General features: G+C 48.2%; 1 protein-coding gene and 1 non-coding gene across 2 annotated transcripts; both read right to left on the bottom strand.

Annotated features, from left to right (window-relative positions):
- Positions 1-29,075: 29,075 nt before the first annotated feature.
- Positions 29,076-29,185, bottom strand: LOC120663082. Its single transcript, XR_005670307.1, has one exon. It is a non-coding gene; the product is annotated as a small nucleolar RNA R71 (small nucleolar RNA).
- Positions 29,186-50,831: 21,646 nt separating this feature from the next.
- LOC120662531 lies at positions 50,832-110,034 on the bottom strand. The gene is made up of 2 exons (XM_039941661.1): positions 109,742-110,034; positions 50,832-51,120 (listed from the first exon to the last, which is right to left on the bottom strand). Exons 1-2 carry the CDS (start codon positions 110,032-110,034, stop codon positions 50,832-50,834), a joined length of 582 nt encoding a protein of 193 aa, XP_039797595.1.
- Positions 110,035-144,179: the final 34,145 nt, after the last annotated feature.

Raw genomic sequence — 144,179 nt, 5'->3', positions numbered from 1 at the left:
CGACATCATCAATATAAATCTCTACCAGCTTGCCGATGAGATCATGAAAAATGTAATTCATAGCACGTTGGTATGTTGCATCGGCATTTTTCAGTCCGAAGGTCATAACCAAGTACTCGAACAAGCCAATTGCGCCTGGTACTCTGAACGCAGTCTTGTTCACGTCCTCTGGGGCCATGAAGATCTGGTTGTAACCAGCATTGCCATCCATAAAACTCATCATTTTGTGGCCAGCAGCTGCGTTGATCAATGTCTCTGCAACAGGCATCGGGTATTCGTCCTTTGGTGTTGCTCTGTTGAGATCTCTAAAGTCAACGCAAACACGCCATCGGCCATCCTTTTTTTGTACCGGCACCACGCTAGAGATCCATTCTGCATATCGGCATGGCCTGATGAACCCAGCATCTAGCATCTTTTCTACCTCTTTCTTAACTTCTTCTAGGACTTCGGCCTTCATCTGACGTGCTCGTTGCTGAAACGGCCGAAACCCTTTCTTGAGCGGGTTTCTTTCCAGTCCAGGCATCTCGGTGTAGTCCCATGCAAAGCAATCCCGGTATTCTTTTAGCAGTGCAATCATCTCCTCTCGCAAAGCCGGATCCAACTTTTTGCTGATAAATGTCGGCCGTGGCTTATCCCCAGGACCGATGTCAACCTCTTCCAAATCATCAGCTGATGTGAACCCATATCCGAGTTTGCCGTCATCTAAAAAATCAGCCGCGAATGCAAGCGAGTCTTCACTATCCACAAGATCAGCAGCAAACACAGGGAGATGACAAGAAAAATTATTTGGCCAACCGCACGGGCTGGCCACTTCTATACTTCTATTATTTCTCAGAGCCAAATAGTCAATGGATGGCCAACTGCTAGAGGAGGCCATCATGTGTACATGATGTAACAATTCCGACCAAAAAAAGAATTTTTCTATTTTTCGGGGCCGATCGCCGGGACCGGCCTCTCTATTTTTATTACACCCCGTGGCTAGCCAGGGTGCATCTATTCTGTGAGGCCAGTGGATAAGACCAGCCTCAGTCCATTTTTTGTCGCCTCGATCCGATCACAGTCTTCCAGGGCAATCCCTGAGGTCGGCTCTTGTCCTTCCGCATCCCAGGCGTTCATATCTGCGACCGAGACCTCGCTGGAATCGTCTGCAGGGACCACTTCTACTTCATCGCCATCTCATTGGACGAGGTATTGGTGCATTGTGGAAGGGATACAACAGTTGGCATGAATCCAGTCCCTTCCAAGCAGCACCGTGTATGTACTCTTGCTGTTAACAATGAAGAACGATGTCGGTACAGTCTTGCGGCCCACTGTCAGTTCCACATTAAGAACCCCTATCGCCTCCGATGGCTGTCCATTAAAGTCATTAAGCATCACATTGGTCTTGATCAAATCGGCAGAAGAACGACCCAATCGGCGCAGCACAGAATATGGCATCAGGTTGACTGCGGCACCAGTGTCGACCAACATCCTGTTCACAGGCTTGCCGTCGATGAAGCCCTTGAGATATAACCTCTTCAAGTGTTTGTAGCTCTTTTCCTTGGGCTTCTCGAAAATGATTGGCCGTGGGCCGAGATCCAGTTGCGCGATGGCCAATTCCTCCGGTTGGGGTGCTCGAAACTCCGACGGGAGCACGAACACCATGTTCACATCAGCCAATGGCTTCTCATCGGCTTTTGTCTGCTTGGAGTGCCACTCCTTCCTTGGGGGGCGCTTCTCTTCCCTCTGCGGTCGCCTGACTTGCTCCGCGAGATCCGGACGCGCTTTCCTCAACACGTCAAGATACTTTGCTTCTGCCTCTTCCAGATTGCGCAAGCGCTGTACTCTGCGCTTCTGCGACCGATTGAGCCCGTCAGAACACCACCGTGGGCGATGGTACCTGTCTTCTTCCTCTAGCTCTGAATCACCCCCGGATGGGCGCCTCACATGGTCATCCTGACGTGTTCTGGGCCCCAAACGCCGGAACACTGATGTCTTGTCCTGCTGGTGTTCTCGAGGCCTGCACTCCAAGCAATCATCTATAGTAGGTAATCGGCTCATGCCGGAATTCCAACAGTACCTGAAGAACAGGCAATGCCAGTGGTCGCGTATAGCCTGGCGCCTCCCCAATGTCCTTCCTGAGCGGTGCTCGTACTCGTCTTCTTCCGATTCGTATCGGCGGCGTAGCTGGTACTGGTACTGGTATTTTTCCAGAAGCTGATTAGAAGCTGGAAGCTGATTACGGATGTGGCGCACCTGCTCTTCAGTCACATGCCGCTGTTCTAGCTCACGTTCATCTTGCGGCCGTTTGCTAGAAGCGGCCTCTCTCCTCTGCTTGTCATGGCGGCGCATGGGTCCCACCATGTTGATCTGGAATGCCAAGTCCTGGCCCTCGGATCTGAAAGCTGACAGCTCCACCACGTTAGCTTGCGGGAAGGGCTTGGTGTCAACCTTCATCGTGTGTTGAGCCAGGATTAATCAGCCTTGCTCGATGGCCGATTGTATCTGACGACGTAGCTCCTTGCACTCACCCGTGGAATGAGTGAACGAGTGGTGCCATTTGCAATACAGTCTTCCCTGCAGCTCTTGGGCCGTTGGCAACTTGTGATTCTCTGGAAGCTTCAGCTGTTTTTTTTGAGGAGCAGATCGAATATCTTCTCTGTTTTGGTCACATCGAAGTCGAAGCCCTTCACAAGCCCCTGCTGTTTGATCCACTTGCATGGGACAGGGTTTGCCCCCCGAGTCCACTCTGCCACGGCCACTTCTTGCTCTTCACCCGAGTCATCAGATTCATCCGCCTGGGCCATGTTCACATGGCGTTTGAACTTGTCCTGGTACAGCTCAGGATGATAATGCTCGTATGCTGTAAGCTTCTGCACCAGGTGCGCCAGAGACGTGAGCTCCAACTGAAAAGCTGCATCCTTGATCGGCTTAGCAAGTCCCAGGACAGCCAGATCGACTGCCTCTTTCTCTGTGATGCGCGATGAGTAGCATCAGTTCTTGACCTCCCTGAAGTGTTGTATGTACTCTGACACAGTCTCTCCTCGCTTCTGCCTGACTTGGGCGAGGTCGGCAATTCCAGCTTCTGCAGCTTCCGAGTGGTACTGGGTATGGAATTGATCTTCAAGCTTCCTCCAAGTTCGAATCGAATCCGGAGCTAGTGACACATACCATCCAAAAGCTGGGCCTGTAAGGGATTGGCCGAAAAACCGGACCCTCAATGGATCCGACACTGAGATCATCCCAAGCTGCGTTAAGTATCGGCTCACATGCTCGATGGAGTTGGCTCCCTCTGACTCGTTGAACTCTGTGAACTCAGGAAGCCAATACTTGGGTGGCAGTGGGATCAAGTCATAGTCGCTTGGATACGGCTTGGAATAGCCGATCGCTTTCCTCTTGGGCAGGATGCCGAACTGGTCTCTGAGTATTGCACTGACCTGCTCCACACTAAGAACTCCTGGGGCCGATGGCTCAGCACTCGGCCCAGTAGCGTACTTCGCCAGCCACGCTTGTTTTTCTGCGTCTGCTCCAGAAGTTCTTGGGTTCACCATCTGCATCGAGCGTGCTGGACTGACGCTGTCAGGGATGTAGGCGCACATGTAGCTGTGCGGAATCTCCTTAGGTGGCTCGGTGAGGAACTGGCCTTCTCCAGGATCACCGCCGATCTTGTGGACGACGTAGATCGGCGAGCTCTATGGTCTGGGAGCTGCAAATGAGAATGGCAGTTGCGGCCTAGAATACAGTGACTGCACTACATTATTGGCCGCAACTGCCATTCTCATTTGCAGCTCCCAGACCACAGAGCTCGCCGATCTACGTCGTCCACAAGATCGGCGGTGATCCTGGAGAAGGCCAGTTCCTCACCGAGCCACCTAAGGAGATTTCGCACGGCTACACGTGTGCCTACATCCCTGACAGCGTCAGTCCAGCACGCTCGGTGCAGATGGTGAACCCAAGAACTTCTGGAGCAAACGCAGAAAAACAAGCGTGGCTGGCGAAGTACGCTACTAGGCCGAGTGCTGAGCCATCGGCCCCAGGAGTTCTTAGTGTGGAGCAGGTCAGTGCAATACTCAGAGACCAGTTCGGCATCCTGCCCAAGAGGAAAGCGATCGGCTATTCCAAGCTGTATCCAAGCGACTATGACTTGATCCCACTGCCACCCAAGTATCGGCTTCCTGAGTTCACCAAGTTCAAAGGGTCAGAGGGAGCCAGCTCCATCGAGCATGTGTGCCGATACTTAACGCAGCTTGGGATGATCTCAGTGTCGGATCCATTGAGGGTCCGGTTTTTCGGCCAATCCCTTACAGGCCCAGCTTTTGGATGGTATGCGTCACTAACTCCGGATTCGATTCGGACTTGGAGGCAGCTTGAAGATCAATTCCATACCCAGTACCACTCGGAAGCTGCAGAAGCTGGAATTGCCGACCTCGCCCAAGTCAGGCAGAAGCGAGGAGAGACTGTGTCAGAGTACATACAGTGCTTCAGGGAGGTCAAGAACCGATGCTACTCGTCGCGCATCATAGAGAAAGAGGCAGTCGATCTGGCTGTCCTGGGACTTGCTAAGCCGATCAAGGATGCGGCTTTTCAGTTGGAGCTCACGTCTCTGGCGCACCTGGTGCAGAAGCTTACAGCATACGAGCATTATCATCCTGAGCTGTACCAGGACAAGTTCAAACGCCATGTGAACATGGCCTAGGCGGATGAATCTAATGACTCGGGTGAAGAGCAAGAAGTGGCCGTGGCAGAGTGGACTCGGGGGGCAAACCCTGTCCCATGCAAGTGGATCAAACAGCAGGGGCTTGTGAAGGGATTCGACTTTGACGTGACCAAAACAGAGCAGATATTCGATCTGCTCCTCAAAGAAAAATAGCTGAAGCTTCCAGAGAATCACAAGTTGCCAACGGCCCAAGAGCTGCAGGGAAGACTGTATTGCAAATGGCACCACTCGTTCACTCATTCCACGGGTGAGTGCAAGGAGCTACGTCGTCAGATACAATCGGCCATCGAGCAAGGCCGATTAATCTTGGCTCAACACACGATGAAGGTTGACACCAAGCCCTTCCCGCAAGCTAACGTGGTGGAGCTGTCAGCTTTCGGATCCGAGGGCCAGGACTTGGCATTCCAGATCAACATGGTGGGACCCATGCGCCGCCATGACAAGCAGAGGAGAGAGGCCGCTTCTGGCAAACGGCCGCAAGATGAACGTGAGCTGGAACAGCGGCATGTGACTGAAGAGCAGGTGCGCCACATCCGCAATCAGCTTCCAGCTTCTAATCGGCTTCTGGAAAAATACCAGTACCAGTACCAGCTATGCCGCCAATACGAATCTGAAGAAGACGAGTACGAGCACCGCTCAGGAAGGACATTGGGGAGGCGCCAGGCTATACGCGACCACTCGCATTGCCCGTTCTTCAGGTACTGTTGGAATTCCGGCATGAGCCGATTACCTACTATAGATGATTGCTTGGAGTGCAGGCCTCGAGAACACCAGCAGGACAAGACATCAGTGTTCCGGTGTTTGGGGCCCAAAACACGTCAGGATGACCATGTGAGGCGCCCATCCGAGGGTGATTCAGAGCTAGAGGAAGAAGACAGGTACCATCGCCCACGGTGGTGTCCTGACGGGCTCAATCGGTCGCAGAAGCGCAGAGTACAGCGCTTGCGCAATCTGGAAGAGGCAGAAGCAAAGTATCTTGACGTGTTGAGGAAAGCGCGTCCGGATCTCGCGGAGCAAGTTAGGCGACCGCAGAGGGAAGAGAAGCGCCCCCAAGGAAGGAGTGGCGCCCCAAGCAGACAAAAGTCGATGAGAAGCCATCGGCTGATGTGAACATGGTGTTCGTGCTCCCGTCGGAGTTTCGAGCACCCCAACCGGAGGAATTGGCCATCGCGCAGCTGGATCTCGGCCCACGGCCAATCATTTTCGAGAAGCCCAACGAAAAGAGCTGCAAACACTTGAAGGGGTTATATCTCAAGGGCTTCATCGACGGCAAGCCTATGAACAGGATGTTGGTCGACACTGGTGCCGCAGTCAACCTGATGCCATATTCTGTGCTGCGCCGATTGGGTCGTTCTTCTGCCGATTTGATCAAGACCAATGTGATGCTTAATGACTTTAATGGACAGCCATCAGAGGCGATAGGGGTTCTTAATGTGGAACTGACAGTGGGCCGCAAGACTGTACCGACATCGTTCTTCATCGTTAACAGCAAGAGTACATACACGGTGCTGCTTGGAAGGGACTGGATTCATGCCAACTGTTGTATCCCTTCCACAATGCACCAGTACCTCATCCAATGGGATGGCGATGAAGTAGAAGTGGTCCCTGCAGACGATTCCAGCGAGGTCTCGGTCGCAGATATGAACGCCTGGGATGCGGAAGGACAAGAGCCGATCTCAGGGATTGCCCTGGAAGACTGTGATCGGATCGAGGCGACAAAAAACGGACTGAGGCTGGTCTTATCCACTGGCCTCACAGAATAGATGCACCCCGGCTAGCCATGGGGTGTAATAAAAATAGAGAGGCCGGTCCCGGCGATCGGCCCCGAAAAATAGAAAAATTTTGTTTTTGGTCGGAATTGTTACATCATGTACACATGATGGCCTCCTCTAGCAGTTGGCCATCCATTGACTATTTGGCTCTGAGAAATAATAGAAGTATAGAAGTGGCCAACCCGTGCGGTTGGCCAAATAATTTTTCTTGTCATCTCCCTGTGTTTGCTGCTGATCTTGTGGATAGTGAAGACTCGCTTGCATTCGCGGCTGATTTTTTAGATGACGGCAAACTCGGATATGGGTTCACATCAGCTGATGATTTGGAAGAGGTTGACATCGGTCCTAGGGATAAGCCACGGCCGACATTTATCAGCAAAAAGTTGGATCCGGCTTTGCGAGAGGAGATGATTGCACTGCTAAAAGAATACTGGGATTGCTTTGCATGGGACTACACCGAGATGCCTAGACTGGATAGAAGCATAGTCGAGCATCGGCTCCCGCTCAAGAAAGGGTTTCGGCCGTTTCAGCAACGAGCACGTCAGATGAAGGCCGAAGTCCTAGAAGAAGTTAAGAAAGAGGTAGAAAAGATGCTGGATGCTGGGTTCATCAGGCCATGCCGATATGCAGAATGGATCTCTAGCGTGGTGCCGGTACAAAAAAAGGATGGCCGATGGCGTGTTTGCGTTGACTTTAGAGATCTCAACAGAGCAACACCAAAGGACGAATACCCGATGCCTGTTGCAGAGACATTGATCAACGCAGCTACTGGCCACAAAATGATGAGTTTTATGGATGGCAATGCTGGTTGCAACCAGATTGTCATGGCCCCAGAGGACGTGAACAAGACTGCGTTCAGAGTACCAGGCGCAGATGGCTTGTTCGAGTACTTGGTTATGACCTTCGGACTGAAAAATGCCGGTGCAACGTACCAACGTGCTATGAATTACATTTTTCATGATCTCATCGGCAAGCTAGTAGAGATTTATATTGATGATGTCGTGGTCAAGTCCAAATCAGCCACAGGGCATTTAGAAGATCTGCGTCAAGTTTTGGAGCGGACTCGGAGGTTTGGGCTCAAAATGAACCCGAAGAAGTGCGCTTTCGGTGTGTCGGCCGGTCAGTTTCTGGGATTCCTGGTGCATGAACGGGGAATTGAAATCGGCCTAAAGAGTCAAGAAGCTGTGAAGATGATGAAGCCGCCTACTACAAAGAAGGAGATACAGAAACTCATCGGTAAAATTAACTTTGTCAGGCGATTTATTTCTAATCTGTCCGGACGCATTGAGCTGTTTATGGGTTTAGTAAAGATCAAATCCGATGATGAGTTTCGCTGGGGGGCAGACCAGCAATAAGCTTTTGATGAAATCAAGGAATATTTGTCAAAGCCTCCAGTATTGGTTCCTCCTTAGCATGATAGGCCGTTTTATGTGTACCTATCCGTGGGTGACACTTCCATTGCTTCGGTGCTAGTCCAGAAGCATGACGGCCAAGAGAGGGTGGTTTTCTACCTCAGCAGTCGCATGTTAGACGCCGAGACCAGGTATCCTGAAATCGAGAAGCTTTGTCTTTGCTTATACTTTACATGTATGAAGCTTCGCCATATTTTGCTCTCAGCGGAAACAATTGTCATATGCAAATCGGATGTCATGAAACATATGCTGTCGGCCCCTGTCCTTAAAGGCCGACTCGGAAAATGGATGTTTGCATTGTCAGAGTTCGATTTCCGATACCAGCCTGCAAAAGCAGTCAAGGGACAAGCACTGGCGGATCTTGTTGCGGATAGGATCAGCACTGATATTGCTGCATTATTTATTCGTGCTTGGGCTATGTTCTTTGACGGATCGGCTTGTGATGATGGGTGCGGTGTGGGAATTCTGTTGGTGTCGCCTCGAGGGGCGACTTATTCCTTCTCCATCAGAATGACTGCCCCGTGCACCAATAATCTGGTGGAATATGAAGCCGTTCGCAAAGGGATGGAATTGCTTCTCGAAGCCGGTGCAGCAGCAGTGGAAATTTTTGGAGATTCGAAGCTGGTGATTTCTCAGCTCACGGAGGAATATAGGTGTGAGAGCGAGGTTTTTTTTCCCGATATGGATGCAGTGCCGTGAGTTGATGTCATGATTCAGGTACATCAATTTCCACTGGATACGCAGGACTCTGAATAATGAAGCCAATGATTTGGCACAAATGGCTTCTGGTTACAAGGAGACAGCCGGTGGAGTCGAGGTGGAGGTTCAGTTTCTTGAACCTGGAGACTGGAGAGCCGATATCTTCAATTACTTGAAGGATTCGGCTCGGGGGGCACCCAGAAGGATAAGACTCAAGGCCATGAAGTACGTTCTGATGGGAGATGACATGTTCTACAGGACCTTGGAAGGACTACTGCTCAAATGTCTGGGACCTTCAGAGTCAAATCGGCTCTTGCATGAGGTTCATGAAGGAGCCTGCGGTACTCACCAATCGGCTCATAAGATAAAGTGGCTGATTAGGCGATCGGGTTATTACTGGCCCACTATGCTTGAAGATTGTTTCAAATATTACAAGGGATGTCAAGCATGTCAGAGGTTTGGTAAAATTCAGATAGTGCCAGCATCAGTGATGAATCCTGTCATCAAACCCTGGCCATTCAGAGGTTGGGGCATGGACATGATTGGACAGATCAACCCGTCGTCTAGCAAGGGTCACCAATGGGTCTTAGCTGCCACAGATTATTTCACAAAGTGGGTAGAGGCAGTACCCATGAGGTCAGTGGCGTCAAGAGATGTGATCAGCTTTGTCAAAGAGCACATCATTCATAGATTTGGGATCCCTCAGACCGTTACGACCGATGGAGGATCGGTCTTTATATCGGAGGAGTTCAGAAAGTTTGCCGATGACATGGGGATTAAGCTGATCAGATCATCTCCATATTATGCCCAAGCTAATGGAAAGGCTGAAGCATCCAACCAGAGCCTCATCAAACTCATAAAAAGAAAGATCGATGAATATCCTAGGCGCTGGCATGAGGTGTTGTCAGAAGCTTTGTGGGCATATCGTATTTCGTGTCATGGGTCCACCAAGACGTCGCCGTATCATTTAGTCTACGGCCAGGACGCTGTACTACCATGGGAGATCACGGCTGGATCAAGGCGCGTTGAGTTTCAGAATGGTCTATCTGCTGAACAGTATGTAGCCTTGATGAACGACAACATGGAGGACCTGACAGAGCTAAGGCTTTGGTTGCTGGAAAAAATCAAAGAGAACAAAGCCAAAGTTGCCCGTGCATACAACAAAAAGGTCAAGCCTAAGGATTTCCAGGTGGGAGATTTGGTTTGGGAGGCAGTATTGCCGTTGGGAACTAAAGACAAAAAGTTCGGTAAATGGTCTCCAACGTGGCATGGGCCGTACAAGGTTGATCAGGTTTTGCCTGGGAATGCGTACATGCTCGAGGAATTGGACGGCGTCAAGTTTCCTGTTGCTGTCAATGGACAGCATCTGAAGAAGTATTTCCCGAGCATGTGGAAAGGCGAGTGATGGAAAGCCGATGAGATCCATCTGGCTGCAGTGTAATAGGCCAACACGTTGAGTTGGCCGCAAAAAATATATATATATATATATGGTGATGACAGGCCAACACGTTGAGTTGGCCGGTAAAAAAAAATGATGATGATAGGCCAACACGTTGAGTTGGCTGGTAAAGAAAGATAGCCGATGTATTACCATCGACTTGAGATGTTTTTAAACAAGTACAACTTTCAAGTTAACAGGTAGTACTAATTGTATCTTGAGCCTATCTACTGGTTCAGGAATTCTTCTATGACATGGATGGCTTCTATACGGACGGTGTCTGCTCGTGCTATGATTGCTTCGTCATCCTTGTCATCGCCTGTTACTATCTGCCGACTCAAGGTGCTTATCTCTGCAAACTCTGCTTGTATCTGCTCGGATATTTCCTGGGTTTCTTGTTTGGAGTTTGCAATGGAAGCTTCCTCGGCCTGGATGAGTTCTTTGGTAATGCGGAGCTTTTCTTCGAGTTCCGCCAGTTCTTTCTTCAGGAGGTCGAGTCGATTCGTGTTGGCAGACACGTCAGCTTTGATATCTAGAGTTGCCTTCTTCTGGTTAAGAGCCTTGCACTTTTGGGTAATATCAGCTTTTAGAGAAGCTTGAGAGCGACGTGCTTCCATCCTTTGTTGTGTTTTACTCACTTCTATCCGAAAGAATGGAAGGTTGCTAGCTGACCAGAGTTTGATTTGCAACGGCTCTGGGAGTTGGGATTCTATTTGCTCGAAGATGTTCTTTATCTTGCTGGAATCATCAACTAGAGCAGTGATCGGAGCAGATATAAGGTCTTTGATGAGTTGAAGCTGATGTGCCAAGTTAGCCGATTGCTGTAAGGAAGGTGTTTCTGCTCCAGGGACAGTTAGGCCCATTGATGCAGGGTCAAAGGAAAGCAAACCTGAAATATCAAAACTCTATGGGCACATCTGGAGTTAGTGCAAGATGCATTTATGGAGTTATCGGCTGGTTCAGAATTGGTTTTTGTAATGTTACCTGTTCTGAAGAAGAAGTGTTGGACGGTTCAGGAACAATCGTCCTATCAAAGCTGGTGTTGACGTCAAGAGCATCTGCTGCATCGGCTTGTTCCTCACTTGTATTCATCAGTGCATCAGGAGTTGCAGCCATCTCGTGTTGTTCCGGGCTTTCTGCATTGGAGATGTTTTCGGCTGCATCCTGGAAATAGAATTACAGTCAACCAGAGCATATATGTATGAAATAAAGAAGAAGGTTTTGAATGATGAGTTACCTGGTTGGTATTAGATTCTGATGGACTCGGAGAAGTTGGTACTGGTTTCTTGATCACTCGCCTTGTGATCATCTTCGTTTTCTTGGTCAAGACTCGGGGGGCAACGCTTGCAGAAGTTTGTCTTCGCTTGGAAACCGACTGAAGTAAGTCTGGCTGAACAGTCATTATCACTTTCTTCATTGGTGGTGATCCTTTGCAGAAGATTACATCAGGAGCAGTTGGAAGAAAGTGAAATGGCTCCCCAGTACTGGTCATGGGTTCTGGACCATCTTGTTGCTGCTGACAGGATGAGCAGGTTAAGCCAAGAGAAAGGAATAAAGGATTTAAAAGGATAAATGCATAGAATCAGTACCTCTTCCTCTGGGATTATGTATTCAGGATCAATTTGCTGCAGTCGAGGACCTAGAGCTTTTCTGAAGACATGAGTTTTCCACATCTTCCACCAGGTATCAAAGCCGATTGATGAAGAAGTGAAAGACAAATCGGCTGGTATTGGAATGTGGAGATTGTCAAACATGCTGTAACATCTCGAGCTAGTAAGACCATCAGACAGATCGGCTCTGCTCTCCACCAAGTGGTGAATATGGAAGTGGGGAGGGACCTGTCCTAGGCCGAGTTGCCGAGCTGCTATGACTGGCTGGTAAGATTCATAGCCTGGCTTGATAATTCTATTAGAAGTGCTGATGCCGACAGGAAGGAAGCTAGGTCGAATCATCAAAGAATACAGATGCCGAGTGCTGTCGTCATCGGTAAAACTGTCTAGTCTAAAGGTAGTTGGGTTTTCGAAGGATTCAGATTCAGTAAATGGGAAATATAGGGGATTATCTAGTCCTTTTTAGAAGACTCTAAACCAGTTTGCTGCATCTGTTGAATTCAGTTTACTGCCAGGGAGACTGAACAAAGCTTGGCCGTAGCTAGTACATCTAATTGGTTTGCCACTCTCATCAGGGAAAGAGTTCTTGGTCAGGCCTTGGAAGTTTGGGATATGGTGTTGAAAGTACAGTTGTGCCCACAACTGAATGAACCACCAAGGGCCTCCAGTTCTCAGTTTCTTTTTATTGAGCAAGCTAGATGTCATCAAATGGAGATATCTGTAAATTTCTCCAAGGAAGAACTTGCCTAGGCCGGTGTGATTGCCATGGGCTAGGTGGTAGGCCAAGGGGAGATAGTTCTTAGTTGGAGCTAAGGAAGGGCCACAGAAGATGAAGTGCTCTAGCCAAAGATTTAAGAAGGCTGTGTGTTCCTTCTCAGTCACTGGACCTTTTGTTTTCATGTGCTGACTCATGTAAGTACCCCAATTTGTGCAGTTGACTTTGGAAGAGAGTTTAAAGGGGACTTCTGCCATTTTGTGAGCAGCAGGATTGGGAGAGCTAATGTCTAGTCCGGTGATCATGACAACATCTAGCAGAGTGGGAGTCATGGGTCCATGACCAAAGAAGAAACAGTTCAGAGCATCAGACCAGAAATAGCTGATGGTTTTCAAAAGATTTTCATCTTTGTCAAGGGGTGACAGTGATAGGCTAAGTGCATCGGCTATGTTTAAATCCTGCCACAAGGGCATGTGAGCTTTTGCTACTCTGTTGTACCATGTAATCCAGCTCTCAGGTGGATTAGACCAGGCTCTTAAGCAGTCGGCCCAGAGGTTCAAATCAATGTTTTGGCTCACAAAAGGGATCCTATTTGCTTCACAAGAGATCAAATCTGTGGGGGTGTCATGGGTTTGTGGGCCGAGACAGAAAGATTTTGGATTAGAGGGATGCGGCAGAAGGATGTCTGACACCTGGAGTTCAGAAATTCAGAAGTATGTGTATGGTGTCATATTTCAGAGTTTCAGTTTCAGAAGCTTAGTGAGCTGAAGAAAGCTAAAAGATTAGGCCGAATATTACCTTCAGGCCGTGGATTGCCGCATCGTGGATTGCAGAGCTTGTCGTCCGAGTTGCAGATGCAATGGTACAGATCTGTTGACTTAGGGTTTGCTTGCTGTGGGCTCTGATTCGCATTCCGGCTGCTTGGAGAGTTCTCGCTCGGATTTGTAAAGCTTGGTTTTTGAATTACATTCGAATTTGAGGGTGCGTCGAGTTCGGTTTAAGCTGGAAGCGATATTCTACTCTTGTGCGGGTTACTTCTAGTTTGAATTTCGTCGGCTCTTGGATATTTATGGAAGCCTGATGCGTTGCAATCGGCTTTTTGGAAGGTAAATGAAGACACATAAAATTGAAGAAATTTGATTTCATTAAAGGAGAGTTTATTACAAGGAAAGCCGATTTTACAAAGGAATCAATCCTTCGGCTTTGTGATTCTACCTCTACAATACTACCTACGTCTACCAGTCGTAGGTGTCTGAGCACTTACGACACTTCGGGCTTCGTGACGGTGTGTCTCCATCGTCGTCGTCATCATCATCGTCGTCGTCACTGCTACCATCGCCGCTGTCATCGGCGCTGCTGCTGCTTCGTCCGCCGCCGCTGCTGCTGCTTCCTTCTTCGCTCCCCTCCGGGGGGGCCTTGAGGAATTGGTGGGGGTTTCCTCCCGCCGCCATGTCGTCACTAGAGGAAGAGCCGATCTCTTCGGAGGAGTCGGCTCCTTCCCAGGAAAAGGCATCGTCTTCGCCGCTCTCCAGTTCCTCCTGGAATAGGAACTGGAGGTCTTCCTCTCCTTCAGTTTCGGGCTCGTCCTCCTCGGAGGCGACCCCGAAGTCGAACTCCTCTGCATCCCAGTGCAGAGGAGCCAGCGCCTCGTAGGCTGCTGTTGGGTCCCACTCGGGGGTCGGCTCTCGGCTCTCCGAAATAGGATCAATGGAGGAGGCGGAAAGGGAAGAGGAAGAAGAAGGGGAAGAGGAAGAAAAAGAGGAGTCTCTGAAGGAGTTGGAGCCGGAGGAAGAAGAGACGGCTATGGCTGCTGGAGGATTGAGGTGGTTTCTGCGCTACTGGCTTTGGGAGGAAGAAGGAGTTTTGCTGTGAAGAAGAGCCGATGTGGAGTGAAGTTAAATAGTAAAAGATGGAAGACGGATCGGCAGTTTCACATTCTACGAGGAGCTAGTTGCAGAGACGTTGCGTCTTCCTTGGTGGTTACAGCGTGATCAATGAACATTAACGGGAAGATGAAGCGATGGATTGGTTTTGGAATTATCATTGCCAAAACCAGGGGGGCATGTGTTATCGCCATAAATTAACAGGGTTAATTTATGGGCCGAAAGCAAGATGTGCTTAAAGCAAAAGACTGAAGAAGACTTGTAAATCGGCTCCTGCGTGAGCATCTGGGCCACATGGGCCTTGTATCTTTAGATTTAGTTCAAGGTTAGAGATAGAGTCCAATCAGGACAAGATTAGTTTAGATTGTTTCCCAAGTCTCCGGACTATAAATATGTATCCTTTGTTATTCGTAAGAGCATCATCACGACTCGCAAACAACAACTCTCGGCGCATCGCCACCCCTAATTCTAGGGTTTCATCCAAGTAAGTGCCATGCTGCCCTGATCGCTTCTTTCGATCAGGGCAGTGTTGTTCTTGCTTTTACCTTGGTATTACTCGTACTGAAGTGTTTTTGATGGCGAGTAATACTAGTTATCATGATGTTCGTAGCATGGCTTTTAGAAGATCTGTTGTGCTTCGTTGCTTATCATCTGCGAATATCATGTTGTCTCTGTGCAGTCACGTTTCAATCTCACGCTAGTTCTTATCGCATAGAATTAGTTGCACAGAGGCAACACCCTGCTTCTTTCATGTCTAGTAGATCTGATCTGTTATGGTTTACTCTTATCTTAAGAGTTGGCATAATATCTGCTAGGTTAGGCCTTGCAAATGGATTGGATGATCCGGTGGTGTAATAGATGCTTTATCTTAGCCTTGATAGGGATTGTTCCGGGAATCAGCTCTTGCTAGTTCTTAGGCCTCTGTTTTGGGTTGTGGTTTAGTTGTCTATTATGTTCGCTAGGCCTAGTCACGTGTAGGATGTTCCGATCTTGCAGTGAAGCTGTTACTATCGTGGATTAGATCAATTAGATTTAATTAAAGCAGTTTTATAGTTATTTGCTTTATTTACCATATCTGGATACAATCAGATCCCATCTGACACCGGGACTCGATCGGCTCTTCAAAGCCGATGCAAGAGTCGTCCCGGGGAGCCGACCACGGCTCGGACTTACGTTTACACGTGTCTTTGTATGCAGGAAACTGTTCGGAGCACGTCTGCACCCTCCTGATCGGGTATAGGTCAGGTGGCACGCACGGTTTTCACACATCCTCCGGGCGCGTGACAGAAATTGCGGGCCGTCGACGAGGGAGCAGTGCCTCTAGCACCCTAGCAACCTCCCGGCTCTTCGTGTTGCCCGTCGCTGCTCGCCGGTGGGTTTCGACCGACAACAATTAGCAGCAGCTCAAGTATGTCACTGCTTGAGCACAGCGTTCGATTCGCTTCGCCGACGGGAAGGTCAGACTCCCTCAGCTGACTGAGTACACTTTACTTCCAATATAGGCAACTAATATTTGGTATATTGGGAGCACCTCAAGTAAGCCACTGCTTGAGGGCAGCGTTCGGCTCGCATCACCAACGGGGAGGTCAGACTCCCTCAACTGACTGAGGATCCTTACCTTCTTACCTTAATGTAGGTGTGTTGTTACAAAAATTAAGGGTTGCTTGTGAGTATGGTTTGACAAAAATGTAAAGTGCTGGAAGACAGATAACATAAACCATACATAGATAGCCACCTAGTAACTCCCGTAAATTCCCTAGGACTTTACGTTCTATGCACAACCCTTAACGAAACTATGTTGGTTTCAAAAATACCTTGTTGGTCAATTTTATACGGAAATAGATTTTAAAGGTTCCAACACCTCTGGTGTACGCTTGCAGCTCTGATACTAGCTGTGGCAGAACCACCTGAATTATCCTGGCTCAAGTGCGCAGGCCATCACCATAAAGGCAACACCGGCTCAAACGCACTTCAAACGGAATAATTCTTGGTCTGTCGGGTAACGTCCCGATACAACCACCGGTTCTCGAATCGAACAAGCATACCCCGCACGAAGGCGAGTCCAGAGATATTACAACCACATGTTTTACAACACAAGCTCAGTAGTGATTACAACCAGTTCAAGACATTATTACAAAACCAAACTTAGTAAAACAGTTATACAAACCATAGCTTTAAGTTCAGAGTTTGAAAAGCAGCGGAAAGAGAAAACGACGGCTACAACACGTCGCAAAGGTATACCAAGCTAGCCCAAGCAAGGTGTCACTTGTCAGGGTCATTGCCGGCCGAAGACGGATCCCACTCTACGGACCAGCCAGGAGGCAAAGAGCAGGGTCAAGACAAACTAGCGATCTGATCCTCAAAACTCATACCTGAAAAAGGGTTTCAACAGCAAGGCTGAGTATTCTAATACTCAGCAAGACTTAATCGTCAACGGGTATACGTAGCCCACCTAACTAAACTATGCAGGGTTCTGTGAGGCTCATGTTTTCCTTTTGCTGAAAAGCAACAAAGAGTAGGTCCTTACTTTCAAATTTTAGCTTCCAAGATTCTAGTTGATTAATCATTCTATGTAAGCAACTACTATTCAACCATGGTAGAACTTTAAGCAAACATCAAGATTGATCATAATAATGTTGCTCTTATTACTCTGTGTGGCAAAGAGATCAAGCAGTCTCAAACCGTGAGAAGCGGACGATTCGAATCGAATTTTTTAACCTGGCCAGGCAGACCTAACACACACGTTTGGAACACCGTCGGGTCGTTCCCAAACAACCGTTTACCTTTCTTTCCGGCATGTTTATAGGGTCACTCTCCCCGACTACAGGGCACCAAGGTCCAGCCTCATCCCTTGTAGCCGCAGTGTTGTGAAACATAAAAATAAAACCTATCTCTAACAGGGAGTGAAAGGTATATCCACTCCCCGGTCCAATCGGCTACTAGGCTTACCACGTACCATATTTACAACATGTGGCTAGTACGTTCAAAAACTCAACCAGCACTACCACACACTGCGACCTTAGCAAGTTCATCAATACAGACGGGGTCTCATACAAGGTCATGATATCGAACATGACCCCGTCCGTCGTCCTTATATTGATAGCAGAAAGTAAACAAGCAATTCCTATAGAGCTCGTGAGTGACAGGCAATCACTCGACTTTTACCGGTCCTATAAGCTTAGCAATTATTCGAACTCAGGTCTAGTGTTCAGTACATAGGTTCCTAGGATCATGCATTTAGGGTTTCAATTCAAATCCTAAGAACTGTAAATGCACAAGTAATTAGAACAATAGATGATAATAATTTGAAATATAGGTTATGTTCGGGGCTTGCGTCTCGGTAGTCGCTAGCTAGGTTAGCCTTGGGCTCTTCCGGACTTTGGTCCGGGTCTTCAGTCAGTACGGCGGCATTCACTTGAGCTTCGTGATCACCTCCTTCGGACTCCGAGATTAGCTCGTATGTTTCGTCGGATAGAGCAGTCGTATCTATATGTAATGCAATAGATGAAATTACAATCACGCTCATTTCATGGTAAAGTTGTAGTCTACAAATAGAAACACAACTTATTATATAGGCAATCATTTATAGAGTAGTTAATTAACTTTTCTAACTACACAAGGCATCATGATCAACTGCACAAAAGAAGCTCACTAACTTCATAAACAAGTGGTAATTGTTTCATATAGCAAGTAAAACATGGTTTGCTTATAAATCAACCACTCAGCACACATTCATTAGTAAAATCATCCAAAATTACATCAAACATAAGGTAAATAGAGAGATCTACCCTGCAAATTTCATACCAAAACAAGCAACCATTTATTCAGGACAAATCATTTATTCAGACAACTCCTATAACAAGATTGAATTATACAGGTTAGTCAAGAGCAATCTAGAAGCTAGAAATTTGACAGGAAGTCGACACAGAGCCAAATTAGCTACTGTAAATTTTTATAGATTTAATCTGCACAAAATTTATTCTGAGAAAAAAAACAAAACGGACAGAAAACTAACAAGATTCATTTTAACTTCTGTTCTAGTCATGAACTGGTGCTCAAATTTTACAGAAAGTAACATATGACTAAAACAAGGCTCTACAAAAATTACCAGGATTGTGACACCTCTGGTGTTAGTTTAACAAAGCCAGTCAATTAACATAATTTCACACAAAAATGAGCTAAGAAAACTTAAATAAGAACCCTATGTCTAGTTCTTGCAAACTTGTGTGTAAATGTATGTGTGTATGTGTTTGAGTGCAATGTGTTTGAAAAACAATAATTGGTACCCTTTTAAACTTGACTTGACATGTGTGGTAATAAGGCAATAAAATACACCTTTCATAATGAGCTATAAACTTTCTATGCAAATCAAATTCAAACTTGAAAACCATCACATGAAATGATTAATGGAACCATTCTTTGATTTGTGAAGAGCTACTAGTTCAAACCAAATAATAAAATAAGGCCACAATTAGTCAACAAACAAATAGTTTTGAAATCTTAAAAATCTTTTTAAAGAAAAGAAGACATAAAACATACTTACTTCGGAGGTCTATTAAGAAAATATTTAGTTCTTCCTTAAATGACAAATTGGAGTTGTGAAAAAAATAAAAATTCGAACAAAAGATTAAATATTACTTTAGCACATAATGTCAAATATTTATACAAAACAATAATGCATTCTTGTATATGAGTATGTGTGGATATAAAACTTGTTCCTTTAATATTCTTGAACTTTCATGCTTAACTTGTCACAAAAATATAGAATAAAGACACAATCATATTTTTGGGGCACATAGTTTAATTTTAAAAAGACTTTTTGCTAATTCAATTTAAACATTCAAATAAACAGGAGGTCAATTTCTAGTAATAAGGAAGTTAAAAATAACTTTCAAACCAATGCACTTATGCATAGTAAAATGAATCTACATATTCACCATGTCATGTTAAACAAAAACCTAGTTGAAGCCTAGGAGTAAAAGTGCCAAAATTCACATGAAATGATAAGTACTTTAAATGGCAGTTTTTGAAATAATTAAATAACTCTCAAACCATTGCTCGAATGAAAAAGTGCATAACATGAAAGTTGTAGATCTCGAAAAACTGAGCACAAGTGGTATTCAACACTTTTTCATTTGAGGCCAAGATGGAGGAGAAAATTAGAGTTTACATAACTGGATTTTTGAACTTCGAGAAAATTACAGAACTGCCACTGACAAGTTCTTCAACCTCTCGCCTCCCTGCGCTCGGCCTACGGGCAGCGTCCGTACGCCGGCGCGGCCACCTGGCCGGCCACGCGTCGCGCCCCCGACCAAACCGCCCGCACGCCCACAGGTTGAGCCGAAACCCCTCCGCCCTGGCCTTCTCTCCCCATGACGCGTGCCCTTGACAGCTCTCAGCTCGACACGCCGCTAACGGCCGTCGCTGCGTCCGACCTCCCCCAGGCCGCTGCGTCCCAGCTCGCCCTCCCCCTCCTCCCTTTCCTATATAAGGCAATGCAGGCCTCCACGCGCGTGCCCGAGCCCCTGTCCGCCTAGAACACCGCCGCCATTCCCTCCAACTCCGGCGAGCCGCAGCTCACCGTAGAGCTCCCTACTCCGGCCATCCACGCCCCGAACCAACCCCTGAAATGGAACCCCATCGCTCTCCTGAAGCTCTCCGACCCATCCGCTCCCTCTTTCCCCCACTGGAACATCGCCGCCGGCGAGCCGCACCTCCGCCGTCCCTGCTCCGCCGAGGAACCGCCTCCTCAATCCACCTCCCGGCGAGCCAAGACCACCATTAGGTGCGGCGTGAACCCCTCTCCCTTTTCCCTCGCCGCCGGCGACTCTCCTCGCCGGAAATCCCAGCGCCGCCGGCGACTCTCTTCGCCGGAAATCCCAGCGCCGCCGCCCCTCTGTTCTGTTCAAGTCCGCCAAGGACCTCACTTGAGAAGAAACAAAAGTTTAGGGGTCCAAATGAAAAGTTGCAAATAAACTCAAAACAGCAAACTTCGAAAATGCCTAGAAAAATCAGAAAAATATAAACTCAACTGTTCTGAAATCCTTATACCAAGAACTACAACTTTTGTTACAGTCACATGTTCATATTTTGCTTTTATTTTAATCTAAGAAAAAGACTAGTTTAAATGGCACATAAATGTTCTAGGAGTTTGGTTCAGTAACTATGCTTGATTTTTGGATATGTTGAACTTAGTACAGTTAGATGAACCTGGTAAAAATATGAGCTCTGTTTGAAATTGTTTGCTTGCTCAAATGATCAAGATTCCTAGATCTACTAGTGAACATCACATATTAATCTTGGTAGGAGTAGACATTATTTAGTTATGAAACTTTTTTGTAAGAACATGGTACTGAATCCTTGATGTTGTACAAGTTTGGGAAATTTTAGATCTATTTTACTATATATTATATTTATTTCTTGTTTTATGAACTTAATCCATGATATATAGTTACTATGCTTAGAAAAATCTAGGTTTATTTCTGGAACTTTGATTTAGTCTTTTAACCATGCCTGAAAAGTTTGAGCACCATTTACTGAATATTCTTACATTTATAATCCATGCTTGAGATATCATGCTTAGTTTTGCTATTTGTGTTCTAGAAGCAATCTGTCATATTTGGTCTTCATCTTTGGATATGTTACTAGTTAGAATGAGAAATAGCTAGGGTAAAAGTTTCACATGCAGTACTGGTCATTTTAAAGTCCAAATGAATATGCATATTCATATCTAGTTTAATGCATGAGTAATTTATCTTCTAGAAATAATACCTGAATATTTTACTGAAGCATGTTTAGATCATGACTAGGCTCTGGTAAAAGTTTGAGAACCATATCCCTTGTATAACTCTCTGTAGAATTAATCTTATTTAATAGCTTGCTAAATTTGTTCATTTTTTCGCCTCTGATGTATAGGTATATAAAATATGAAACAATTACGGTACTGAGTAGATTCTATGTAGATGCTCCCGTAAAATTTGTAGCACCAAAACCCATGTCAAACGTTCTGTAAAAAAAGATGAAGCAACTAGAGTAATCTACTTACATGAATAGTTATGGTAAATTGCTTTATGGTTAGATGCTGAAATTTATACCATAGTTGCTAAAGTTTAGGATCTGTCTTACATTAATTTTTCATCACTATCTCATGAATAAATTTGTTGTTTTGAAATATTGAAAGCATGCTATGTTTTAATGATAAAAATGAAAACCAAACCACACAGCTCTTTTATGAAGTAAAGTGAATTTAAGAACTACTCTATAAACGATTGCCCAGAAAATAAAGTTAACTAAGACCACCACAACAAACACGTGCTATTCTGGACTACAACTTTATAGTGAAGGAAAGAAATATGTTTATATCATGTTGTAACAATATCATTTTTGCATGCATATAGAAACGGTAAATCTACTCGACGGTGATTACAAGTTGGTGCCCGCGAATACTGCCACTCCGGAGAGTGTCTCTCTTAATTATACTGGCTTGAATCAAGACCCGAACCAATGTTCGGAAGAGCCCAAGGCTACTTTTGAACAGTGCCCAAGAAGGCAAGCCCCGGTGCATAATCCCATTATTTTACGCTTTATATTCATCTTACTATTTGTATATGTTGTAATAATTTTATTGCGCATTTATGTTTTCTAGGACTTGATCGAAAACCTTAGGTGCATGATCCCTAGGTACCTATGTTTGTTATCCGGATCTTTTTCTCGACTAGTTGCCCTGCTAACTAGGTACGGTAAAAGTCGAGAGGTTTCCTGCCTTTCGCGAGATTATAGGAGTTGACTGACTTTAATTCCTGCTGAAATATAAGGACAACGGGCGGGGTTGTGTAGTTGTGATACCCCGCTAGTATAGTAAAAAAATGGTTAAGGTCGTGGTGTGTGGCTCATTTCGTTAAGCGTTTGAAAGTACTAGCTACATGTCGAGAAATATGGTAATCGATAAGCTTATGTACCTGATTAGACCAGCGAGTGGAACGATCTCGCACCCTCTTGGTAGAAGTAGATTTATTTTTTGTTCGGACGTACGGGTGCAGAGACGTCGGGCTCTGTAGTCGGGGAGGGTGTTCCGGATCCACGGACTGGAAAGAAAGGGGAAAAGTAGCGTGGGCAGGAGCGAAGGCGATCCCCATGCGTGTGGTCTAGGTTCCCCTGGCTAGGTTGAAATTCGATTCAGAATCGTCCGCCTCTCATGGCATGAGATTGATTAATGTTTTTGGTCACACAGAGTAACAAGTGGAACATGATGATGTTAATACTGCTGGTTGATTTAATGGTTCCTCTACCATGTTTGTGTAGAGTTAGATGCAAACTTAGAATAGTTAATCCAACTGGAAGATGGCTAAATAAAATCTGAAAATAAGGATAAACTCTTAGTGGCGTTTTTGGCAAAACAAACCCCACCAACCAAAAAGCCTTGCATGTCTAGTTATCGGACTATGTTATATCCGGTGACAGGTCAGTCTTGCTGAGTATTAGTATACTCAGCCTTGCTTGTGGCACTGTTTTTCAGGTACTAACTTCGAAGATCTATTCGCGAGTCTTACTTGGCCGTGTACCTTGCCTCTGGGTTGGTCTGTTGAGTGGGATGGCCCTTCAGCTGGTGCTGATCACCCTCCTGCTGAGTGACGCTTTCGTACGGGCTTTATCGATGCGTCACGTTATTTCGCTAGTTATCTTTTTATGCTTCCGTTGAACAATGAGACTTGAATAATTTGAGTAGATGGAACCCTGTAGTACTTTACTATTCTAAATCTGGTTTGTAATAAATTTCCTTTCCGCTGCAAACTCTGAGATGTATGAAATGTTCTGTGTTGTAATCTCTGGGCTCACCTTCGTGTGAGTGTTGTCTGCTGATCCTGGAATAGCGTGGCTTTTATCGAGGCTTCACTCGAGGAACTACCGGTGAGTGCCAATTTGGGTCAGAGTTGCTTAGAAACAAAGATCAGTGCACCCGGGCCCAGTAGTTTTGGGTGGTTCCGCCACAAGGATTTTCTAAGCAAGGAAACTATTTAACATGATTAAAGCTCACTTAACAAGTATTAAATCAAAGACATAGCTAAACAGAAGGAATGACCACAAAATTTTTATAGAAACACTAGGGTCACATGAACATCTCACCATAAAAATTTCACAGCAAGACATGGTTTCAATCATCAGTTAAGAAAAAGATAAAAACAACTAGCATTTAAACACTAGTAACACAATTCTATTTTAACAGCAAAAAATTTCAACTAACACCCATCATATTATGATTATACTGCAAATATGTCTTCAAGAGGATTTCAAAACATCAAGATTTGCATTTTTCAGATTTTTCTCTGAATTTCTATGGAATTTCAAAGTTTGCAACAAAAATAACAAAGAAGTCCCTGCTGACACTATTCATATGAGTCTAGGGCTATTCAGATAAACCCCCGGGTTTTCATTTCTTTTCATCCGTGGTCCCTGGCCGAGGTGAGAGCAGGGGCGCGGCGTTGACCGGCCAAATCCGGCGACGGTGATCGCCGGCGGCGAGGGTCGAGGGGCGTGGGAGCTTCACCAAGTCCGTGCGCACCTGTAGATGCCTGGAATCGAGGTCGGGGTGGGCTTTTACGGCGGCGCGACGCGAGCAAGCGGGTCGGCGGCGGAGAAGAATGGCGGAGGCGGCGCTTCAGTGAGTTCTGGGCGAGGAGGAGGGGTGGGTGAGTTGCACGAGGTTGAGGTGGAGCTGATGGAGGGATCAGCGCGAGAGGATGGGCTGCGGAGAGGCAGTCGACGTGGCGCCAAGCTCGCCGGCGTTTGGGCGGAGCGGCGGCAGCGTTCTGGGGTTGGGGAAATGGCGAAAGGACGAGGGGAACGGGTTGCGGGGGTTCTTGTAGTGCTGCTGCGCGCGAGAAATCGAGCTCTGGGGCTCTGTATTGGCCGGGCCACGGCGACGGCGAGGTGGCGGCCGGCGGGGATTTTCTGGGCGCGTGGCACGGCTTAAGGACTCCAGCGCGAAGGGTAGAGGGCGGTGGAAGCTTGGGTGCGACGCGTGGAGTAGCTAGAAGGCAGGAGGTGGCCTCCTGGCCATTCCACAGCGGCGGGCGGCAGCGCCGCTGTCTGCCGGCAGCGTGGAGCAGAGGAAGCAGGCAGGCAGGCTAGAGGAAGGGGAAAACAGACTGATTTGCAATTTCAGAAATTTCAGGGACCTTACTATAAACCAGCAATAACTTTTAATCTAGGGCTCAAATGAAAAAGTGCCCAACATGAAAGTTGTTCAATTTTTCAAGATCTACAACTTTGATGTTGTGCAAAAATTGATTTTATCAAAGGTTAAAGAGTTATTTTTGAAAACATTAGGAGAATTTGAATTCAAAGGACGTTTGTCTTTTTCAATGCAAATTCATTTTAAATCTTGGATGAAATAAAAGATTTCCTTCCAAGCAATGATTACACTACATGTTGCAAATAAACCCTCCACAAAAGCTATAAACTCACATCCTATTCAAATAAAACTGTAAAGTTGACCTTGGAAAAATTCATAATTACACAAAGGTCCTTAAAATTTTAAAATAGGCCCTTACTCAAACAATTTCACACATGAAGCATAGGAAATAAATGTAGTTTTCTTGTGCAGACACCTAGGGTGTCACACTGGCGGAGTCATGGAGACACGCTGAGTTGTTGCGGCGTCCGGGCCCTAGAGCCCTGGCTGGGTCACTGAGACACACCGGGTTGTTTGTGGCCCCCAGCCCCTGAGCGAGGTCACTAGCGGAGTCATGGAGACGCGTCGAGTCGTCGCGGCGTCCGAGCCTTGGAGCCCTGGCTAGGTCACTGAGACACGCCGGGTTGTTTGTGGCACCCAGCCCCCGAGAGGGGTCACTAGCGGAGTCATGGAGACGCGCCGAGTCATCGTGGTATCCGGGCCCTAGAGGCCTGGTTGGGTCACTGAGACGCGCCGGGTTGTTTGTGGCATCCAGCCCCCGAGCAGGGTCACTGGTGGAGTCACAGAGATGCGCCAATTTGTCGCGGCGTCTGGGCCCTGGAGCCCTAGCTGGGTTACTGAGGGGCACCGCTAATTTACAGTCAACCGCACGGAGGGGTTCCGTGCGGTCGATTTTCCGACCATTTATTTTTTCCTATTTTAGTAAGTTTTTTGTCGTTTTCCAATTTCAAGAAATTTTTCAAGAAAAAAATTTTGAGAAAAAAAAAGACAGAAAAATTTGACGAGAAAAATTTTAGAGAAAAAAAAATTAAGATGGAAAATCAAAGAAAAAAATTGGAGAGCAGAAAATTTTTTGAAAAAAAGGAAATAGGGAACCTTCAAAGAAAAAAATTTGCAAAAAATTTTTGCGACAAAAAAAAAGTCAAAACCTATGGAGCTCCGTGCTCCCCGCCGCCGCTGGCCCGCCCCGCCACCTCCCCGCCGCCGGAGCCGCCTCGCCGCGCCTCCCCGCCGCATCCAGGGAGGCGGATCCGGCAGCGGCGGAGCCGGAGGAGCCCGCGGCGGAGCCGGAGCGCGGATCCAGCGGCGTGCGGCGCGCGGAGGCGGATCCGGTGGCACGCGCGTCAGTGGAGCGCAGATCCGGAGGCGCGCGGCGGCGGGGAGCTCGGATCTGGCGGCGGCGCTGCACGGGAGGAGGCAGGGGGAAGCAGTGAAGGGGGAAGGGGAGGGTCGCCGGGATCCACTCGGAGGGGCGGGGGGAAGGGGGAGTGAAGGGGGAAGGGGAGGGTCGCCGGGATGCACTCGGGAGGGGCCGTGGGCGAGGGGGAGTGAAGGGGGAAGGGGAGGCTTCGGGGAGGGGGGGGGGCGGATGGACTCGGGTGGAGGCAGACGGGCCGGGGTGACCGTAAGTTTGGAAGCTTACGGTCACCCGCATATTCATCATCGCGGTTACTGAGACACACCGGGTTGTTTGTGGCGCCCAGCCCTCGAGTGGCGTCACTAGCAGAGTCATTGAGACGAGCCGAGTTGTCGCGGCGTCCGGGCCCTGGAGCCTTGGCTAGGTCACTGAGACACGCCAGGTGGCTTCCTCGGGAATATTCGAAGCATATTCCCATTTTGGTAAAAATCGAACCGTTATCTTCTGAGCGGATATGACGCGTTTGACAGGGGAGCGAGGTTGTCAAAGACAACGGTAAAAAGAAAGTTACCGTTCCCTGCGTGCCTTTCGCCGCACGATCTCCGGCCGAATCGGATCTGGCTGTTGATTTCGGATCTGCTCGTTGTGGGGTGTCAGATATTTAAACACGGGAGGTGGCTCGGAGTGCCCACCCTGTTCCCGAGCACTCCAGAAACTTCCGCCGCCCTACTAACTTGTCTCGCTTCTAGAGCTCTTGGCTCTCTTCCTTCTTGCATCCTCCATCACCTCCTTCACTCGCTCGAGCCTTAAAGTGCTGTTTCGGGGAGGAGTTCCCGATGGAGGACATGACCGAGACGGGTGTGTTCCGGTCCTTCTACGAGAAGGGCTTCGCGCTGCCCGCGGGGGCCTTCTTCCGCGGGCTCCTTCACTTCTACGGGCTAGAGGAAACACATAGCCCAACTCCATCTCTCAAATTGCGATCTTCATTCACATCTACGAGGGGTATTTGGGGGTCGCCCCCCACTTCAACCTGTGGCAGGCTCTGTACCGCCTCAAGTGGTACCCGTCCAACGTTCAATGGAACGTGGTGGGTGGGGCCGTGTTGACGGTCGTTAAGTGCGAAATATGACCGTCAATTATACTCATAAATGAAGGAAAACTATACCTCTTACTTGCATATTTGTATCACTAACCTAGCTCCACAGTTGTTTTCGAAGATTTATGTTTTAAGGAGCACAAGTCCGAAATAAGAAGAAAACACAAAGAATAAGTAGACAAAGTCGCAGAAGATCGCGTCCTGCGTAACACATGCAAAAGAGGCCCACTTGACAGACCAAACCGACCAACGAAGCCCCGGCACCGATGTATCAACATCAGGGCCCACTAGGCAGTGTACAAGAGAAAGACGGTGGCCAGAGGAGGCAAGGTGGGGCCGGCCGAACCAAGGGTTCGGCCGAAACTCCACCTGAAGCACGTCTAGGTGCATTTTGGCGGGAGATCATGTCTTATCCTCTAGAGGTCGGATAGGGATGTTTCCATGTAAAGAGTTGGCGAGAACCGACCTCAAGCACTATATAAGAGGCCTCCCACTACTCTCTCTCACACACACCACTTGAAGGCCTCTCTCTCACACTCGCTTGTGGCTTGTACTCCTTAGGGTAGTGTAGATAGGCTAGTACTTCATCTCCTCTAGCGAATCCAGTTGTCCTCGGGGTCGGCGAGCAATCCTCGACCTCTGGTATGGCTTTGTATTCTGATTTTCGTTATGCTATTTATTCTGAGTTCGTTCTTGGTTATCTTGCTATATTCTTAGCATGCTTAGCCTTGATCTGTTCTTTATCAAGTTATACTAGTTGCTTGCTTAGACCAGATGATCGGGGTAAGGATATTGGTTCATTGTGCTTTCGGGCTTGCCTTAGCATCTTACCAGTCCATCCGAAGGGTGGGGGACCCGGGGGTGCTAAGGTAATGACCTCATATGCGGGCATGGTGCCCGAGTATGCGGGATCCCTCGGATATGACGGTGCTCCATGGTTTGACTGGGGTAGACCGCAGGTGGTGACAGCCTTATCGGTCCGCCGGAAGCTGCTTCTCGGTTAGCGTACTCCCCGACGTTCGGGTATCATGTAGGAGTTCATGCAAAGATGAAACAGGACTGGATGTTCTCCAGTGCGGGTCATTCTCCCCGATGTCCCTAATTTCCCGGCACCTATAGCTCTAAGCATGTGTCTAACATAACTTATCTGCTAACATGAATAGTATACTAGGATCTGTGCCTATGCTCCCACTAACCTTAGGTGTGCTTGTTTATTCTTTATTCATGAGAGTTGGCTGTTCTGTGTGTGTCACATTACCCCTGATTATCATTTATTTATCACTTACCCCTATATAGTCAGTAGTCTGCACCTTATTTCATAAAGTCATGGTTATGGAACTAGTAAATATCTTTACACAACCTAGCCATCCCTTGGGAAAATAAAAATGACGATACCCTGAATACTTCCGGGTGAAATGCTACAATGGTATATTGGTGCCCTTGCGGATCTTTCTGTAAACGTTATGACATACCAACACGGCATTTCTAGCGTCGTTGCTAGGGACACCCCCGTTCCTAGTGATTGCGCTAAGAAATGTCAACAAACATTTCTGGCGCCATTGCCGCGGATGGCACTAGGTGTAAAGATTTTACTAAGCACATAAACATGGCAATATGAGTAAGAGGTAGCTACTGCTTATACAGGTTAATGTGTTTATCTTTTTGTTTTCTCCTGATTAGATGAGAACAGGGTAGTGTTTGTCTAGTTTCTCCTTGCCGACAAACTTTGTTGAAAATCCCGAGAAGCTCGTGAGAAGGGTCTGACCTCACGTCGTCCCTCCTCCACTCTCGCAGTCGACAAGCGAGCCAGCTTTCCAAGCACCATCAACAATCACCGAACCCATGGCTAAGAAGACTCTCCGTGACTTCTCCGTCCCCTCAGCTGCCAATGTGGCAACTGGACCCAACGTTGATGTTGGGGACGTGAACTTTGAGATGAAGTCTAGCCTCATAAACATGGTGCAGGCTAGCCCATTTTGTGGCAGGCCTAATGAGGACGCCAACGCCCATCTCCAGAACTCCCTGGAGTTATGCAAGACCGTGACCATATGGGGCGTTACGACTGACGCCATCAGGCTCCGCCTATTTCCTTTCTCCCTCCTGAGGAAGGCGAAACAGTGGTTTTATTAAAACAAGGAAGCCATCAGCATGTGGGACAAGTGTTCCACGACGTTCCTCGCCAAATTCTTCCCGTTGGGCAAAACAAATGCCATATGTGGAAGAATTTCAAGTTTCCAGCAGACAGGAATGGAATCCATCCCAGAAACTTGGGAGAGACTCCAAGAATACATACACGCCTGTCCTCATCATGTGATGGACGAGTGGCTCGTGCTCAAAAGTTTCTACAATGGGCTAATGACTACATCCCGAGCCCATCTCGATGCTACTGCTGGAGGAGCCTATCTTGACCTGACAATTGCCAAGGCTATGGCCTTAATTGAAAAGATGGTCTCCAACCAGGGCTGGAATGAGGAGCGTTCCCAGCCTAGAACCAAGGGCGGAGTGCATACCGTCAAGGAGATGGACATGCTCGCCGCCAAGCTGGACCTCCTACTGAAGAAACTTGATGAAGGGAACCGGCAACAAGTGCCCGTTCCCGTCCATGCCATGAACTCGTACTTGACGTGCGAGGTTTGTGGTGATGGTGGACACTTGGGGAATGACTGCCCCGAAACCCAAGAAGACGCAGCCTACATTAACAACAACAACACCGGGTTCCGTCCACAAGGAGGCCAGGGGTGGGGTCAAGCACGCCCACTATTCCAAGGAGGAGGTAACAATTTCAACTCAAATTTCAATTCGAATTTCAATTCGAACCAACCCTCCTTGAGAGATCTAGTTTTTCCCAGGCTAAAATCAATGAATCTTTAAATAAAAAGGTTGCTGCCAATGATAAAATTTTGGAAAGTATAAACGCTAAAGTTGAAACTCTTTCTTCTGCGCTTAAAAATCAAATAAGTTTCAACAAAATGATAGAAACACAATTGGCTCAAATCGCTGCTGCTGTTTCTATTTCTGAGACCGAGAAGATTTCGGGGCAACCTGAATCTCACATTGAAACTACAAATATGGTGTCTACCAGGTGGGACAACCTTCCCCGGTAGACTCCTCGCACTAACCATACTGGTAGGTACAATCCTCAGAAGAATGACACTTGGGATGGCCTGGTAGCAGCAATTCAAGAAGATCTAGGGGTCCCCATGATCAGCTACTCAATCTTCGATTAATACTATGAATATGCACTTTGCGACCTGGGGGCCAGTGTCAACATTATGCCCATGGTAATATACGAGAAACTCTTATACCCTACTCTCTCTCCCCAACATATATGTGCGTGCAGCTCGCAGACTCTACAATCCGGTATCCCGAAGGGATAGCCAAGAACATCTTGGTCCGCGTTCGAGACTCCTTCGTCCTTGCGGACTTTGTGGTCATGGATATAGAAGGTGACCTCGAAATCAAGCTCATCCTTGGGCGACCATTCCTGAGGGCCGCAAAAGCAAGGAGAAGAGGAGGACATGTTCTTTAAATTCAAGCAAAGGGAAGAGCAGTCCATCCTGAACGAGCAGGATGACGATGGGAAGGCACTATGGGATGCACCAGAATCCCAACCACCAAGACCTACGACTACACGATCAAAGAAAAGACGTGCAAAGAAGGTGTGATGTAAGGTCGCGAGTTCATCCTCGTCCAATTCTCCAAGATGAGCCGAACAGTGGTAACTCAAGCAGGAGAAGGGTCCCGCTCGTCAGACTCAAAACGACGAGTCCTTACCGAAGGTAAATCGGTACGTATCTCATATTTACTTTCCGCCATTTTGCTTTTCTCGTCTTTTTCAATTTTTCCCACTACATATTTGAATTTTCAAAACACTCATGCATGCTAGAAACTTTTTCTATTTTTACAAAAATCCAAAAATATTTCCAAGCATTAAAATCCTTTGAAAAATAATTTTGAACATCTTTTCAAAGCAAAGTTTGGCCGGCACCAAAGTTTAAAAAGCACATAACCATTAGAAGGGCAATGGACCCTGGCTGTCAGCAGGGGGCCCACCTAGGGTTCGGCCGAACCCTAGGGTCGGCCGACCCCCTGCAAATGGCTAATGGGCCCACCCTTCTCTAATGGTCACTTGCCGTTGAGGCTTGTCTCCTCCAACGGTTCCCGGCCATTCTCTCTTTAAATAGAGGCCGAGGGGTGAGTTTTGAGCTCTCACACTCAACTCTCATTCATTCACTCCCTCTCAAACTCTCTCAAACTTTGCTTTCGGGTTTTCATTGGATTTTTTGCTCAAGATTTGATTTCAAGAGACCCCTCTCTCTCATTTCTTTGCTGCAAGAAAGAAGGAGCAACTCATGGGTAAGAATGTTCATTTCGGTTTCACTAACATAACCCGTTTTGAGTTGCACGTGTTTTGTTCCATCATGAAAGGCTTAGGGCGGAAGGTCTCCGGTGCATTCAAGAAGATGATGGGTGGAAGTTCATCCCGTTCTCGAGGTGGCTCAAGCTCGTACACACCCGAACGGACGCCTACACCAAGCACGATGGACTACGAGGAAGAAGAACAATACGAAGAGATGCAAGCCGAACCGCAAGCCGAGGCCATAGAGATTGATGCCGAAGATGCCCCCTACCTCGACCTGCGAGATGATCGTGAACAATAAGGCAATGCCATTCTCAAGAACCGAAGCATCGTCCACACCCGAGCATTCGATCCGGACCTCCTCATCAAAATAGGTATGTACGAAGACTTCTCTAATGTTTAGCATGCAATTGGATGGGATAACTTCGTTCTCATTGAGAAGTATGGTTCTCAACTCCTCACCATCCAATTTCTTTGCACTCTTCGGGAGGTGGAAAACAGGGTTTATTTTCGAATTTTTGGGAAAGAATATTTGCTTTCTTGGGAAACTTTTGCCGGCCACCTTGATTTCAACAAACGCTGGCCAATTTGTCTTGAGCAAGCTTGCCGTAGTTTTAATCGTCATGAATTTTGGGGCCAGATTTTGGGTCAAGTTGTCCATGGCAAGTTCGCACCTCGGTGCCGCGATATTCATAATCCGACTCTTCAGTTGATGCACAAGTGGTTAACCATCACTCTCTTTCCAAGAGATGATGTCCGAACCGTGCGCAACGATGAGTTGCTCATTCTATATGCCATGATAAAAAAGATCAAAATCTCCCCCGCACAAGCTTTGGTTAAGCAATGGCTTTCGAATTTCAAGATGACGGGTCCTATTGAGTGCACCTCTTTGATAACTCGTATCGCTACACGTATCGGTGCCTTAGAGGGGAATTCTATTCCTTTCATTGAGGGCGACCGTGCGTATATCGATGTGGCTTATTTGATCCAAGGTAACACACTCAAGAAAGGCCCGAATGACTCTTTGATTTTCTTTTACTTGGGCTTTACAAATGAGATTCCTCTGCACAATGCAGAGTTCCATTTGTATAATTGCCATTCGCTAACCATCCCTCTCGTTCCACGACAAGGAGCTCATAGGCATAGATCTTCTGGTTTACCTGGCAGGATGACAAAAAGCAGGACCAGAAGGGAAGCAGAGCCGACACCACCGTCTCAGCAACCACATATCAACATGAGGCCGGTGGTTCGTCATGGCACAGTGCCAGCACTAGGGACTGGGCATGGCAGCCACTGGGCCAGCGGTCCACTAGTTCCAGCTCCAGCGGAGCCCCGAACCTCATCAGACGGACAGCCTTGTCCCGAGGTTTCGGCGCCATCACCCAACAGCTAGGTGAGCTGCGGGTGCAGAGTGACAACATACAAGAGACACTACACCAACACATCGATACATCTCAAGCATGGCAGTGTCACACCGGCAAGAGACTCCACGACATGGAGCAGTTGCAGTTGCAACGACAGGAGGAGTCGAGGGCTTACTGCCGCTTGACGGGTTTCAACCCTGATCAGCCGTAGTGAGCCTAAAGCTAGCTTGGGGGAGGACCCCCACGAGAGATAACCTGTATCATTTATCTTTACTGCTTTCATAACTTTGAATGAAACCCATAAAAATTTGCAAAATCAGAAAATCCATAAACATTTGCATAACTAAAAACAAATAAAAATTTGCAAAACTTAGAAAACATCAAAAACATTTCTTTTAATATGTGTAGTAAGCATGGTGTAAGTTTTCCTTGTTGAGATGATGAATAGTTGCTCTGTTAATTTCCTTCATATACATAGTTACAACTTTATGCTCTACCTAGTTTTGGGTTCGTTGGCTTGAAAGTTCAAACCTTAAACTTAAAACTTGTGGGTAGCGAAAAAGCATGATCCAAATCTAAGTTGTTGTGAGCTATGATATGGTTAAGTAGAGTTGCTATGATCTTCTCTTATGTGATACTTGATATCCGGAGTATTTAATTTTTTAAAACACAAAAACATAATAAAGTTCTTCGATGATGTGAAATTCCTATCCAAAGCCATATGTTGTTTTCATTGCAAACCTACCACATATGCAGCTTGCTATCTCATTGAGCTTCGTCAAATTGTTGTGACCCTTAGTGAGATTCATTTCATACTCCCATGATCAAGATCACGTACACGTTTCCATCACATGCTAGGCTTCTACACTAGAAGTAATCAAACATCCATCCACGAAATAAAACTCCGTGACCATGTATGACACCACTCTCTCTCAAAAATATATCAAGGATATGGGGCTATGCAAAAAGAAAATAAAAGATGCATACCCAAAGAATGTCTGCCACATGCTTCGGCATGTCAAAAAAGAGATAAAAGATGCATACCCAAATAAGGTATGCCACATGCTTAGGCATGTCAAAAAAAAGTGATAATCCCTATCCAAAAAGAAAGAAAAGGAGAGATGGTTCATACAAAGGAGTTCATACACCATCCACCAAAACTATCCACACACTTGCACATCTTGATCAAGGTTTATGACTTGTTTCTCCTTTGGATCCGGTCTTTGACTTAGCAAAATATGAGAAGCAGATATGCCTTCAAATCCTCCATACCTATAGCCCCACAGAAATAACCATTAGAAATAGGTTGAGGAAGAAAGGCACAATAAAAAGCCTTGGTAAGGAATTATACACAATGAGCGATCCGAGAGATCATCCGAGGAACTTTATAAATTTCTCTTGAAAAACTTTACAAAACCTCCGGATTGACGGTTGAACTAAGGAGAAAGAAATATGAGCACTCTATGATACCGTTCTGACTCTCAACCGCCAAAGATGAGGTGTAGCTATGAAGCTCCACAGGAGTAAAGTAAGAGGTAAGAACGAAGCCAACTTATTCAAAATCAAGGGAAGAAGCATTTGGTTGTGCCTAAGTATAAGTTGGAAATTCAACATCGTAGCAACTCCTGATCAACAACCAGCGCCTTGTTTTGCTCGGGACGAGCAAAAGGCTAGCTTGGGGTGTTGTTGACGGTCGTTAAGTGTGAAATATGACCGTCAATTATACTCATAAATGAAGGAAAACTATATGTGACACCCCGGTCCACAGATAGTACAGAAGAATTCAAGAATCTCTCAGACAAGACAGAAGAGTTATGCTATAGTTCCTTTTCTTGGATTTAAGTAACACCTATCTGGAGTTATCAGCAGTAATGCCTGTGCAGTGTTGTCTAAATAGGATAGAACCTTAAATAATGGAGTTTTTCTCTCTTCCTTGACCTTACCAACCTATGCTTCCTTTTATCCCAGCTCAGATGTCAGCTGAACAAAACAACCTTGGAGACAGTGCAATGGGTGATAGTGTTCATGCAACAGTTTCCGTGGAGCAGCCGATAACAGTACAAGATCAGTCTTCGCAAACAACATACCACCCAAAGAATGATTTGAAGGCTTGCCCGTGTTGCCAATTCTACGGCGTCCCTTGTCGTCAAGTTCGTGCGGCTGAAGATGAAGCCACAACTAGGAGGAACCAGAGGTTGTTCTCCAGTACAAAGAGGAAGAGGTCTCATCAAGAGCAGCTAGCAGAGGATTCCCTTTTCCTTGACTGTCCATCAGTCGACGAGCTACAGACCATCCAGAAGAGAAAGGATTCTGAGTGCTCTAGAGATACACAGGTCAAGAACCAAGCACTCTATGATTATGTTGACGGGTTGACTATCACTATGAAGGTGATTCAGCCACACAGTCGCAAGGAGTCCAAAGAGCAAGCAGCAGAAATAATGCAAGATGTGATGTTAAGTTCACATGGAGGTCAACCAAGTAGCGCCATTCACCGCCGCCGCCTGTGCTACCAATGCAGGCAAAAAGGTCATTATGCCAAAAGTTATCCACAGAAACGCCTGTCACCGGTAGCACTAGTCCAGGACCTTTCAACAACCCCGCGTACCAGTGGTGACGAGGCCCACCTTATTTCCGGGAACTGCTCCAAGCAAGATGCCCAGAGTGACCAGGATCAGCAGCAGGTGATGCTAGTGTGCAGTGATCGTACAAAGCATGAGCAATCCGAGAAGGGACCAAAAGAGTACCTCCAGGGTGGAGTTCACCATGTGTCAGCAGAAACCATTCGGGGTGATAGTCCAGTCATTCTTGGTATGCTTCTAGTCAACTCAATTCCAGCTTCAGTGTTGATAGATCCTCGTGCAACACATTCATTCATCAGCATGCAGTTTGCTGCTAAGCATGAGATATTGAAGCTTCCCATGAAGAAGAGAATGGTCGTCAAATCATCAGGAAAAGAACAGATCTCCAGTTACATATGTCCTCGAGTCAGCATAAGGATATGCGAGGCAACCTTCCCTGAGAACCTTATTGTAATGGAGTTAACAGGAATCGACATCATTCTTGGTCAAGACTGGTCAGCTCGAAACAAACTTGTGATGCAGCCTACCAAAAGAGTGGTAAAGGTCCTGACCTCGTCAGGAGAGCAAATTGAGCATGAGGTTCAACATACTTCCAACTCAAGACATGTGGGTATGAGAATCCAACTCAGTTGTGCGTAGAACTTAATCCCATCATTGTTTCTCTTTGCTAGCCAGCCCAGAATCTCGGGACGAGATTCCTGTAAGGGGGTAGGATTTGTAACACCCTAATTTAAATTCCAGCATTTAATAATAAATTTAATTGGCTTTATTTAATTTTCTAAGGATTATTGTGTTAGTCTTACATTTAATCCAATTTTTGTTCCTTAAGTAATTAAAATTTTATTATAGGTTTAATTTTGTTGTTGCATCATGCTGGAGCTTTGCTTTATTTGTTTGAGTGCTAGAGTGAATTCAAATTCAAATTTGAATTCATTTGGTTTTAGTTTGAGTTAGTTTGAATAAGGAATAGGAAAATAGAAATAGAAAGGAGCAAGAAAATAGGAAGGAACCCAGTCCAGCAACCCCGGCCCAACCCCTCTCCGCAGGCCCAACCCGCTCTCGCCCTCACCCCACACGCGGCCCGATCCCGCAGCAGCCAGCGCGGCCCAGCAGACCCGTCCCGCTCAGCCCAGCTCGCCGTTGCCTCAGCCGCGCGCGCGCCCCCTTTGGCTGACAAGCCGGGCCTGCCTGACAGTCTCTCTCCCCGCGCGCTCGCGCCCTCTCCCACCGACGCCCCGGGCCCACCTGTCGGCGCCATCTTCTACCTTCCTCTTTCCTCCACGCGGTAACGAAAACCGGTGATCTCGCCAGTGATCATGCCCGTGCCCTCCACGGCACACCTCCCCGTGGTCCTCGGTCCTTCCCTCTTTAAACCCCGCGGACCCCCCTGCAGCCTCACCCCACGCCAAAGGCCGCCACAAACCCTAGCAGCCGCCTCCATGCAGCTCCACCCCGCGCCGCTCCTCTGTGCCGCCGCGGCCACGCCGCCCCGACGTACCGGAGCCCTCGCCAAGCATCCTAGAAGCTTCGCCTTGCTGCCGGGACGCTCCTCGAACCCTCCATCCTCGACCACAACCCTTGCGGCGCCGGAATTGCGCCAAGAACCGAACGCCGGTGAGTAGCTCCGCCGTTCGATTTCTCGCTGCCGGTGGTCCCTAACCCGTCCTAACCCCAGGTTCTCGTTCGCAGCACGACCCCGCATCGATTCGAGGAGATCCGGTGCCCGGAGCATCGCTGCGTCAACTCCTCAGCGTGTGCCGCGCCGGACCCGCCGCTCGACCTCACCGCCGACCCCGCTGCATCACGCCCCACCAGTTTCGAACCCTCGGTGAGCACCCCAGATACCCACGCCTCCGTTTGTGCTACTCCAATTAGGCCATAGGTTACTCTGACGCGCCGGGCACCGCACGCCGTCGATGCTCCGCCGCACACACCCGCCACCGCCACCGCACCCGCTGTCCCGAACCCCAATCCGCTGCTCTGAGTGGCCAGGTGGACTACGCATGCCATGGCGATGCCCCCACGGCCAAGCCCCGGCCCGATTAGTGCTCTGTAGCCCCCGTTCCGCCAGCTCCGGCGGAGCGCCGCCGCGGAGCTCTACTCCGGTGATGTCTCGCCGCCGCCCCGCGCTTCCCTTTGCCTGTAGCCGCCCGATCCGAATCCTATGGCCCAGATTAGATCGTAGGACGAATAGATCTGACCCGCCAGATCCAAATCCTACGGCCGAGATCTGTAGATAACGGTTCGCCTAGAGTTTGGCCCAGTTTCCTAGGAATTAACCCGCTGTCCATCTTTATAGAAAACTAATTACAGTTTGGCCCAAAATCTTGCACAGACCCCCTGACCTTTTTAGATATATAACCCGCCGTCCACCCCTGGCTTTTTCGCGAGTTAGACCCCAGAACTACCCTTTAATTATGTTTTAGTCCTCGGTTTTGCCCAGAAACCCCCTGGAACTCCAGTTTTCTTACAAATAGGTCCCTGGAACTTGTTTTAGCTCTAGTTTTTTGGGTTTTAGCCCCGTTTTAGGCGTTCTTTATATGCACGAGATCGTTGTAACGCGTAGAATAGTTTTAGACTAGTTTAGTGTGCTGTTTTTATGTATTGATGTACTGTTTCTTAGCTTTTGTTAGTGTTTGCTTGTATGCTTATTGTTGTGCATTGTTTTTGGCCATGTTCGTGAGTAGACGTTGAGCTACCGGAGGAGCCCCAGTACCAGTACCCGGAGCAGCCGTCTTCTGACCAGTTTGAGTAGCAGCAGGAGCAGTACGAGGAAGGCAAGTATAACATGAACAACCTATCACTTTTAAAAACATTTTCATACTGCATTTTAATACTGTATGCCTATAAGGACTTTCCTAGCCACTTTATATCCTTCATATATTACCTTTGGGTTGCATTTTGGTTAGTTGTGCTAGGTGCCGCGCTATAACACACTTGGTCCTTTTTAATTAACTGGATTAATGGTATATGCAACTTAATTCTGAGAGTGGCCCTCTGTGTGGCTTGAGTGGCTCACGTCTCGTTAAAATTGGTTTTGTTAGAAACATGGTTTAGGGGGCCAGCACAGTGCTTACTGCCTGGTTGGCCACTCTCCATAAGGACCGGTTCATAGAGCGACAACCTGGGACAACAACGCTACCACAAGACTAGAATGGGAAGGTCTTGGCGTAATAATTAGGTCTTTTTGGTTTGGAGTAACTTACCTGCTGGGCAAGGGTGGTAAGCTTCTATGTCCCTCGTACTGAGTGGCCTTGTCTGTGGTATTCTTGACGCCCACTAGACCTGCTCCATAGTCGCCGATCCAACCCTCGCAGTTATTTCCTTACCAACGAGATTCTTTGTAAAGGCCTCGTAGTGAGTTTGCTAGTCATCTCACCTAAGGAAGTGTGATGAACAACTAGCGTAGCTCACGACTTGTGGGTAAAGATGTGCAACCTCTACAGAGTGTAAAACTGGTATACTAGCCGTGCTCACGGTTATGAGCGGCCCAGATCCTCCTTTTGATTAGTGGGGTTATCTCCTTCCGACGAGGGGGGTGCCTCTCGGGGTTACCTTGGTGTTTTCGGTTTGGTTCTCAGTAGTAACATGATTAATTTTGATTAATTACTATGTAACTGGGTTTATGGTAATTCATCAACTTGTAGTAAATAGCTTTAATAAAATTTTGCCAAGACTTAAAAGCTAATGCAGTCAGTCAGCCAACCTAGAGCCTCATAGTTTGTGTTATACTTGTTGAGTACAAGGTGTGTACTCACCCTTGCCTCTTCTCTACTTTTTCCTATTGGATACTCTACTGCTGCTCAGTTCCTGCCGACGCGAGGGAGTTCGCTCAGCGCTACCAGGACTACGAGGACTTCTAGGCGTTCGTCTCCCAGTCAACATCCCTGTGGCGCCCTGCTCAGCTTCGGAGATTTTTATCGTATTTGTACTTCGCTTCCACTATATCAGACATTTTTGTCATTAATGTAATAAATAACATTCGTATTCGCTTTATTATATCTTTTTACGTGATATGTGCTGTGATATACTGTTCATTCTGTTGTATATACGTGTGACTTGATCCTGGCACGTATATGATTGCTCGGTTTATGTCCTTTTATAAACCGGGTGTTACACTATACCTCTTACTCGCATATTTTTATCACTAACCTAGCTCCACAGTTGTTTTCGAAGATTTATGTTTTCAGGAGCACAAGTCCGGAATAAAGAAGATGTGGCAGAACCACCTGAATTATCCCAGCTCAAGTGCGCTGGCCATCACCCTAAAGGCAACACCGGCTCAAACGCACTTCAAATGTAACAATTATTGGTCTGTCGGGTAACTTCTCGATACAACCACCGGTTCTCGGATCGAACAAGCATACCCCGCACGATGGCGAGTCCAGAGATATTACAACCATAATTTTACAACACAGGCCTAACAATTACTACAATAAGTTTAAAACATTATTACAGATCCAAACTTAGTAAAACATTATACAAGACATAAGTTTAAAGTTCAGAGTTTAAAGCAGTGGAAAGAAAACACGACAGCTACAACACGTCACAAAAGGACACCAAGCTATCCCAAGCAAGGTATCACTCGTCGGGGTCATTGCCAGTCGAAGACGGATCCCACTCTACGGACCAGCCAGGAGGCAAAGAGCAGGGCCAAGTTAGACTAGCGATCTAGTCCTCAAAACTCATACCTGAAAAAGGTTTCAACAGCAAGGCTGAGTATTCTAATACTCAGCAAGACTTAACCGTCAACGGATATACTTAGTCCACCTAGCTAGACTATGCAGGGTTTTCTAGGCTCTGGTTTTTCTTTTGCTGAAAAGCAATAAAGAGTAGGTCCTTAATTTCACATTTTAGCTTTCAATATTCTAGTTGATTATCCATTCTATGTAAGCAACTAACTCTACTCAACTATGGTAGAACTTTAGTCAAACATCAAGATTGATCAAATAATGTTACTCTTATTACTTTGTGTGGCAAAGGGTTCAAGCAGTCTCAATATCCGCGAGAGACGGACGATTCGAATCGGATTTCCAACTTTGCAAGGTAAACCTAACACACACGTTTGGAACACCGTCAGGTCGTTCCCAAACAACCGTTGACCTTTCATTCCAGCCTGTGGATAGGGTCACTCTCCCTGACTACAGGGCACAAACTTCCTCCCTGTACCCGTGGTGTTGCGCAACATAAACATAAATAAAAACCTATCTCTAAGAGAGAGTGAAAGGTATATCCACTCACTGGTCCGGTCAGCTACTAGGCTTACCGCATACCATATTTACGGCATGTGGCTAGTACTTTCAAACACTTAACCACCGCTACCACACACCGCGACCTTAGCAAAATTAATCAACTCAGATGGGGTCTCACCCAAGGTCATGATATCGAACACGACCCCGATCGACGTCCTTATAGTTATTGTAGAATGTAAACAAACAATCCCTATTAAGCTCGCGAGTGACAGGCAATCACTCGACTTTTACTGGTCCTATAAGCATAGCAATTACTCGAACTCAAGTCTAGTGTTCAGTACATAGGTTCCTAGGATCATGCATCTAGGGTTTCAATTCAAATCCTAACAACTGTAAATGCACAAGTAAATAGTAACGATAAGTTGCATAATTTGAAATACTGGGTTATGTCCGGGGCTTGCCTTCGCGGTAGTCGCTAGCTAAAACAGCCTTGGGCTCTTCCGGACTTTGGTCCGGGTCTTCAGTCAGTGTAGCGGCTTTCACTTGAGCTTCTGGATCACCTCCTTCGGAATCCGGGATCAGCTCGTACGTCCCGTCCGCTAGAACATTCGTATCTATATGTGGTGCAAGAGATGACATTACCACATACATATTTCACAATAAAGTTGTAGTCTAACACTAAGCAAACATACTTATCATCTGGGCAAGCGTTTATAGAGTAGTTATCTAATAACAATTACTACACAAAACAACATGATCAACCTCATAAAACAATTTGATTATACTTACAAAGTAAGTGTTAGTTAGTTTATAAAGCATGTAAAACATGATTTGCTAAGAAATGAGTAACTCAACCCACAAACAGCATTTAAATTCTGAAAAATTACCTCAAACAGGAAGTACAAAGATCAATCTACCCTATAAGTTTCATACCATTTTATGCTGCCAAATAATCAGAATAAATCATTTATTCAGACAGCACCTAGAAAAGATTAAATTCTACATAACAAACGACAACACTTATGAAGCTAAACATTTTTCCGAACATGCTTCATATGATTATAAACGTTCCATAAATTTTTCAGAATTTATCTAGACATAAAATAGGAGTAATAAATTCGAGTAAAATACACCACATATGGTAAAACTAATTAGCACAGAAAGTTCTATAACATTTCTGGATCCTAAATTTTGCAGACATGAACATATGACCAAAATAGAGTTCCTCAAATTTTCTCAGATTTTTCTAAGCAAGGAAACTATTTATCACAATTAAAGCCTACTTAACAAGCATTAAATCAAAGGTATAGTTAGACAGCTCTAAAATTTTCCAAACTTGGGTAACACCAAGGTTTTAGTAACATGCATGCGTGGAAAAGGTTTCACACTCAGGACTTTAATATTTTATCAGCACAAATACATTAGCAGAACAAGTAGATTTAGGAATATTGAAACTTTGACCTAGTTAGTTATGTCAAAAAGGTTTCAAATTTTTACCAGGCACGAGTAATACTGCAAGATACAAGCTAACCAAAAACCACATATAGTTACTGAGTACAACTCATAGAACAAATAAAGCCTAATTATTCAATTCTTTTTCTTGGATTAAAATATAGACCAAAATTGAAGATGTGCATGTAACAAAACTTGTAGTTCTTGTAACAAGGATTGCAAAACATTTGGATTTGCATTTTTCTGATTTTTCTACGAATTTCTAGGCATTTCCAAAGTTCAGCCTAAAAACAAAAGGAAAAGAAATGAAGACTTGCATCCAGGCCCCTAGAAGATTTCAAATCCTAGCAAAAAGGTCCCTGGCCGGAGTCAGAGCGAGGGGGAGGTGTTGACCGGCCGATTTCGGCGGTTCTGGCCGCCGGCGGCGAGGGTAGAGAGGCGTGGGAGCTTCAGGGCGCCAAGCGCTACCTTCTGGTGGGGTCAGGTCGAGGAGGAGGCGGCTGGAGGTGGGTCGTCGACGGCGAGCAGCGGCGGTCGGAGCACGGGGAACGACGGCGAGGGTGCTCCGGTGGGTACTGGGCGAGGAGGAGAGGTCTGCGAGCAGCGCGAGGATGAGGCGGGGCTAGAGGTAGGGTCTGCGTGGGCGGAGGAGGGCTAGAGTGGCTGGTCGATGGTGAGGTCGAGCTCGTCGGAGCTCGGGTGGGCGGCGGCGGTGTTCTAGAAGTTTGGTGCAGGGAGCTGGCGAAAGATTGAGCGGATTAGGATGCGGGGGTGCTCTGGGTGCTGAGGCGAGCGAGAGATGGGGGTCCGGGGCACTGCAGCGAGATGGCCACGGCGACGGCGAGGTGGCGGCCGCGGAGCTCGGTCGGGATGGCGTGGCAAGGGAGGAGGGGTCCAGCGCGAGGGGGAGTGGGTCCAGGAGGTCGTTGGGGTGCCGTGTGGGGCGGTGGGCGAAGCAGGAGGTGGCCTGCGACCCTCCTCGGCGGCGGGCGGCGCCGCTCAGCGCCGGCGCGCAGAGAAGTAGAGAAGGAAAGAGGAGGAAGGGGCTGGACTAGTTTGCAAATTCTGAAAAGTTCAAGGGTCCCACTGTAAAACTAGAATAACTTCTAAACTAGGGCTCAAATAAAAAAGATCCCAACATGAAAGTTGTTCAACTTTTCAAGATCTACAACTTTTATGTTGTGCAAAAATTGTTTTGACCAAAGGTTAAAGAGTTATTTTGAAAACATAGGAAGAATTTTGAATTTAATGGACTTTTGTCTTTTCCATTGCAAATTCACCTCAAATTCAGATTAAAAAGTAAAATTTTATTCCATGTAATGATTACACTAAATTTTACAAATAAACCCTCCATAAAAGCAATATTTGCTCTCCCTATTCAAATTAAGTTATAGAAAGGACCTTGCATTAAATCATATTTACACAAATAACCTTTTATTTTTACAATAAGATCCTTTTTCAAGCAAATTAAGCACATGATGCATAAAATAAATACAATTCTACTATGCAAACACCTAGGGTGTCATAGAAGAAAACACAAAGAATATGCAGACAAAGTCGCAAAAGATCGCGTGCTGCGTAACACATGCAAAAGAGACCCACTTGACAGACCAAACCGACCAACGAAGCCCCGGCATCGACGTATCAACATCAGGGCCCACAAGGCAGTGTACTAGAGAAAGACGGTGGCCAGAGGCGACAAGGTGGGGCCGGCCGAATCAGGGTTTCGGCCGACCCCCCCCTGAAGCACGTCCAGTGCATTTTAGCGGGAGATCAGGTGTTATCCTCTAGAGGTCGGTTAGGGATATTCCCATGTCAAGAGTTGGCGGGAACCAACCTCGAGCACTATATAAGAGGCCTCCCACCACTCTCTGTCACACACACCACTTGAAGGCCTCTGGTATGGCTTTGTATTCCGACTTTCGTTATGCTATTCATTCTAAGTTTGTTCTTGGTTATCTTGCTATATTCTTAGCATGCTTAGCCTTGATCTGTGCTTTATCAAGTTATACTTGTTGCTTGCTTAGACCAGATGATCTAGGTAAGGATATCGGTTCGTTGTGCATTAGGGCTAGCCTTAGCATCTTACCTGTGCATCCGAAGTGTGGGGGACCCAGGGGTGCTAAGGTAGTGACCTCATATGTAGGCATGGTGCCCGGGTATACGGGATCCCTCGGATATGATGATGCTCCACAGACTGACTAGGGTAGACCGCAGGTGGTGACAGCCCCGTCGGTCTACCGGGAAGCTGCTTTTCGGTTAGCATACTCCCCGACGTTCAGGTATCATGTAGGAGTTCATGCAAAGATGCAACGGGACTGGATGTTCTCCGGTGCGGGTCATTCTCCCCGGTGTCCCTAATTTCTCGGCACCTGCAGCTCTAAGCATGTGGCTAACATAACTTATCTGCTAACATGAATATTATACTAGGATCTGTGCCTATGCTCCCACTAACCTTAGGTGTGCTTGTTTATTCTTTATTCATGAGAGTTGGTTGTTCTGTGTGTGTCACATTACCCCTGATTATCCTTTATTTATCACTTACCCCTGTATAGTCAGTAGTCTGCACCTTATTTCATAAAGTCATGGTAATGGAACTAGTAAATATCTTTACACAACCTAGCCATCCCTTGGGAAAATATAAATGACGATACCCTGAATACTTTCGGGTTAAATGCTACAACAGTATATCCGTGTGCTTGCGGATCTTTCTGTAAATTTTAAGACATACTAACACGGCATTTCTAGTGTCGTTGCTAGGGACACCCCCGTTCCTAGTTATTACGCTAAGAAATGTCAACATGCCGCCTTCTCTCTACGCTAGGGGTGCATCTACACCGACTTCAAACTCCGCGACACTTACAAGGGCTGGGCGTGGGACAAGTTCGTGGTGTTGAACCTGGCGCCCAGTCTCCCCGCGCGCTCTGGCCGCGCACTGGAATACAAGGCGTGCTGGGAGGAGCCGCCGACCGCCGAGGAGATGGTGCAGGTGGAGCGCCTCCTCACGGAGATCGCCGAGCTGACATCCCGGAAGCTGATAGAGGCCGTGGTGGCCCTTTCCTTTTGCAAGCGACTGATGCAACTGATACAGGAGAGGGTCCACCCGGCCTACGAGTACTGGGGTCATGAGGATCCGACCCAGGGGCAGAACCGCAAGGTCTCCCGGGTGGAAGTGTCGAACCGGGTCGCCCGCATCATGGCGGGGCAGATCCAGGGCAAGGGCTGTCCGAAAGCCCTCTACCTGAACTGGCAAACCAGCGCCATATGTTTTCTTGACTGTGCCAAGTTGATTTCTTGACTGTTTCCTCTATTTTTTCTCTGTTTTCCGACTGCATCCGTTGGGTTGTGACACAACTCGAATTTGCTACAGGCTAAGGTCTTGCAGTACTGGTCCCCCGCTCCTGTGCCTGAGGGGGACCCTGACAAGGAAGCTGCCGCGCCCGCAGAGCTGCATAAGCCGGCGGATGATGAGATGGAGTTCTCCTCTGACTCCTCTGTGGGGACTGAGTCGGAGGTGGAGATTACCAGCACCTCGAGGCCGCCGACCGTGGCTACCCTGAAAAGGAAGATGCGCGCTCCGTGAAGAAGATCCCGCTGTCAAAAGCGGGGTTGACGGCGGCGCAGAGATCATTGAGGAGCACCACCCTGAAGGGTGCGAGCAAGGTTCGGTGGGCATCGGCGCCCCCCATGACTGCTGGAGTGGGGTTGGCTGCGGCCGGTCCCCAAGCTGAGAAGGAAGCGGCCCGAGGACTGGGCCAACTTCGAGGGGAAGTGATTCCCCCATGCTCTGGCTCTGGGGCCAGGCTGGCCATGCCGTTGAATATTGTTGTAGTTTCTGCTTGTATTTCTCATGTTGGAGCCGTGCCGAGTGCTTCTGCTTTGTGCTAATGTTGGAAGGCGTCACTCTGGGGCGCCAAGAGGAAAGCCGAGGAGTCGTCCACCGAGGGCAGCTCCAGTGACTTGGCAAGAATGACCTTTCCCCGTGTGAGCCCGGCGAAGAGTTGCACCCGCCGCAAGGAGGAGAAGAAGGAGGAGGAGGAGGAGGAGGCCAGCAACAGTGCCCCTCCCCCTATGCAGGACATCGAGATGCAGGACCCACCCATGACAAGGAGGCGGCATAGGAGGTGCCTGCGGCTGGCAGGAGGACTCAGGCGGAGTCCTTGGAGAGGGCCGGAGCCCTACCTGCGGAGGAGGAGGAGGAGGGAGATGGGACGGTCAATGTCTGTTTCGTCGCGGCCACAAAGCTGGCCCACTAATGGGTCGGGGTAAGTTCCCTGCTTCCTATCTTGTATATCCGGCTTGTTGTGGTTGAGGTTATCTTGTAACGCCGAGTTGTTTTGCAAGTGTTGGTGGATCTATCCGAGCAGGCTGCCCAGGAGTTGGCCGAGGGCAGCACAGCCATCGGCCGAGTGGCGGAGCTCGAGGCCTGTGCTGCCATCGGCCAAGTGGCGGAGCTCGAGGCTCGAGTGGCCGAGCTGGAGGGACAGGGCCGCAGACTCGAGGCCGAGAAGGTGGAGGCTGAGAAGGCTCTGCGCAAGGAGAAGCGTGGTAAGGAGTCGTATTATGATCTGACCGAGTCCTTTTTGCATTGTTTGTCTCTGACTTGCTTGTTCTTCAGAGCTGGAGGCCTGCACCAAGGCCAACGAGGAGCTGCACAAGCTCTGGGAGGAGGCCAAGGCTCGGGAAGCTGTGACAGAGGGGAAGCTCTGCCTAGAACGTCAGGCCCGACAAGGTATGATTCGGAAATCATATGGGCATTGAGTATGTTGAGTTTCTCACTTAGGCTGATGTAGCCGAGTGCTTTTCTGCAGAGGTGGAGGTCCAGGTAACCGAGGCCCAGGCAACATTGGATCGCCTCAGTGGGCAGTTGGATGCTCTGCTGGGGGCGTTTGAGCCTAAAGGTGTGACCGCAGCGGAGGGCATATTAGAGCGGCTGGAGGCGTCTCGTGGCCGATTGGAGGCCTTCGTGAAGGGGGCAGCCGTGGATGCCATGCGATACACCATGGGACTAGTGAGGTCTTACTTCCCGGAGGCGGACCTGGATCCGGTGGGTGACGGAATCCCGCCCGACAACTCCGAGGACTGGGAGGCCAACCACGCCAGCGTCCGGGAAATCTCCAAGCGCATCGTGGCCGACTTGAACCTGTAGGCTGCCACCTGGGATGTGGTTGTTAAATATTTTGCTGCAAAACAATTTGGTCAGCGTGGACCATTATCGAACAATATTTATGTAAATAATGTTTTTTCATTAATCGTTTTTAAGTTATGCCCACATTCCGAGTATGCTATGAATTTTCCGAGTAGTTAGGAAGTCGACTCTGAGCCCTTTCTGATAGCGCTTGAGAGCTGATCATCAATGCACGCATTAAGTTAGGGTGACACAGGGTAGTTCCATGACATACTTAGCTGTGTACATAGGTACTTGTCGGATTGTTATTCTGGCTAGTCCACTAGGGATGTACCCGACGGTAGAGTTTCAGGATGGGGATCTCAGGACCAAGAGCTCGATGGTAACACGAAGACGCAGGGGCTTAAACAGGTTCGGGCCGCAATGAGCATAACTCCCTATGTCCTGTGTTCAGGGTTGTATTAGGGTTTGTGGAATGCTGCGAAAAAGAGGAGTCTCCCTATGGGTCTTCCTACGCCTCCTTTATATAAACTAGGAGTTGTAGGGGTACAAGGAATGATATGCTCGGGTTGTTTTACAAGGAAGGAGGTCGGTTAAGATCCCTAGATATCCGAACTTCTAGCTGGAGCCTCTCATCCTGATCCACTGGAGATCCTTTCTGCACACAGCCGAGTCCTACACGCCGAGTAGTCGTAGCCAAGTCACCGAGCAGGGTAGTCACCCATGTTCGGGGACCCCACTCAGCAGGGAGGTACATAGATCTACCTCCATCAGTACTGGACTAGGTTGTTCTTATCTAACTGGTCGGAGTCTGAGTGGCGGCTAGCTAGGTGGCCGAGACACAACCCCCAAGCTTGTTGGAAATGACTCGGTAGTGAACAGTGAAGATATTATATGATAAATAACATTGAACAAACTTTATTGAATGAGTAGATAGGTACATAGCTTTGTATTTTCCTATGCTTCTAAGGATAGAAGCGGTGCAGGTGCTTGATATTCCATGGGTTGCCCACGTCGGTGCCTTCTTTTTGTTGTGAGCAGTAAGTTCCTGGAACCACTACGCTGCTAACGATGAAGGGTCCTTCCCAGGGGGAGGATAGCTTATGGGCACAAGTTGTCGACTGGATTCGTTGTAGAACTAGGTCGCTGATGTTGAAGTCTTGCTCTTTTACATTGTGATCATGATAGCGCCGGAGCTGCTGCTCATATCTCGCATGTTGTAGGGAGGCCGTCAGGCGGTGTTCCTCTATCGAGTCATTTCAGCTTCGCTTTCATCATAGTTCTGGATGCGCGGAGCACCAAAAGCTATGTCTGATGACAAGATTGCTTCAGAACCGTACACCATGAAGAATGGTGAGTAGCCGATGGCCCGACTTTTCTGCGTGTAGAGTCCCCAAACTACTCTGGGTAGTTCTTGGAGCCACTTGGGACCGTATTTTTCGATCGGATCGAAAATTTTGGCTTTGAGCCCCTGGAGGATCAAGCCGTTGGCCCTTTTGACCTAGCCGTTGCATCTGGGGTGCTCCACAGAGGCATAATAGACGTCGATAAAGCTTTTTTGGCAGTAGTCCCAGAATTCGGAACCCGTGAACGAAGTACCCAGATCATTAATGATCCGATTAGACACTCCAAACCGGTGTGACATTTCATTGATGAACTTGACCGCCTTGGCTACTGTGGTGGCCGTCACGAGTTTGACTTCAATCCACTTCGTGAACTTGTCGATCACCACGAATATGTGATTTAACCCACCGATAACTGTCTCGAGGGGTCCCACCGAGCCGAGTCCCCAGCAGGCAAATGGCCAGGAGGATGGTATCATCTGTAGGGCATGAGCCGGGATGTCCTGCTGCTTGGAGAAGAACTGGCACCCGGGACATCGCCTGATGAGGTTTCGGGCATCGGCCAGGGCCATAGGCCAGTAAAAGCCTCATCGAAAGGCTTTGCCCACAAGGGTGGAGGCTCCTGCGTGGTTGCCGCAAATGCCTGAGTGGATCTCACTACGGAGTCGGACTCCTTCATCCTGTGCGATGCATTTGCATAGGGTTCATGAAGATGCCGAGTGCTTGAACAACTTGGATCCGATGACGATGTAATTGCTCGACCGACATGAAAGATTCTCGTGCTCCATTCCTTTGGGGTAGCTTTTGTTGTTCTTGATGAAGTCAATGATGGGGGAGCGCCAATCGGTGTCGAGGGTTAGAACCTGCTGCCCTATGGCCGGGACCAAGTCGGGCTTTGTAGGAGGTTCCCCTTCCATCTTGACCGTAGGGCTGTTGAGTGCTTGAACGAACACACCAGGTGGTACGATGGACCACTTGGACTTGAGCTTGGACAGAACGTCCGCCGCCATGTTGTCTTCCCTGGGGACGTGGTGGAACTCCAGACCATAGAACATAGCTTCGAGCTTCCTGATCTCCTAGCAGTAGGCATCCATGTTCTCCTTGGTGCACCCCAGTCTTTGTTGACTTGCTGTATGATGACTTTGGAGTCGCTTTAAGCCAACAAACGCTTTATGCCGAGTGTGACGGCGATTCGGAGACCATGAATGAGAGCTTCATACTCAGTAGCATTGTTGATAGCCTTGAAAAGTAATTGGAGGACGTATTTGAGTTGTTCACCTTTCAGGGAGATGAAATGGACTCCAGCGCCGGCTCCGTCACGGTTGAGGGCGCCGTCGAAGTATATGATCCAGTGCTCGAATCTGGTGTTGGGTGGAGGGTCTTGGATCTCGGTCCATTCAGTGACGAAGTCGGCCAATGCTTGAGACTTGATGGTGGATCGCGGCGTAAACTCAATCGTGAAGGCGCCGAGTTCTACTGACCATTTGACGACTCGGCCATTGGCGTCCTTGTTGTGCAGGATGTCGCCAAGTGGATAAGATGAGGCCACCTTGATCTTGTGGGCTTGGAAGTAGTGCCAAAGCTTCCTTGACGTGATGAGGATGGCGTACAGCAGCTTCTGCACCTATGGGTAGCGTGCCTTCGACTCGCCGAGTACTTCGCTGATGAAGAAAACCGGTCGCTACACCTTGTAGACGTGACCTGGCTCATCTCGCTCGATGACCAGGACAGTGCTCACCACATTGGTGGGGGTGGCGATGTACAAGAGGAGGACTTCCCCATCTTCTGGTGCTGTTAGGACAAGTGGCGAGGTGAGAAAATCCTTGAGCTCCGGACGGGACACCGAACACACACTTGGTTGGATTGAGTTTCCATTTGAATTTCCTGAGATTTTCAAATGTTTCAGAGAGATCCGTAATGAACTGATCATTATGTTTTGTCTTGACGATGACATCATCGACGTAGGCCTTGGCATTGCGCCCGATCTGCCCCTGGAGGCATCTATGATTGGCCTTCTAGTAGGTGGCGCCGGCATTATTGAGGCCAAACGTCATGGTGTTGTAGTAGTAGGCCCCGAAAGGGGTGATGAAGGACGTCTTCTCTTGATCCGACTCCTTGAGGGCTATCTAGTGGTACCCTGAGTAACAGTCAAGAAAAGAGAGGAGAACGCACCCGGTCGAGTTGACGACCTGATCGATGCGTGGTAGAGGAAAGGGGTCCTTAGGGCAGTGTTTGTTGAGATTGGTATAGTCGACACACATTCTCCATTCACCATTTTCCTTTTTTACAAGGACTGGGTTTGCCAGCCAATCTGGTTGTGTGACTTCTCTGATAAAACCAGCAGCGAGGAGCCGGGTTGCTTCTACCCTAATAGCCTCCTTTCGATCCTGCACAAAGCAGCGGAGTCATTGCTTGATGGGTCTCGCCTTCGTGTCCAGGTCTAAGGAGTGCTCAGCCTCCTCCCTTGGGACTCCCGGCATGTCAGATGGCTTCCATGCGAAGATGTCCCAATTCTCCCGGAGGAAGGAGGTGAGCACGCCTTCCTATGCCGGGTCGAGGTTGGCCCCGATCACGGCAGTCTTGTACGACTCTTCGTCCCGGAGGACGATGGTCTTGGTTGCCACGGCTGGCGCGAGCTGCGACTCGGAAGTCGACTCCTTGGCAGGGATCTGCTGCTGGTCCACTGGGAGGTTCTTTGGTTCCTGGGCAACAAGAACCGAGTTCCTGGAGCGTTCCAGGGTGTCGGAGAGCTCGATGTTCTTGGCCTCGCACGCATAGGAGGTCTGCAAGTCTCCGTAGACCGAGAGGACCCTTTTTGGAGCTGTGTAACACCTGGTTTATAAAAGAACATAAACCGAGCAATCATATACGTGCCAGGATCAAGTCACACGTATATACAACAGAATGAACAGTATATCATAGCACATATCACGTAAAAAGGCATAATAAAGCGAATACGAATGTTATTTATTACATTAATGACAAAATGTCTGATACAGCGGAAGCGAAGTACAAAAAAATACGAATAAAGCTCTCCGAAGCTGAAGCAGGGCGCCACAGGGACGTCGACTGGGAGACGAACACCTAGAAGTCCTCGTAGTCCTGGTAGCGCTGGACGAACTCCCTCGTGTCGGCAGGAACTGAGCAGCAGTAGCGTAGCCAAGAGGAAAAAGTAGAGAAGAGGCAAGAGTGAGTACACAACTTGTACTCAACAAGTATAACACAAACTATGAGGCTCTAGGCTGGCTGACTCAACTGCATTAGCTTTTAAGTGTTGGCAAGATTTTATTTAAGCTATTTACTACGAGTTGATGAATTACCATTAACCCAGTTACATAGTAATTAATCAAGTTTAAACAGGTTACTACTGAGAACCAAACCGAAACCAAGCCACCAAGGTAACCCCGAGAAGCACCTCCCTCGTCAGAAGGAGATAACTTCACTAATCAAAAGGAGGATCTGAGCCGCTCATAACCGTGAGCACGGCTAGTATACCAGTTTTACACTCTGCAGAGGTTGCACATCTTTACCCACAAGTCGTGAGCTACGCCAGTTGTTCATCACACTTCCTTAGGTGAGATGGCCAGCGACTCACTACGAGGCCTTTAAAAAGAATCTCGTTGGTAAGGCGTAACCGCGAGAGTTAGGTCGGCGACGATGGGGCCCACCTCCGGGGGTACAAGCACAGGAGCGCAATCCAAGCACAGACCAAGCCGGAGGAGCAGGGACCATTGAAGCTTACTACTCTTGCCCCGCAGGTAAGTTACTCCAAACCAAAAAGATCTAATTATTACGCCAAGTCTATCCCATTCTAGCCTTGTGGTAGCGCTGTTGTCCCAGGTTGTCGCTCTATGAACCGGTCCTTATGGAGAGTGGCCAACCAAGCACTAAGCACCGTGCTGGCCCCCTAAACCATGTTTCTACAAAAACAACTTTTAACGAGACGTGAGCCACTCAAGCCACACAGAGTGCCACTCTCAGAATTAAGTTCAAGTAAACCATTAATCAAATTAATTAAAAAGGACCAGAGTGTGTTATAGCGCAGCAACCTAGCACAACTAACCAAAATGCAACCCAAGGATATATATAAAGGATATAAACTGGCTAGGAAATCCTTAAAGGCATACAGTATTAAAATGCAGTATGAAATTGTAATTAAAAGTGATAGGTTGTTCATATTATACTTGCCTTCCTCGTACTGCTCTGTCTGCTGCTCAAAGTGCTCGGAAGACGGCTGCTCCGGGTACTGGTACTGGGGCTCCTCAGATGGATCAACGTCTACTCACGAACACATGGCCAAAACAATGCACAAAATAAGCATACAGGCAAACACTAACAAAAAGCTAAGAAACAGTACATCAATACATAAAAACAGCACATTAAACTAGTCTAAAACTATTCTACGCGTTACAACGATCGCGTAGACATAAAGAACGCTAAAAACGGAGCTAAAACGCATTTTCTGGGCTAAAAACAAGTTCTAGGGGGTTATTTGTAAGAAAACTGAAGTTCCAGGGACTTTTCTGCTAAAACCGAGGGTCTAAACGTAATTAAACTAAAGCTTCAGGGTCTAACTCGCAAAAACGTCAAGCGTGGACTGCGGGTACTAAATCTAGAAAGGTCAGGGGGCTATGCGCTAAAAATCTGGGCCTCAGTGTAAATATTTTTACACTATATAGGATCGCGGGTTGAATAGAAGAGAGTCCAGGGACTCTTATGCAAAATAGCCAGGCCGAAACGGTAAGTTTGGATCTCAGCCGTAGGGTTAGGATCTGGCGGCTCAGATCTAAAAGATCCTAGATCTAATCTTGGACACTCTTTCCAGATCGGACGGCTCTAGGCGATTGGGGCGTGGGGCGGCGGCGAAGCTCACCGGAGCGGAGCTCCCGCGGCGGCGGGGTCGCCGGAGTGAGCGAATCCGGCGCTCCTGGGCTCATTTTAGGCTGCGGGCTGGTGCAAAGGAACTAGGGCGGCGTGCGTAACCCACTGGGGTACCTAGGGAGGTGGTGCGGGATTGGGAGCATGGCCCTCGACGGCGAGGGCGGTTCGGCGGCACACCGGCGAGAAATCTCGCACGGGGCAGGGACAGACCGAGGGAAAAGAAGGCACGGGGAGTTTCGTTACCGCGGCGTGAAGCTCTGGGACCACTTGGCTGGGGAAGGGAGGCGACGGAGGGCCGGAGCGGGCGCGGCGGAGCTCCGAGCTTGGCGAGGATATGGCGGCGCTCGTGGAGAAGGTCGACGCAGGCGGGGTCTCCTGGCTTCTGATCTTCACGAGCGGGGTCTGCGTCTAGCTGCGAAGCCAAGGAGATGATTAGCGTGGCAGGAGGGACACTGGCGGCATGGAAACTCGGCGAGGGTTCACCGTGGCGGGGATCCGACGTCGTGGCGGCGCTAGACTAAGGTTTGGGCTGCGCTGCGGGGTGGGATGGCGGGCGCAGAGGGTTGCGGGTGCCAATTAAAGGAACCCCGGGTCCCTCGGCGTGCGGGTCTGGCGCGGGGCTCGCCGGGGATCTCGGCCGGAGATCGCGGCGGGGCGTTACGCGCGCGCGGAGAGAGGAAGGAGGAAGGGGATGGCGCCGACAGGTGGGCCATGCTTGTCAGCCGGAGGTGCGAGCGCTGGCAGGTGGGCCGGGGTGCCGTGCGCGGAGCTGGGCGTGGCGTGCAGGGTGACGCGCGGAGCGGGCCGGGGCGCGTGCGCGTGCGGCAGGCCGAGCGGGCGCGGGTGGAAGCGGGAGCGGGCTGGGCCGAAACGGAAGAAGGAGGGGAGTGGGCCGCGGCAAGGGTTGGGCCGACTTGGGCTGCTGAGATGGGCTGGTGGGTTTGGGTTTTGGGTTCCTTTCCTTTTCTAATTCTATTTTCTCTCTCTTCTATTTCTAATTCAAACAAGGTTTGAATTCAAAAGTAAATTTGAATTCAAACACACTCAAACAATTAAAACTATGCACCAGCATGAATGCAACACAAAAGTTTAAACCTATGGTAAAATTTTAATTACTTAAAGAACAAAATTGAATTAAATGCCCTACTAAACACAATAAACCTTAGAAAATTAAATAAAGCCAATTAAATTTATTAATAAATGCCGAAATTTAAATTAGGGTGTTACAAGCTGGCATCTTCAGTAGAAGATATGTATGGCTGGGGATCGCCATGAACTTGGCGAGGGAGGGTCTTCCCAGGATGGCATGGTAGGAGGTCTCGAACTCGGCGACCTCAAAGTTGATGTACTCAGTGCGGTATTGGTGTCTCTCATGCTCAATCTGAATAGGTATTCTGCAAGCGCACAGAATTCACCGGTGTAGCACTTCACCTTGGAGTATTCCAGGGTATCGTGAAATCCTCAGGGAAGCACTATGGTAAAGTGTATCGTAAATTGCATTGACAATCCTTACTGAAGTTATCGACCGACTAATTCAGTAAGGGTAAGCCAGATAACTGATGAGGTTTGGTGCCGATTAGGCGTCTCAGTGTTTTTTGGGCAACTTTTGATACGAGACAGTCTCGGTTTGGAAGGCGGTGTGTTTTGTTTATTAAAGTAGGTTTCTTAAGATAGAATTGTGCTTTGCCGTAGTCGGCTAGGATTGTGTCAATGTGGGGTATAAATATGAACCCCTCGACTATTGTAAAGATTGATACACATCCAAACAAACAAACTTTGCTCTACTTGCAATTTACTTTCACGTCGGTGACTTCGCCATCTTTTTTGTTTTCGCGAGTTCTTTCAAGCTGACCAAGGATGCCTCACATTCGAGCGACTTGGTTTGCTAGTAAGTCTTCGTTTACCGAGTAAATCTGAGCTTTAGCTTCCAGGCGCATCGCTGTGGCTTCGTTCAGATCTATTCAAAAATTATCGAATTTATCTAAGCTTTGACCTCGGGCGCATCGCTGTTTTCTTGTTTAGATTCATTCACAAACTACCCGGCTTAGTGATCTGTTTAATCGGCTATAAGCTCCTTGTTTATAACGATAAATCCTGTAAAGCCGATTAGATTGAATCATAAGCTTAGCTTTGTCCAGATACATACATTCGTGCGTTTGTACATTGTTACCCGGCACGTGTCGGCTTTAGGTCTAGCCGTCTAATTGCTTGTCGGCATCGGCAGCTCATTGCCGATCCCTTGCAGATCGTTTCTATTACACACTCATCATACCCGATCTTTTGTCGTCTTCTATATCGGCAGAGCCTTGCCGATACCCCGCGTAAGAGTGATTCGGAAATCCAGCCGATACACTCATGAATTTGACTGTTTGCTGTTTTCTTGTCAATTTACAGGTCAAATTGACTGGCACGCCTTGGTTCAAATCTATTGCTATCCGGGCTTGGCGTATGGGGCTCCTGGGCTTGGTGTGTGATCATCTCGCGTCAACACATCTTTTGGCACGCCCGGTGGGACAAGAAATATCAAGATGTCAACTGAAGGGAAAGCAGAGATTTCTGAGCATAACCATATCCCGATCGACAAGGAGAAGCTGAAAGAAGAACAAAAAGTAGAACTCCGGGCGGTCGTGGAAGCTTTTGAGCAACAGTGCCTCTTATCCTACAGCACCAACAGAAGTGGAGAGGTAATCAAAAAGTACAATTTTCCTAATCTTCCACCCTACAATGAGTCATAGAAGGAGGATTGGATGATACATCAGATGAATCAGGCGATCGGACACGCTTTTGTGAATCATGCTCCGATCATGGCTAACTATGTCCACAATGTTGTGCTCAAGACGCTGCAAGACAGGGGAACACCAGGATTCATGGGACCGGCCTATCAATAGGCTAGTCAGATGGTCTTTTCTCCCACTGGATCGGCTGTTGGGACATCACAGATCCATCCTCAAGCTCAGACAGATGAGGGTGTCCTAGATGCACAGCCGATTAGTATTGTAGCGTCAACTCAGTTTCGTCCTGTGTACACCAATTCTACGCCAATGGCTACATATGCACAGGGAAGCTTCATGACAGGATACCCAGCTGGTTGGGATCCAACTACTGGACTTGGTATGCCTCTAGAATACATGATTCCATCTCCAATAGGGCAGCCAAGTACATCGGCTTCTCAGTTGATGAATCAGCAAGTCAATGCGTCGGCTCCACAGTCGACCCAGCCTCAAGATACCACACCAGCTTCACAACCGGCAGTTACATCTATGTCAGTACCTTCGCCAGCAATTCCAAGCAACGTGTCGGCCCCATGGCCGACACGTCAACAACAGAATCTGGCTATGATGCTGCAGCCCAAGTCTCCTACAGAAGTTGGCAAACAGGATTCCACATGCCAATGGAGTCACCTGGGTTTTCCATGATCTTGCAACTGGTTTTGTGCGTCACGTGAACGTGCCTCCTGTAGCACAACAACAGCCTAGTCAGAGGTCAGCATAGGGCAGTCATGGTAATGAGATGGTGCTCTACCAATCACCATCCAATCAACCCCCTCAGCAAGTCGCACAGACTGCATCGGCTGCTCAGCCGATGACTACACCAAACGTCCAACCGGCATCGGCAGCCTTGCCGTTCACTCCACCAGCACCATAGACAGCATCAACTGGTGGTCAACAGATTGACTAAGCATCCAAGATTGCTGAGGTGATGAGAGATCAGTTTGGTTTGAAGCCAAAGCAGCAGAATCTGATGTACAGAACTCCGTACCTAGCTGCTTATGATCAGTTGCCATTGCCCCACAAGTACAAGCTTCCAGATTTCACCAAGTTTTCTGGACAGGGGGAAGTCTCTACAGTGGAACACATCCACAGGTTTATTATATAGTGTGGAGAAGTAGCTCAGCAAGAAGCATTAAAAGTGCGTTTGTTTTCTATGTCTTTGTCTGGATCGGCCTTCACGTGGTTCCCGACGTTGCCAGCCAACTCCATTATATACTGGGCCGATTTGGAGAAGCAGTTCCACCAGTTCTTCTACTCTGGTATAGAAGAGATGAAACTAACCGATTTGACCAACCTGAGGCAAAGAAATGATGAATCGGTCGCTGCCTTCATTTAGAGGTTCAGAGATGTCAAGAACCGATGCTTTAGACTGGTTTTGTCTAATCAGCAGCTTGCAGAAGTTGCCTTCCAAGGACTCCTGCCACACATCAAGGAGAAGTATGCTTCCCAGGAGTTCTATAGCATCAGTTAGATGGCCAATAGGATGACAGGGGAGGCAAGACCGTATGAGCAGAAGAGAAACAACTTTCAGAAGAAAGTGAATTTTATTGACTGCTCAGATGCTTCTGATTCAGATGATGATCAAATGGTGGGATCGGTTGAGTGGGTTCAGAACAATAAGAAGCCGATCTCATGTCCTTTCGGCAACAAAGAACCTGAGAAGTATGGGTTTGACATTACCAAAGCTGACAAGATCTTTGACCTGTTACTGTCAGAGGGGCAGATTAAGCTGAAGCCGTATCATACAATCCCGACAGATCAAGAGTTGAAGAATATCAAATACATCTCATAACAAGAATGAGTGCAAAGTATTTCGTCAGCAGATACAATCGGCTATAGAACAGGGTAGGCTCAAGTTTGAGACACCCAAAAAGCCGATGGAGATTGATGGGCATCCATTTCCAGCAAACATGGTGGATGTTGGAAAGAAAGGAAACACATTACAAACAAAGATGCTCATATCGCAATCGGCAAAGGAATCTGGTGCTGTTGATCCCAAAGCACAGATAACGGCCGATGAAGCCAAAGATAAAGAGCCCAGTGCGATGATCGTGAGCGAGTTCTGTACGCAGCAGGACAGCTGCGAGGGGCAGCTTTGGACTGGTGGGAGTCCCACCCAGTTCATGACCGCGAGGCTCTCACTTGGCTCCAGTTTCGAGAGCGGTTCCGCAGCCACAACGTCCCCGCGGGCGTTATGAAGATGAAGCAGAAGGAGTTCCTTGCACTGAAGCAGGTAACCTTAATCATTCAGCGGTTTCTTTTGAGCTAATGCCCCTTGTTCTATCCTTATGAATCTTGAGTTAATCTTTCGATATCTATCTGTCTTTGTCACTTCAGGGGACTATGTCGGTCACGGAGTATCGTGATCGCTTTCTGCAGCTCGCTCGCTACGCCCCTGCCGATGTTGCGGATGACCGCAAGAAGCAGGAGCACTTCATGGAGGGTCTTGAGGACTACCTCCAGTACGCGCTGCTCAACCTCCGCTTCGACGACTTCAACCATCTGGTTGACAGCGCGCCCAACATTGAGCGCAAGCACTTGGAGATGGAGGACAAGAAGAGGAAGATTGTCCCCGTTGCTTCCGACAGCAACACTCGTCCCCGCCTCCAGCAGCCCCAGCAGTACCAGCAGTAGTACCGGCCTCCTCAGCAGTACCAGCAGAGGCCACCGCAGCAGTACCCGCCTCGACAGCAGCAGGCAGGTCAGGGCCCGAGGTTACCAGCACCTCCGGCTCGTGCTGCTCCACCGGCACCGCAGGCTCCACGTCCGGCAGCTCCTACCGGACAGCAGGCTCAGGGACCCGCTCGTACCTGCTTTCACTGCGGCCAGCCGGGGCACTACGCCAACGCTTGCCCCCGGAAGGCGCAGGCGGGACAGCAGGGGCGTCCAGCTCAGCCCAGGGCGCCACTTCAGGGCAGAGTGAACCACGTGACGGCCGAGTCAGCGGCCGAGGCTCCCAACATGGTTATTGGTACGTTCATGGTTAATTCATATCCAGCTACAGTGCTTTTCGATACTGGTGCTACGCATTCCTTCATTACTCAGTCTTTTGTCGAGCATCATGGTATTCATACTAGCACATTAAAGAGGTGCCTGTTAGTATCTTCACCGGGAGGACAGTTGAGGTCTCACACTTACTGCCCGAGGGTCAGTGTTTCCTTGAGGGGAGTAGAGTTCTGTACTGATCTGATGGTGCTAGACACCAAGGGCATTGATGTCATTCTGGGAATGGAGACTCTGGCCAAGTGGGGAGTTCGGATAGATTGTGCTCAGAGGACAGTCTTGCTATCAGCTTCCAGTGGCCAAGAGGTTGTTATCAGTGCAGTGGAGCCTTCTGGATTTCTTCATCAGATGGGGGCTAGACCCACGGACAGTATTCGCATGGTGTCTGAATTCCCGGATGTCTTTCCGGATGATCTGCCAGGTATGCCGCCTGAACGCGCCATTGAGTTTTGTATTGATCTCTTGCCTGGCACAACTCCTATTGCAAAGCGGCCCTACCGTATGGCACCTATAGAACATGAAGAAGTTAAGAAGACTATTGATGAGTTGCTAGCCAAGGGCTATATCCGTCGCAGCTTCTCTCCTTGGGCTTTTCCATTGTTGCTGGTAGATAAGAAGGATGGCTCGAAGAGGATGTGTGTCGATTATCGGGAGCTGAATGCAGTCACTATCAAGAACAAGCATCCACTGCCCCGCATTGAGGATCTCTTCGATCTGCTTCGAGGTGCCCGTATATTCTCGAAGATTGATCTTCGTTCGGGTTATTTTCAGCTGAGGATCCGTCCTGGGGATATTCCGAAGACGGCATTCACCTGCAAGTACGGGCTATATGAGTATACGGTCATGTCCTTCAGCTTGACTAATGCCCCGGTTTTCTTCATGCATCTGATGAATATGGTTTTCATGGACTATCTGGATGTCTTTGTGGTGATTTTCATTGATGATATTCTGATCTTCTCCAAGACAGAAGAAGAGCATGAGGAGCATCTGAGGCTTGTGTTGCAGAGATTGAGAGAGCATCAGCTGTATGCCAAGTTCAGCAAGTGCGAGTTCTGGATTGACGAGGTTCCATTCCTCGGTCATGTTATCTCTCAGGGAGGCATTGCTGTTGATCCGAGCAAGGTGAAGGATGTACTCGAGTGGGAGACACCGCAGACAGTAAAGGAAGTCAGGTCTTTCTTGGGCTTAGCTGGATATTATCGGAGGTTCATTGAGAATTTCTCCAAGATCGCGAAGCCTTTGACTTCTTTGCTAGAGAAGAATGTGGCATTCATATGGACTGATGAGCGTCAGAGGGCCTTTGATGAGCTGAAGAAGAGGTTGACTACGGCGCCAGTCCTGACTCTGCCTGACCAGACGAAGAGGTTCACGGTATATTGTGATGCTTCGAAGGATGGTCTTGGGTGTGTTCTGATGCAGGAGGGCAGAGTGATTGCTTATGCTTCATGGCAGTTACGTCGGCATGAGCTGAACTATCCCACTCATGATCTTGAGTTAGCCGCAGTTGTGCATGCTCTGAAGAATTGGAGGCATTACTTGTATGGGCAGCGGTGTGATATCTACACTGATCACAAGAGCCTCAAGTACATTTTCACGCAGAATGAGCTGAATATGCGGCAGAGAAGATGGCTAGAGTCGGTCAAGGATTATGACCTGGAGATTCACTATCATCCGGGCAAGGCCAATGTTGTAGCAGATGCTCTGAGCAGAAGAAGTTATGTCAACATGGCTGTGGCTTTCCAGATGCCTCCAGAGTTATGTGAGGAGTTCGAGCAGTTGAGTCTGGGCTTCTTGCATCATACTTCGAGTACAACATTTGAGGCAGTACCGACTCTAGAGTCAGAGATCAGGCAGCATCAGAAAGATGATGAGAAGCTGCAGGAGATCCGTGATTTGCTCAAGAAGGGCAAGGCTCCTCATTTCAGAGAGGATGATCAGGGTACCTTGTGGTACAAGAACCGGATCTGTGTGCCAGATGTGAAGGATCTCAGGAAGTTGATTCTGAGTGAGGCCCATGATACAGCATATTCTATTCATCCGGGCAGCACGAAGATGTATTATGATCTGAAGGAACGTTTCTGGTGGTATGGGATGAAGCGTTCAGTGGCAGAATACGTGGCTATTTGTGACACCTGTCAGCGTGTCAAGGCTGAGCATCAGAGGCCAGCAGGTCTATTACAGCCTTTGAAGATTCCAGAGTGGAAATGGGAGGAAATCACTATGGACTTCATTGTGGGATTGCCTCGTACTCAGAAAGGGTACAACTCTATTTGGGTAGTAGTGGATCGATTGACGAAGGTTGCTCACTTCATACCAGTGAACGCTACTTACTCTGGTGCTAGACTTGCAGAGTTGTTGTAACACCCGGTTTATAAAAGAGCATAAACCGAGCAATCATATACGTGCCAGGATCAAGTCACACGTATATACAACAGAATGAACAGTATATCATAGCACATATCACGTAAAAAGTCATAATAAAGCGAATACGAATGTTATTTATTACAATAATGACAAAAAGTCTGATACAGCGGAAGCGAAGTACAAAATACGATAAAAGCTCTCCGAAGCTGAAGCAGGGCGCCACAGGGACGTCGACTGGGAGACGAAGCACCTAGAAGTCCTCGTAGTCCTGGTAGCGCTGGACGAACTCCCTCGTGTCGGCAGGAACTGAGCAGCAGTAGCGTAGCCAAGAGGAAAAAGTAGAGAAGAGGCAAGGGTGAGTACACAACTTGTACTCAACAAGTATAACACAAACTATGAGGCTCTAGGCTGGCTGACTCAACTGCATTAGCTTTTAAGTGTTGGCAAAATTTTATTAAAGCTATTTACTACGAGTTGATGAATTACCATTAACCCAGTTACATAGAAATTAATCAGAATTAAATATACTACTACTGAGAACCATACCAAAACCAAGCCACCAAGGTAACCCCGAGAAGCACCTCCCTCGTCGGAAGGAGATAACTTCACTAATCAAAAGGAGGATCTGGGCCGCTCATGACCGTGAGCACGGCTAGTATACCAGTTTTACACTCTGCAGAGGTTGCACATCTTTACCCACAAGTCGTGAGCTACGCCAGTTGTTCATCACACTTCCTTAGGTGAGATGGCCAGCGACTCACTACGAGGCCTTTAAAAAGAATCTCGTTGGTAAGGCGTAACCGCGAGAGTTAGGTCGGCGACGATGGGGCCCACCTCCGGGGGTACAAGCACAGGAGCGCAATCCAAGCACAGACCAAGCCGGAGGAGCAGGGACCATTGAAGCTTACTACTCTTGCCCCGCAGGTAAGTTACTCCAGACCAAAAAGATCTAATTATTACGCCAAGTCTATCCCATTCTAGCCTTGTGGTAGCGCTGTTGTCCCAGGTTGTCGCTCTATGAACCGGTCCTTATGGAGAGTGGCCAACCAGGCAGTGAGCACCGTGCTGGCCCCCTAAACCATGTTTCTAAAAAAACATCTTTTAACGAGAAGTGAGCCACTCAAGCCACACAGAGTGCCACTCTCAGAATTAAGTTAAAGTAAAACATTAATCAATTTAATTAAAAAGGACCAGAGTGTGTTATAGCGTAGCAACCTAGCACAACTAACCAAAATGCAACCCAAGGATATATATAAAAGATATAAAGTGGCTAGGAATGTCCTTATAGGCATACAGTATTAAAATGCAGTATGAAATTGTAATTAAAGGTGATAGGTTGTCCATGTTATACTTGCCTTCCTCGTACTGCTCTGGCTGCTGCTCAAACTGATCCGAAGTCGACTGCTCCGGGTACTGGTACTGAGGCTCCTCAGATGGATCAACGTCTACTCACGAACACATGGCCAAAACAATGCACAAAATAAGCATACAGGCAAACATTAACAAAAACTAAGAAACAGTACAACAATACATGAAAACAGCGCACAAAACTATTCTAGAACTATTCTACACGTTACAACGATCGCGTGGATATAAAGAACGCTAAAATCGGAGCTAAAACGCATAAACTAGGCCTAAAACAAGGTTCAGGGGCTTATTTGTAAGAAAACTGAAGTTTCAGGGGCTTTTCTGCCAAAACCGAGGGCTAAAACACAATTAACGACTAAATCTGAGGGCTAGCGTGCAAAAGGCCAGGCGCTGGACGGCGGGCTCAAAATCTAAAAAGATCAGGGGTCTAAGCGCTAAAAACCGGACCTGGATCTAATTGTTTTTGAACTACCAGGGACGGCGGGTTTATTTCAAGCAAGCTGGGGGGCTCTTATGCAAAGTTAACAGGCCGAAGCGGTACCATCTAATCTGGGCCGGCGGTTTTAGATCTGACGGTCCGGATTAGATCAGTATCTGATCTAATCTAGCCCGCTGAAAGCTAATCGAGCGGCTCAGGACAAAGAGGCGCGCGGGGTGGCGGCGCTCGACCGCCGGCGGCCCTGTCCGCGGCGGCGCGGCACTAGGCTCGCCGGAGTTCGCCGATTTCGGCCCTCCGGGGGTCAAATTGACCCGCGCCTGGGGCTGGGGTGATCTACGCGGAGCTTGTAGCCCACCTGAGGCCCATGCGAGTCTTGGGGAGGGTCTGAGCGGTGCGAGCGAGGGCTGCGGCGGCTCTGCACGGCGGCTCTCGCCGGCGAGCGGTGTTCTGAGTCCCAGAGTGGACTACAGGCCAAGCTATTAAGCGAAAAAGTACCAGGGGGGCTCTGGGGTGCTCACTGAATCCTTGGGTCGGCCGGAGTTGTAGCGCAGGCGGTCGGCGACGAGGACCGGCGGCGTGGTCAGGGCGGAGCTCGCGGACAAGGCGGTGTCGTGGTCCTCCTGGCTCCGGATCTCCACTGGCGGCCTCGTGGGGTTCCTGCGAACGCGTGCAGGGGGTCAAGAAGGCTCGGAGGTGGCCGACGGCGAGCAATCGCGGCGGCGGGCCGACTTACCCGCGGCGGCGTAGGGCTCTGCTCCGCGCTGAGCTCGAAGGGCGGCGGCGGATAAGGTTCGCGGCGGCTGCGGGATGGGGTTGGCGTACAAGGGGGCCGTGGTGTGCGATTTAAAGAAGGGGCGGGATCTCGGCGTGCGGGTCGGGCAGGAGATTCCCGGCGGGGATTGCGGAGCCGTTGCTGCTCTGCGCGGAGGCGGGGGAGACGGTCCTGGCAAGCGGGCCCGGGGGCTCAGCGAGAGCGACGCCCGCGCGGGCGGGCGACGCGGGCTGCGGGAGCTGGCGGACGGGTGGGGGGCGTACGCTGGGCCGGCGTGCGTCGCGGGCCGAGCGGGAGCCAGTGGGCCTGGCGGGGAGAGAGGGAGTGGCTGGGCCGCGCCGGACTGGGCCGCGGGAAAGGAAATGGGCCACCGGGGTTAGCTGAGCCCGCGTGGAGAGAGAAAGAAGGGCTGGGCTGGGTTTTCCTGGGTTTTGGGCTTGCTTTGGGGTTTGGTTTGGGTCTAGCTTTTCCTTTTCTATTTCTATTTTCTGGTTTTCTTTCTCCTATCTAAATCTAATTCAAACAAAGCTATTTGAATTCAAATAAAATTTGAATTCAACTCCTATGCATTCAAACAAAATAAAGCCATGCACCAGCATGAATGCAACAAAAATTTAAACCTATGATAAATTTTAATTAATTAGGAACAAAAATTAGATTAAATGCCAACTAAACACAATAAACCTTAGAAAATTTAAATAAAGCCAATTTAATTTATTAATAAATACTGAAATTTAAATTAGGGTGTTACAGACCCTACCCCCTTAAAGAAATCTCGTCCCCGAGATTTAGCTGGGCTGGCTAGCAAAGAGATCTGGATAGGTCTTCTTCAACTCATCTTCTCGCTCCCAAGTAGCCTCAGCTTCACTATGGTGACTCCACTGAACTCTGCACATCCTGATGCGCTTGTTCCGAGTAACCCTCTCTGATGTCTCCAGAATCTTCACCGGATGCTCAGTATAAGTCAGATCCTCCTGGACATCTACTCCATCCAGGGGTGCCTGCTCCTCGGGTACTCGCAGACACCTCTTCAGCTGAGATATATGAAAGACATCATGAACTCCTGAGAGACTGAGAGGTAACTCCAGGCGATAAGCAACTTCGCCTTTCCGCTCTAGCACCTTGAATGGCCCCACATACCGAGGTGCTAACTTCCCTTTGACATTAAATCTGCGGATTCCTCTCATCGGAGACACCTTCAGATACACATAATCACCAACACTGAAAGTCAGGTCTCTCCGTTTGCCATCAGCATAGCTCTTCTGCCTGCTCTGTGCAATCCTCAGATTTTCTCGCACAGCCTGAACCATCTGCTCTGCATCATCTATGATCTCAGGACCGAAGAGCTGCTTTTCACCAATCTGATCCCAATAGAGAGGAGTCCTGCATTTTCTGCCATACAATGCCTCGAAGGGAGACTTCTTCAGACTGGCCTGATAGCTGTTGTTATATGAGAACTCAGCAAATGACAGGCACTTATCCCAACTAGTACCATACTGAATAGCACAAGCTCTCAGCATATCCTCCAACACTTGGTTGGTTCTCTCTGTCTGCCCATCTGTCTGAGGGTGATAAGCCGTACTGAAACGCAGCTTCGTATCCAACGAATCATGGAGCTGCTCCCAGAAACGAGAAGTGAACTGAGACCCTCTGTCAGATATGATCTTCTTGGGCACACCATGTAAGCAGACAATCCGAGAGATGTACAACTCTGCAAGTCTAGCACCGGAGTAAGTAGTGTTCACTGGAATGAAGTGAGCAACCTTCGTCAGGCGATCCACTACTACCCAAATAGAGTTGTACCCTTTCTGAGTACGAGGCAATCCAACAATGAAGTCCATAGTGATTTCCTCCCATTTCCACTCTGGAATCTTCAAAGGCTGCAATAGACCTGCTGGCCTCTGATGCTCAGCCTTGACACGCTGACAAGTGTCACAAATAGCCACGTACTCTGCCACTGAACGCTTCATCCCATACCACCAGAAACGTTCCTTCAGATCATAGTACATCTTCGTGCTGCCCGGATGAATAGAGTAAGCTGTATCATGGGCCTCACTCAGAATCAACTTCCGAAGATCATGCACATCTGGCACACAGATCCGGTTCTTGTACCACAAGGTACCCTGATCATCCTCTCTGAAATGAGGAGCCTTGCCCTTCTTGAGCAACTCACGAATCTCCTGCAGCTTCTCATCATCTTTCTGATGCTGCCTGATCTCTGACTCTAGCGTCGGTACTGCCTCAAATGCTGCACTGGAGGTATGGTGCAAGAAACCCAGACTCAACTGCTCGAACTCCTCGCATAACTCTGGAGGCATCTGGAAAGCCACGGCCATGTTGACATAACTTCTTCTGCTCAGAGCATCTGCTACAACATTGGCCTTGCCCGGATGGTAGTGAATCTCCAGATCATAATCCTTGACCAACTCTAGCCATCTTCTCTGCCGCATATTCAGCTCATTCTGCGTGAAAATATACTTGAGGCTCTTGTGATCAGTGTAGATATCACACCGCTGCCCATACAAGTAATGCCTCCAAATCTTCAGAGCATGCACAACTGCGGCTAACTCAAGATCATGAGTAGGATAATTCAGCTCATGCCGGCGTAGCTGCCGTGAAGCATAAGCTATCACTCTGCCCTCCTGCATCAGAACACACCCAAGACCATCCTTCGAAGCATCACAATATACCGTGAACCTCTTCGTCTGGTCTGGCAGAGTCAGGACTGGCGCCGTAGTCAACCTCTTCTTCAGCTCATCAAAGGCCATCTGACGCTCATCAGTCCATACGAAAGCCACATTCTTCTCCAGCAAAGAAGTCAAAGGCTTCGCGATCTTGGAGAAATTCTCAATGAACCTCCGATAATATCCAGCTAAGCCCAAGAAAGACCTGACTTCCTTCACTGTCTGCGGTGTCTCCCACTCGAGCACATCTTTCACCTTGCTCGGATCAACAGCAATGCCTCCCTGAGAGATAACATGACCGAGGAATGGCACCTCGTCAATCCAGAACTCGCACTTGCTGAACTTGGCATACAACTGATGCTCTCTCAATCTCTGCAACACGAGCCTCAGATGCTCTTCATGCTCTTCCTCTGTCTTGGAGAAGATCAGAATATCATCAATGAAAATCACCACGAAGACATCCAGATAATCCATGAAGACCATGTTCATCAGATGCATGAAGAAAGCCGGGGCATTAGTCAAGCCGAAGGACATGACTGTATACTCATATAGCCCGTACTTGCAGGTGAATGCCGTCTTCGGAATATCCCCAGGACGGATCCTCAGCTGAAAATAACCCGAACGAAGATCAATCTTCGAGAATATACGAGCACCTCGAAGCAGATCGAAGAGATCCTCAATACGGGGCAGCGGATGCTTGTTCTTGATAGTGACTGCATTCAGCTCACGATAATCCACACACATCCTCTTCGAGCCATCCTTCTTATCTACCAGCAACAACGGAAAAGCCCAAGGAGAGAAGCTGCGACGGATATAGCCCTTGGCTAGCAACTCATCAATAGTCTTCTTAACTTCTTCATGCTCTATAGGTGCCATACGGTAGGGCCGCTTTGCAATAGGAGCTGTGCCAGGCAAGAGATCAATACAAAACTCAATGGCGCGTTCAGGCGGCATACCTGGCAGATCATCCGGAAAGACATCCGGGAATTCAGACACCACGCGAATACCGTCCGTGGGTCTAGCCTCCATCTGATGAAGAAATCCAGAAGGCTCTACTGCACTGATAACAACCTCTTGGCCACTGGAAGCTGATAATAAGACTGTCCGCTGAGCACAATCTATCCGAACTCCCCACTTGGCCAGAGTCTCCATTCCCAGAATGACATCAATGCCCTTGGTGTCTAGCACCATCAGATCAGTACAGAACTCTACTCCCCTCAAGGAAATACTGACTCTCGGGCAGTAAGTGTGAGACCTCAACTGTCCTCCCGGTGAAGATACTAACAGGCACCTCTTTAATGTGCTAGTATGAATACCATGATGCTCGACAAAAGACCGAGTAATGAAGGAATGCGTAGCACCAGTATCAAAAAGCACTGTATGTAACACCCTAATTTTAAATTTCAGTATTTATTAATAAATTAAATTGGCTTTATTTAATTTTCTAAGGTTTATTGTGTTTAGTTGGCATTTAATTTAATTTTGTTTCATAAGTGATTAAAATTTATCATAGGTTTAAATTTTTGTTGCATTCATGCTGGTGCATAGTTTTAATTGTTTGAGTGTGTTTGAATTCAAATTCAAATTTGAATTCAAACTTGTTTGAATTAGAAATTAGAGAGGAAAAACAAAACCCTTCTAAGACCCAAAACCCAGCCGGCCCATCTCCTCTTCCCTTCGGCCCGCTCCCACACCCGGCCCAGCACCCCCGCGCGCACTGCAGCAACGTGCTCGCCTCAGCCCAGGTCCAGCGCCGCGGCCCACTCCTCGCCACCCCACGCACGGCCCGCGGCCTACTCAGCTCGCCCCAGCGCGTCGCCCGCACACACGCCCCTCTCCCACCGACGCCCCGGGCCCGCCTGTCATCCCCTTCCCCGCCCCCTTCCTTCTCTAGCGCACCAGCCAAGCCGGTCTCCCCGCCGGAGATTTCGCCCGCGCCCAACCGCACGGAGGCCCAGGATCCCCGCCGGCCCCTATTTTAGCACCCCACGGACCCCCCCCCTGCACATATCCACGCCAAGTGCCGCCACCAACCCTAGCCGCCGCTCCAGGACAGCTCCGCCATCGCCGCCGGTAAGTCGCTGCGCCACCTCAATTTCTCACCGCCGACGACCACCTGTGCCCTCTGACCCCTGGAATCGTTTCGCAGTGCCGCCAAGAGTCGCGCCGTGCCGCCATACGCCCTGAGAAGCCCCGCTCCGACCTGTCCCTGAGCTCCGCCCCGTACGCCGCCGCCGGTCTTCGCCGTCGAGCCCTGCGCCGGACTCGCCCTTCGATCCAAGCCCTCGGTGAGCCACATCCCGGTCCGCCCTTCCTTTACGTGCTAATTTTTGGTAGCCGTAGCCCCCTGGAGCCATCGAACCGCCTACTCCGGCGAGTTCCCGGCGCCCAGAGCCGCCTCGCCGTCGAGGTCCATGCCCCCAGCCCTGCAGCACCTCCCTAGGCACCCTAGTGCGCTACCCATGCCGGGGCGGTGCTCCCCGGCCAGTCCACAGCCAAAACCGAGCCCTAGAGCGCTGCCTTGGCCTTCTCCGGTCACGCGCCGCCGCGGAGCAGAGACACTCCGGCGACCCAGCGCCGCCGGTGAGCCCCAATCACCTAGGGCCGTCCGATCTAAAATGTACGTCCAGGATTAGATCTAGGATCCTTCAGATCTGAGCCGCCGGATCCAGATCCAACGGCCCAGAACCCTAAATACCGGTTCGGCCTGGCCATTTTGCTAAAGAGTCCCTGGACTCTCTGCTAATCAACCCGCAATCCAGCCTTAGTCAAAAATAATTACGGTTAGGTCCCGGTTTTTGCACAAAGCCCCCTGACCTTTCTAGTTTTAGTACCCGCCGTCCAGGGCAGTTGGTTTTGCACGTTAGCCCTTAGATTTAATAGTTAATTACGTTTTAGTCCTCAGTTTTTGTAGAAACCCCCCTGAAACTTCAGTTTTCTTACAAATAAGTCCCTAGAACTTGTTTTAGGCCTAGTTTATGCGTTTTAGCTCCGTTTTTAGCGTTCTTTATATCCACGCGATCGTTGTAACGCGTAGAACAGTACTAGACTAGTTTAGTGTGCTGTTTTCATGTATTGTTGTACTGTTTCTTAGTTTTTGTTAATGTTTGCCTGTATGCTTATTTTTGTGCATTGTTTTGGCCATGTGTTCGTGAGTAGACGTTGATCCAGTTGAGGAGCCTCAGTACCAGTACCCGGAGCAGCCGTCTTCGGAGCACTTTGAGCAGCAGCAGGAGCAGTACGAGGAAGGCAAGTATAACATGAACAACCCATCACTTTTAAATACAATTTCATACTGCATTTTAATACTGTATGCCTTTAAGGATTTCCTAGCCACTTTATATCCTTTATATATACCTTTGGGTTGCATTTTGGTTAGTTGTGCTAGGTTGCTGCGCTATAACACACTCTGGTCCTTTTAATTAATTTGATTAATGGTTTACTTGAACTTAATTCTGAGAGTGGCACTCTGTGTGGCTTGAGTGGCTCACTTCTCGTTAAAAGATGTTTTTTTTAGAAACATGGTTTAGGGGGCCAGCACGGTGCTTACTGCCTGGTTGGCCACTCTCCATAAGGACCGGTTCATAGAGCGACAACCTGGGACAACAGCGCTACCACAAGGCTAGAATGGGATAGACTTGGCGTAATAATTAGATCTTCTTGGTTTGGAGTAACTTACCTGCGGGGCAAGAGTAGTAAGCTTCAATGGTCCCTGCTCCTCCGGCTTGGTCTGTGCTTGGATTGCGCTCCTGTGCTTGTACCCCCGGAGGTGGGCCCCATCGTCGCCGACCTATCTCTCGCGGTTACGCCCTACCAACGAGATTCTTTTTAAAGGCCTCGTAGTGAGTCGCTGGCCATCTCACCTAAGGAAGTGTGATGAACAACTGGCGTAGCTCACGACTTGTGGGTAAAGATGTGCAACCTCTGCAGAGTGTAAAACTGGTATACTAGCCGTGCTCACGGTTATGAGCGGCCCAGATCCTCCTTTTGATTAGTGAAGTTATCTCCTTCCGACGAGGGAGGTGCTTCTCGGGGTTTACCTTGGTGGCTTGGTCTTGGTTTGGATCTCAGTAGTAGTATAATTAAATTTGATTAATTACTATGTAACTGGGTAAATGGTAATTCATCAACTCGTAGTAAATAGCTTTAATAAAATTTTGCCAACACTTAAAAGCTAATGCAGTTGAGTCCGCCAGCCTAGAGCCTCATAGTTTGTGTTATACTTGTTGAGTACAAGTTGTGTACTCACTCTTGCCTCTTCTCTACTTTTTTTTCCTCTTGGCTACGCTACTGCTGCTCAGTTCCTGCCGACACGAGGGAGTTCGTCCAGCGCTACCAGGACTACGAGGACTTCTAGGTGCTTCGTCTCCCAGTCGACGTCCCTGTGGCGCCCTGCTTCAGCTTCGGAGAGCTTTATTCGTATTTTGTACTTCGCTTCCGCTGTATCAGACATTTATGTCATTATTGTAATAAATAACATTCGTATTTCGCTTTATTATGTCTTTTTACGTGATATGTGCTATGATATACTGTTCATTCTGTTGTATATACGTGTGACTTGATCCTGGCACGTATATGATTGCTCGGTTTATGTTCTTTTATAAACCGGGTGTTACAGAGTGGTATCAGAGCCATATCGACTGTAGGACGAAGCCTAGATAGAACTGGTCGAGTTTTAGGACTTCTTCTCTCCAATCCTTGACTGCTGAAACTATTTTACTATTATACCCCTTGACTTCTTTGACTTTTTTTTCTCTTCTTGCCTTGATTTCTCTCTCTGAAGAATAGTTTCGTAGATTTTGGCCTGAATCAGTCATCCGACCACCATGAGTTAGCTAGGTGACCCTTTTATAATAATACGATAGCACGTTCTGCGACGCGTTGTGTTAGTCGAGTCTATTGCTAAACTCGGCTAAATCGTGAAAATTGTCTGCTTGTTATTATGCTACATGGTTGATTTGGATTTTTGACTGATTGCATAGCTTAGTAGTTTAAATTTGTTTAAAGAAAATCACTCAGATGTTAAAGTTAACTAATTAATAAAATGACTTAGATCGTTGGGGGTAAAACCATCAACTCTATCCTGTCTACTTTATCATGGCTGAGTCTTTTTCCGCAAAGAGTTATCATATCCATCTGAATTTATTCCTGCAATATCCTTACTCGTGAAATCTTTTGTTCAAATCAGATGGTGAACACCAGGAGCACCGGTTCAGGTTCTGGCCAGCAGCAGGGTCAGAACAACCAGGGTACTGGGATCCCGATGCCTCCACCTTTGACTCCGGAGCAGTACTTCCAGCTCCAGATGCAGATGATGGCTACCCTGAACAACACTGTTCAGGCTCTTCAGCACGCTCACACTCAGCCTCCGCCTCCTCCACCGCCGCAGCCTCGCGACAGGCGTGCTGAGTTCCTGAGGGGTCACCCGCCGACGTTCTCTCACACGTCCGACCCTCTTCAGGCTGACGACTGGCTCCGTGCAGTGGAGCGTCAGCTGGACATCGCCCAGTGCGATGATCGTGAGCGCGTCTTGTACGCAGCAGGACAGCTGCGAGGGGCAGCTTTAGACTGGTGGGAGTCCCACCCAGTTCACGACCGCGAGGCTCTCACCTGGCTCCAGTTCAGGGAGCGTTTCCGTAGCCACAACGTCCCCGCGGGCGTTATGAAGATGAAGCAGAAGGAGTTCCTTGCACTGAAGCAGGTAATCTTAAGTATAATCATTCAGCGTTTTCTTTTGAGCTAATGCCCCTTGTTCTATCCTTATGAATCTCGAGTTAATCTTCCGATATCCATCTGTCTTTGTGAATTCAGGGGACTATGTCGGTCACGGAGTATCGTGATCGCTTTCTTCAGCTGGCTCGCTACGCCCCTGCCGAGGTTGCGGATGACCGCAAGAAGCAGGAGCACTTCATGGAGGGTCTTGAGGACTACCTCCAGTACGCGCTGCTCAACCTCCGCTTCGACGACTTCAACCATCTGGTTGACAGTGCGCTCAACACTGAGCGTAAGCACTTGGAGATGGAGGACAAGAAGAGGAAGGTTGTCCCCGTTGTTTCCGGCAGCAACACTCGCCCACGACTCCAGCAGCCCCAGCAGTACCAGCAGCAGTACCGGCCTCCTCAGCAGTACCAGCAGAGGCCACCGCAGCAGTACCCGCCTCGACAGCAGCAGGCAGGTCAGGGCCCGAGGTTACCGGCACCTCCGGCTCGTGCTCCACCAGCTCCACCAGCACCGCAGGCTCCACGTCCGGCAGCTCCTACCGGACAGCAGGCTCAGGGACCTCCTCGCACCTGCTTTCACTGCGGCCAGCCGGGGCACTACGCCAACGCTTGCCCCCGGAAGGCGCAGGCGGGACAGCAGGGGCGCCCAGCTCAGCCCAGGGCGCCAGCACAGGGCAGGGTGAACCACGTGACGGCCGAGTCAGCGGCCGAGGCTCCCAACGTGGTCATTGGTACGTTCATGGTTAATTCATATCCAGCTACAGTGCTTTTTGATACTGGTGCTACGCATTCCTTCATTACTCAGTCTTTTGTCGAGCATCATGGTATTCATACTAGCACATTAAAGAGGTGCCTGTTAGTATCTTCACCGGGAGGACAGTTGAGGTCTCATACTTACTGCCCGAGAGTCAGTGTTTCTCTGAGGGGAGTAGAGTTCTGTACTGATCTGATGGTGCTAGACACCAAGGGCATTGATGTCATTCTGGGAATGGAGACTCTGGCCAAATGGGGAGTTCGGATAGATTGTGCTCAGAGGACAGTCTTGTTATCAGCTTCCAGTGGCCAAGAGGTTGTTATCAGTGCAGTAGAGCCTTCTGGATTTCTTCATCAGATGGAGGCTAGACCCACGGACGGTATTCGCGTGGTGTCTGAATTCCCGGATGTCTTTCCGGATGATCTGCCAGGTATGCCGCCTGAACGCGCCATTGAGTTTTGTATTGATCTCTTGCCTGGCACAGCTCCTATTGCAAAGCGGCCCTACCGTATGGCACCTATAGAGCATGAAGAGGTCAAGAAAACTATTGATGAGTTGCTAGCCAAGGGCTATATCCGTCGCAGCTTCTCTCCTTGGGCTTTTCCATTGTTGCTGGTAGATAAGAAGGATGGCTCGAAGAGGATGTGTGTGGATTATCGGGAGCTGAATGCAGTCACTATCAAGAACAAGCATCCACTGCCCCGTATTGAGGATCTCTTCGATTTGCTTCGAGGTGCTCGTATATTCTCGAAGATTGATCTTCGTTCGGGATATTTTCAGCTGAGGATCCGTCCTGGGGATATTCCGAAGACGGCATTCACCTGCAAGTACGGGCTATATGAGTATACAGTCATGTCCTTTGGCCTGACTAATGCCCCGGCTTTCTTCATGCACCTGATGAACATGGTTTTCATGGACTATCTGGATGTCTTCGTGGTGATTTTCATTGATGATATTCTGATCTTCTCCAAGACAGAAGAAGAGCATGAGGAGCATCTGAGACTCGTATTGCAGAGATTGAGAGAGCATCAGCTGTATGCCAAGTTCAGCAAGTGCGAGTTCTGGATTGACGAGGTTCCATTCCTCGGTCATGTTATCTCTCAGGGAGGCATTGCTGTTGATCCGAGCAAGGTGAAAGATGTGCTCGAGTGGGAGACACCGCAGACAGTGAAGGAAGTCAGGTCTTTCTTGGGCTTAGCAGGATATTATCGGAGGTTCATCGAGAATTTCTCCAAGATCGCGAAGCCTTTGACTTCTTTGCTAGAGAAGAATGTGGCTTTTGTATGGACTGATGAGCGTCAGATGGCCTTTGATGAGCTGAAGAAAAGGTTGACTACGGCGCCAGTCCTGACTCTGCCAGACCAGACGAAGAGGTTCACGGTGTATTGTGATGCTTCGAAGGATGGTCTTGGGTGTGTTCTGATGCAGGAGGGCAGAGTGATAGCTTATGCTTCACGGCAGTTACGCCGGCATGAGCTGAATTATCCTACTCATGATCTTGAGTTAGCCGCAGTTGTGCATGCTCTGAAGATTTGGAGGCATTACTTGTATGGGCAGCGATGTGATATCTACACTGATCACAAGAGCCTCAAGTACATTTTCACGCAGAATGAGCTGAACATGCGGCAGAGAAGATGGCTAGAGTTGGTCAAGGACTATGATCTGGAGATTCACTATCATCCGGGCAAGGCCAATGTTGTAGCAGATGCTTTGAGCAGAAGGAGTTATGTCAACATGGCCGTTGCTTTCCAGATGCCTCCAGAGTTATGCGAGGAGTTCGAGCAGTTGAGTCTGGGCTTCTTGCATCATACCTCTAGTGCAGCTTTTGAGGCAAGTACCGACTCTAGAGTCAGAGATCAGGCAGCATCAGAAAGATGATGAGAAGCTGCAGGAGATTCGTGAGTTGCTCAAGAAGGGCAAGGCTCCTCATTTCAGAGAGGATGATCAGGGTACCTTGTGGTACAAGAACCGGATCTGTGTTCCAGATGTGAAGGATCTTCGGAAGTTGATTCTGAGTGAGGCCCATGATACAGCTTACTCTATTCATCCGGGCAGCACGAAGATGTATTATGATCTGAAGGAACGTTTCTGGTGGTATGGGATGAAGCGTTCAGTGGCAGAGTACGTGGCTATTTGTGACACCTGTCAGCGTGTCAAGGCTGAGCATCAGAGGCCAGCAGGTCTGTTACAGCCTTTGAAGATTCCAGAGTGGAAATGGGAAGAAATCACTATGGACTTCATTGTTGGATTGCCTCGTACTCAGAAAGGGTACAACTCTATTTGGGTAGTAGTGGATCGTCTGACGAAGGTTGCTCACTTCATTCCAGTGAACACTACTTACTCCGGAGCTAGACTTGCAGAGTTGTACATCTCTCGGATTGTCTGCTTGCATGGTGTGCCGAAGAAGATTATATCTGACAGAGGGTCTCAGTTCACTTCTCGTTTCTGGGAGCAGCTCCATGATTCGTTGGATACGAAGCTGCGCTTCAGTACGGCTTATCACCCTCAGACAGATGGGCAGACAGAGAGGACCAACCAAGTGTTGGAGGATATGCTGAGAGCTTGTGCTATTCAGTATGGTACTAGTTGGGATAAGTGCCTGTCATATGCTGAGTTCTCGTATAACAACAGCTATCAGGCCAGTCTAAAGAAGTCTCCCTTTGAGGCATTGTATGGCAGAAAATGCAGGACTCCTCTCTACTGGGATCAGATTGGTGAAAAGCAGCTCTTCGGTCCTGAGATCATCGATGATGCAGAGCAGATGGTTCAGGCTGTGCGAGAAAATCTGAGGATTGCACAGAGCAGACAGAAGAGCTATGCAGATGGCAAACGGAGAGACCTGACTTTCAGTGTCGGTGATTATGTGTACCTGAAGGTGTCTCCGATGAGAGGAATCCGCAGATTTAATGTCAAAGGGAAGTTAGCACCTCGTTATGTGGGGCCATTCAAGGTGCTAGAGCGGAAAGGCGAAGTTGCTTATCGCCTGGAGTTACCTCTCAGTCTCTCGGGAGTTCATGATGTCTTCCATATATCTCAGCTGAAGAGGTGTTTGCGAGTACCCGAGGAGCAGGCACCCCTGGATGGAGTCGATGTCCAGGAGGATCTGACTTATACTGAGCATCCGGTGAAGATTCTGGAAACATCAGAGAGGGTCACTCGGAACAAGCGCATCAAGATGTGCAGAGTTCAGTGGAGTCATCACAGTGAAGCTGAGGCTACATGGGAGCGAGAAGATGAGTTGAAGAAGACATATCCAGATCTCTTTGCTAGCCAGCCCAGCTAAATCTCGGGACGAGATTTCTTTAAGGGGGTAGGGTATGTAACACCCTAATTTTAAATTTCAGTATTTATTAATAAATTAAATTGGCTTTATTTAATTTTCTAAGGTTTATTGTGTTTAGTTGGCATTTAATTTAATTTTGTTTCATAAGTGATTAAAATTTATCATAGGTTTAAATTTTTGTTGCATTCATGCTGGTGCATAGTTTTAATTGTTTGAGTGTGTTTGAATTCAAATTCAAATTTGAATTCAAACTTGTTTGAATTAGAAATTAGAGAGGAAAAACAAAACCCTTCTAAGACCCAAAACCCAGCCGGCCCATCTCCTCTTCCCTTCGGCCCGCTCCCACACCCGGCCCAGCACCCCCGCGCGCACTGCAGCAACGTGCTCGCCTCAGCCCAGGTCCAGCGCCGCGGCCCACTCCTCGCCACCCCACGCACGGCCCGCGGCCTACTCAGCTCGCCCCAGCGCGTCGCCCGCACACACGCCCCTCTCCCACCGACGCCCCGGGCCCGCCTGTCATCCCCTTCCCCGCCCCCTTCCTTCTCTAGCGCACCAGCCAAGCCGGTCTCCCCGCCGGAGATTTCGCCCGCGCCCAACCGCACGGAGGCCCAGGATCCCCGCCGGCCCCTATTTTAGCACCCCACGGACCCCCCCCTGCACATATCCACGCCAAGTGCCGCCACCAACCCTAGCCGCCGCTCCAGGACAGCTCCGCCATCGCCGCCGGTAAGTCGCTGCGCCACCTCAATTTCTCACCGCCGACGACCACCTGTGCCCTCTGACCCCTGGAATCGTTTCGCAGTGCCGCCAAGAGTCGCGCCGTGCCGCCATACGCCCTGAGAAGCCCCGCTCCGACCTGTCCCTGAGCTCCGCCCCGTACGCCGCCGCCGGTCTTCGCCGTCGAGCCCTGCGCCGGACTCGCCCTTCGATCCAAGCCCTCGGTGAGCCACATCCCGGTCCGCCCTTCCTTTACGTGCTAATTTTTGGTAGCCGTAGCCCCCTGGAGCCATCGAACCGCCTACTCCGGCGAGTTCCCGGCGCCCAGAGCCGCCTCGCCGTCGAGGTCCATGCCCCCAGCCCTGCAGCACCTCCCTAGGCACCCTAGTGCGCTACCCATGCCGGGGCGGTGCTCCCCGGCCAGTCCACAGCCAAAACCGAGCCCTAGAGCGCTGCCTTGGCCTTCTCCGGTCACGCGCCGCCGCGGAGCAGAGACACTCCGGCGACCCAGCGCCGCCGGTGAGCCCCAATCACCTAGGGCCGTCCGATCTAAAATGTACGTCCAGGATTAGATCTAGGATCCTTCAGATCTGAGCCGCCGGATCCAGATCCAACGGCCCAGAACCCTAAATACCGGTTCGGCCTGGCCATTTTGCTAAAGAGTCCCTGGACTCTCTGCTAATCAACCCGCAATCCAGCCTTAGTCAAAAATAATTACGGTTAGGTCCCGGTTTTTGCACAAAGCCCCCTGACCTTTCTAGTTTTAGTACCCGCCGTCCAGGGCAGTTGGTTTTGCACGTTAGCCCTTAGATTTAATAGTTAATTACGTTTTAGTCCTCAGTTTTTGTAGAAACCCCCCTGAAACTTCAGTTTTCTTACAAATAAGTCCCTAGAACTTGTTTTAGGCCTAGTTTATGCGTTTTAGCTCCGTTTTTAGCGTTCTTTATATCCACGCGATCGTTGTAACGCGTAGAACAGTACTAGACTAGTTTAGTGTGCTGTTTTCATGTATTGTTGTACTGTTTCTTAGTTTTTGTTAATGTTTGCCTGTATGCTTATTTTTGTGCATTGTTTTGGCCATGTGTTCGTGAGTAGACGTTGATCCAGTTGAGGAGCCTCAGTACCAGTACCCGGAGCAGCCGTCTTCGGAGCACTTTGAGCAGCAGCAGGAGCAGTACGAGGAAGGCAAGTATAACATGAACAACCCATCACTTTTAAATACAATTTCATACTGCATTTTAATACTGTATGCCTTTAAGGATTTCCTAGCCACTTTATATCCTTTATATATACCTTTGGGTTGCATTTTGGTTAGTTGTGCTAGGTTGCTGCGCTATAACACACTCTGGTCCTTTTAATTAATTTGATTAATGGTTTACTTGAACTTAATTCTGAGAGTGGCACTCTGTGTGGCTTGAGTGGCTCACTTCTCGTTAAAAGATGTTTTTTTTAGAAACATGGTTTAGGGGGCCAGCACGGTGCTTACTGCCTGGTTGGCCACTCTCCATAAGGACCGGTTCATAGAGCGACAACCTGGGACAACAGCGCTACCACAAGGCTAGAATGGGATAGACTTGGCGTAATAATTAGATCTTCTTGGTTTGGAGTAACTTACCTGCGGGGCAAGAGTAGTAAGCTTCAATGGTCCCTGCTCCTCCGGCTTGGTCTGTGCTTGGATTGCGCTCCTGTGCTTGTACCCCCGGAGGTGGGCCCCATCGTCGCCGACCTATCTCTCGCGGTTACGCCCTACCAACGAGATTCTTTTTAAAGGCCTCGTAGTGAGTCGCTGGCCATCTCACCTAAGGAAGTGTGATGAACAACTGGCGTAGCTCACGACTTGTGGGTAAAGATGTGCAACCTCTGCAGAGTGTAAAACTGGTATACTAGCCGTGCTCACGGTTATGAGCGGCCCAGATCCTCCTTTTGATTAGTGAAGTTATCTCCTTCCGACGAGGGAGGTGCTTCTCGGGGTTTACCTTGGTGGCTTGGTCTTGGTTTGGATCTCAGTAGTAGTATAATTAAATTTGATTAATTACTATGTAACTGGGTAAATGGTAATTCATCAACTCGTAGTAAATAGCTTTAATAAAATTTTGCCAACACTTAAAAGCTAATGCAGTTGAGTCCGCCAGCCTAGAGCCTCATAGTTTGTGTTATACTTGTTGAGTACAAGTTGTGTACTCACTCTTGCCTCTTCTCTACTTTTTTTTCCTCTTGGCTACGCTACTGCTGCTCAGTTCCTGCCGACACGAGGGAGTTCGTCCAGCGCTACCAGGACTACGAGGACTTCTAGGTGCTTCGTCTCCCAGTCGACGTCCCTGTGGCGCCCTGCTTCAGCTTCGGAGAGCTTTATTCGTATTTTGTACTTCGCTTCCGCTGTATCAGACATTTATGTCATTATTGTAATAAATAACATTCGTATTTCGCTTTATTATGTCTTTTTACGTGATATGTGCTATGATATACTGTTCATTCTGTTGTATATACGTGTGACTTGATCCTGGCACGTATATGATTGCTCGGTTTATGTTCTTTTATAAACCGGGTGTTACACTGTAGCTGGATATGAATTAACCATGAACGTACCAATAACCACGTTGGGAGCCTCGGCCGCTGACTCGGCGGTCACGTGGTTCACTCGACCCTGTGCTGGCGCCCTGGGCTGAGCTGGGCGCCCCTGCTGTCCCGCCTGCGCCTTCCGGGGGCAAGCGTTGGCGTAGTGCCCCGGCTGGCCGCAGTGAAAGCAGGTGCGAGGAGGTCCCTGAGCCTGCTGTCCGGTAGGAGCTGCCGGACGTGGAGCCTGCGGTGCCGGTGGAGCTGGTGGAGCACGAGCCGGAGGTGCCGGTAACCTCTGGCCCTGACCTGCCTGCTGCTGTCGAGGCGGGTACTGCTGCGGTGGCCTCTGCTGGTACTGCTGAGGAGGCCGGTACTGAGGCTGGTACTGCTGGGGCGGCTGGAGTCGAGGACGAGTGTTGCTGCCGGAAGCAACGGGGACAACCTTCCTCTTCTTGTCCTCCATCTCCAGGTGCTTACGCTCAGTGTTGAGCGCACTGTCAACCAGATGGTTGAAGTCGTCGAAGCGGAGGTTGAGCAGCGCGTACTGGAGGTAGTCCTCAAGACCCTCCATGAAGTGCTCCTGCTTCTTGCGGTCATCCGCAACCTCGGCAGGGGCGTAGCGAGCCAGCTGAAGAAAGCGATCACGATACTCCGTGACCGACATGGTCCCCTGAATTCACAAAGACAGATAGATATCGGAAGATTAACTCAAGATTTATAAGGATAGAACAAGGGGCATAAGCTCAAAAGAAAACGCTGAATGATTATTCTTAAGATTACCTGCTTCAGTGCAAGGAACTCCTTCTGTTTCATCTTCATAACGCCCGTGGGGACGTTGTGGCTGCGGAAGCGCTCCCTGAACTGGAGCCAAGTGAGAGACTCGCGGTCGTGAACTGGGTGGGACTCCCACCAGTCCAAAGCTGCCCCTCGCAGCTGTCCTGCTGCGTACAAGACGCGCTCACGATCATCGCACTGGGCGATGTCCAGCTGACGCTCCACTGCACGGAGCCAGTCGTCAGCCTGAAGAGGGTCGGACGTGTGAGAGAACGTCGGCGGGTGACCCCTCAGGAACTCAGCACGCCTGTCGCGAGGCTGCGGCGGTGGAGGAGGCGGAGGCTGAGTGTGAGCGTGCTGAAGAGCCTGAACGGTGTTGTTCAGGGTAGCCATCATCTGCATCTGGAGCTGGAAGTACTGCTCCGGAGTCAAGGGTGGAGGCATCGGGATCCCAGTACCCTGGTTGTTCTGACCCTGCTGCTGGCCAGAACCTGAACCGGTGCTCCTGGTGTTCACCATCTGATTTGAACAAAAGATTTCACGAGTAAGGATATTGCAAGAATAAACTCAGATGGATATGATAACTCTTTGCGGAAAAAGACTCAGCCATGATAAAGTAGACAGGATAGAGTTGACTGTTTTACCCCCAACGATCTAACTCATTTTATTAATTAGTTAACTTTAACATCTAAGTGATTTTCTTTAAACAAATTTAAACTACTAAGCTATGCAATCAGTCAAAAATCCAAATCAAGCATGTAGCATAATAACAAGCAGACAATTTTCACGACTTAGCCGAGTTTAGCAAAAGACTCGACTAACACAACGCGTCGCAGAACGTGCTATCGTTTTATTATAAAAGGGTCACCTAGCTAACTCATGGTGGTCAGATGACTGATTCAGGCCAAAATCTATGAAACTATTCTTCAGAGAGAGAAATCAAGGCAAGAAGGGTAAAAGTCAAAGAAGTCAAGGGGTATAATAGTAAAATAGTTTCAGCAGACAAGGATTGGTGAGAAGAAGTCCTAAAACTCGACCAGTTCTATCTAGGCTTCGTCCTACAGTCGATATGGCTCTGATACCACTCTGTAACACCCGGTTTATAAAAGAGCATAAACCGAGCAATCATATACGTGCCAGGATCAAGTCATACGTATATACAACAGAATGAACAGTATATCATAGCACATATCACGTAAAAAGTCATAATAAAGCGAATACGAATGTTATTTATTACAATAATGACAAAAAGTCTGATACAGCGGAAGCGAAGTACAAAATACGATAAAAGCTCTCCGAAGCTGAAGCAGGGCGCCACAGGGACGTCGACTGGGAGACGAAGCACCTAGAAGTCCTCGTAGTCCTGGTAGCGCTGGACGAACTCCCTCGTGTCGGCAGGAACTGAGCAGCAGTAGCGTAGCCAAGAGGAAAAAGTAGAGAAGAGGCAAGGGTGAGTACACAACTTGTACTCAACAAGTATAACACAAACTATGAGGCTCTAGGCTGGCTGACTCAACTGCATTAGCTTTTAAGTGTTGGCAAAATTTTATTAAAGCTATTTACTACGAGTTGATGAATTACCATTAACCCAGTTACATAGAAATTAATCAGAATTAAATATACTACTACTGAGAACCATACCAAAACCAAGCCACCAAGGTAACCCCGAGAAGCACCTCCCTCGTCGGAAGGAGATAACTTCACTAATCAAAAGGAGGATCTGGGCCGCTCATGACCGTGAGCACGGCTAGTATACCAGTTTTACACTCTGCAGAGGTTGCACATCTTTACCCACAAGTCGTGAGCTACGCCAGTTGTTCATCACACTTCCTTAGGTGAGATGGCCAGCGACTCACTACGAGGCCTTTAAAAAGAATCTCGTTGGTAAGGCGTAACCGCGAGAGTTAGGTCGGCGACGATGGGGCCCACCTCCGGGGGTACAAGCACAGGAGCGCAATCCAAGCACAGACCAAGCCGGAGGAGCAGGGACCATTGAAGCTTACTACTCTTGCCCCGCAGGTAAGTTACTCCAGACCAAAAAGATCTAATTATTACGCCAAGTCTATCCCATTCTAGCCTTGTGGTAGCGCTGTTGTCCCAGGTTGTCGCTCTATGAACCGGTCCTTATGGAGAGTGGCCAACCAGGCAGTGAGCACCGTGCTGGCCCCCTAAACCATGTTTCTAAAAAAACATCTTTTAACGAGAAGTGAGCCACTCAAGCCACACAGAGTGCCACTCTCAGAATTAAGTTAAAGTAAAACATTAATCAATTTAATTAAAAAGGACCAGAGTGTGTTATAGCGCAGCAACCTAGCACAACTAACCAAAATGCAACCCAAGGATATATATAAAAGATATAAAGTGGCTAGGAATGTCCTTATAGGCATACAGTATTAAAATGCAGTATGAAATTGTAATTAAAGGTGATAGGTTGTCCATGTTATACTTGCCTTCCTCGTACTGCTCTGGCTGCTGCTCAAACTGATCCGAAGTCGACTGCTCCGGGTACTGGTACTGAGGCTCCTCAGATGGATCAACGTCTACTCACGAACACATGGCCAAAACAATGCACAAAATAAGCATACAGGCAAACATTAACAAAAACTAAGAAACAGTACAACAATACATGAAAACAGCGCACAAAACTATTCTAGAACTATTCTACACGTTACAACGATCGCGTGGATATAAAGAACGCTAAAATCGGAGCTAAAACGCATAAACTAGGCCTAAAACAAGGTTCAGGGGCTTATTTGTAAGAAAACTGAAGTTTCAGGGGCTTTTCTGCCAAAACCGAGGGCTAAAACACAATTAACGACTAAATCTGAGGGCTAGCGTGCAAAAGGCCAGGCGCTGGACGGCGGGCTCAAAATCTAAAAAGATCAGGGGTCTAAGCGCTAAAAACCGGACCTGGATCTAATTGTTTTTGAACTACCAGGGACGGCGGGTTTATTTCAAGCAAGCTGGGGGGCTCTTATGCAAAGTTAACAGGCCGAAGCGGTACCATCTAATCTGGGCCGCTCTTATGCAAAGTTAACAGGCCGAAGCGGTACCATCTAATCTGGGCCGGCGGTTTTAGATCTGACGGTCCGGATTAGATCAGTATCTGATCTAATCTAGCCCGCTGAAAGCTAATCGAGCGGCTCAGGACAAAGAGGCGCGTGGGGGTGGCGGCGCTCGACCGCCGGCGGCCCTGTCCGCGGCGGCGCGGCACTAGGCTCGCCGGAGTTCGCCGATTTCGGCCCTCCGGGGGTCAAATTGACCCGCGCCTGGGGCTGGGGTGATCTACGCGGAGCTTGTAGCCCACCTGAGGCCCATGCGAGTCTTGGGGAGGGTCTGAGCGGTGCGAGCGAGGGCTGCGGCGGCTCTGCACGGCGGCTCTCGCCGGCGAGCGGTGTTCTGAGTCCCGGAGTGGACTACAGGCCAAGCTATTAAGCGAAAAAGTACCAGGGGGGCTCTGGGGTGCTCACTGAATCCTTGGGTCGGCCGGAGTTGTAGCGCAGGCGGTCGGCGACGAGGACCGGCGGCGTGGTCAGGGCGGAGCTCGCGGACAAGGCGGTGTCGTGGTCCTCCTGGCTCCGGATCTCCACTGGCGGCCTCGTGGGGTTCCTGCGAACGCGTGCAGGGGGTCAAGAAGGCTCGGAGGTGGCCGACGGCGAGCAATCGCGGCGGCGGGCCGACTTACCCGCGGCGGCGTAGGGCTCTGCTCCGCGCTGAGCTCGAAGGGCGGCGGCGGATAAGGTTCGCGGCGGCTGCGGGATGGGGTTGGCGTACAAGGGGGCCGTGGTGTGCGATTTAAAGAAGGGGCGGGATCTCGGCGTGCGGGTCGGGCAGGAGATTCCCGGCGGGGATTGCGGAGCCGTTGCTGCTCTGCGCGGAGGCGGGGGAGACGGTCCTGGCAAGCGGGCCCGGGGGCTTAGCGAGAGCGACGCGCGCGCGGGCGGGCGACGCGGGCTGCGGGAGCTGGCGGACGGGTGGGGGGCGTACACTGGGCCGGCGTGCGTCGCGGGCCGAGCGGGAGCCAGTGGGCCTGGCGGGGAGAGAGGGAGTGGCTGGGCCGCGCCGGACTGGGCCGCGGGAAAGGAAATGGGCCACCGGGGTTAGCTGAGCCCGCGTGGAGAGAGAAAGAAGGGCTGGGCTGGGTTTTCCTGGGTTTTGGGCTTGCTTTGGGGTTTGGTTTGGGTCTAGCTTTTCCTTTTCTATTTCTATTTTCTGGTTTTCTTTCTCCTATCTAAATCTAATTCAAACAAAGCTATTTGAATTCAAATAAAATTTGAATTCAACTCCTATGCATTCAAACAAAATAAAGCCATGCACCAGCATGAATGCAACAAAAATTTAAACCTATGATAAATTTTAATTAATTAGGAACAAAAATTAGATTAAATGCCAACTAAACACAATAAACCTTAGAAAATTTAAATAAAGCCAATTTAATTTATTAATAAATACTGAAATTTAAATTAGGGTGTTACAGTTGTACATCTCTCGGATTGTCTGCTTGCATGGTGTGCCCAAGAAGATTATATCTGACAGAGGGTCTCAGTTCACTTCTCGGTTCTGGGAGCAGCTCCATGATTCGCTGGATACGAAGCTGCATTTCAGTACAGCTTATCACCCTCAGACAGATGGGCAGACAGAGAGAACCAACCAAGTGTTGGAGGATATGTTGAGAGCTTGTGCCATTCAGTACGGTACTAGTTGGGATAAGTGCCTGTCTTATGCTGAGTTCTCATATAACAACAGCTATCAGGCTAGTCTGAAGAAGTCCCCCTTTGAGGCATTGTATGGCAGAAAGTGCAGGACTCCTCTCTATTGGGATCAGATTGGTGAGAAGCAGCTCTTTGGCCCTGAGATCATAGATGATGCAGAGCAGATGGTTCAGGCTGTGCGAGAAAATCTGTGGATTGCACAGAGCAGGCAAAAGAGCTATGCAGATGGCAAACGGAGGGACTTGACTTTCAGTGTTGGTGATTATGTGTATATGAAGGTGTCTCCGATGAGAGGAATCCGCAGATTCAATGTCAAGGGGAAGTTAGCACCCCGGTATGTGGGGCCATTCAAGGTGCTAGAGCGGAAAGGCGAAGTTGCTTATCGTCTGGAGTTACCTCTCAGCCTCTCAGGAGTTCATGATGTCTTCCATATATCTCAGCTGAAGAGGTGTCTGCGAGTACCCGAGGAACAGGCACCACTGGATGGAGTAGATGTCCAGGAAGATCTGACTTATACTGAGCATCCGGTGAAGATTCTGGAGACATCAGAGAGGGTTACTCGGAACAAGCGCATCAAGATGTGCAGAGTTCAGTGGAGTCACCACAGTGAAGCTGAGGCTACTTGGGAGCGAGAAGATGAGCTGATGAAGACATATCCAGATCTCTTTGCTAGCCAGCCCAGCTAAATCTCGGGGACGAGATTTCTTTAAGGCGGTAGGGTCTGTAACACCCTAATTTAAATTTCAGCATTTATCAATAAATTTAATTGGCTTTATTTAATTTTCTAAGGATTTTCTGTGTTAGTCTAGCATTTAACCCAAATTTTTGTTCCTCAAGTAATTAAAGTTTATCATAGGTTTAAATTTTGTTGTTGCATTCATGCTGGTGCATGGTTTTGTTTTGTTTGTTTGTAGAGGAGTTTGAATTCAAATTCATTTGAATTCAAATTGTTTTGAGTTGAGGGGAAAGGAAAAGAAATAGAAAAGGAAAGGAACCCAAAGGAACCAACCCAAACCCGCGGGCCCAACCTCAGCCCAAGTCCCGACAGGCCCAACCCATCTCCGCAGCCCAACCCGCAACCCTCACCCCTCTCTTCTCACGGCCCACACGCGACCGGGCCCGCTCCACCCCGACCTGCTTCGCGCCGCAGCCCAGCACACCCCGCACTCGGGCCGCTCCGCACGACGCCCCGCTCTCCTCAGCCCGCGCACGCTCCCTGCCACCTGGGCCCAAGGCGTCGGCGCCCGCACGCGCTCGCCCAGCCGCTGACAGCCCGGCCCCGCCCGTCAGGACCTCCTCTCTCCTTCCCTTCCCGGCTCCGCGCAACCGCGCCCGAAACGGCCGGCGAGATCACCGGGGATCCCTTTCCCCCACTCGCATGCCCAGATCTCGGCACCCCTTTAAACTCACCCCGCGCCCCCCCTGCGCCTCATCTTCCACCAACGCGCCACCCAAACCCTAGCGCCGCCTCCGCAATTTCTCCGCCCGGAGCAGAGTCCGCGCCGCCGCGGCCACGCCTCTCCACCACGCCGGAGCCCCGGCCGAGCAGCGCACCGGCTCCGCCTCGACGCCCGGATCTTCCCCGAGCTGCTTCCCTCTGCCCCGACCGCTGCAGCGCCTGTTCCCGATCTCCGTCGCGCACGCCGCCGCCGGAGCACGACGCCGACGCCGCTGCGCCACTTCCTCGTCCAATTCCTCGCACGGTGAGCACCCTGGATCCCCGAGCTTCCTTTTGCACTAAGCCTTTTAGGACGTAGACCACTCCGTTGTCCGGGCGCCACTCGCCGACGCCCCGCCGCCGTGGCGGGCCTTCTGCAGACCACCCCAACCCCGCGTGACCCTAGCTTGGGCTCGCCCTGACCCCGCACGCACACGAGCACCCTCTTTGCACCACAACCCTCGCCCAGAGTGGCCTTCACGCCTCTCGCCGGCGAACCCCGCGGAGAGGACCCGCCGCCGCCCATGCTCGCGCCGCCACGAGCCTCCCCGAGCTCCGTTTATAGCCCAGGTGGACTACGCGTGCCCCATAGGTCACCCCAGACCGAAGAACGGGTCGATTTGACCCCCGGACGGCCAAGTTTGGCCAAGTCCGGCGAGCTCCCATGCAGCGCCGCCGCGGAGCTTGGTCTCCTGCGACGTCCCGCCGCCGCACGCGCCCCAACTATCCTGAGCCGCACGATTAAAAGCCAACGGCTGCGATTAGATTGGATCCAGATCGAGTCCGGATCGTCAGATCCAAAGCCAACGGCCCAGATTAGAAGATACCCTTTCGGCCTGGACTTTTTCTAAAAGAGACCCTCGGTTTCTTTTAAATCAACCCGCAGTCCATCTCTGGTGAAAAGTAATTCCAGATCTGCCCTTCCTTTTACGCTTTAGCCCCTGAGTTTTCTCAGAATTGAACCCGCCGTCCAGGCTTAGTCTTTTTGCGAGTTAGACCCCAGAGTTTTAGTTTAATCACGTTTATGCCCTCAGTTTTTTTTGCAAAAAACCCCCTGGAACTCCAGATTTCTTACAAATAAGCCCCTGAACCTTGTTTTTAGCCTAGATTACGCGTTTTAGCTCTGTTTTAAGCGTTCTTTATGTCCACGCAATCGTTGTAACGCGTAGAATAGCTTTAGACTAGTCTAGTGTGCTGTTTTTATGTATTGATGTACTGTTTCTTAGTTTTTGTTAGTGTTTGCTTGTATGCTTATTGTCGTGCATTGTTTTGGCCATGTGTTCGTGAGTAGACGTTGATCCATCTGAGGAGCCCCAGTACCAGTACCCGGAGCAGCCGTCTTCGGAGCAGTTTGAGCAGCAGCCAAATCAGTACGAGGAAGGCAAGTGTAACATGAACAACCTATCACTCTTAATTACATTTTCATACTGCATTTAATACTGTATGCCTATAAGGACTTTCCTAGCCACTTTATATCCTTTATATATACCTTTGGGTTGCATTTTGGTTAGTTGTGCTAGGTTGCTGTGCTATAACACACTCTGGTGCTTTTTAATTAATTTGATTAATGGTTTACTTGAACTTAATTCTGAGAGTGGCCCTCGGTGTGGATGAGTGGCTCACGTCTCGTTAAAATATGGTTTTTGTAGAAACATGGTTTAGGGGGCCAGCACGGTGCTTAGTGCTTGGTTGGCCACTCTCCATAAGGACCGGTTCATAGAGCGACAACCTGGGACAACAGCGCTACCACAAGGCTAGAATGGGATAGACTTGGCTCACTAATTAGGTCTTTTTGGTTTGGAGTAACTTACCTGCGGGGCAAGAGTAGTAAGCTTCAATGGTCCCTGCTCCTCCGGCTTGGTCTGTGCTTGGATTGCGCTCCTGTGCTTGTACCCCCGGAGGTGGGCCCCATCGTCGCTGACCTATCTCTCGCGGTTACGCCTTACCAACGAGATTCTTTGTAACGGCCTCGTAGTGAGTCGCTAGTCATCTCACCTAAGGAAGTGTGATGAACCTCTAGCGTAGCTCACGACTTGTGGGTAAAGATGTGCAACCTCTGCAGAGTGTAAAACTGGTATACTAGCCGTGCTCACGGTTATGAGCGGCCCAGATCCTCCTTTTGATTAGTGGGGTTGTCTCCTTCCGACGAGGGAGGTGCCTCTTGGGGTTACCTTGGTGGCTTGGTTTTGGTTTGGTTCTCAGTAGTATCATAATTAATTCTGATTAATTACTATGTAACTGGGTTAATGGTAATTCATCAACTCATAGTAAATAGCTTCAATAAAATTTTGCCAACGCTTAAAAGCTAATGCAGTCAGTCAGCCAACCTTAGAGCCTCATAGTTTTTGTTATACTTGTTGAGTACAAGTTGTGTACTCACTCTTGCCTCTTCTCTACTTTTTCCTCTTGGATACGCTACTGCTGCTCAGTTCCTACCGACTCGAGGGAGTTCGCTCAGCGCTACCAGGACTACGAGGACTTCTAGGTGTTCGTCTCCCAGGCGACGTCCCTGTGGCGCCCTGCTCAGCTTCGGAGAGTTCTTTTATCGTATTTGTACTTCGCTTCCGCTGTATCAGACATTTTGTCATTTATGTAATAAATAACATTCGTATTCGCTTTATTATGTCTTATTCATGATATGTGCTGTGATATACTGTTCATTCTGTTGTATATACGTGTGACTTGATCCTAGCACGTATATGATTGCTCGGTTTATGTTCTTTTATAAACCGGGTGTTACAGGAGTACCAGTATCCGGAGCAGCCACCGTCTTTAGAGCAGTTTGAGTAGCAGGAGAACTTTGAGGAAGGCGAGTATAACATGAACACCACCTATCACCTTTAAATACAATTTCATACTGCATTTTAATACTGTACGCCTATAAGGATCATCCTAGCCACTTTATTACCTTATATATATCCCTTGGGTTGCATTTTGGTTAGTTGTGCTAGGTGCTGCGCTCTCACACATGGTCCTTTTTATTTAAATTGTTAATGGTCTTATGCAACTTAATTCTGAGCGTTACCCTCTGTGCTCTGTACTTGAGTGGTTTACGTCTCCTTAAAATATGTTTTTCTAGAAACTTGGTTTAGGGGGCTCGCACTGTGTTTTGTGCTAGCTACTCTCCATAAGGACCGTACATCATTAGAGTGACAACATGGGACAACCGTGCAACCACAAGACTGGAATGAGACGGTCTTGGCTTACTAATTAGGTCTTTTTGGTTTGGAGTAACCTACATGCGGGGCAATGGTGGTAAGCTTCAATGGTCCCTGCTCCTCCGGCTTGGTCTGTGCCACGTGCTTGTACCCCCGTGAGGTGGGCCCCATCGTCGCTGATCCAACTCTTTGCGGTTACGCCTTACCAACGAGATTCTTTGTAACGGCCTTGTAGTGTGTTTGCTAGTCATCTCACCTAAGGAAGTGTGATGAACAACTAGTGTAACTCACGACTTGTGGGTAAAGATGTGCAACCTCTGCATAGTGAAAAACTGGTATACTAGCCGTGCTCACAGTTATGAGCGGCCTAGATCCTCCTTTTGATTAGTGGGGTTATCTTCCTTTGATTAGGGGGGTTCCCAGGTGGTTTGGTTTAGTTTGGTTCTCAGTAGTTCATAATTAATTTTGATTAATTTCTATGTAATTGGGTTTATGGTAATTCATCCACTGGTAGTAATTAGCTTTAATAAAATTTTGTCAAGATTAAAAGCTAATGCAGTTGAGTCAGCCAACCTTAGAGCCTCATAGTTTGTGTTATACTTGTTGAGTACAAGTTGTGTACTCACTCTTGCCTACTCTACTCTTTTCCTCTTGTTCTTTTTGGGGATACTCTACTGCTGCTCAGTTCTCGGCGATGCGGAGGAGTTCACCCAGAGCTACCAGGAGTATGAGGACTTCTAGGCGGTCGTCTCCTAGTCGACGTCCCTGTGGCGCACAGCTTCCGAGTTTCGTACCTGTTTTACATTTCCGCATACTCTGTATCAGACATTTGTCATTTATGTAATAAATAACATTCATACTCACTTTATTATATCTTTTTATGTGATTTGTGCTGTGATATACTATTCATTCTGTTGTATATACGTGTGACTTGATCCTGGCACGTATATGATTGCTCGGTTTATGTCCTTTTGTAAACCGGGTGTTACAACAGTACAGGGAGGAGTCTGCACGACGACATGAAGGGCACTGGAGATGTCCTTTCTTTGTGTACTATTGGGAAGAAGGGTTGACTCTGCCGATAGTGGATAATTGTCCAGAGTGCAACGGTTTCTATTGTGAAGACCGGTTGCATAAGAAGCCACGTTTCGACCAGAGGCCTCGAGGGCCAATCATTAGAGAGAGAAGTGATGATAAACGCATCTCTATACATGATCGGCTGGGGGACAGGGTTTCAGTGCATGATCTGCTAGGGGCGGGACCATGCTATGTGATCCTGCAGGTGGAAGGATTTCTGCCGATGAGCGAGTTGAGCGCGCTGCTGCTCAGGTTCTAGATGAATACCCACACCGCAGAGATCCAGAAAGAGAGCCTATTCATAACAACATTGATTGGCCTCGATGGTGCCCAAGAGGTTTGACCAGATCACAGAAGAGACGAGTTCAGAGGCTGCGTCAAATAGAGGCACTAGAGGAAGAGAAAAGAAGAGAGGCTCCCAGGAGAGGAGTCAGATCTGAAGTTTGGCGTGTCAAGCCAAAGGCTGATGAAGAGCAACAATTAGGATCATCGGCTGCACCTGTGAACATGGTTTTCATGCTACCTAGTGAGTTCATAGCTCCAGATGATGATGATGAGGAGCAAGATTTGGAAGAGGCCATGGCTCAGCTAAATTTGGAACCTATACCAGCTACTTTTGAGAAACCAGAGGATGAAAAATGTAAACATCTCAAAGCTCTGTTCTTAAAAGGATTTGTTGATGGTAAGCCTGTTACAAAGATGCTAGTAGATGGAGGAGCAGCAGTGAACATAATGCCATATGCCATGCTACGTAAGCTTGGGAAGGGTAGTGAAGACCTGACCAAGACGGATATGATGCTCAAAGATTTTGAAGGAGTCATGTCTCCGGCAGTTGGAGCATTGTGTGTTGATTTGACCATCGGCAGTAAGTCTCTCCCTACTACTTTCTTTGTCATTAATGGGAAGGGGTCATACAGTTTGCTGTTGGGAAGAGATTGGATTCATGCCAATTGTTGCATACCAGCTACTATGCATCAATGCCTTATACAATGGATTGGCAATGTTGTTGAAGTTGTTGCCATCGATTCATCGTTCAGTATTGCATCAGCAGAAGCCTGTGAGGAAAGCTATGAAAGAGTAAAATGTTTTTCTGGTCAAGCATGGGAAGCAGAGTTTTTGAAGGTTGCCGATTACGAGATATCATTGAGTTCAATAGCTGGGTCTACAGATGAATCTTGAATGGCATTGTAAAAGCTGATGATGCAAACATCGGCTAGGTTTTACTATAGCCGATATAGTAAGTGTCGCCTTTAGAGCAAAAAATGTAAAAGCCAGTGATGTTGTGATAACATTGGCTATGGATGGCCGATATAATTTTGTATCGACCTTAGGGCAATAAAATCCAAAAGGAAAAGGATGTATTGGATTGAGATAAGGATTGTAAGTTAAACATTGTTTACAATACATCAGATTGAAGTTTTTCCACCACAACAAGAATAAGTAGCAGTTTACAAGGATCCAAGGGCATTCTGGATCACAGAAATCACACGCAGGCGAATATCATCAGCATTCTGGATCTCTTTGATGTCAGCCTCGGCAGAACCTGCTACTATTTTGATGCTCTTGTGGAGTTGATAAGTTTGGCGAGCTTGCTCTTGTTTCTCTGCCTCAAGTTGTTGAAGAGCCGTTGGAAGCTGGGATAATTTGTTATCCACATCGGCAATTTCTTGATTTACTTGTTCCAGTCCTTTGATGAGGATTTCCCGTTTGACTTCCAAGTCTCTTTTAGACTATTCCATATTTGCCTTGGATTGAGTCAGAGAGGCAATCTTCCCGCGGGTTGTTTCCACAAGATTCTTCAGATCATCTCTTTGTTTGATCGTTTGCTCTTGGTAAAGCCGATCAGAGAGATGCTTCTGGGCTTTAAGAACAGAGATCTAGTGACTTTCGATGTAAGCAGCGGGATGCAGTGCTTCTTCAAGAGATTCAGGGAGAATGCCCTTCAGAGACTTCAGGATAACGCGAATCGGATCAGCATCTTGAACCAGTTGGCCAATGTCTTGGTTCAACAACTGCAAGATTTCATGGAGTTTGGCCTTGGTTTCTTCAGACAGTGGAGCCGATTCAGCTGATGATATGGCCTGATCTTCTGCACTAATGATCCCGAGTTGAAAAGAGAACAGACTGTTGTCTAGACTGTCTTGTGCCTGGTTAAGGAAGAAGGGATGTTAATTAGATGTTTCCTTTCTAAATTTCTAAAAATGAAATATCTTACTTGATTTGAGGAACTTCATCAGTAATCGGTGCAGAAGAAGATGCAAGTAGCAATACTGAGACACCAGAATCAGGGAGAGCATCTTATGGGATGACTGATGGTTCTTGCACGACAGTTGATATTTACTGGATAGAGAGACCAATGTCAGATGTAAGATTGAATCAGAAGACGAAGACGGTTATGTTACTTGAACTGGTGAGGAAGTTGTTCTGGCTCTTTTGGAGGGCAGGCGTTGAATCTGGTTTGAAGATACAAATGTTAGATGAATACTGGAAAATGGTGAATGGACGAGTAAAATACCTAAACTATTGGGGATGTTTGAGAAGCAGTTTCTTGGATATTTTCCTCGTCTGTATCGTCGTCAGCTATGTCTTAAAATGCCGAACAATTTGATCAGTAAGGGATGCATTATAGTTAGTAGAGGAAATAAAAGTCATTTATTACCTTCTAAGCGAGGAGGAGTAACATCTGTTGGAGCATCGGCATCTGGTGCCGATGTAATGGTCAAAACCTGACTAGAAGAACCGTGGGTCTTCTGAGCTGTCATCTTGGTGCTGGTCATCTTACATTTTTTTGCCAGCAGCGACATCAGTGAGGGTTGGTGCGTCATAACCGATGAGAGGATAGTTAGTTGGTGGAGAATATCTAATCGGCTGCCCACTTCTGCTGATTGTTGGAGGTGAAGTACCATCGACCTGTTGCAAATATTTGTCAGAATATGAAGAACAGTATGGAAAGAGAAATGCAACGAAAGGAATTTTTGTGTGTACCTCGTCATCAGCACCTTGGTAATCTTCGTTCAGGGCAATGCAGTGGACTTTTAGTGATCCGCAGAAAAGGTGTTCTTGCCACTCTGACCACCATTGTGTGAAGGGTATAGTCGTAAGCAGTGCTACTTGCCAATCGGCTAGTTGTGTCATATCTATCACAGGTTCCAAGTTCTTCAGCCGATTATATGTAAGAGCATTGCCGATTGGGTTCCTTGCCTGAACTTTATCGGCAAAGTAAGGGAGAGGCGGTATCTGGACAAATCCCAGTTGCCTGGCTACAACTGATGGGTAGCAGAACTCGTAACCAATCGCACTCTTTCCAGAGGTGAAGTTAGTAGGCAGAATTCTTGGAGATATAACCTCTCTCATGATGCTTGTAGCTTCTTCATCATCCCTCCAGGAATCAAGATTGAACTTGAAGGGGTTTTTGTATTCCTTGCTATCATCATGATATGCAAACCAGATAGTGGAATTTTCGATAAAGCCATTGTAGAAGCATTTGAAGAAGTCAGTTTTGCCAAAGACATTGGGGTCATTGGCAATCATAATAGCAGCTTCGCCGATAGAAGTGCAACAACGAGTAATTGGGTTTTCCTCTTCACCAAAGTCTTCTGTTGGGAAGGACATTTCTGACAGCCTGATGCCCATGGTTTTATGCATGTACATGTTCAGCAACAATTGTATGAACCACCATGGGCCCCCCAGATTAGAGATTGGTTGATCGGCCCTAAGTTTGGCCAATACTTGGTGAAGCAGATGATAAAATGATACAAGAAGATGTTTATCAAGCGGTACTAGATTTCCACTAGCCAGAGTTTCAGCCATCTTCAACGTGTTGTTTGTTGGACCCACTGTTTTACCACAAAAGATGAATTTTTCTATCCACATATTGAGGAAAGCGGTGTGTTCTTTGAGAGATACAGAACCAGTTTTCATGTTCTTGGTAATGTATCCCTTTCACCCACCGATGGTCCTGGTCTCTATTTTGAAAGAAGCACTATCCAGGAAGTTAAAAGACTGGTCGGAGGCGGTGATATTTAGACCAGTCAGCATCATGACATCTAGCAAGGTTGGGGTCATTGGAACGTGACCAAACAAGAAGGTGTTGATGGCATCAGACCAAAAGAAGGAAGCCGATATGAGCATCAGCTCGTTCCTGACCATTTCAGACAAAGATAAATTGAGACATTGGCTAATGTCATATTGCTCCCAGGTGTCTCGGTGACTGCCTGCTACTCTGCGAAACCAGTTTCTCCATCCTGGAGTGACGCTTGGCAAAGATCTGAAGGCGAGAGACCAGTCTAATGTGATATTTGAGGCCTTGAGGGGGATTCTGCCAGTCTCCGGATTGATTATGCTAGTCGGATCTGGATTACCCATGGGACCTAGACTGTGGCAGAACCACCTGAATTATCCCGGCTCAAGTGCGCAGGGCATCACCATAAAGGCAACACTAGTTCAAACGCACTTCAAACGGAATAATTCTTGGTCTGTCGGGTAATGTCCCGATACAACCACCGGTTCTCGGATCGAACAAGCATACCCCGCACGAAGGCGAGTCCAGAGATGTTACAACCACAAATTTTACAACACAGGCATAATAATGATTACAAACTAGTTCAAACCATTATTACAAAACCACCTTTGGTAAAACAGTTATACAAATCATAAGTGTAAAACTTCAGAGTTTAACAGCGGAAGATAAAACACGACGGCTACAACACGTCGCCAAAGTATACCAGGCTAGCCCAAGCATGGTATTACTCGTCAAAGTCATTGCCGCCCGAAGACGTATCCCACTCGACGGACCAGCCAGGAGTTAAAGAGCAGGGCCAAGGCAAACTAGCGACCTGGTCCTCAAAACTCATACCTGAAAAGATTTCCAACAGCAAGGCTGAGTATTCTAATACTCAGCAAGACTTAACCGTCAACGGGTATACTAAACCCACTTTAGCTAGACTATGCAGGGTTTGTGAGGCTCTGGTTTCCTTTTGCTGAAAAGCAATAAAGAGTAGGTCCTTAATTCACATTTTAGCTTTCCATATTCTAGTTGATTAACCATTCAATGTAAGCAACTACTATTCAATCATGGTAGAACTTTAAGCAAACATCAAGATTGATCATAATATTGTTGCTCTTATTACTCTGTGTGGCAAAGAGATTAAGCAGTCTCATTTCATCGTGAGAGGCGGACGATTCTGAATCGAAATTCAACCATGCAAGGGTAAACCTAGCACACACGCTTGAAGCACCGTCGAGTCACCTCCAAGCAACCTTTGGCTTTTCTTTCCGGTTCATGGATCAGTGCCACTCTCCCCGACTATAGGGCTCCCCCTCGTCCCCCAGGGCACTTCTCTCATCCCATAGGGCACTCTATACCTCGTCCCTCATAGTCGTAAAGTACCACTATGAGTTTCCATATCCTTTATCATGTTATTCATCTTATCCCTAAAAGAGAGTGGGAGGTATGTCCACTTGACGGGCCGAGAAGTTACTAGGCTTGCGGCGTACCATATTTACGGCATGTTGCTAGTACTTTCAAAAACTTAACCAGCACTACCACACACCGCGACCTTAACAAGTTCATCAACACAGACGGGGTCTCACCAAAGGTCATGATATGGAACACGACCCCGTCCGTCGTCCTTATATTGATAACAGAAAGTAAACAAGCAATTCCTATAAAGCTAGCGAGTGACAGGCAATCACTCGACTTTTACCGGTCCTATAAGCTTAGTAAGTAGTCAAACTCAGGTCTAGTGTTCAGTACATAGGTTCCTAGGATCATGCATCTAGGGTTTCAATTCAAATCCTAAGAACTGTAAATGCACAAGGAAGTAATAACAGTAAATGATAATAATTTGAAATATAGGTTATGTCCGGGGCTTGCCTTCTTGGTAGTGGCTAACTATTTTAGCTCTAGGCTCTTCCGAACTTTGGTCCGGGGCTTCAGTTAGTACGGAGGTGTTCGCTTGAGCTTCGAGATCACCTCCTTCGGAATCCGGGATCAGCTCGTACGTCCCGTCCGATAAAGCAGTCGTATCTATATGTAATGCAAGAACAGAATTATAAACACACTCGCGATGTGACGAAGCTAAGCAAACAAAATTAATTCACATATGGGCAATTGTTTATAGAGTAGTTAAATAACAAATCTAACTACACAAGGCATCATGATCAACAGCACAAAGGAAGTTAACTACTTCATAAACAAGTGGGTTGATTTCCTATAATAAGCAAAACATGGTTTGCTAATAAATAAACACCTCAGAGCAAAAACAGTAATAAATTTAGAAAAAATTACCCTAAATAGAAAATGAACAGATTAAGCTATGCTGTAAAAATCATGCCAAAACATGTAGCCATTTATTCACAACAAATCATTCATTCAGATCACACCTAGAAAAAGATTGAATTACACAGATTAATCTAGAGCAAAACAGAAGCTCAAAATTTAACAGCAGTCCTACACAGGGATGAATTAGCTACTAAGAATTTTCCATGATTTTATCTACACATAATTAATTCTGAGAAAATAAACAAAACAGAACAATAGATTAGCAAGATTCATTTTTAGCTCCTGTTCTAGTCATGAACTGGGCCTCAAACTTTATTTACGATCTAAACTATTCAAAAAATATCACTCAAAAATATTTTCATGATTTATCATCAGCAAAAACTATTTATCATAATTAAAGTCTAATAAACAAGGTTTAAATCAAATAAATAGCTATACAAGAGAACTGACCAGGAAATTTTTATAGCGATACTAGTGTTACAAGAACAAACCACCATAAAAGTTTGACTGCAAGACATGGCTTCAAGCAAAAGTTAAGAAAAAGATAAAACAACTAGTATTTATTTACCTAGTGACACAAAATCATTTATACAGCAAAAACTTCCAACAAACAAGCAAAATATTTTGATTCCACTGCAAAGATCTTTGTACAAGAATTCCAGAACATCAAGATTTGCTAATTTACGAATTTTCTACAAATTTCTATTGAATTTCAAAGTTCACTGCAAAAATTACAAAGGAGTCCTTGGTGGCACTATTCACATGTGTCACGGGGTTTGCAGACAGCCCCCTGGAACTTTTGTTCCTTCTAACACGGGGTCCTTGGCCGGGTCAGAGAGGAGGCACGGCGTTGACCGGCCAAAACCGGCGAGAGGGGTCACCGGCGGCGAGGATGGAGGGGCGTGGGAGATTCAACAGACCCTTGCGCACCTGTAGATGGCCGGGATTGAGGTCGGGGTGGCCTGCAGCAGCAGCGCGACGAGAGCAGGCGGGCGGCGGCGGAGGGAACTTGACGGCGAGGTTGCTCTGACGGGTTCTGGGCGAAGGGGAGGGGTGGGTGAGCTACTTGAGATCGATGCGAAGCTAATGGAGGGGCTGGGTTGAGCGGAGGAGGTCCGGAGCTATGAGCTCCACGGTGAGCAGGTGGCGGCGGAGCTCTGCGCGGCGGCGGAGCTCGACGGCTAGGGGTTCTGGTGGAGGATAGGCGATGATAAAAGGTCAGTGAGCTGCGCGAGAGTGAGGCGGATCGATTGGCGGGGTTAATTGCGGGCGGGGAAGGGCGGAAAAGGTAGGGCGACGGTGAGCTTGAGGCTCGCCTGCGTTCGGTGGGCGGCGATGGCGTTCTGGGCTTCCGGAGCGGGGAGCAAGTGAAAGAGCGCATAGAATAGAGTGCTAGGATTCTCCAGATGCTGGGGCGCGCACGAGTTGGGGCCCGGAGTGCTGCGCTGCATGGGCCACGGCGGCGTCGCGGTGGCGGCCGCCTGGGTTGGTCGGGGTGGCGTGGCGAGGGGTGGGGGCCTCCAGCGCGAGGGCGAGAGCGGCGAGGAAGCTCGGGCGCGACGCGTGGAAGGTAGCAGGCAGGAGGTGGCGCTGGGGAGGCGGCCCAGAGCGGTGAGCGGCGCCGCTTTGCCGGCGGTGAGAGAGAGCAGAGAGGCAGGCAGACAGGGGAAGGGAAAAAGGGACCCAAACGCAATATCCAAAAATTCCAGGGACCAATCTGTAAACTAGCGATAACTTTTAAAATAGAGCTCAAATGAAAAAGTGTCCAACATGAAAGTTGTTCAATTTTTCAAGATCTACAACTTTGATGTTGTGCTAAAATTTATTTGATCAAAGATTCAAGAGCTATTTTTGAAAACATAGAAGGGATTTTGAATTTAAAGGAAACTTGTCTTTTTCAAGGTAATTTCACTTTAAATTTAGACTTAAAAGCAAAATTTGCTGCCATGCAATAAATGCACTGAATTTTGCAAAAACACCCTCCACAAAATCTATAATTACACATTCAATTCAAATTAAACTAAAGAAAGACCCTTGCATAAAATCAATATTACACATATAACCTTTCATAATTACAAAAAGGTCCTTTTTCAAGCAAAACAAGCACATGATGTATAAAAGGTATGCAACACTAATGTGCAGACACCTAGGGTGTCACAGCCTTCCCCCCTAAAAAGGAATCTCGCCCCGAGATTCGAGAATAGGAAAAGACCGGGAGGCTAAGTACCTGGATTCAGGAAGTCAGGACAATTTTGTTGCTCCGAAAGTTTATCAAGAGTAATAAAGTTGATCTTCCCTTGCATGTCTTGCTTCTCGCGCTTGCCTTGATTGTTCTGGTTAGTGTTCTGGTTGAAGTTCTGACTCGAATAAGATTTCTTGGGTTCTGGACAATTTTTAGCAAAGTGGAAGGTACTCCTGCAATTGAAACAACGGTTGTAACTATTCCTGCGACTGAACGGTTGATCATTTGTCCTTGGACCAGAATGTTGCTGTTGCTGTGGTGTTGAGAATCTAGTTGCTCCTTGCTGCTGGGGTGGCCTAAGAATCCATTTGTCTGATGGAGCATTTCTAGGTGGGGCCTTAGGAGCTGCGTTTGGCATCAAACGATATCTCGGTGGCTGCACACCGGAGGGTCCAGTCGGTGCCTTCTCTTTCATCCCATTTATTTTTGGTCTGGGGTTAGCATATCCTTTGGATACTTCGTTGTGATCATTTTTCTTTTTGCTGAAGCTGTTTCGTAGACAAGGGCGGTCGTACGTCTTACAACAGTGGCAAGGCTCAAATTGCTTCATTGTTGCTTCGGTTATCACGACGTCGGAGGGTAGAAGGTTGATGTGCCCCTGACCAGGGTCCGTCCTACTACTTCCCACTGCATACTCCATTATTCACCTAAGAAACAGAATAAAGTGGAGACATCTTTAGCAGTATGACAACTTTTATTTCAGGAGGACACACATAAACCTCATACACACAAATAGCTGTATTGCATACAAGAGTTTCTAGCCCAAAATAAGCAAGGTGGTTTAGGGAACTCAAGGTTACACATGCAGTCCAAAACCAGAATTTCCTACTAAGGTGAAAGGAACTTCCTCTTTGTATGCAGCTAGGGACGCCTCCCGATGACGATGATGCTTTTAAGCAAACGCCCGAACTTAATTCTTGAACGGCTTTTCAACGTGATCGGATAGGTAAGCCATGTAAGATTTTCAGATCCAAAAAGAGAACGTCAAAAGGAACGAGGAACGACAATGATGCAAGGTGGCCAGTTCTCACAATGCTGAGATCACCACATGAAGAAAATGGATGTTGGTGAGATTCAGCACAAGATTTGTGAGAACAAGTGAGGATACACAAAGAATGGTTTAGGAGAAGATTTTTGGAACATCCTTGCTCAGGATTTTATTATCGGACTGAGTTGCAGGATGCTAGTGGCAAAATATGCTTATGTATGCCAATGCCATCAAGGGGTAATGACAAAATCTTCCAACTCCAAGTGCAAATGCTCGAAACCAAGATAATGATGCACCCATAAGATGTAGGATTGCAATGGTGGTGCAATGCAATGATGGAATGTTCCCTGTGCAGCTGAAATGGTGCATATGACGCAATGCAATAGTCATGATGTTGATCTAATGATGCATACACCATGATGCAAGAATGGCGATGCTCGTGTTTGACACACGTGTGAGATGCATAAAGTATGATTCATACACACATGAGTTTATGATGCACACAGTGCAATGCACATATCGTACCCATATTCCCCCGACTAAAACTCGTTAGCCCTATACACTTGAGGAAGGATAAGAGGTTAAGACACTAGTAAGGTTGCATAGAAGGGGATTGCAGTGAGTTACGTCACACATGCCTAGACACCAGCGCGCTCCTAGTAACTCAATCATGTGGCTGCAGCGCACACGAGAGTCTAGGTTTTGTCGCGGCATCAAGGTTATATGACTAAACTCCACCACAAGAGAAAACAAGAGTGGCAACCCAATAGCGCCAGCAACGATAAGATAGGAACCAAAGACAACCCATGAAGTGGTACTCAAACGTATACCCATTAGTCAATCTACAGATTCCCGATCATGATGCAACACTATGCATTGACGAATGTCATGAAATGATGTGATGCATGATTATTGCATCAAGGACTGTATTTCAAAGGTTTACTACAGATTCAAAAGTCAACATTATGCATTGTATTATCAAGGAACCTTTTAATTTATCCAAAATTAACTGAGCAAGAATGAAAATATAGGATTTAGATATCCAAAATAGCCAGCAAGATCCGGCATAACACCAAGAGGAATAGAATGACTATTGATGGGGTTTTTGTTAACAAACATCATGGCTTAGCCAGGGAGCCATGAAGGAAAAAAGGAATAATGGTTTTGATAGGAATAGATTCAAGGCATTGATCAAGGGTTGGATTGATTAACAAGCTAAGATCAATGGTAAGGTTCATACAAAATCTAAAGCCACTAACTTACAAAAGACCTTCTCAAATAAAGTTTTTTAAGAAGAATGTGGAGAAAATATGATTCTGATTCAAAGAATTATCTGGTCTCACCAACTTCAGAAAGTAACAAACCTCCAAGTGGTACTGGTTCATCATTTGAGATTCTAAAGAATGAAAAGATCCTTATAACAAGATGGGGCTGAGGATGAAGACACGACTCAAAACCATCTTTTTCATCCAAGAAAATCTAAGCATTTTAACAAGCATGCTCCTAGAATTAAAATTTAACTCACTCATGATTTAAGCACACTAACACTTATCTATGAGGATTCATACAAGAAATTCCTTATAAAGCTCATATAACAACTTCAAATACTAGGAATTAATTCGAACATCAACCAAATATGCATGCACGTCCTGACCGTCCTCACAAGATAAACAATTGCCAACTATCGTTGGACTTACGTGGTTAGCACGGTGGCATACATAAATACGGCTCTCCCTATATAGCTAGTCGGTAATATCTAACCGTTCTTAATTTATCGAATTGCGGTTAGTGTACCTGCAGAAGATTGACAGAACATATATATATCCATTGAACCTTTCATGCCAGCACTCATGAAAGCGTCCCCAAACATTACCGCTCACTATAGAAGCGGCAGCCATACAATTTCCGCCATATGGCCAACGTTAACATACGCTACTTAGTGGCGTATTCACGAGTTCCTTTACTCCCAATATAGTCGACCGAGATCGATATATTTGCAGCAGCTCAAGTAGGCCACTGCTTGAGCGCAGCGTTCGGTTCGCATCGCCGACGGGAAGGTCAGACTCCCTCAGCTGACTGAGTACACTTTACTTCTAATATAGTCAACTAATCGTTGGTATATTGGGAGCACCTCAAGTAAGCCACTGCTTGAGGGCAGCGTTCGGCTTGCATCACCGACGGGAAGGTCAGACTCCCTCAGCTGACTGAGGATCCTTACCTTCTTACCTCAATGTAGGTGCGTCATTACAGGAATTAAGAGTTGCTTGTGAGTATGGTTTGACAAAAACGTAAAGTGCTGGAAGTCAGATAACATAAACCATACATAAATAGCCACCTAGTAATTCCCGTAAATTCCCTAGGACTTTACGTTCTATGCACAATCCTTAACGATTCCAACGTAGTTTTCCGAAATACCTTGTTGTTCCAATTTTATAAGAAAACAAGTTTTTAAGGTTCCAACACCTCCGGTGTATGCTTGCAGCTCTGATACCAGCTGTGGCAGAACCACCTGAATTATCCCGGCTCAAGTGCGCAGGGCATCACCATAAAGGCAACACTAGTTCAAACGCACTTCAAACGGAATAATTCTTGGTCTGTCGGGTAATGTCCCGATACAACCACCGGTTCTCGGATCGAACAAGCATACCCCGCACGAAGGCGAGTCCAGAGATGTTACAACCACAAATTTTACAACACAGGCATAATAATGATTACAAACTAGTTCAAACCATTATTACAAAACCAACTTTGGTAAAACAGTTATACAAATCATAAGTGTAAAACTTCAGAGTTTTAACAGCGGAAGATAAAACACGACGGCTACAACACGTCGTCAAAGTATACCAGGCTAGCCCAAGCATGGTATTACTCGTCAAAGTCATTGCCGGCCGAAGACGTATCCCACTCGACGGACCAGCCAGGAGGCAAAGAGCAGGGCCAAGGCAAACTAGCGACCTGGTCCTCAAAACTCATACCTGAAAAGATTTCCAACAGCAAGGCTGAGTATTCTAATACTCAGCAAGACTTAACCGTCAACGGGTATACTAAACCCACTTTAGCTAGACTATGCAGGGTTTGTGAGGCTCTGGTTTCCTTTTGCTGAAAAGCAATAAAGAGTAGGTCCTTAATTCACATTTTAGCTTTCCATATTCTAGTTGATTAACCATTCTATGTAAGCAACTACTATTCAATCATGGTAGAACTTTAAGCAAACATCAAGATTGATCATAATATTGTTGCTCTTATTACTCTGTGTGGCAAAGAGATTAAGCAGTCTCATTTCATCGTGAGAGGCGGACGATTCTGAATCAAAATTCAACCTTGCAAGGGTAAACCTAGCACACACGCTTGAAGCACCGTCGAGTCACCTCCAAGCAACCTTTGGCTTTTCTTTCCGGTTCATGGATCAGTGCCACTCTCCCCGACTATAGGGCTCCCCCTCGTCCCCCAGGGCACTTCTCTCGTCCCATAGGGCACTCTATACCTCGTCCCTCATAGTCGTAAAGTACCACTATGAGTTTCCATATCCTTTATCATGTTATTCATCTTATCCCTAAAAGAGAGTGGGAGGTATGTCCACTTGCCGGGCCGAGAAGTTACTAGGCTTGCCGTGTACCATATTTACGGCATGTGGCTAGTACTTTCAAAAACTTAACCAGTACTACCACACACCGCGACCTTAGCAAGTTCATCAACACAGACGGGGTCTCACCAAAGGTCATGATATCGAACACGACCCCGTCCGTCGTCCTTATATTGATAACAGATAGTAAACAAGCAATTCCTATAAAGCTCGCGAGTGATAGGCAATCACTCGACTTTTACCGGTCCTATAAGCTTAGCAAGTAGTCGAACTTAGGTCTAGTGTTCAGTACATAGGTTCCTAGGATCATGTATCTAGGGTTTCAATTCAAATCCTAAGAACTGTAAATGCACAAGTAAGTAATTACAGTAAATGATAATAATTTGAAATATAGGTTATGTCCGGGGCTTGCCTTCTTGGTAGTCACTAACTATTTCAGCTCTAGGCTCTTCCGAACTTTGGTCCGGGGCTTCAGTTAGTACGGCGGTGTTCGCTTGAGCTTCGAGATCACCTCCTTCGGAATCCGGGATCAGCTCGTATGTCCCGTTCGATAAAGCAGTCGTATCTATATGTAATGCAAGAACAGAATTATAAACACACTCGTGATGTGACGAAGCTAAGCAAACAAAATTAATTCACACATGGGCAATTGTTTATAGAGTAGTTAAATAACAAATCTAACTACACAAGGCATCATGATCAACAGCACAAAGGAAGTTAACTACTTCATAAACAAGTGGGTTGATTTCCTATAATAAGCAAAACATGGTTTGCTAATAAATAAACAACTCAGAGCAAAAACAGTAATAAATTTAGCAAAAATTACCCTAAATATAACATGAACAGATTAAGCTATCCTGTAAAAATCATGAAAAAACATGTAGCCATTTATTCACAACAAATCATTCATTCAGATCACACCTAGAACAAGATTGAATTACACAGATTAATCTAGAGCAAAACAGAAGCTCAAAATTTAACAGCAGGCCTACACAGCGATGAATTAGCTACTTTGAATTTGCCATGATTTTATCTGCATATAATTAATTCTGAGAAAATAAACAAAACAGAACAATAGATTAGTAAGATTCATTTTTACCTCCTGTTCTAGTCATGAACTGGGCCTCAAACTTTATTTACAATCTAAACTATTCAGAAATATCACTCGGAAATATTTTCATGATTTATCATCAGCAAAAACTATTTATCATAATTAAAGACTAATAAACAAGGTTTAAATCAAATAAATAGCTATACAAGAGAACTGACTAGAAAATTTTTTATAGTAATACTAGTGTTACAAGAACAAACCACCATAAATGTTTCACTGCAAGACATGGCTTCAAGCAATAGTTAAGAAAAAGATAAAACAACTAGTATTTATTTACCTAGTGACACAAAACCATTTATACAGCAAAAACTTCCAACAAGCAAGCAAAATATTTTGATTCCACTGCAAAGATCTTTGTACAAGGATTCCAGAACATCAAGATTTGCTAATTTACGAATTTTCTACAAATTTCTATTGAATTTCAAAGTTCACTGCAAAAATTACAAAGGAGTCCTTGGTGGCACTATTCACATGTGTCACGGGGTTTGCAGACAGCCCCCTGGAACTTTTGTTCCTTCTAACATGGGGTCCTTGGCCGGGTCAGAGAGGAGGCACGGCGTTGACCGGCCAAAACCGGCGAGAGGGGTCACCGGCAGCGAGGATGGAGGGGCGTGGGAGATTCAACAGACCCTTGCGCACCTGTAGATGGCCGGGATTGAGGTCGGGGTGGCCTGCAGCGGCAGCGCGACGAGAGCAGGCGGGCGGCTGCGGAGGGAACTCGACGGCAAGGTTGCTCCGATGGGTTCTGGACGAAGGGGAGGGGTGGGTGAGCTACTTGAGATCGATGCGAAGCTAATGGAGGGGCTGGGTTGAGCGGAGGAGGTCCGGAGCTATGAGCTCCACGGTGAGCAGGTGGCGGCGGAGCTCTGCGCGGCGGCGGAGCTCGACGGCTAGGGGTTCTGGTGGAGGATAGGCGACGATAAAAGGTCAGTGAGCTGCGCGAGAGTGAGGCGGATCGATTGGCGGGGTTAATTGCGGGCGGGGAAGGGCGGAAAAGGTAGGGCGACGGTGAGCTTGAGGCTCGCCTGCGTTCGGTGGGTGGCGATGGCGTTCTGGGCTTCCGGAGCGGGGAGCAAGTGAAAGAGCGCATAGAATAGAGTGCTGGGGTTCTCCAGATGCTGGGGCGCGCGCGAGTTGGGGGCCCGGAGTGCTGCGCTGCATGGGCCACGGCGGCGTCGCGGTGGCGGCTGCCTGGGCTGGTCGGGGTGGCGTGGCGAGGGGTGGGGGTCTCCAGCGCGAGGGCAAGAGCGACGAGGAAGCTCGGGCGCGACGCGTGGAAGGTAGCAGGCAGGAGGTGGCGCTGGGGAGGCGGCCCAGAGCGGTGAGCGGCGCCGCTTTGCCGGCGGTGAGAGAGAGCAGAGAGGCAGGCAGACAGGGGAAGGGGAAAAGGGACCCAAATGCAATATCCAAAAATTCCAGGGACCAATCTGTAAACTAGCGATAACTTTTAAAATTGAGCTCAAATGAAAAAGTGTCCAACATGAAAGTTGTTCAATTTTTCAAGATCTACAACTTTGATGTTGTGTAAAAATTTATTTGATCAAAGATTCAAGAGCTATTTTTGAAAACATAGAAGGGATTTTGAATTTAAAGGAAACTTATCTTTTTCAAGGTAATTTCACTTTAAATTTAGACGTAAAAGCAAAATTTGCTGCCATGCAATAAATGCACTGAATTTTGCAAAAACACCCTCCACAAAAACTATAATTACACATTCAATTCAAATTAAACTAAAGAAAGACCCTTGCATAAAATCAATATTACACATATAACCTTTTATAATTACAAAAAGGTCCTTTTTCAAGCAAAACAAGCACATGATGTATAAAAGGTATGCAACACTAATGTGCAGACACCTAGGGTGTCACATAGACAGACCATGCTAGGTTGCTCGGACAGAGGGATGAAGATTGAATTCCTAAGGGCCTAGAAGTAATGGAGGAAAAAGGGGAAAATCAAGAACAGTCGCAAATCGCAGAATGAAATGGCAGTGCAAAAAAGAATGGGAGTTATTGTTCCTGGGGGATCTCGGAGATGGAAGCCATTTGCAGAACCTGGAAGAGCCTCTTGTGATCGGAGAAAATGCACTGGACTTCGAAGGCGGCGGAACGGATGAGTTATTGAGCAAGGAGAGGAATGGCCTGGGTGCAAGGAACTGAGGAGAAGGAAGGGGGATAAAGTGTGCTGACGTATTTATAAGGTGACCCCACCTAAAAAATCGGGATTCCGGATTGATGAGCTGTTTACATCACAACGGCATGGAGCACTTTCTAGGCAACCATTTGAAGGAAATAATTATGATTGAGAAATAATTTCAGAGCAAAAAATATCTCACTCCAAAACTGGGGGGCATGTGTTGACACCATTTTTTGGCACATGTCAAGGGATTGGGGAAAGGAAGGAATACCAGGTTGAAAATGATGATGGTGCACAGGAGAAAGGGATCGGGCACGGTTTGGTGCCGATCAGGCATCTCAGCGTTTTTTGGGCAAGTTTTGATATGAGACGGTCTCGGTTTGGAAGGTGGTGTGTTTTGTTTATTAAAGTAGGTTTCTTAAGATAGAATTGTGCTTTGCCGTAATTGGCTAGAATTGTGTCAACGTGGGGTATAAATATGAACCCCTCGACTATTGTAAAGATTGACACACATCCAAACAAACAAACTTAACTCTACTTGCAATTTACTTTCACGTCGGCGACTTCACCATCTTTTTTCTTTTCGCGAGTTCTTTCAAGCTGATCAAGGATGCCTCACATTTGAGCGACTTGGTTTGCTGGTAAGTCTTCGTTTACCGAGTAAATCTGAGCTTTAGCTTCCGGGCGCATCGCTGTGGATTCATTCAGATCTATTCAAAATTTATCGAATTTATCTAAGCTTTGATCTCGGACGCATTGCTGTTTTCTCGTTTAGATTCATTCACAAAACTACCCGGCTTAGTGATCTGTTTAATCGGCTGAAAGCTCCTTGTTTATCATGATAAATCTTGTAAAGCTGATTAGATTGAATCATAAGCTTAGCTTTGTCCAAATCCATACATTTGTGGGTCTGTACATTGTTACCCCACACGTGTCGGCTTTAGATCTAGACGTCTAGTTGCTTATCGGCATCGGCAGCTCATTGCCGATCCCTTGCAGATTGTTTCTATTACATGATCATCATACCCGATCTTTTATCGTCTTCTGTATCGGCTGAGCCTAGCCGATACCCCGCGTAAGAGTGATTCGGAAATCCAGCCGATACACTCTTGAATTTGACTGTTTGTTGTTTCCTTGTCAATTTACAGGTCAAATTGACTGGCACGCTTTGGTTCAAATCTAGTGCAGTCCGGGCTTGGCATATGGAGCTCCTGGGCTTGGTGTGTAATCATCTCGCGTCAACAGACCGTGCGACACACAGGAGGTTCTATACCTTAGAGAGGTAGCAGCTGGGAAGACAACGAGCGAGAAAGGACTCTTGAAACACTTCTAAACTACTGAGAAAGCCTCACTAGAACTAATCTAAGTTTCTAACTTGATGTCGGAACCAGGACCTCACTAGAAAGGACTCTTGAAACACTTCTAGACAGGGATGAGAAGGGGCCCAACATACTTTTGGCAAGCCTACTGCTATGAAAACACCCGAACGTAGTGGACTACGAGGGACGGACAAGGCTATCACCACTTGCTGCCTACCACTACGGTACCGTGGGGTGGAACACACTTTCTAGCTAGCACTAACTTGAGTTACACTAGTACGGGCTAGAAAACCCGTAAGACTAACTCCGACAAACAAGGAAGGTAACTTAAACTGAACTAGCAGTAAAACTTACTCCTGCAGACAAGTACGAGTACTTGAGAAGATAAAACTTGCGGAAAGTAAAGTTGACTCAAGTAAATAAAGAAGATAACTTATATTAATAATAGTCAAAGGAAAAGATACAAGAGCTTTACCGAGCTACGATGACGACTCCGGATCCCCGAGACAAGCTCCACTCAACTCTAACTCCCAACTACTAACCTACTCTAGACTTGAGAAGAGAGAATTGCTCCGTGAGTGTGTGTTTACAAGTGAGGATGGGGGGCCTATTTATAGCTGCTCAAGGTCGGTAATCAGGTAACCACTGCAAGATTACGCTACCCCTGACTTGGCTTGAACTTCACGCGAAAGGGGAGCTCCAGTGGCCGACTTGTGGGGTCAGGCGACCTAGCCTAGGGCGGCCGGCCTTGCCCTGCTGCCACCTGTCCACCGACTTCGCGTGGACGGCTCCTGATCACTCCAGGAGGTCGGTAGATCGGGTGGTTTCCTCGGATACTAGAATCTTAGGCCGGGCGGCCTGGGTTGGGCCGGGCGGCCTGACTCTGGCACTCCTCGGTCCTCCGTTTCACCGACATTGCACATCAACGCTCCACATTGCCTCTGGACTGGGTGCCTTCCTCATTTGATGCTCTTGGCACTGGCAGGTGGGCTTTTGAGTTGAACCTTGTGCCTTCTGGGTCCACCGACAGGTTATGAAATGTCCGCCTTATTTTGGAACCTTATGAACTTGTCACATTGCTCCAGTGAAATTATTGGACCCATGTATGTGGAGGTGTCAGGCCGGTCGGCACGAAATGTGCCGGGTGGCCGGGGTTTTCTCTGATTTCGACCATCTTTGGATAGTGAATTCCTGCAGGCACAACTCATCCAAAACTTGTGTAACTTATTAGAAACAAATAAAATATGGATGGAACATAGTGCGATACTCAATTTATTCCTGAGAAGTTGATGGTCAAAACATGAGATAATGGCCGTCAACATGCGGTAGTTGTCGCGGGTGCCGAAGGTGACCGGCAAGGTGGCCCGGCCGACCGGAGTCGACCCGGCTCCGGGGATGATGCCGTAGAAGGCCTGGTCTGATGGGACCAGGGAGGTCATGTCGTAGCCCATGCTCTCCAACGTACTGGCAAAGATGATGTCGAGGGCACTGCCACCATCGACGAGTACCTTGGCCAGGTGGACCTGGCTGACCACTGGGCTCACCACGAGGGGGTTGCCACCCGGCCTGGGCAGGTGAACCCAGTGATCGCAGCAGTCGAAGGTGATCGGCATCTCCGACCACCGGAGGGGTTCAACCGGGTGTTTGAACACCAGGTTGACTTCGCGATCATCCAGCTTAAGCTTGCGCTGGCATGATGGCTTGCTGGGGCCGCTGAATATGAAGTTGACGGCCTTGTCTTCTTCCTGGAAGTTCCCTGGGGAATCTTCCCTCTGATCGTCGTCGTCTCGCCTGACTGAGTTGCGCCTCCGTGGGCACGCCCGGATGATTTTGGAACCACTCAGCCTATCGCGGTGATGTCGTTTGGAGTCATCATCCTTGATGATGCCATTGGAGAGTGCGCGGCACACCCAGGCGGTGTGGTTTGCGTCCTTGTGCCAAGGACACTTGCCATGCAGGAGCCGGTCCAAGTCCGCTTGGTTCAGGGTGGAGTGAAACTAGGACCTCTCGGCGACGGCGACGGTGTTCTAGGGGCCACGCTTGCGGTCCCAGTTCTTGGATGACTCGACGCAGTCGTGCTTCTTCCCATGAAAAGGTGGGAGATCGTCGCGTCGGCGTTCTGGGTGATTGTCCCACTGAGAGGGACGCTCGGAGGAGTCGTTCTTGGTCTTGTGCAGGCGGTGGGCCCGCTCGGCTTCTTCCATGACGGTGTGCTTGTTGACGACCGTCATCATGTCGCCCACAGTCTTGGGGTTGCTTTCGAACATCTTCCTCCATAGTTCGATGCTATGGAGGCCTTCGTGGAAGTGGTGGATAATGTCCTTATCATCAACCTCCGTAATGGTATTACGGTTAGTGAAGTACCTCTTGATGTAGTTGCAGAGGGACTCGTCAGGTTGCTGGATGACGCTTGCCAGATCCCATCTGGTTTTGGGACCCGGGCCGGATGCCTGGTAGTACTCGACGAAGGCTCTGCAAAGATCCTGCCAACTGTTGATGGAGCCGGCAGGGAGCGCTTCGAGCTAGTTGAGGGCGTGGCGACCCATCATGACCAGGAAGTAGGCAGCCATGATGTCATTGTCGCCGCTCGCAGCTCGGACGGCGATGGAGTAGGTGTGCAGCCATGTCTTGGGGTCTGACTCGCTGTCATACTTCTCGATCCCAGTTGGCTTGAAGGTGGCAGGCCACTGGATGGCCCGGAGCCAACTGGAGAAGGCGGAGAAGCCATCAAGGTCGTTGTCGGGTTCGTAGTCGCGGCGTGGTCATCGTAGAGGGTTGTCGCCCCGGCGGCCGTGGTTATGATGGTCGGTATCGGGGATGCCGTGTTCCTCATCGTATTGGCGACGTCGCTCGCGCTCAGCGGCATCGCGTTGGTGGTGACGGTTGTTGATGCGCGGACGTAGGTCTTGTCGGTTGAGCTGGAGGTGGAGGTCATTCTGGTTTACCTCCTCTTCGTCGTCGCCGTGTGGTCATGTTGAGTGGTGACTCGACTGGGCGCGGTAAGCCCAGTTGTCCTTCCGCAGCTGCTGCGCTTGCGTGGCAGCCACGTGCAGGCGAGCGCGAGCCTTGACGATCTCGGGGGTCTCCTGGAGGCCCTCAAGCACCTGGAATACCGCAGCGAGGTTGGCCGACGGCGTAGCGAAGACGTCTTGGCCATTGTAGTCAAGGACGAAGTCGGCGTCGAGGTTGCGCGGTCGGATCGGCGAACGCCGGTTCCTGGGGTTGCGGCGGTCGGCGTCCTCCATGTCGCACTCGGACTGACGAATCGCCGTGTTGTTGCGCCTTCTGTCGGCGCGGGTCTCATTGCGGCAAAGTCCATTCTCCCTCTCTTCATCATCCTCGTTAGGGCGAGTGTCGGAGTCATCGAAGACGATGAAGATCCGGCGATGCTCTGTCGCCGAAGAGCAGTTGGGTGGGAGGGCGAACGAGGCGTCTTGGAAGCCAAGTTCCACTCCCGAAGCCGGGTCAGTTCGGATCTGACCGAAAGTAGCCAGGTCGGGTAGTCGCACTCGAATCTGATCCAAGTATGTTGTGGCGGCATTGCAAAGTTCAAAGGGTAGCCGATCCGGGTCATTGCGATGTCGGAGTGCGTCCTCTCCGAGCCTGATGCACTCGGCAATGGATCTACCGACTCGATCTATCTGGGAGATGAGATCATCAGCAGATCTGGGAGGACGACGGGTCATCCTGGAAGGAGTGACCATCACGTAGTCCACCTCGGGTTCGGGAACTCGAGGTGTGACGGATCTCGGAGTGGCCAGATCGGATCTAGTCCTGGCAGAGATGCTGTCGAGTCCGCAGAGGACTCGGTCAGGGTCGTCTCGGTGGTGAAGTGCGAGTTTGATGCACTCAGCGATGGATCTACCGACGCGATCTATCTGGAAGATTAGATCATCAGCAGATCTAGGAGGAGGATGGGTCACCTGGTTGGCGTGGTGACCACATCGAAGTTCTCGAATTCGAGAATCCGAGAGGTGACGGAAGCCTGGGGAGTTAGATCGGATCTAACCCCGGCGAAGACGTCGCCTCCGGCGGTCGAAGGGCCGGAAGCTGGGTTCCTGGGAACCATGACCTCCGGGAAGCTCTCGAAGGTGAAGGAGAAGCCGACTGTCGCCTCCATCTGGGTGGTGACGCTGATGGAGAAGACGACGCCGGTGTTGGCTGCCATTGAACTCGACGTATGAGCCCTGAGTCCCCTACCTAGCACGCCAACTGTCGGATTGTTATTCCGGCCAGTCCACCAGAGGTGTACCTAGCGGTAGAGTTACAGGATGGGGATCTCAGGACTAAGAGCTCGATGGTAACATGAAGACGCAGGGACTTAGACAGGTTCGGGCCACGAAGAGCGTAATACCCTACGTCCTGTGTTCGGGGTTGTATTAGGGTTTTGGAATGCTACGAAAAAGAGGAGTCTCTATGGGTCTTCCCACGTCTCCTTTATATAGACCAGGAGCCGTAGTGGTACAAGGAAGATATACTTGGGTTGTTTTACAAGGAAGGAGGTCGGTTAAGATCCCTAGATATCCAGGCTTCTAGCTAGAACCTCTCATCCTGATCCACTGAAGATCCTTTCCACTCACAGCCGAGTCCTGCATGCCAAGTAGTCGTAGCCGAGTCACTGAGCAGGGTAGTCTCCCGAGTTCGGGGATCCCACTTGGCAGGGCGGTACATAGATCTACCTCCGTCATACGGAGTGACGAACCCGCGAGTAAGACAACTGATCTCACTCATACGAAAGTACTATGCAAGACAGGAATCATGAATACTAACTTACTCAAACCAGAGGAAGCCAACATCCGTAGAGGTACAAGACCAGAGAAGACCGCTAACAGGCCCGGCGCTTCCCCTAACTACTTCTCGCCCTCCTCATACTCTAGGCACTAGCCTAAGCAGCGCTTCGTCTTTGGAATGTTGTACAAGTCTACATCTTGGTGATGTGTGTTGAGGGGGGTGAGGGAGGCCCCTTTTATAGTCCTAATAGGTCAGTTCCTGGGTGAGATAAGGGCGGGAACGCTGATAATCGCCTTCTATAGGATAAGATCGATCTTCTCGCCAAAGATGAGGCTGAACCGCCTCACTAGGGGGTCGACCCATCCATGGGCTCGGCCGAACCCCGTTTGAGGTGGTTTGGGCCCATCTTTGGCCGGTGCACTCCTTGTGGCCCCCTTGTTCAGGATTCGCGGTGCCCGGCCTTGGTTGGTCCGTTTGCTCTGTCAAATGGGCCTCTTTTGGATGTGTAACGCAGACAGCAATGTTCTGTGTATTTCTGTTGTGTCTTCTACGTGTTTTCATGTTATTCCCGACTTGTGTCCCTGCAATCAACAATTCACCAACATTCGTGGAATTCGTTAGTAATAACTCCTACCACTACTGTTGATATTCATTCTTCATGTCTTTATGCAGGAGTTGACGGCATATATTTTTGACTTAACAGCCGTCAACAACACCCCCACACTTAGCCCTTTGCTCATCCTTGAGTAAAGATTGAAGGACTAAGGTGGATGCTTCTCCCTTGATATAACCTGTATACAAGTTATTCCAAGTTTCTTCCAATTCTTGTGAAACTTTTTGAGTGGCTACCATGATTTCTTGGGTAATTGAAGAATGGAATGATGTAGATTTCAGGTTCCTAGCTCTTCCTGCTTAGAAACTTGGGTTTTTATTTTTGAAAAGAAAGAATAGACTTGCTCCTCAAATTAAACTCTCGAATCACTCTTTTTGTGTGTGTGTGTGTAGTTCCTTACCATGGCAAAGTCGTTTCCTTATTTTCTCCTACAATTTAATCAGGCTTATGTGGAGCTCAGGGTAGGAGTAAAGAGGCATGCTTGCTTTGCTTATGTTGCTAAGTCAAAGACTAGATCCAAGCAGAAACGAGTCATACAATCTGATCAAGATATGCAAGTGTGTGGATTTTTTTGGCAAAGGGTGGATGAACTCCTTTGCATGATCCATCTCTCTTCTTTATTTTTCTTGTATGTGGACTATCTTTCTTCTCTAATTTTTAGACATGCCTTGTGGGCATGTGGCATACCTTCTTTGGGTATGCATCTTTTTCTCTTTTTTTTGGACATGCCTTTTGGGCATGTGGCATACCTTCTTTGGGTACGCATCATTTATTTCATCATCATCATTATTTTTGTTTCCATAGTCCCCATCCTCCATGGTCACTTTAGAGAGAAAGAGTCATGGTATGTGTAAGGATCACCAGGGTGTCCGACCCTAGAGGGGGAGGGGGTGAATAGGGTCGCTAATCGCTTTCTATCCTAGGGCTCAATCTATTTGCATGAGATAAACCTAACACGTCCTACACATGCTAGTTATGACTAAGGTTTATCTATGCTACTCTCTACTTACCCCTAAAAGACTTGCAACTTATAGCCAATCCTAATCAAACTAACTAGGAAAGTAAAGGCATGCAAGATAGAGTAAATGCGGAAATGTAATACGGTAAGTAAAGAGGTAAGGGAGAGAATATGAAACTCCCGTGAAGATACTAAGACACACGATTTAACGTGGTTCGGTTAGGACACCGAGTCCCTCCCTACGTCCACGGCCACTTGTCCAACATGAACAAGTGTGATGCCGAGTCTCTCCACTTGATCACCGTCTTGCGTTCGCCACCAAGGCTCCCGGCAAGCAAAGGCTAAGTGACCCCAAGTCACCAAGACAAGGCCACCGCCACCATCTCTCTCGAAGCGTCACCCACGGCACCGTCTTCACTATCGGAGCTTCTCACCAAGAGGGGTCTCCTTCCCCGCACAAAGTGTCGTTGCCTCTCCACACCAAGTCGGAGGGTCACACGATGAGTACACAAGATGCTTGCCATAGCAAGACTTCTCTCAAGGGAGCTCTCGCAAGAACTAATCCCTATTACAAGCACTAAGCACTCTCACAAGTGTGCTTAAGCCTATATGATGTACAATGAAGCTCTATGGTAGTTGGAGGTGTTCTTCAAGTGTAGTATGCTTCCTTAGTCTCCAGCCCTCTCAAATGACCCGGCCTTGGGGGTATATATAGCCCACACACCCCAAAAGAGCCATTGGGAAAGGCTGACAAAATTTCTTAACGCCGGTTGATCCGACGCTCAGTATTTGTCATCACCGGTTTAACCGGTGAGTGTATTTTCCCAGCTACTAGCCGTTACAGTCTTCCAATGGCTACTTGATCAATCGACCGACGCTCTCAAAACTAATGTCGGTTCAATCGTGCATGTAATCTTCAATCGACCGATGCTCTAAAAAACTAACATCGGTTCAACCGATGCATGTAATCTCAGAAACCCCCAAAAATGGAGTCTGTGGACAACTACACCGATGCTTCAGAAACCAACGTCGGTTCAACCGGCGTATGTAATCTCAGAAACCCCCAAAAATGGAGTCTCTGGACAACTACACCGACGCTTCAGAAACCAACGTCGGTTCAACCGGTGTACTCTGCTGATTTGGCCTTCTCTGAGTCTGTTGCACCGGTGAGTACAATTTCCCTATCGTCGGTTCAATCGGTGATAGTAAAGTGTCTCTGTTTTGATCTTTTCGACTTGGATTTCTTCATGGTCTCTTCAATTCTTATCCTTTGGACTGTAGGGGCGGCCCTTCGGGCTTAGCTACGCCTATCTTCTCTTTGTCATCACTTGAACCTAAAAGCCTGAGAATGGTCATCTTAACAATCATATTATTCCAAGTGTTGTGTTGTCTATATCAATCACCAAAACATTATATTGAAATATGGCATGAGAGGCCATTTTCGCTACAGTATGTCATGGAGTTTTATTTTGTGGGTGGATGACAATGTTTGCTATCTTCCAGTGTAGAAGTATAGCATGTGAGTGGATGTGTACGTGATCTTGATCATGGGAGTATGAAAAGTTTCTAACATGGGTAATAGAATTTGACAAAGCTCAAAACAAAGACAAGTTGCATAAACATAAGGTTTTTCATGATGCTAGATCTTTGGCTCTGGTAGGAATTTATATTAATTTAAGGAGACAAGCTATTGCCTTTTTTTATTTTGTTTTTTTAAAAGAAATCTCATGTACTTTGCAGGGAAGAGCATGGTTCCATTCATCTAATCATATCACATTATTCAATCAGTTAGAGAGCATGGGGTCCCTATGAAAATAATTGTTCACAAGAAGTAGAAAGAATGCATGGAATGAAGAGTATGCAAGTTTGTTCTTGAAAGCGCATGGAGTGCATAAGGTGGGTTGGCAAGGTTCTTTGAGTTTATTTTTAGTGATTAGCATGAATTCATTTAATCTCAAGAACTTAGGGAGTAAGAGGAGTGTTTTTGCACAAACCATCATTTGAAGAGGAAGAAGATGGAATTGAGGGAAATCAGAGTTAGTTTGGTCGAACCAGAGGTTTGGCCATCCTTCCCTGGTTCCCATCTGTCCTGTTCTTCAGCATGTTGGGCCGTCAATACTGTCCAACATGTTGGGGGAGAGATCTTCAAGTGAGCTTGCAATTGGTGCCTTTGGAAGATCTCCCCCACACTTATTCTTGTACCTGCTTTTATTCAAAACAAAAAAAATAAAAGTGGAAATAAGAGGCTCTATCGGTTTTGAACACCGGAGAGTCTAAACTTTATTGAATCAAACTTTGATTTTATCTAGAGCACTAATATATTTATATAATTTTATTTATTATTATTTTTACATGGCAAGCTGGTATGACGGGTGACAGAGGTAGATCTATGTACCTCCCTGCCGAGTGGGGTCCCCGAACCCGGGTGACTACCATGCTCGGTGACTCGGCTACGACTACTCGGCGTGCAGGACTCAGCTGTGCGAGGAAAGGATCTCCAGTGGATAAGGATGAGAGGCTCCAGCTAGAAGCCCGGATATCTAGGGATCTTAACCGACCTCCTTCCTTGTAAAACAACCCGAGCATATAATTCCTTGTACCCCTACGACTCATAGTCTATATAAAGGAGGCGTAGGAAGACTCATAGAGAGACTCCTCTTTTTCGCAGCATTCCACAAACCCTAATACAACCGCGAACACAGGACGTAGGGTGTTACGCTCATCGTGACCCGAACCTGTCTAAGCCCCTGCGTCTTCGTGTTACAATCGAGCTCTTGGTCCTGAGATCCCCATCATGAAACTCTACCGCCGGGTACATCCCTGGTGGACTGGCCGGAATAACAATCCGACAACGGGTAACTTAACAGGCGGAAGCATGGGGCAAGGATGCATGAGGCATGTGGGATACTTACCTTAATAACTCACATAACATGGAACAAAAATGCAATAGTTAAACTTCATATACATGAAGCAAAGCTTTTGCATTGGTTCAGCTTGGTTCCTCATGTATCTGTCTTCCTTAAGGAGCATTGTGTGGATGAAGGAGTTATTGTATGCTGCTCCTTATTTCTTTTCCTGCAAAAGGTTAGTGGACAACAAATACTCTAGGAAAGTTTAAAGAATTTTGAAATGATTTTTTTTAGATTTGTTGTTCACGTCCAAAAATCAATTTCAAAGATGTAAATAGCATGGATCCTAAAATGCTTGCCAACAAATTATTTCATTATTATTAAAAAAAATTGTGAGAGATTTTTTTATTTGAAAAAGTTTTCTTTTTGTTAATTGTTCACCAAATTTATCTTTTTACCAGAACTCAAGCAAGGCTGGGATGAAGATTGCACGAAACAATGAGGCATTTTCATAGAGTACTTAAATTTGAATTCTTGAAAGCTAAAAAGTGCCTCCTTTGAATGTTGCAAGTTTTATTATTTGAAGCGCAAAAAGGGACTTGCATTATCTCCAACATGAACTTGAGGACCTTACCCAACAAATTTGAAAAGTTTCTTGCAGGGGTTTGTCCAAAGAGATATGCATCCCAAAGTTTACGGTAGTATTAGTCCAAAGTTCATTAACCAAAATTCAACACTGTGTCTCATTTTGATTAAAGAAGGCTATTTAACCTAAGCACCATGCTTAATTTAGAAAAGCCTATAGATGCATTGTGCAAATACATCCAACTAGAGCATACAAATGGAAACAAAGGAAGCAAGAATTTGCATGATCAAGTTCTATGAAGATAAATATGAGTAAGGGATTGGTAAACCATACCTTTGCTTACCATATCGCTAGATGGATGTCTCGAAATTGTTGGAGCGACGGCGCATGATCCTCTTACCTCGTTAATGGGAACAATGCTCCTTGGAGGCTTGGTCGATCTGAGTGGAGCAGCAAAGGCTTGGAAAGGAAGAGGAGCAGCCTCTTGATTTGTGTGTGTGAGATGCTTGAGTGTGTGGAGCCATAGATCTCTCACTCTTTCCTTGTTCCTTTCTTTCTCTCTCTCTCTCTCTCTCTCTCTCTTTTCTTTCTCTTTTTTTTATGTATCTTTCTCCCTTTTTTCTCTTTCCTTTTTTTAAAGCAAGCTAGGGCTAACACCTTCTTTTAAAACCAAAAATTTCTTTGACGTGATTGGAACTTGTAGCAAGATGCTATGTGATTTCTCCCACACTTGGACTTTTGTGTAAAAGTCAAGTGTGCAATGTTGGGGTCTCCTTTTGAGTGTGTTCCACCACCAAAGAGCATCAAAGTGTACAAATGATGCAGCCCCCATGTTCTTGGACGTCGTATGTCCCCAGCTCTTCTTAATCTTAACCTGGAATGGTTAGAACCAAGAATACCCGAAGGTGCATACTATGTTAAAAACATGTTCTTACTTTTTTTCAGGAGAAAGATTTTCTAAAGTTGCTCCGAGCTATCTCCCGGCAGTGCTTTGTTTATGGTCGCAAGCTCGACCATGGGCATTCCTCCTACAGCTATCAATGGTGATGTAGTCCCCAGCATTACCACCATTTGTTGATTTATCGATGTTCAAGCTGCAAGGTTAGTGCACAAATGCAACAACGAGCCATGCATATATATTATGATAAGCAAAACCCAAAACAACCATCCTAAAGGGCATCTATGGTGGGAAACCCTAAGATGATCTTACGGCTCGTAGCGACTTGGCACAATAGAAGATTTTGGAGAAATCAAGGATGAACATGAATTTTTGTGATGAATCAGAAAAGAACTTCATGCTCATGGAGTGAATGGCTTGATCTCTGGATAGAGCAACTCGAGAATGTTCATGGCCCCATAGTGAAAGAGGATGTGTAACTCTGTGGGCCAAAAGAATGACTATGAGTTCGATCATGAGGGAGATGAGTTTCTTTCAATTCTCCCCTCCTTAGGTAGGAATCTTTGCATTTCATCAAAGATGAATGCGGTGGCAAAGCAATCCATCCTAAGCTTCCAGTAGAAGTTCATTTGATAGGAAGGGTGTACATAATTTCTATTGGGCATCAATCAAAATCAAGGAACAAGATGTGAGTTTTGAATCACTTGATTTGATTGGCATCGATCGAAAATCGAGGATTTGAATGTAAATTTATTTCACACGATTCGATCAGTATGTCCCTATGATCCCTTGACCAAAAAGATAAGCCTTACAGACTTAGAACACAGTGGTCAATGTCGAGGCATATTCCTCGGTGAAAACACCTTGGAGTTTGCCTTGACATGGGAACATTTCAGGGATGAATCTCGTAGCCGGATGAGGAACTAGGTCCTGTAAGGATGGCTCTAAAGACTCACCCCAAAGGGATGGAAGGTGTGTACGAGGATAACCTTCCAAGGGTAGCAGGGGTAGAGGTAGAGATAAGAAAAGCAAAAAGGTACAAAGACGAAGTGGGTAGCGGGGGTCAAGGTAGAGATAAGGAAAAGCAAAGGATAAGATTTTTTTTGAAAGATAAAGATACGAGGACCAACTAGGTTCGAAGTTAGAACAACAACCGTTCCCCGGCAATGGTGCTAGAAAGCTTGTTGGGTATTTTAACAATGTGAAATAAATCCATAAGCACACGGATACTGTTGTAGCTTTCACCCGTGAGTATTCATGGATATCGTATCCACAGGGAACGTGTGTGCACTAACTCCTAACTTAGTCGGTCCAAGGACACACCAGGATATATGGCGAGGATGGAGAGGATTCCTACGGTAGCACTAAAGATGAGTTAAAGGTCAATCTCTCGGATAGAATACTCGCTTTGGGCACTGGCTTACCCCTGAAATGGTCAGGAGACTCCAGCCAACAGCTCTACGCTATATCCGAATGTGGAGGACTACGAAGGACCGACAGGGCTGTCACCACCTACGGCCTACCTCACAGACCGTGGGATATAAGGCAAACGAAGGTAACCCTTAGCCCAGACACCACGTTTGCGCTACTGATTACTACTGCAGTCTAACTACATCTGTTAACCCATAGCAAACTATAGCACTCCGTATAAATATGTAACGACGAACCCGCGAGTAAGAGAACTGATCTCACTCATACGAAAGTACTATGCAAGACAGGAATCATGAATATTAACTTACTCAAACCAGAGGAAGCTAGCATCCATAGAGGTACAAGACCGGAGAAGACCGCCGACAGGCCCGGCGCTTCCCCGATCAACTCCTCACCCTCCTCTTACTCTAAGCACTAGCCTAAGCAACGCTTCGCCTTTGGAATGGAGCACAAGTCTACATCTTGGTGGTGTGTGTTGAGAGGGGTGAGGGAGGCCCCTTTTATAATCCCAATAGGTCAGTTCCCGGGTGAGATAAGGGCGGGAACACTGATAACCGCCTTCTATAGGATAAGATCGATCTTCCCGCCAAAGATGAGGCCGAACCGCCTCACTAGGGGGTCGGCCCATCCATGGGTTCGGCCGAACCCCGTTTGAGGCGGTTTGGGCCCATCTTTGGCCGGTGCACTCCTTGTGGCCCCCTTGTTCAGGATTCATGGTGCCTGGCCTTGGTTGGTCCGTTTGCTCAGTCAAATGGGCCTCTTTTGGATGTGTAACACAGACAGCGATGTTCTGTGTATTTCTGTTGTGTCTTCTGCATGTTTTCATGTTATTCCCGACTTGTGTCCCTGCAATCAACAATTCACCAACACTCATGGAATTCATTAGTAATAACTCCTACCACTACTGTTGATGTTCATTCTTCATGTCTTTATGCAGGAGTTGACGGCATATATTTTTGACTTAACAGCCGTCAACATATGACGACTTCGGAGTTGCCATAGGCGAGCAAGCTCTTGATGCCAAGCGTGATAGCGATCCGGAGATCGTGTATGAGAGCCTCGTACTCAGCAACGTTGTTGGTAGCCTTGAAGAGTAGATGGAGTACATACCTGAGCTGCTCGCCTTTGGGGGAGATGAAAAGGACTCTGGCACCGGCTCCGTCGAAGTTGAGAGCGCCATCGAAGTACATGATCCAGTGCTCGGGTCGCGTGTCAGGCGGGGCATCCTGAATCTCAGTCCACTCAATTGTAAAGGCGCCGAGTTCTGCTAACCATTTGATGACCTGGCCATTAGCGTCGCAGTTGTGGAGGATGTCGCCGAGTGGGTAGGAGGAGGCCACCTTGATCTTGTGAGTCTGGAAGTAGTGTCGAAGCTTCTTTGACGTGATGAGGATGGCATATAGCAGCTTCTGCACTTGGGGGGTAACATACTTTGGACTTGCCGAGTACTTCATTGATGAAGTAGACCGGGCGATTTACCTTGAAGGCATGACCCGGCTCGTCTCGTTCGACGACTAGGACTGTGCTTACCACATGAGTGGTGGCGGCGATGTAAAGGAGGACGACTTCCCCGTCTTCTGGTGCGGTCAAGATAGGTGGTGTTGTGAGGAAATCCTTTAGCTCCTGGCATGCTCTGGAGGCATCATCGTTCCACTCGAAGAATGGCAGGCCTTTGTCGCCGAGTCGGCTTAAGAACCTGCTCAAGGCGGCCATGCACCTGGTTAGCTTCATCAGATCCTTTTTGCTCCTGGGAGGCTTCATGTACCTGATTGTAACACCCTAATTTAAATTTCAGCTTTTATAATAAATTTAATTGGCTTTATTCAATTTTCTAAGGTTTATTATGATTAGTCTTGCATTTAATTTAATTTTCTTTCACAAGTAATTAAAATTTTTCTAGGTTAAACTTGTTTGTGCATTCATGCTGGTGCATAATTTTATTTTGGTTGAGTGCTTAGGGTTTGAATTCAAATTTTATTTGAATTCAATTAGATTTGAGTTGGTTTGAAAAAGAAAAGAGAAAGGAAAACCAGAAAAATAGGAAACCCAGCTTCCAGCCCAACAGCTTCTGAGCCCAGCCCGTGCTCTCCTTTTCCTCTCCCCGCTCAGCCCACCCTCTCCCGCACCGGCCCAAGCGCCGCGGCCCAGCTCTCTCCCTCCGCGCGCTCCGCCCAGCACCGTTGCCCGCACCCCGTCGCTCTCGCTGCCAGCCTGGGCCAGCCTGTCATCATCGTCCTCCCGTTTTCCCGCGCCAACCGGCCTCTGCTCCGCTACGCAGCGCCGCGACCCCGCTCTACTCCGTGGACCTGCCCCGGCTCCGTAGGCCCACCGGTCAGCCCGCCCCGCACTCCTCGACCTTCTAGAAGTGGCACCGAGTCCGGGATCACGCAGAGCAGCGGCTCGATCCGCTTTCCCCACGTGGCACCGATCCCGGCCGGGATCCTCGCCGGCCTTCCTTCTGGGGCACGCACGCCCAAACCCTCGGCTGCCTTCTTTATTAAGCACCGCGGTCGCCCTGCGTCTCACCTCCATCCCGCAGCTGCCTCCGCACCCCAGCGTCCATGCTCCACCACGCCATCGCCGCGCATAGCCTCTGCGCCGCCATAGTCACGCCACCCTACTCGATTTCGGGCCTCGGTGAGCAGTTCCGGACACCCCTCTTCCTTTTACGCATGCTGTAGTGGCGTGTAGGCCACTCTGGTGGCCAGAACACCGTCCCCGGCGTTCCGCCGCCGCTGCTCCGCCGCGGCGATGCCTCTACGGCACAGCCCAGCCCCACACCAACCTTGGCTCACCTTTCTATTGCACCCGCACGCGCACTAGACCATGTGCCCCAGTTTCTGTGCCCAGCACCGCATGCCAACACGCACGCCGGCGAGCTCTGCTGCGCCGAGCCGCCTCCACCGCCGCGCGCTCCTCTCCGCACCCGGCAGCACTGTGCAACCCACTCCAGTGGATTACGCATGCCACGGGCATGATCCCCGACCAAACCCCAGCTCGATTCACCCCGGGAATGCCAAGTTCGAAGAACTCCGGCCGTGCTCCGCCGCAGAGCAAGGTCGCCGGTGAGCCCCGCCGCTGCCCCGCGCGTCCAGTCGATTCCAGCCATCCGATCCAGCGCCCGCGGTCGAGATTAGATCGCGTACCCGTTTGGTCTGAGCCGCCAGATCCGGATCCGACGGATCAGATCTGCAAATACCCTTTCGGCCTGACAATCTTGCTAAAGAGTCCCTGAGCTTTTCTAGAATTAACCCGCGGTCCACTGCAGTTCAAAAATAATTCCAGATCAGTCCTATTTTTAGCGCTTAGGCCCCTGAGCTTTATAGAAATAGAACCCGCAGTCTAGCCCCGCTATTTTTGCGTGCTAACCCCTGCAGCTATGGTTTAATTATGTTTTAGTCCCTAGTTTTTGCGCAGAAGCCCCTGGAACCTTAGTTTTCTCGCAGTTTAGCCCCTAGACCTTGTTTTAGCTCTAGTTTTCGCGTTCTAGCTCCATTTTAGGTGTTCTTTATGTCCACGCAATCATTGTAACGCGTAGAATAGTTCTAGCTCTATTTTGTTTGCTGTTTTTATGTATTGTTGTACTGTTTCTTAGCTTTTGCTTTTGTTTGCATGTATGTGTATGTGCTGGATTTTGTTTTGGCGTTGCGATCGTGAGCAGTCGGAGGAGTACTAGGAGCCACCCTCCGCGGGACACTTTGAGCAGCAGGAGAAGTTTGAGGAAGGCAAGTATAACATGAACACCACCTATCACTTTTAAATACATTTTCATACTGCATTTTAATACTGTGTGCCTATAAGGATTTCCTAGCCACATTTATCCTATATATATATCCCTTGGGTTGCATTTTGGTTAGTTGTGCTAGGTGCCGCACTATAACACACTTGGTCCTTTTTAATTAATTTGATTAATGGTATATGCAACTTAATTCTGAGAGTGGCCCTCTGTGTTCTGTGCTTGAGTGGCTCACGTCTCGTTAAAATTGGTTTTTCTAGAAACATGGTTTAGGGGGCCAGCACGGTGCTTAGTGCTTGCTTGGCTACTTTCCCTAAGGACCGGTTCATAGAGCGACAACCTGGGACAACAGCGCTACCACAAGACTGGAATGAGACGGTCTTGGCTTACTAATTAGGTCTTTTTGGTTTGGAGTAACTTACCTGCGGGGCAAAGGTGATAAGCTTCTATGGCCCTCATACTGAGTGGCCTCGTCTGTGCTTTGTGTCTTGATGCCCACTAGACCTGCTCCATAGTCGCCGATCCAACCCTCGTGGTTACTCCTTACCAACGAGATTCTTTGTAACGGCCTTGTGGTGAGTTTGCTAGTCATCTCACCTACGGAAGTGTGATGAACAACTAGCGTAGCTCACGACTTGTGGGTAAAGATGTGCAACCTCTGCAGAGTGTAAAACTGGTATACTAGCTGTGCTCATGGTTATGAGCGGCCCAGATCCTCCTTTTGATTAGTGGGGTTATCTTCCTTTGATTAGGGGGGTTCTCCGGTTGGTTTGGTTTGGTTTGGTTCTCAGTAGTTCATAATTAATTTTGATTAATTTCTATGTAATTGGGTTTATGGTAATTCATCCACTTGTAGTAAATAGCTTTAATAAAATTTTACCAAGATTAAAAGCTAATGCAGTTGAGTCAGCCAACCTTAGAGCCTCATAGTTTGTGTTATACTTGTTGAGTACAAGTTGTGTACTCACTCTTGCCTACACTACTCTTTTCCTCTTGTTCTCTTTGGGGACACTCTACTGCTGCTCAGTTCCTGCCGATGCGGAGGAGTTCACCTGGAGCTACCAGGAGTACGAGAACTTCTAGGTGTTCGTCTCCCAGTCAACGTCCCTGTGGCGCCCAGCTTCCGAGAGTTTTCATATATGTATTTACGCTTCCGCTGTATCAGACATTTTGTCATTCATGTAATAAATAACATTCGTACTCACTTTATTATATCTTTTTACGTGATATGTGATGTGATATACTATTCATTCTGTTGTATATACGTGTGACTTGATCCTGGCACATATACGATTGCTCGGTTTATGTCCTTTTGTAAACCGGGTGTTACAGAGTGGTATCAGAGCTATATCGACTGTAGGACGGAAGCCTAGGTAGAACTGGTCGAGTTTTAGGTCTTCTTCTCTCTAAGCCTTGACTGCTGAAACTAATTTGCTATTATACTCCTTGAATTCTAAGATTTTTACTCGTCTTACCTTGATTTTTCTCTATAGAATTAGTTTCTGTAGCTTTGGCCCTGAAGTATCTCACCGACCCTTTTCAGTTTAGGATTCCCAGACCTCAGCATGATAGACCGTTTTGCGACACATTGTGTTAGTCGAGTTGTGTGTTAAACTCGGCTAAAGTGTAAATTTGTATGCTTGTTTTATGCAAACATGGTTGATTTGGATCTTTGTTTGATTGCATAGTCTAGCGGTTAAACTTGCTTAATTTAAATGAGACTTTAAGTTAAACTTGAATTAACTAATAAAAATGAGTTAGATCATTGGGGTTAAACATTGCACTCTGTTTCCCTCTACCTTATCATGCCTTGGGTTTCTCCTGTCATGCTTGTTGAGAAGAAGGATAGTGCAAAGAGGATGTGATATCCAGGGATTCACCGATGAGGACGTCAGTTTTTGTAAGGGGGTAGGGATGTGACACCCCGGCCTACAGATAGTACAAGAGAATTTGAGAATCTCTAAGATGAGGCAGAAGAGTTATGCTATAGTTCCCTTTTTCGGATTTATGCAACACCCATCTGGAGTTATCAGTAGTGATGCCTGGGCAGTGTTGTCTAAATAAGATAGAACCTTAGATAGTGGGGTTTTCTCTCTTCTTTGACCTTACCAATCTATGTTTCCTCTTTACCCCAGCTCAGATGTCTACTGAACAAAACAACCTTGGAGACAGTGCAATGGGTGATGGTGTTCATACAACAGTTTCCGTGGAGCAGCCGATAACGGTACAAGATCAGTCTTCGCAAACAACATACCACCCGAAGAATGGTGAGAAAGCTTGCCCGTGTTGCCAATTCTATGGCGTTCCTTGTCGTCAAGTTCGTGCGACTGAAGATGAAGCCACAATTAGGAGGAACCAGAGGTTGTTCTCCAGTACAAAGAGAAAGATGTCTCATCAAGTGCAGCTAGCAGAGGATTCCCTTTTCCTTTACTCCCCATCGGTCGATGAGCTACAGACCATCCAGAAGAGAAAGGATCCTGAGTGCTCTAGTGATACACAGGTCAAGAACCAAGCACTCTATGATTATGGTGATGGGTTGACTATCACTATGAATGTGATTCAACCACGCGGTCGCAAGGAGTCCAAAAAGCAAGCAACAGAAATAATGCAAGATGGGATGTTAAGTTCATAGGGAGGTCAACCAAGTAGCGCCATTCACCGCTGCCGCATGTGCTACCAATGCGGGCAAAAAGGTCATTATGCCAAAAGTTGTCCACAGAATCACCTGTCACCAGTAGCACCGGTCCAGGACCTTTCACCAATCCTGCGTACCAGTGGTGACGAGAGCCACCTTATTTCCGGGAACTGCTCCAAGCAGGGTGCCCAGAATGATTAGGATCAGCAGCAGGTGATACCAGTGTGCAGTGATCGTACAAAGCATGAGCAATCCAAGAAGGGAGCAAAAGAGTACCTCCAGGGTAGAGTTCACCATGTGTCAGTAGAAACCATTTGGGATGATAGTCCAGTCATTCTTGGTATGCTTCTAGCCAACTCATTTCCAGCCTCAGTGTTGATAGACCCTCATGCTACACATTCATTCATTAGAACGCAGTTTGTTGCTAAGCATGAGATATTGAAGCTTCCCCTGAGAAACAAAATGATCATCAAGACAAGAACAGATCTCCAGTTACATATGTCCTCGAGTCAGCATGAGGATAGGCAGGGCAACCTTCCCTAAGGACCTTATTGTGATGGAGTCAACAGGAATCGACATTATTCTTGGACAAAATTGGTCAGTTCGAAACAAACTTGTGATGCAGCCTACCAAAAGAGTGGTAAAGGTCCAGACCTTGTCAGGAGAGCAAATTGAGCATGAGATTCAACATACTGCCAACTCAAGACATGTGGATATGAGAACCCGACTCGGGTGTGCGTAGAGCTTAATCCCATCCTTGTTTCTCTTTGCTAGCTAGCGCAGAATCTCGGGATGAGATTCCTGTAAGGGGGTAGGATTTGTAACACCCTAATTTAAATTTCAGCATTTAATAATAAATTTAATTGGCTTTGTTTAATTTTCTAAGGTTTATTATGATTAGTCTTGCATTTAATCTAATTTTGTTTCACAAGGAATTAAAATTTTTCTAGGATAAATATGTTTGTGCATTCATGCAGTTGCATGGTTTTATTTTGGTTTGAGTGCATAGGATTTGAATTCAAAATTCATTTGAATTCAAATAGTTTGAGTATAGTTTGGAAAAGAAAAAGAGAAAAGAAGAAAGGAATAGAAAAAGGGAACCCAACCCGGCGGCCCAACCCGCTCCCTCCTTCCCTCTTCTCCCCGCGGCCCAGTCCTCCTCCCCAGCCGGCCCAAACCCTGCACCCGGCCCGCGTGGCACCGGCCTAGCTCCCTCCTTTCCTCTCCCGCGCTCAGCCCAGGTTGCCCCTCCCCGTTCGGCCCAGCACCACGGCCCGCTTCCCGGCTCGCCGCTCCAGCGCACGCGGCCCGCACAGCGCGTCGCTCGCCCCGTCGCTGACACCGTGGCCCCACCTATCGGCCCCTTCTCCCTCCTCCTCCCGCACCCTCCTCTCGCGCACCGGCCTCCGCCCGTGATCTCCATCGTGACTCCGCCTGGGCACGCCTCCCCGAGATCCCCGGCCTTACCCTTTAAACGCCCCGCGACCCCCTGCGCCCTCCTCCCATCCGCAGCCGCCACCACCAAACCCTAGCTCGCGGCCTCTCCTTGCTCCGCAATGCAGAGGCTCTACGCCGCCGCGGCCACGCCGCTCCGCCACATCCCAACCTCGACCAGCCCATGCAACGTCTTCGCTGACGCACCAGGAGCATCCCCGAACTCGTTGACCCCCAAGCTCGGCCGCGCCTCGCCGGGAATTTCGCTCGGACACCAGCACAGGTGAACTCTGCCGCCGCCACGATTCCACGCCGTCGTTGACTCCTCAGCCTCGCTGACCGCTCCCTTGGTTTCACAGCACGACCTTGAAGCCGCCCGTGGGATCCAGACGCCGGGAGAATACCTGCAGCGCCCTCCTCCGCGAGCACCGCCCTATCGCCGCCGCCGGACCTCGACGTCGACCACGCTCCGTTGCATCTCCGGCCACCACGAGCCATCGGTGAGCACCAGTCCGCTTCACTGGTCCTTTTGCGCTAGAACTTGTAGGCTATATCCATCCCCGTGGTCGCAACGCCGTTCACCGTCATTCCGCCGCCGCACGACACGCAGCCCGCCGTGGCGGGTTCTCTGCAGAACACCCCAGCCCCGCGTGACCCTAGTTCGGGTTCGTATTAACCCCGCACATGCACGTGCACCCCTTTGCACCACAACCCGCGCCCAGAATGGCCTGCACGCCGCACGCCGGCGAGCACCGCCACCTAGAGCCGCCGCCGCAGCCGCATTCGCGCCCCTGAATCTCCCTGAGCCTTCCCGTGCCCCGCTCAGGCCACAGGTGAATTACGCATGGCGCATAGTCCATCCTAGATCGAAAGCCCGGTCGACTTGAGCCCGGGAACACCCGAAACGCCAAACTCCGGCAAGTCCTGCTGTGCGCCGCCGTGGGAAATGTCGTCGGCGTTGTATCGCCGCCGCCCCGCGCGCCCAAACCAACCGTGGCCATCCGATCCCAGATCAACGGCCCAGAACAGATCCAGCCCGAGTCAACCAAGGGGATACAGGTCAGCGCCTGGCAACTTTGCTAAAAAGACCCCGCAGTTTCTAGTAATCAACCCACAGTCCACGTTAGTTCAAAAGTGTAACACCCTAATTCAAATTTCCTTTTTAGTAATGAATTTAATTGGTCTTTATTTAATTTTCTAAGGTTTATTGTGTTAGACTTGCATTTAATCTAAAATTTTGTTCCTTAAGTAATTAAAATTTATTTTAGGTTTAAACTTGTTTGTGCATTCATGCTGGTGCATAAGTTTTATTTGTTTGGTTGAGTGCATAGGGTTTGAATTCAAATTTGGTTTGAATTCAATTAGATTTGATTTGTTTAGAAATAGAAAAGAGAAGGAGAAAACAGAAAACCCAAACCAACCCAAAACCCACACCAACCCAGCCCAAAACCCAGCTAGCAGCCCAACCCGGCCTCCTCATCATTTCCTTGGCCGGCCCAGAACGCTTCCACGCGGGCCCAGCTACTCCTTTTTCTTTCTCTTGCAAACGGGCCCGCTCTCTCGCTGACGCCGCAGCCCAGCTTCCGCGTCCCCATCTCAGCTCGCTGACAAAGCCGGCCCATGGCCATCCTTTTCTTTCCTCCGCGCGAGGCCCAACTGCTCTCCCCACGCGGCCCAGCTCCCCGCTCCCCGCACACCGCTCAGCCCGCAGCCAGCGCTAGTTGCGTCTCCCACTGACAGACCTGGCCCACGGGTCAGATCCTTCCTCTTCCTCCGCCCGCGCCTCTGCTCACGCGACCGAGCCCCGCTGCCCGTGGACCCAGGCCGCTCCCCGCGCCTGCAGCTCGGCTCGCCCGTTGGCGCGCGCTCCCTCCCTGACACTGCGACCCCACGGGGCTAACCTCCCTTCCCCGACGCGCTACGCAGCAACAACCGGCCGAGATTTTCGGCCGTGATCCCCGCGCCGCGGCTTCCCCCCAGGCCCGCACGCTGAGGCCCGGCCTTTCACTTTAAATGCGCCCCTGGCCCTTCCCCGCATCCCACCCTCCTTCGCAGCCGCCGCCACCAAATCCTAGAACGCCACCTCCTCCTCGCTCCGCACTGCTCCGCCGCGTGGAGCGTCTGCGCCGCCGTGGCTTTGCCTCCCCACCGCCTCACAGTCTCCCCTCTCTGACCAGCGCTCTCGCTCCGCCGAGCGGCCATACATCGAGCACCGCCGGATCCAAGCGCCGGGGGGGCCCTGTGCGGTCGATCCCCGCGCGTCGCCGCCGTGGCCGAGCTCGGGACTCGCCGCTCCGCCACGAACCGCTACTCCGCAGCCTCTCTCCTACACCTGCACGCTCCGTGGTCTACACACCGTGGTATGGAACGCTCCAGCGCCCTTCCCCCTCCGTTCTTTCCCTTGTATCGCGCTTAATGGCTGACCGGAGTAGCTACGCCCTGCTCCGCCGATTGCTGGCCGCTCCGCCGCGCTAGACCCCTGTGCTGAGCTCGCAGTAGTGTTCTCAAGGCTGCGCACATCACTCAGGATCCAAAATCAAGTCGAATAGAGCCCCGGGTCGCCGAATTTCATCACGCCGGCGAGTCCTCTGCCACGCTCCGCCGCGAAAACAGGTCGACGGCGACCCGTGCCCCTGCCCAGCACCCCGTTGGCTCCCGATCGTCGGATCTAGCATGGACGCACGAGATTAGATCGCGGAGCGTTACTCTCTCAGCCGCCGGATCGTGATCCAACGGATCAGATCCGTGCGTACCGCTTCAGCCTGGACCTTTTGCTAAAGAGCCCCTGAAGTTTTCCAAAATAAACCCGCGCTCCTTTTTAGTTCAAAAGAAATTCCAGTTAAGTCCAGATTTTATCGTTTTGGCCCCTGAGTTTTTCCCTATTAGAAACCGCCATCCAGGCCTGCCATTTTTGCGAGTTAGACCCCAGAACTACCCTTTAATTACGTTTAGACCCTCGGTTTTTGCAGAAAACCCCCCTGGAACCTTAGATTTCTTGCAGTTAAGCCCCTAGAACTTGTTTTTAGCCTAGATTATGCGTTTTAGCTCCGTTTTTAACGTTCTTTATATCCACACGATCGTTGTAATGAGTAGAACAGTTTAGACTTAGTTTTTCTTGCTGTTTTATTGTATTGATGTACTGTTTCTTAGCTTTTGTTAGTGTTTGCTTGTATGCTTATTTTCGTGCATTGTTTTGGCCATGTGTTCGTGAGTAGACGTTGAGCTACCGGAGGAGCATCAGTACCAGTGCCAAGATCCGTTTTCCGAGCAGTTTGAGCAGCAGCCAGAGCAGTACGAGGAAGGCAAGTATAACATGAACAACCTATCACCTTTAATTACAATTTCATACTGCATTTTAATACTGTATGCCTATAAGGACATTCCTAGCCACTTTATATCCTTTATATATACCTTTGGGTTGCATTTTGGTTAGTTGTGCTAGGTTGCTGCGCTATAACACACTCTGGTCCTTTTTAATTAAATTGATTAATGTTTTACTTGAACTTAATTCTGAGAGTGGCACTCTGTGTGGCTTGAGTGGCTCACGTCTCGTTAAAAGATGTTTTTGTAGAAACATGGTTTAGGGGGCCAGCACGGTGCTTACTGCCTGGTTGGCCACTCTCCATAAGGACCGGTTCATAGAGCGACAACCTGGGACAACAGCGCTACCACAAGACTGGAATGGGACGGTCTTGGCTTACTAATTAGATCTTTTTGGTTTGGAGTAACTTACCTGCGGGGCAAGAGTAGCAAGCTTCAATGGTCCCTGCTCCTCCGGCTTGGTCTGTGCTACGTGCTTGTACCCCCGGAGGTGGGCCCCATCGTCGCCGACCTAACTCTCGCGGTTACGCCTTACCAACGAGATTCTTTTTAAAGGCCTCGTAGTGAGTCGCTGGCCATCTCACCTAAGGAAGTGTGATGAACAACTGGCGTAGCTCACGACTTGTGGGTAAAGATGTGCAACCTCTGCAGAGTGTAAAACTGGTATACTAGCCGTGCTCACGGTTATGAGCGGCCCAGATCCTCCTTTTGATTAGTGAAGTTATCTCCTTCCGACGAGGGAGGTGCTTCTCGGGGTTTACCTTGGTGGCTTGGTCTTGGTTTTGGTTCTCAGTAGTATCTTGACTAAACTTGATTAATTACTATGTAACTGGGTTAATGGTAATTCATCAACTCGTAGTAAATAGCTTTAATAAAATTTTGCCAACACTTAAAAGCTAATGCAGTTGAGTCAGCCAGCCTAGAGCCTCATAGTTTGTGTTATACTTGTTGAGTACAAGTTGTGTACTCACTCTTGCCTCTTCTCTACTTTTTCCTCTTGGCTACGCTACTGCTGCTCAGTTCCTGCCGACACGAGGGAGTTCGTCCAGCGCTACCAGGACTACGAGGACTTCTAGGTGCTTCGTCTCCCAGTCGACGTCCCTGTGGCGCCCTGCTTCAGCTTCGGAGAGCTTTTTATCGTATTTTGTACTTCGCTTCCGCTGTATCAGACATTTTGTCATTATTGTAATAAATAACATTCGTATTCGCTTTATTATGTCTTTTTACGTGATATGTGCTATGATATACTGTTCATTCTGTTGTATATACGTGTGACTTGATCCTGGCACGTATATGATTGCTCGGTTTATGTTCTTTTATAAACCGGGTGTTACAAAAAGTATTTACAGTTATGTCCTTTTCTTTACGTTTTAGGCCCTGAGTTTCTGTAAAATCGTGCCCGCCGTCCCTGGACGTGTGGTTTTGCAGCATAAACCTTAGACCTATAGTTTAATTACGTATAAGTCCTAGGTTTTGCCCAGAACCCCCCCTGCAGCTCTGTTTTTCTTGCAGTTTAGTCCCTAGATCTTGTTTTAGGCCAAGTTTTTGCGTTCTAGCTCCGTTTTAGGTGTTCTTTATGTCCACGCGATCATTGTAATGCGTAGAATAGTTCTAGCTTAGTTTTGTTTGCTGTTTTCATGTATTATTGTACTGTTTCTTATCTTTTTCCTTTGTTTGTATGTGTGTGTATGTTCTGGAATTTGTTTTGGTGCTGCGATCGTGAGTAGACGTTGAGCAGTCGGAGGAATACCAGGAGCCACCCTCCGCGGGACACTTTGAGTAGCAGGAGCAGTTTGAGGAAGGCAAGTATAACATGAACACCACCTATCACTCTCCATAAGGACCGGTTCATAGAGCAACAACCTGGGACAACAGCGCTACCACAAGACTGGAATGGGACGGTCTTGGCTTACTAATTAGGTCATTTTGGTTCGGGAGTAACTTACCGATAGGGCAAGAGGAAGGGTGAGCTCCAATGGTCCCTGCGCTGCGAGGCTTGGTCTGTGTTATCTTGTACGCCCTCGAGGAGGGCCCCATCATTGCGGAGCCTGAATCCTTAGCGGTTAAACCTTACCATCGTGGTCCTTTGTAACAGCCTTGTAGTGAGTTTGCTAGTCATCTCACCTATGGAAGTGTGACGAACAACTAGCATAGCTCACGACTTGTGGGTAAAGATGTGCAACCTCTGTAGAGTAAAACTGGTATACTAGCCGTGCTCACGGTTATGAGCGGCCCAGATCCTCCTTTTGATTAGTGGGGTTATCTTCCTTTGATTAGGGGGGTTCCCCGGGTGGTTTGGTTTGGTTTGGTTCTCAGTAGTTCATAATTAATTTTGATTAATTGCTATGTAACTGGGTTTATGGTAATTCATCCACTTGTAGTAAATAGCTTTAATAAAATTTTACCAAGATTAAAAGCTAATGCAGTTGAGTCAGCCAACCTTAGAGCCTCATAGTTTGTGTTATACTTGTTGAGTACAAGTTGTGTACTCACTCTTGCCTACTCTACTCTTTTCCTCTTGTTCTCTTTGGGGACACTCTACTGCTGCTCAGTTCCTGCCGACGCGGAGGAGTTCACCCGGAGCTACTAGGAGTACGAGGACTTCTAGGCGTTCGTCTCCCAGTCGACGTCCCTATGGCGCCCAGCTTCCGAGAGTTTTCGTATATGTATTTACGCTTCCGCTGTATCAGACATTTTGTCATTCATGTAATAAATAACATTCGTACTCGCTTTATTATATCTTTTTATGTGATATGTGCTGTGATATACTGTTCATTCTATTGTATATACGTGTGACTTGATCCTGGCACGTATATGATTGCTCAGTTTATGTCCTTTTGTAAACCGGTTGTTACATTTTGTCATTTATGTAATAAATAACATTCGTACTCGCTTTATTATATCTTTTTACGTGATATGTGCTGTGATATACTATTCATTCTGTTGTATATACGTGTGACTTGATCCTGGCATGTATATGATTGCTCGGTTTATGTTCTTTTGTAAACCGGGTGTTACAGAGTGGTATCAGAGCTATATGGACTGTAGGATGAAAGGCTAGATAGAACTACTCGAGTTTTGGGTCTTCTTCTCTCTAAGCCTTGTCTGCTGAAACTATTTTGCTATTATATTCCTTGAATTCTAAGATTTTTACTCGTCTTGCCTTGATTTTCCTCTAAAGAATAGTTTCCGTAGATTTTGGCCTGAAGTAAGTCGACCGACCATCATAAGTGTAAGGTAAATGACCCTTTATAATAGCAAGATAGAACGTTCTGCGACACGTTGTGTTAGTTGAGTTGTGTGTTAAACTCGGCTAAAGTGTAAATTTGTATGCTTGTTATTATGCAAATGTTTGATTTGGATCTTTGGTTGATTTCATAGCTTAGTAGTTCAATTTGTTTAATAAAAAAAATCAGTTCCTAAGTTAAAGTTAATTAATTAATAAAATGAGTTAGATCGTTGGGGTTAAAACCATGCACTCTATCCTGTCCACTCTATCATGCCTGAGTTTTCTTGCAGAAAGATATCAAATCCGTCTGAAATTATTTCTGCAATATTTTTGCTCATACATCTTTTGTTCAAATCAGATGGTGAACACCAGGAGCACCGGTTCCGGTTCTAGCCAGCAGGGGCAGAACAACCAGGGTACCGGAATGCCGATGCCTCCACCCTTGACTCTGGAGCAGTTCTTCCAGCTCCAGATGCAGATGATGGCCACCCTGAATAACACTGTTCAGACACTGCAGCAGGTCCACACTCAGCCGCCGCCTCCTCCACCACCGCAGGCCCGCTTGTAACACCCGGTTTATAAAAGAACATAAACCGAGCAATCATATACGTGCCAGGATCGAGTCACACGTATATACAACAGAATGAACAGTATATCATAGCACATATCACGTAAAAGACATAATAAAGCGAATACGAATGTTATTTATTACAATAATGACAAACATGTCTGATACAGCGGAAGCGAAGTACAAAATACGATAAAAGCTCTCCGAAGCTGAAGCAGGGCGCCACAGGGACGTCGACTGGGAGACGAACACCTAGAAGTCCTCGTAGTCCTGGTAGCGCTGGACGAACTCCCTCGTGTCGGCAGGAACTGAGCAGCAGTAGCGTAGCCAAGAGGAAAAAGTAGAGAAGAGGCAAGAGTGAGTACACAACTTGTACTCAACAAGTATAACACAAACTATGAGGCTCTAAGGTTGGCTGACTCAACTGCATTAGCTTTTATGTGTTGGCAAAATTTTATTAAAGCTATTTACTATGAGTTGATGAATTACCATTAACCCAGTTACATAGTAATTAATCAGAATTAATTAAGAAACTACTGAGTACCAAACCGAAACCAAGCCACCAATGTAACCCCGAGAAGCACCCCCCTCGTCGGAAGGAGATAGCTCCACTAATCAAAAGGAGGATCTGGGCCGCTCATAACCGTGAGCACGGCTAGTATACCAGTTTTACACTCTGCAGAGGTTGCACATCTTTACCCACAAGTCGTGAGCTACGCCAGAGGTTCATCACACTTCCTTAGGTGAGATGACTAGCGACTCACTACGAGGCCTTTACAAAGAATCTCGTTGGTAGGGAGTAACCGCAAGGTTGGATCGGCGACTATGGAGCAGGTCTAGTGGGCGTCAAGACATGAAGCACAGACGAGGCCACTCAGCACGAGGGCCATAGAAGCTTACCGCCCCTGCCCCGCAGGTAAGTTACTCCAAACCAAAAAGATCTAATTATTACGCCAAGTCTATCCCATTCTAGCCTTGTGGTAGCGCTGTTGTCCCAGGTTGTCGCTCTATGAACCGGTCCTTATGGAGAGTGGCCAACCAAGCACTAAGCACCGTGCTGGCCCCCTAAACCATGTTTCTACAAAAACCATATTTTAACGAGACGTGAGCCACCCAAGCACGAAGCACAGAGGGCCACTCTCAGAATTAAGTTCAAGTAAACCATTAATCAAATTAATTAAAAAGGACCAGAGAGTGTTATAGCGCAGCAACCTAGCACAACTAACCAAAATGCAACCCAAAGGTATATATAAAGGATATAAAGTGGCTAGAAAAGTCCTTATAGGCATACAGTATTAAAATGCAGTATGAAAATTGTAATTAAAGGTGATAGGTTGTTCATGTTATACTTGCCTTCCTCGTACTGCTCTGGCTGCTGCTCAAACTGCTCCGAAGACGGCTGCTCCGGGTACTGGTACTGAGGCTCCTCAGATGGATCAACGTCTACTCACGAACACATGGCCAAAACATTGCACGAAATAAGCATACAAGCAAACACTAACAAAAAGCTAAGAAACAGTACATCAATACATAAAAACAGCGCACTAAACTATTCTAATACTGTTCTACGCATTACAACGATCGCGTGGATATAAAGAACGCTAAAAACGGAGCTAAAACGCATAATCTAGGCTAAAAATAAGTTCTAGGGGCTTATTTGTAATTAAAACAGGGTTCCAGGGACTTTTCTACTAAAACCGATGGACTAACACGTAATTTAACTAAAGCTTCAGGGTCTAACGTGTGAAAAAGCCCTGGAAGGACGGCGGGTTCAAATTCTACAAAGCTCAGGGGCCAAAGTGTTAAAAATATGGGCCTAACTGTAAATACTTTTGAAAGGCACAGGACTGCGGGTTGATTTGGCTAAAGCCTGAGGGCTCTTTAGCAAAACGGCCAAGGCGAAGCGGTATCTTCGGATCTGATCCGTTAGATCGAGATCCGGCAGATGAGATCGAACCGGTACGCGATCTAATCGCGTCCGTCCGTGAAGGATCGCGCGGCTCAGGCAGAGGGAACGCGGGGGGCGGCGGCGGGACTCGCCGGAACAGGCGTTCCGCGGCGGCGGCTCACCGGAGTTCGCCGTTTCCGGCCTTCCGGGGGTAGATTTGAGCGGGGCTGGGGTCTAGGGGCGTCTAAGCGTCATGCGCAAACCACCTGAGGGGTTAACAGGGTTCGGGAAAGGCCGGAGCGTGGATGGCAAGGGCGGTGGCGGCTCTGCGCCATGGCGAGACTCGCCGGCGCGGACCGCAGCTGCGGCCAGGGGTCAGATGTGAACTACGGGCCACACTAGCTAGCGCAAAAGCAAGGTAGGGCCGGGACAGTGCTCACCGAAGCTTGAAATCAAGCAAGGAGGACGCGGAGGGGTGTTGTCGACGCTGACCGGCGGCGAATCGTGGCGGAGCTCGCGGAGAAAGGTCGCCGCGGCGCTTCTCCGGGCGTCTGGCTCCACGGGTGGATGCGTGGCAGTGCTGTGAAGGTGATTCAGGGGTTAGGGTGGTTCGGGGATTCGCCGGTATCCAGGAATTGCATGCGGACGGAAAAACTCACCGGAGTTCGTATTGGCGATTCGGGCCGCTGCAGGGGTTGGGGATCGGAATCGGAGATTCGAGAGGATCCCTGGGGTCAAGTAGTAACCGGACAGAAGCTGGTGGGGGCTGGGATGCCGCAGGGCGGCGTGGCCGCGGTGGAGCAGCGACTCTGCTCCGGCGGCGCGAGGGGGTGTGGCGTGTTAGGGTTAGGGGCGGCGACGTGTGGGTGGAGGGGTGCAGGGAAGCCGTGGGGGGGCTCATAAAGGGCAAGCCGGGGATCTCGGGGATGCGTGCTTGGTGGAGCCATGGCGGAGATCGCGGCGGTTTCCGTTGAGCACGCGGGGGATGCGGGAGGAGGAAGGCGACCCTGACTAGCGGGCCCGGGGCGCAGCGAGACGGGGCAGGCGCTCTGCGGGCGCGAGGCGCCGACAGCTTGGGCCCAGACCGCAGGGTGCGCGCGCGGGCTGGGCGCGGCGCAGCGCTGGCAGGCCGAGCGGGGAGAAAACGACGCGGGCTGCGGAGTGTGGGCCGCAGGAGCGGGTGTTGGGCCGTCGCAGGGAAATGGAGAGGGGAGTGGGGTGGGCCGGTGCTGGGTTGACTTGGGCCGGGTTTTGGGTTTTGGCTGGTTTTCCTTTTCCAAAACTTCTTTTCTTCTATTTCTAATTCAAAAATGTTTGAATTCAAATGCAAATTTGAATTCAAACCTCACTCAAATAAAAGTATGCACCAGCATGAATGCACAACAAAATTTAAACCTATGATAAAATTTTAATTACTTACGAAACAAAATTAAATTAAATGCAAGGCTAAACACAATAAACCTTAGGAAATTAAATAAAGCCATTTAAATTTATTAATAAATGCTGAAATTTAAATTAGGGTGTTACATACCCTACCCCCTTAAAGAAATCTCGTCCCGAGATTTAGCTGGGCTGGCTAGCAAAGAGATCTGGATATGTCTTCATCAGCTCATCTTCTCGCTCCCAAGTAGCCTCAGCTTCACTGTGGTGACTCCACTAAACTCTGCACATCTTGATGCGCTTGTTCCGAGTAACCCTCTCTGATGTCTCCAAAATCTTCACCGGATGCTCGGTATAAGTCAGATCTTCCTGGACATCGACTCCATCCAGGGGTGCCTGCTCCTTGGGTACTCGCAAACACCTCTTCAGCTGAGATATATGGAAGACATCATGAACTCCTGAGAGACTGAGAGGTAACTCCAGGCGATAAGCAACTTCGCCTTTCCGCTCTAGCACCTTGAATGGCCCCACATACCGAGGTGCTAACTTCCCTTTGACATTAAATCTGCGGATTCCTCTCATCGGAGACACCTTCAGGTATACATAATCACCAACACTGAAAGTCAGATCTCTCTGTTTGCCATCAGCATAGCTCTTCTGTCTGTCTGTGCAATTCTCAGATTTTCTCGCACAGCCTGGACCATCTGCTCTGCATCATCTATGATCTCAGGGCCAAAGAGCTGCTTCTCACCGATCTGATCCCAATAGAGAGGAGTCCTGCACTTTCTGCCATACAATGCCTCGAAGGGGGACTTCTTCAGACTGGCCTGGTAGCTGTTGTTATATGAGAACTCAGCATAAGACAGACACTTATCCCAACTAGTACCGTACTGAATGGCACAAGCTCTCAACATGTCCTCCAACACTTGGTTGGTTCTCTCTGTCTGCCCATCTGTCTGAGGGTGATAAGCCGTACTGAAACACAGCTTCGTATCCAACGAATCATGGAGCTACTCCCAGAATCGAGAAGTGAACTGAGACCCTCTGTCAGATATAATCTTCTTGGGCACACCATGCAAGCAGACAATCCGAGAGATGTACAACTCTGCAAGTCTAGCACCGGAGTAAGTAGTGTTCACTGGAATGAAGTGAGCAACCTTCGTCAATCAATCCACTACTACCCATATGGAGTTGTACCCTTTCTGAGTACGAGGCAATCCAACAATGAAGTCCATCGTGATTTCCTCCCATTTCAACTCTGGAATCTTCAAAGGCTGTAACAGACCTGCTGGCCTCTGATGCTCAGCCTTGACACGCTGACAGGTGTCACAAATAGCCACGTACTCTGCCACTGAATGCTTCATCCCATACCACCAGAAACATTCCTTCAGATCATAGTACATCTTCGTGCTGCCCGGATGAATAGAGTAAGCTGTATCATGGGCCTCACTCAGAATTAACTTCCGGAGATCCTTCACATCTGGCACACAGATCCGGTTCTTGTACCACAAAGTACCCTGATCATCCTCTCTGAAATGAGGAGCCTTGCCCTTCTTGAGCAACTCACGAATCTCCTGCAGCTTCTCATCATCTTTCTGATGCTGCCTGATCTCTGCCTCTAGAGTCAGTACTGCCTCAAACGCTGCACTCGAAGTGTGATGCAAGAAGCCCAGACTCAACTGCTCGAACTCCTCGCATAACTCTGGAGGCATCTGGAAAGCCATGGCCATGTTGACATAACTTCTCCTGCTCAGAGCATCTGCTACAACATTGGCCTTGCCCAGATGATAGTGAATCTCCAGATCATAATCCTTGACCAACTCTAGCCATCTTCTCTGCCGCATGTTCAGCTCATTCTGCGTGAAAATGTACTTGAGGCTCTTGTGATCAGTGTAGATATCACACCGCTGCCCATACAAGTAATGCCTCCAAATCTTCAGAGCATGCACAACTGCGGCTAACTCAAGATCATGAGTGGGATAATTCAGCTCATGCCGACGTAACTGCCGTGAAGCATAAGCAATCACTCTGCCCTCCTGCATCAGAACACACCCAAGACCATCCTTCGAAGCATCACAATATACCGTGAACCTCTTCGTCTGGTCTAGCAGAGTCAGGACTGGCGCCGTAGTCAACCTCTTCTTCAGCTCATCAAAGGCCCTCTGACGCTCATCAGTCCACACAAAAGCCACATTTTTCTCCAGCAAAGAAGTCAAAGGCTTCGCGATCTTGGAGAAATCCTTAATGAACCTCCGATAATATCCAGCTAAGCCCAAGAATGACCTGACTTCTTTTACTGTCTGCGGTGTCTCCCACTCGAGCACATCCTTCACCTTGCTCGGATCAACAGCAATGCCTCCCTGAGAGATAACATGACCGAGGAATGGAACCTCGTCAATCCAGAACTCGCACTTGTTGAACTTGGCATACAACTGATGCTCTCTCAGCCTTTGCAACACGAGCCTCAAATGCTCCTCATGCTCCTCTTCCGTCTTGGAGAAGATCAGAATATCATCAATGAAAATCACCACAAAGACATCCAGATAATCCATGAAGACCATGTTCATCAGATGCATGAAGTAAGCCGGGGCATTAGTCAAGCCGAAGGACATGACCATATACTCATATAGCCCGTACTTGCAGGTGAATGCCGTCTTTGGAATATCCCCAGGACGAATCCTCAGCTGAAAATAACCCAAACGAAGATCAATCTTCGAGAATATACGAGCACCTCGAAGCAAATCGAAGAGATCCTCAATACGGGGCAGTGGATGCTTGTTCTTGATAGTAACTACATTCAGCTCCTGATAATCTAAACACATCCTCTTCGAGCCATCCTTCTTATCTACCAGCAATAATGGAAAAGCCCAAGGAGAGAAGCTGCGACGGATATAGCCCTTGGCTAGCAACTCATCAATAGTCTTCTTTACTTCTTCATGCTCTATAGGTGCCATACGATAGGGCCGCTTGGCAATAGGAGCTGTGCCAGGCAAGAGATCAATACAAAACTCAATGGCGCGTTCAGGCGGCATACCTGGCAAATCATCCAGAAAGACATCCGAGAACTCAGACACCACGCGAATACCGTCCGTGGGTCTAGCCTCCATCTGATGAAGAAATCCAGAAGGCTCTGAAGCACTGACTGTCACCTCTTGGCCATCAGATGCCGATAAGTGAACTGTCCGCTGAGCACAATCAATACGGACTCCCCATCTGGTAAGGGTCTCCATGCCCAAGATCACATCTATCCCCGAGGAATCAATAACTATCAAGCCAGTGCGGATCTCTACCCCCTTTATGACAATACTAACTCTGGAGCATATAGAACATGTACGAATCTGACCCCCAGGTGAGGTAACTACCATAGCTGTCCTCATACAAGAAACCAGTATACCATGCTGCTCGGCAAATGACTTGGAAATGAAAGAATGGGTAGCACCGGTATTGAAAAGCACTGTAGCGGGCTGAGAGTTGACCATGAACGTACCAATAACCACGTTAGGAGCCTCGGCCGCTGACTCGGCCGTCACGTGGTTCACCCTGCCCTGTGCTGGCGCCCTGGGCTGAGCTGGGCACCCCTGCTGTCCCGCCTGCGCCTTCCGGGGGCAAGTGTTGGCGTAGTGCCCCGGCTGGCCGCAGTGATAGCAGACGCGTGCAAGTGTCGAAGCCTGTTGTCCGGTAGGAGCTGCCGGACGTGGAGCCTGAGGTGCTGGCGGAGCTGGTAGAGCACGAGCCGGAGGTGCCGGTAACCTCGGGCCCTAACCTGCCTGCTGCTGCTGTCGAGGCGGGTACTGCTGCGGTGGCCTCTGCTGGTACTGCTGGGGAGGCCGGTACTGCTGCTGGTACTGCTGGGGCGGCTGGAGGCGAGGACGGGTGTTGCTGCCGGAAGCAACGGGGACAATCTTCCTCTTCTTGTCCTCCATCTCCAGGTGCTTGCGCTCAGTGTTGAGCGCGCTGTCAACCAGATGGTTGAAGTCGTCGAAGCGGAGGTTGAGCAGCGCGTACTGGAGGTAGTCCTCAAGACCCTCCATGAAGTGCTCCTACTTCTTGCGGTCATCCGCAACATCGGCAGGGGCGTAGCGAGCGAGCTGCAAGAAGCGATCACGATACTCCGTGACCGACATAGTCCCCTGAAGTGACAAAGACAGATAGATATCGAAAGATTAACTCAAGATTCAAGGGGCATTAGCTCAAAAGAAACCGCTGAATGATTATATTTAAGGTTACCTGCTTCAGTGCAAGGAACTCCTTCTGTTTCATCTTCATAACGCCCGCGGGGACGTTGTGGCTGCGGAAACGCTCCCTGAACTGGAGCCAAGTGAGAGCCTCGCAGTCGTGAACTGGGTGGGACTCCCACCAATCCAAAGCTGCCCCTCGCAGCTGTCCTGCTGCCTACAGAACTCTCTCCCGATCATCGCACTGGGCGATGTCCAGCTGACACTCCACTGCACGGAGCCAGTCGTCAGCCTGAAGAGGGTCGGACGTGTGAGAAAACGTCGGCGGGTGACCCCTCAGGAACTCAGCACGCCTGTCGCGAGGCTGCGGCGGTGGAGGAGGCGGAGGCTGAGTGTGAGCCTGCTGAAGAGCCTGAACAGTGTTGTTCAGGGTGGCCATCATCTGCATCTGGAGCTGGAAGTACTGCTCCGGAGTCAAAGGTGGCGGCATCGGGATCCCGGTTCCCTGGGTGTTCTGACCCTGGTTGTTTTGCCCCTGCTGGTCAGAACCACGCCTGGTGTTCACCATCTGATTTTGGACAAAAGATTTCACGAGTAAGGATGTTGCAGGAATAAATTCAGATGGATATGATAACTCTTTGCGGAAAAAGACTCAGCCATGATAAAGTAGACAGGATAGAGTGGACTGTTTTACCCCCAACGTTCTAACTCATTTTATTAATTAGTTAACTTTAACATCCGAGTGATTTTCTTTACACAAAATTAAACTACTAAGCTATGCAATCATTCAAAAATCCAAATCAAACATGTAGCATAATAACAAGCAGACAATTTTCACGACTTAGCCGAGTTTAACAAAAGACTCGACTAACACAACGCGTCGCAGAACGTGCTATCGTTTTATTATAAAAGGGTCACCTAGCTAACTCATGGTGGTCAGATGACTGATTCAGGCCAAAATCTACGAAAACTATTCTTCAGAGAGAGAAATCAAGGCAAGACGGGTAAAAGTCATAGAAGTCAAGGGGTATAATAGTAAAATAGTTTCAGCAGACAAGGATTGGAGAGAAGGAGTCCTAAACCTCGACCAGTTCTATCTAGGCTTCGTCCTACAGTCGATACGGCTCTGGTACCACTCTGTAACACCCGGTTTATAAAAGAACATAAACCGAGCAATCATATACGTGCCAGGATCGAGTCACACGTATATACAACAGAATGAACAGTATATCATAGCACATATCACGTAAAAGACATAATAAAGCGAATACGAATGTTATTTATTACAATAATGACAAACATGTCTGATACAGCGGAAGCGAAGTA

Source organism: Panicum virgatum, chromosome 2N (assembly GCF_016808335.1).
Source record: "Panicum virgatum strain AP13 chromosome 2N, P.virgatum_v5, whole genome shotgun sequence".
Taxonomy (NCBI): Eukaryota; Viridiplantae; Streptophyta; class Magnoliopsida; order Poales; family Poaceae; genus Panicum; species Panicum virgatum.
This window is presented reverse-complemented; position numbering and strand designations above follow the sequence as displayed.

Coding starts and splice junctions, on each gene's coding strand:
- LOC120662531 (XM_039941661.1), bottom strand. CDS start 110,034: ATGCCGATCACCTTCGACTGCTGCGATCACTGGGTTCACCTGCCCAGG. Junction 51,121..109,741: donor ACCCGCGACAACTACCGCAT/GTTGACGGCCAT, acceptor TTTATAAACCAG/GTGTTACACAGCTCCAAAAA.